The sequence below is a fragment of the Taudactylus pleione genome, unplaced genomic scaffold (assembly GCF_031769625.1).
Source record: "Taudactylus pleione unplaced genomic scaffold, aTauple2 ptg000361l, whole genome shotgun sequence".
Taxonomy (NCBI): Eukaryota; Metazoa; Chordata; class Amphibia; order Anura; family Myobatrachidae; genus Taudactylus; species Taudactylus pleione.
The window spans coordinates 163895-308073 of record NW_028284762.1 but is presented as its reverse complement, the minus strand read 5'-3'; the positions used below and the strand labels follow the sequence as shown (position 1 = coordinate 308073).

The window sequence follows — 144179 nt, the reverse complement described above, 5'->3', positions numbered from 1 at the left end:
TGCACAGAACGCAACAATCGGCCAATGGCGTGCGTAATTGCAGTTGCGATCGGTAATTAGTCAGGCTCATAATTACTGAGATTGGTGACTCCAAAATAAATAAATTTTGTCAGATTTCATGTTATTGATGTTATTTTATATTATAGGTATAAAAAAAAGTTTACAGACCTGACTACAGGGGGTAAATGTACTAAAGTGTGACTTTTTAGAAGTGAGTTTTAAAATAGATGTTGCCCATAGCAACCAGTCAGATTCTACTTAACATTTAACTAGCACCTTCTAGAAGATAATAGCTAGAATCTGAGTGGTCGCTAATGGCAACATCTCCACTTCTAAAAACTCTCACTTTAGTAAATTTACCCCCAGGTGTTTTGACTTCACACATATTTAAAAAAAAATTAAATAAAACCCAGGATAGTGAATGTATTTCTAAAATAATTTAAAGCATGGAGATAGCTGTCATTAGCAATAAGCAACATTTTCTAAATAATTGCCTTATTCCACATTTGGCTGTTTTGGACGTGTTGCCGGCAGAAATTGGCCTTTAGTGTTCCCCATAGTACACAACCTTACCACACAGATCGCCTGTGAGCGGGAGGGAAGGGTGAATGGTGTCATTTGGAACCTTCCCCCACAACACATTGCTGCGAACTACAGCTTCACACAGAAGGGCTGGGGCCTACGGTGACGCGCCCTCGCCGTTTAGCTGTCATTACCAGAGAAATATAACAATTTCAGCTATATGCGATGTCAGTAAATAGTCATTATTATACAGTAGCCTTCTGTCCGCCCTGCACTAACTGAACTGAATAGTGTAGTCATGAACGCCTCTCCCTACAGTCATTATAGGCCAGACAGGTTGTTATTGCATGTATAGTATATCAGGGCCTACCTGTCACTTTATTAAACACAGCCTGTAAAAGAACAGCTAGGAGCTGATTGATTGGTACTTTATCTCTCTCCACTTTGTCTCCAAGTTTTAATAAATCTCCCCCCTCAGCTAAAAAAAAAAACCCTACTGGGCTATTTTCTCCTGAATTTTGGGCCTGATTTTGAGACGCAGGCATATCCGAATGTGGCCGCATCTACCGGGTTTTAGCAAACTGTGCATGTGATTTAGCGAACATACGCATCTCCAATCACAGCCAGACCAGCCATCTGCCAGAAGGGCTTTCGGCCAGATGGGCCGGTACCGGGCCATGTGAAGGCCTAGCTGTGCAGTTCTGCCTGGCCGGCATACTTAGATGGGGGTTGTTATGAGACCATGCCTCCGTGTCTCACAGAACAACACAGGTGATGCCAGACCACACCCCTTTTTCGTGCATGCGCGCGCAGGGCCGGTTCTAGACATTGTGGAGCTCAGGGCAAAAGTTCCCAGTCGCGCCCCCCCCCCCCCCCCCCCAAAAAAAGAAAGAAATAATTTTTTTTAGATAACAACATTATGCCACACGCAGTAATGCCCTGTATAACACATTATGCCACACGCAGTAATGCCCTTTAGAACACATTATGCCACACGCAGTAATGCCCTTTATAACACATTATACCACACGCAGTAATGCCCTTTATAACACATTATGCCACACGCAGTAATGCCCTGTATAACACATTATGCACACGCAGTAATGGCCTTTATAACACATTATGCCACACGCAGTAATGGCCTTTATAACACATTATGCCACACGCAGTAATACCCTTTATAACACATTATGCCACATGCAGTAATGTCCTGTATAACACATTATGCCACACGCAGTAATGCCCTTTATAACACATTATGCCACACGCAGTAATGCCCTTTATAACACATTATGCCACACGCAGTAATGCCCTTTATAACACATTATGCCACACGCAGTAATGCCCTTTATAACACATTATGCCACACGCAGTAATGCCCTTTATAACACATTATACCACACGCAGTAATGCCCTTTATAACACATTATACCACACGCAGTAATGGCCTTTATAACACATTATGCCACATGCAGTAATGCCCTGTATAACACATTATACCACACGCAGTAATGCCCTTTATAACACATTATGCCACACGCAGTAATGCCCTTTATAACACATTATGCCACACACAGTAATGCCCTGTATAACACATTATGCTATATGCAGTAATAACCTGTATAATACATTGTGCCACACACAGTAATTACCTTTATAATACATTATCCCCAATTCAAATTACACCACAGAGTAGTCCCTTATGTTATGACACAAAGTGGTGCCCCTTTTATATAATGCCAAAATTAGTGTACCTTATACACAAGTCCCACAGTAGTAGAGCCCCTAATACAATGCCCACAGTAGTAGTGCCCCTTATACAATGCCCACAGCAGTGGTGCCCCTTACACAATGGCCCCAGTAGTGGTGCCCCCTATGCAGTGCCCCCATTAGTAGTACCCCCAGTGGTAATGCCCCCTATAGTAGTTCCCCCAGTAGTAATGCCCCCTATAGTAGTTCCCCCAGTAGTAAAGCTCCACAGTAGTAATGCCCCAATTAGTAATGCCCCCTATAGTAGTGCCCACAGTAGTAATGCCCCATTAGTAGTGCCCACAGTAGTAATGCCAGTAGTAATGTCCCTTATTGTAGTTCCCTCAGTAGTAATGCCCCCCATTAGTAATGCTCCCCAGTAGTAATCCCCCCATTAGTAATGCCCCCTATAGCTGTTCCCCCATTAGAAGAGCCCCCATTAGAAATGCTCCCCAGTAGTACTGCCCACTGTAGTAATGTCCCCAGTAGTAGTGCCCCCAGAAATAATGCCCCCTGTAGTTGTGCCCACTAGTAGTAATGCCCCCTATAGTCGTCCCCCAGTAGTAATGCCCCCCAATGCCCCTATAATCGTGCCCCCAGTGCTGGTGCTTCCGACTGTAAAAACAACACAATACTTAGCCTCCTGCTTCCGCTCCTGCTTCCGCTGCCGCTGCCGTCCGGTCCGACCGCGGCTCCTCGGATCTATGGGGAAACGTCATGACATCATGATGTCCCTGCCATAGTACTCTCTCTCTGCCGGAAGCCGGAGCTCAGGAGTGAGCTCCGGCTTTCGGCTGCCGCTGCAGGGAAGGAGCTGGGTGCCTGCTGATAACAAATATCAGCGGGCGCCCGGCAAATGCAGCCTCCCGGCGGCTGGGGGGGAAGGTTTGGGACCGGCGCATTTTTTTTTTTCCTTCTAGGTTTTTTTTCCAGGGGGGGGGGGGGCAACGGTCTGTTGCTGGGGGTCCCCTGTCCACTCAGGGGTGCTGGACAAGCAGGGGAGGAGAGATGGATAGAGGTTTAAGGGCTCTATTTATTAACATTATTTTTACTAATATAAAGTGAAAAAGGGTGTTTTCACACCCTTTTCACATTATTTTAGTATCACCTATATTAACTAAGGGTCAATTGGAGTAGAATTCCTAAAATTCTACTCCAAGTCCTAATTATCACATATTTTTAGTAATCAGATTGCATTTAGTAATCAGATTGCATTTCCCATAATTGCAATTGTAAAAATATATTGTGAAAAAATATCAGGGAAAGCCCTGTAATAATAACGCCACCTGGAAATGGCGCTATCCAGGGTCTCCCCCCGGTTACCGGACTCCTGCTCCACTCTGACGGGGAGAGCAGAGCCCGGAGCCGGCCCCCGTGATCAGCTGTGTGGTCTAAACAGACCACATGCTGATACACCGTAAAAAAAAGAACTTACCAGAGTCCAGGGCCAGTGATCGGGGTCCGGTGATGTCCTCCCTCCAGTCAGCTGGTCTTCCATCCTGCACTGGGGCCCGGTCGTCACCTGACCGGGTCCCAGTGCAGGATGGGATATCAGCTGACTGGAGCCACGGAGGACATCACCGGAGCACCGATTATCGGAGGTAAGTAAGGGAGGGAGGTCGCGATCGCCGGAGCGGGGCTTAGTGGCGGCCGATCGGCGCATGCTCGGGCACTTGTCTCTGTATTTTTGGCGAAAATACCGTGATAAGGCTCCGGAGGGGATTCGCAGGGACAGAGCTTTATCGCAAGTAAATCCCTGTGATATTGCAATGTGAATTCAGTCGGTAATATCACACTACAATCTGCATTCAAAATGCAGATTGTAGTAAATAGAGCCCTAAAAGAGCCATTCCTGGGGAAGGAGTGCAGTGAGGTGTGAGGATCTTTCTGTGGCGTGCCCTTGGATCTGTGGAATATGGTTGCCCTGGATTACAGTTACTGTACTCTGTAGCAGAAGAGGAGTACCCCACTGGAGTGTTATACCAAGCCCCTACAAGTGCCTGAGGTGTAATGACACTCAGCCTGGAGGCTAAAGAACCCCGTTGAGCGTGCCCCTGCAGGACCCCCTAGAGTAATCGCCACCTGTACCTGTACCTGTCAGCCACTGCACCCGGAGAAGACTGTTGTTGCCGGGACTTTATATGGTGGGTAGGCCCATAACCTTGGCCATGATTATGCTAAAAACCTCTATTGATTGCAAAAATGTATTGCATTTATATATTATTAGTAATTTGGAGTTTTGCACCTGAGATTTGTCTGTCTCTGTAATCACCACCTGTACCTGTACCTGTCAGCCACTGCACCCGGAGAATACTGTTTTTGCCGGGACTTGCTGGGAGAGCCGTAGGACCCCTTATGCTGTGGGCTGCCCGGAGAAGTGCCCGAAGACACAGAAGATTGGCATGGAGGAGCTGCCTGCGCGATCAAGGGGAAGGAGCCTGCACCACGACTTGACCACCAGCGTTGACCGGACGGACGCCCACCTGGGGAAAGGCTACGCAGGGAGGACCCGAGGACAGCGTGCAAGGGAAGAGACAACCCCAAAGGAAAAGGCTCAAGGACCCCTGGGCTGCAGTAACTTCTCTGCCAGGCAGAGCCCTGAGAAGTGGAATTTCCTCTGCAAGCATCCCTGTGTACTGACATCTGAGGACTGCTTCTTAAGGTGCCCACACATATACCGATGTGTTCACGATCAGCCGATGTGTACGATTTATGTACGATTTCCCTTGAAACTCTCCCCGGCAGCTCTGCACACGATCTCCACACGATATGCACACGATTTGGTGTCCAATCTTCAAACGATCTCTCCTGCAGTCAGACTTTTTACAGTGCATCGCGTCCTAGATTGTCAGATCTGCCCTACTGCACGGCAGATCTGAAGATGCGATGTGCGACCAGCGGGGACGCGCATCGCATCGTGATCATGAATGGGGACTCACGATTTCCTCACAATTTGGCCATATTTTACACGATCTGTCGTCACGATTTGTCGGAATCGGCCAGATCGTGTAAAATGTCGCTATATGTGTTGGCACCTTTAGAGCTCTGGTGCGGTGCTTAGCATCCCGGAGCTCCACTGGATATCGGTGGAGGCTGAATAGCCACAGCAAGGGTACTGTTTCCCGCCATTGAACTGTATTGCCTCAGTTAGCAAAGTGGCCTGCTGGCAAACAAGTAAAAGTTGTCTGCTATATAGCCAAAGTGTCATTTCTGCAAAGCGTACTTCTAGTGGGGGTGTAGTGGACCTCTAGTGGGTGTGTAGCAGGCGTGTAATGAGCGTGTAGTGGACCTCTAGTGGGTGTGTAGTGGGCATGTAACAGTCGTGTAACGGCCATGTAGTGGATGTGTAATGGGCATATTGTGGGTGTAAAAAAAGGGGGGTTTAATCCCCTATTGTTCCTCAGCACATTGAATTATACTTGCAACAATTTATGAAGACTATATGGTAATCGAAAATCAGAGATATTAGTTGCATGCATTTGCAAATACATGGGAAGCTGCTAGGCCTCGTCACGGCTTCTCTGTCACTAGCAGTCCCTAACACTTTAGTCTTCATATATTGTTGCAAGTATAATTCAGTGTGCTGAGGAACAATAGGGGGTTAAACCCCCCCTTTTTATACTTGGTATGACCCCACCCTTTCATGCACCTGAAAAGTACTGCCAGATTGATTGAGCAGCTGCCACTTTTTGCATATTGTGGGTGTGTAGTGGGAGTGTAATGGATGTGTAGTGGGAGTGTAATGGGTGTGTAATGGGCATGTAGTGGGAGTGTAGTGGGTGTGTAATGGGTGTGTAGTGGGAGTGTAGTAAGTGTGTAGCGGGTTTGTAGTGGGTGTGTAGTGGGCATGTAATGGGTGTGTAGTGGGAGTGTAGTGGACCAGTAGTGGGTGTGTCATGGGTGTGTAGCGGGCATGTAATTGGTGTGTAGTGGACTTCTAGTGGCTGTGTACCGGGTGTGTAATGAGTGTGTAGTGGACCTCTAGTGGATGAGTAGTGGACGTGTAGTGGACCCCTAGTAGTTGTGTAGTGGGTGTGTAATGTACATGTAATGGGTGTGTAGTGGGAGTGTAGTGGGAGTGTAATGGGCATGTAGTTGGAGTGTAATGGTCGTGTAGTGGGATTGTAATGGGCCTGTAGTGGGAGTGTAATGGGCATGTAGTGGGAGTATAAAGGACCTCTAGTGGGTGTGTAGTGGCAATATAATGGGCATGTAGTGGGAGTGTATTGGACCTCTAGTGGGTGTGTAGTGGGAGTGTAATGGGCGTGTAGTGGGAGTGTATTGGACCTCTAGTGGGCATGTAGTGGGAATGCAGTAGTGTTGTAGTGGGCATGTAGTGGGAGTGTAGTTGGCCTGTAGTGGGTTTGTAGTGGGAGTGCAGTAGGTGTGTATTGGACCTCTAGTGGGTGTGAAGAGGGAGTGTAGTTGGCCTGTAGTGGGAGTGTATTGGGCATGTTGTGGGAGTGCAGTAGTGTTGTAGTGGGAGTGTAGTGGGCGTGTAGTGGGAGTGTAGTAGTGGGCGTGTAGTGGGCTTGTTGCGGGCTGTAGTGGGCGCGTATTGGACCTCTAGTGGGTGTGAAGAGGGAGTGTAGTTGGCCTGTAGTGGGAGTGTAGGAGTGTAGTGGGCATGTAGTGGGAGTGTAGTGGGCGTGTAGTGGGAGTGTAGTAGTGGGCTTGTTGCGGGCTGTAGTGGGCGTGTAGTAGTGGGCGTGTAGTGGGCTTGTTGCGGGCTGTAGTGGGAGTGTAGTGGGAGTGTAGTGACATGTAGTGGGAGCGTATTGGACCTCTAGTGGGTGTGAAGTGGGAGTGTAGTGGGCTTGTAGTAGGCTTGTAGTGGGAGTGCAGTAGTGTTGTAGTGGGAGTGTAGTGGGTTTGTAGTGGGCGTGTAGTGGGAGTGCAGTAGTGTTGTAGTGGGTGTGTAGTGGGTTTGTAGTGGGCGTGTAGTGGGCGTGTAGTGACATGTTGTCAGAGTTCCCCCATACAGTATTCTGAGTCGATGAGACTCCTATGTCAGATGGATCTCCTGCACTCAGCATGGGGTCACTGTAAGGGGCATTAATAGTGATGGCAGCTGCCCTAGCGGACAGAGAGATGGGACAGGTCCATGTGACTCAGTATACAGACAGATGTTGCCATTTGAATTCTGACCGCGTTTGGCGTACGGAGTTTAGTACAGTTGGAAATAAGTCACAATCAGGTCCTTTATGCACTCTATAAACTATTCTGTTTTGTGTGCAGTGTCCATGACATTCTTATCAGGAGTAGGAGGAATAATGATTCTGGATTTTGCTTTTCCGCAAGGACAATGTAGTCATTATGTTTTATCTATATTTTGTAAGATATTGCTGCTGCTATAACAAATAGTGAATAATTGGAAGAAATCAGTAACACGCCAAGGTCACAGTAGGCAGAATGAAGCGTTGGGAAGCAGGGCAGGGTTAGTACAAAGGTACTCAAGAAGAAATACAATCACAGGGCCTGATTCACTATGGATCTCTATTCTGCTTATACACACGCAACGCAAGTGCTAATATCAGTGGGGATAGGCAAATGTTTGCATTCGCATTGCGATCGCAGCCTGACATAAGGACGCCTGCGTTTCACTGACCACCCCCCCATCACCACAGCCCAAATGGCCACTTCCTGTCAATCACTTTATGCTGAGACTGCGTGCTCACAGCGACCGCTTCACGCGCACTGTCATTCATACACATGCACAGAACTCAAACATCGGCCGGGTGTGCGCGAATTCGCGGTTGCTTTCCTTACGGAATTAGGCCCTGTGTCATTAGAAACCCTTGGGACGAGTCTCTGAAGAGAGGAAGCTCAGAGAGTCACTAATAGAGAAGCAAAGCATCGGCCCAGCAGCACAGAGGGGCTGACTCAGAGGTGGACGTTATTTGGATTATTTTCGCAGTTGGCCAATGGTTGTGGATCAGTACAGGTACGGCACTACACTAGTGCATATCCACGGATGCAAAGTCGCTCACAGTGACCCAAAAGCAGCAGCATGATTGGCATGATACTGGTGCTTAGGGTCAGCGACGGGCAACGTTCAAGAAAACAGGGGACTTCACTGGCTCTGACAGCCTGATACACCAAGTATCCTGAGTAACCTGATTGGTTACTCAGATGTCCAATGCTCACGCAGTTGACCCAATGCTGCGTCTTCGGCCGTAGTAGCGGATCAGTGAAGCCGGCAGTGGGCGTCTTTTCACTTAATTCACCTACTGGCAGGTACGTCCAGCAGGGAGGATGGGGGCAGGTCAAAGAGGCGGAGCGGGGGCGTGCCGACACGACCGCGTCATCGTGGCCCCGCCCCCCGGTTTATAATGCCAATATTACTGGCATTATAAGGCAGGGGGCGGGGCTACGATGACGCGATTCAGCGCGAATCGCGTCATCACACCCCCGCACCACCCACTTTTGCGGCTGGCGCGGGGGATAGAGGGGTGCCGGCATCCATTCCGGGAGACTTGTCTAGTCTTGCGGGGTGTCGGGAGCGGCACCCGATTTTCGGGAGGCTCCCGACAGTCCCGGGAGAGTAGGCAAGTATGGTTGCAATGTGCCAGTGTCCGGATGGTGCACCATCCCATGACATTTTCATTTGCTTTTTTTCTTGTTGTAATTCCAATTATGTGTCTATGGTAGCACCCCCTTAACAACATTACTTATTAAAAGGGGTTAATTATTGTCTCCATATTTTGGAGACATATATATCCTGTGCGACTGGAATACCAGTATCTAACAGTAAAAAGGTCAACACCAAATGGTTGACATGCAATAGGACGACAGGAACAAAAGCTCGACTAACAAATGGTCGAAAGTACAAAAGGCCGACAAGTACAAAAGGTCGACAGTGTTGAATGATTGACACACCAATAGTTGACACAAAAATGTCAACATAATTTCTTTTGTATTTTTAAAAATTTTTAGGGTAAGGATTAGGGGTAGGCACTTGGCGGAGTGTTAGGTTGCCGGAGGGGACGGCTAGGGTTAGGCACTATGGGAGTGTTAGGGTTGGGCTACGGTTAGGTTTAGGCACTTGGGGGAGGGTTAGAATAAGGTACCAGGGGGTGGGTTAAAGTTTGACACCGGGGGGAGGGGGGGGTTGGAGTTAGACACCAGGGGGAGGGTTTAGGGTTAGGTACCAGGGGATGGGTTATGGTTAGGCACTAGGGGGAGGGTTTGGCACTAGGAGGGTTAAGATTAGGCTTGAAATACAGAATACGACAGTTTTTGGGGTCGACCATATGTGCGTCGACCATTTGTGTCTGTCAACCATTTATTCCAGTCGACATTTTGACCCTGTCGACCTATTGACCGTTTGTTGTCGACCTGTACATTGTTGACCTAATAGTCAATTTCTTATAACACACCTAAATGTACCTGTATACAGCAAACTCCGGAAATCCGATAGGTTTGCCTATAGACGGCTGTGAGCTTCTTTTCACAGTAAATCCCCCGGAAAGAGAACCAAAGGATCCCTATGCGTCCCCCTAGCACCTTGCCCATGTGCAATAAGGCTCCCAGGTCATAAACCCAGAAGTCTTCTCATTGCTGGGACAGCTATTATGGGTAAGAATCCCTGGATACCGGCGATCACAAATGCCAGCGTGCAGGTGAGTAAGGGCATCAGCATTTTCTAGCTATAATGTACACATCCCACCCAATATTACACACACCAGGAGTGGTGCAAGTCATCTCTAAGCCTCCACATCTACAGTCAACATTAAAGGGGCTGCTACAAGGGGGAGATGATTCAAGTGGTCTAAAGAGTGAAGAAGTGGACAAGTGGGGAGGCTGCCCCTAGCAACCAATAAGCCTAGGGTAGCATTTATGAAGTACAGGCTATAAATTGATTGGAAGAAGCTGATTGGTTGCTATGGGCAACATCTCCGCGTTCCAGTCCTCGCAGGCAAAACCTTAAACGTTAAAGTTAAAGCCAAAATAGTCCAGGTATGGGGAACACCATGGACAATGCTTCATCGTGCTTTCAATAGGAATCTTACGGTAGAGACAGCACATTGCTCATATAAAGCTGGGTACAGGTGTACTCATTACTCACTGACATATTTCCCAGGTCACAATGCAAGTGCACAGGTGCATATATTACTTACTGATACATTTCTCAGGACAACCAGTAGGTACACAGGTGTATTCATTACTCACTCACACATTTCCCAGGACACCCAGCAGCTGCACAGGTGTAGTCATTACTCACTGACACATTTCCCAGGTCACCCAGCAGCTGCACAGGTGTAGTCATTACTCACTGACACATTTCCCAGGTCAACCAGCAAGTGCACACGTGTGTACATTACTCACTGACACACTTCCCAGGTCACACAGCAGGTGCACAGTTGTACTCATTACTCACTGACACATTTCCCAGGTCACTCAGCAGGTGCACAGGTGCATAGATTACTTACTGATACATTTCTCAGGTCAACCAGCAGGTGCACAGGTGTAGTCATTACTCACTGACATTTCCCAGATCACCCAGCAGGTGCACAGGCGTAGTCACTACTCACTGACACATTTCCAAAGTCACCCTGCATGTGCACAGGTGTAGTCATTAGTCACTGACACATTTCTCAGGTCAAACAGCAGGTGCACAGGTGTAGTAATTACTCACTGACATTTCCAAGATATCCCAGCAGGTGCACAGTTGTACTCATTACTCAATGACACATTTCCCAGGTCACCCAGATGTGCACAGGTGTAGTCATAGGTCACTGACACATTTCCCAGGACACCCATCAGGTGCACAGGTGTATACATTACTCACTAACACATTTCCCAGGTCACCCAGCAGGTGCACAGGTGTAGTCATAGGTCACTGACACATTTCCCAGGACACCCATCAGGTGCACAGGTGTATACATTACTCACTAACACATTTCCCAGGTCACCCAGCAGGTGCACATGTGCATACATTACTTACTGATAGATTTCTCAGGTCAACCAGTAGGTGCATAGGTGTCTTCATTGCTCACTGACACATTTCCCAGGTCATCCAGCAGGTGCACAGGTGTAGTCATTACTCACTGACACATTTCCAAGGTCACCCAGCAGGTGGACAGGTGCATACTTAACTCACTGACACATTTCCCAGGTCAGCCAGCAGGTGCACAGATGTGTTCATTACTCACTGACACATTTCCCAGTCACCCAGCAGGTGCACTGGTGTATACATTACTAACTGACATTTCCCAGGTTACCCAGCAGGTGCACAGGTGTAGACATTACTCACTGACACATTTTTAAGATCATCCAGCAGGTGCACACATTACTCACCCAGGAGGTGCAAAGGTGTATTAATTACTTACTGACGCGTTTCCAAGGTCACCCAGAAGGTGCACATTTGTATACAGTACATTACTCACTGACACATTTCCCAGGTCACCCAGCAGGTGCACAGCTGTAGTCATTAATCACTGACACATTTACTTGATCAGCCAGCAGGTGCATTGGTGTATACATTACTCACTGACACATTTCCCAGGTCACCAAGAAGGTGCACAGGCATATTTATTACTCCCGGACAAATCTCTCAGGTCACCCACCAGGTGCACTTGGGTATACATTACTCAATTACAAATTTCCCAGGTCACCCAGCAGGTGCACAGTTGTAGTCATTACTGACACATTTCCCAGGTCAACCAGCATTTGCACACCCATACATTACTCACTGACACATTTCCCAGGTCACCAAGAAGGTCCACAGGTGTAATCATTACTCACTGACATTTCCCAGGTCACCCAGCAGGTGCACAGGTGTATTTAGTACTCCCGGACAAATCTCTTAGGTCACCCAACAGGTGCACATGGGTATATATTACTCAATTACAAATTTCCCAGGTCAACCAGCAGGTGCACAGTTGTAGTCATTACTGACACATTTCCCAGGTCAACCAGCATTTGCACACCCATACATTACTCAATAACAAATTTACCAGGTCACCCAGCAGGTGCACAGGTGTATCCATTGCTCACTGACACATTTCCCAGGTCACCCAGCAGGTGCACAGGTGTAGTCATTACTCAGGTCACCCAGCAGGTGCACAGGTGTATATATTACTCACTGACACATTTCCCAGGTCACCCAGCAGGTGCACAGCTGGAGTCATTAGTCACTGACACATTTCCCAGGTCACTTAGCAGGTGCACAGGTGTATGCATTACTCACTGACACATTTCCAAGGTCACCCAGCAGGTGCACAGGTGTATACAGTACATTACTCACTGACACATTTCCAAGGTCACCCAGCAGGTGCACAGGTGTATACAGTACATTACTCACTGACACAATTCCAAGGTCACCCAGCAGGTGCACAGGTGTATACAGTACATAACTCACTGACACACTTCCCAGGTCATCCAGGTTGTGCACAGGTGTACTCAGTACTTACTGACACAATTCCCAGGTCACCCAGCAGGCGCACAGTTGTAGTTATTACTCACTGACACATTTCCCTGGTCACCCAGCAGGTGTACAGGAGTAGTCATTACTCACTGACACATTTCCCAGATCACACAGCATTTGCACAGTTGCATACATTACTCACTGACAAATTTCTCAGGTCACCCAGCAGGTGCACATGTGTATACATTACTCACTGACACATTTCCCAGGTCACCAAGAAGGTGCACAGGTGTAATCATTACTCACTGACATATTTCCCTGGTCATCCAGCAGGTGAACAGTTGCAATCATTAGTCACTGACACATTTCCCAGATCACCCAGCAGGTGTACAGCTGTATACAGTACATTGCTCATTGACTCATTTCCAAGGTCCCCCAGCAGGTGCACAGGTGTAGTCATTACTCACTGACACATTTCCCAGGTCACCCAAAAGGTGCACAGGTGTAGTTTTACTCACTGAAACATTTCCCAGGTCACCCAGCAGGTGCACAGGTGTAGTCATTACTCACTGAAACATTTCCCAGGTCACCCAGCAGGTGATCAGGTGTAGTCATTAGTCATTGACACATTTCCCAGGTCACCCAGCAGATGCACAAGTGTATACATTACTCACTGACAAATTTCTCAGGTCACCCAGCAGGTGCACAGGTGTATCCATTGCTCACTGACACATTTCCCAGGTCACGTAGCAGGTGCACCGGTGTAGTCATTACTCAGGTCACCCAGCAGGTGCACAGGTGTAGCCATTACTCACTGACATTTCCCAGGTTACACAGCAGGTGCACAGGTGTATATATTACTCACTGACACATTTCCCAGGTCACCCAGCAGGTGCACAGGTGTAGTCATTACAAACTCACAGATTTCCCTGGTCACCCAGCAGGTGCACAGGTATAGTTATTACTCACTGACACATTTCCCAAGTCACCATGCTTGTGCACAGCTGTAGTCATTAGTCACTGACACATTTCCCAGGTCACCTAGCAGATGCACAGGTGTATACATTACTCAATGACACATTTCCCAGGTCATCCAGCAGGTGCACAGTTGCAATCATTAGTCACTGACACATTTCCCAGGTCACCCAGCAGGTGCACAGGTGTAGTCATTAATCACTGACATATTTCCCTGGTCATCCAGCAGGTGAACAGTTGCAATCATTAGTCACTGACACATTTCCCAGATCACCCAGCAGGTGTACAGCTGTATACAGTACATTGCTCATTGACTCATTTCCAAGGTCCCCCAGCAGGTGCACAGGTGTAGTCATTACTCACTGACACATTTCCCAGGTCACCCAAAAGGTGCACAGGTGTAGTTTTACTCACTGAAACATTTCCCAGGTCACCCAGCAGGTGCACAGGTGTAGTCATTACTCACTGAAACATTTCCCAGGTCACCCAGCAGGTGATCAGGTGTAGTCATTAGTCATTGACACATTTCCCAGGTCACCCAGCAGATGCACAAGTGTATACATTACTCACTGACACATTTCCCAGATCATCCAGGAGGTGCACACTTAACTCACTGACACACTTCCAAGGTCATCCAGGTTGTGCAGAGGTGTACTCATTACTTACTGACACAATTCCCAGGTCACCCAGCAGGCGCACAGTTGTACTCATTACTCACTGACACATTTCCCAGGTCACCCAGCAGGTGCACAGGTGTAGTCATTACTCACTAACACATTTCCCAGGTCACCCAGCAGGTGCACTGGTGCATACATTACTCACTGACACATTTGCCAGGTCACCCAGCAGGTGAACAGGTGTATTCATTACTCACTTACATATTTCCCAAATCACACAGCAGGTCCACAGGAGCATACATTACTCACTGACACATTTCTCAGGTCACCCAGCAGGTGCACAGATGCAGTCATTAATCACTGACACATTTCCCAGGTCTCCCAGCAGGTGCACAGGTGTATACATTACTCACTGACACATTTGCCAGGTCACCCAGCAGGTGCAGAGGTGTATACATTACTCACTGACGCATTTCCCAGATAATCCAGCAGGAGCACACATTACTCACTGACACACTTCCCAGGTCACCCAGGAGGTGCACAGGTGTATTCATTATTTACTGACACATTTCCCAGGTCACACAGCAGATGCACAGGTGCATACATTACTTACTAACACATTTCCAAGGACACCCAGCAGGTTTACAGGTGTAGTTATAAATCACTGACACATTTCCCACGTCACCCAGCAGGTGCACAGGCGTAGTTAATACTCACTGATATTTCCCAGGTCATCCAGTATGTGCACAGGTGTATTTATTACTCACTGACACATTTCCCAGATCACCCAGCAGGTGCACAGGTGTATCCATTGCTCACTGACATTTCCCAGGTCACACAGCAGGTGCACAGGTGTAGTCATTACATACTCACAGATTTCCCTGGTCACCCAGCAGGTGCACAGGTATAGTTATTACTCAATTACAAATTTCCCAGGTCACCCAGCAGGTGCACAGTTGTAGTCATTACTGACATTTCCTAGGTTACCCAGTAGGTTCACAGGTGTATCCATTGCTCACTGACACATTTCCCAGGTCACCTGGCAGGTGCACCGGTGTAGTCATTACTCAGGTCACCCAGCAGGTGCACAGGTGTAGCCATTACTCACTGACATATTTCCCTGGTCACCCAGCAGGTGTACAGGTATAGTCATTACTCACTGACACATTTCCCAGGTCACCCAGCAGGTGCACAGCTGGAGTCATTAGTCACTGACACATTTCCCAGGTCACTTAGCAGGTGCACAGGTGTATGCATTACTCACTGACACATTTCCAAGGTCACCCAGCAGGTGCACAGGTGTATACAGTACATTACTCACTGACACATTTCCAAGGTCACCCAGCAGGTGCACAGGTGTATACAGTACATAACTCACTGACACACTTCCCAGGTCATCCAGGTTGTGCACAGGTGTACTCAGTACTTACTGACACAATTCCCAGGTCACCCAGCAGGCGCACAGTTGTAGTTATTACTCACTGACACATTTCCCAGGTCACCCAGCAGGTGTACAGGAGTAGTCATTACTCACTGACACATTTGCCAGGTCACCCAGCAGGTGCAGAGGTGTATACATTACTCACTGATGCATTTCCCAGATAATCCAGCAGGAGCACACATTACTCACTAACACATTTCTCAGATCACCCAGCAGGTGCACAGGTGCATACATTACTTACTAACACATTTCCCAGGACACCCAGCAGGTTTACAGGTGTAGTTATTAATCATTGACATATTTCCAGGTCACCCTGCAGGTGCACAGGTGTAGTCATTATTTACTGACCCACTTCTCAGGTCAGCCAGCAGGTGCACTGGTGTATCCATTGCTCACTGACACATTTCCCACGTCACCCAGCAGGTGCACAGGCGTAGTTAATACATACTCACTGATATTTCCCAGGTCATCCAGCAGGTGCACAGGCGTAGTTATTACATACTCACTGACATTTCCCAGGTCACTCAGCAGCTTCACATGTGCATACATAACTTACTGATACATTTCCCAGGTAACCCAGCAGGTGCACAGGTGCATGCATTATTCACTGACACACTGCCAAGGTCACCCTGGAGGAGCACAGATGTATTCATTACTCACTGACACATTTCCCTAGTCACCCAGCAGGTGCACAGGTGTAGTCAATACTCACTGACACATTTCCCAGGTCATCCAGCAGATGCACAGGTGTAGTCAATACTCACTGACACATTTATCAGGTCACCCAGCAGGTGCACAGGTGCATATATTACTTAGTTATACATTTCCCAGGTCAACCAGTAGGTACACAGGTGTATGCATTACTCACTGACACATTTCCCTGGTCACTCAGCAGGAGCACAGGTGTGTTCATTAGTCACTGACACATTTCCCAGGTATCCCAGCAGGAGAACAGGTGTACACATTTCTCACTGACATATTTCCCAGGTCATCCAGCAGCTGCACAGGTGCAGTCATTACTCACTGACACATTTCCCAGGTCACCCAGCAGGTGCACTGGTGTATAAATTACTGACACATTTCCCAGGTCACCCAGCAGGTGCACAGGTGTATACATTACTCACTGACACATTTGTAAGATCATCCAGCAGGTGCACACATTACTCACTGACACACTTCCCAGGTCACCCAGGAGGTGCAAAGGTGTGTTAATTACTTACTGACACATTTCCAAGGTCACCCAGCAGGTGCACAGGTGTATGCATTACTCACCGACAGATTTCCCAGGTCACCCAGCAGGTGCACAGGTGTATGCATTACTCACCGACAGATTTCCCAGGTCACCCAGCAGGTGCACTTGTGTATTCATTACTCACTGACACATTTCCCAGGTCACCCAGCAGGAGCACAGGTGTATATATTACTAACTGACATATTTCCCAGATCACCCAGCAGGTGCCCAGGTGTATACATTACTCACTGACATTTCCCAAATCTCCCAGCAGGTGCACAGGTGTAGTCATTACTCACTGACACATTTCTCAGGTCACCCAGCAGGTGCACAGGTGTAGTCATAGGTCACTGACACATTTCCCAAGTCACCCAGAACGTGCACAGGTGTAGTCATTACTCACTGACACATTTCTCAGGTCAACCAGCAGGTTCACAGGTGCATACATTACTTACAGATACATTTCCCAGGTCACCCAGCAGGTGAATAGGTGAATACATTACTCACTGACACATTTCCCAGGTCACCCAGCAGGTGAATAGGTGTATTCATTACTCACTGACACATTTCCCAGATCATCCAGCAGGTGTACATGTGTATTCATTACTCACTGACACATTTCCCAGATCACCCAGCAGGTGTACATGTGTATTCATTACTCACTGACACATTTCCCAGATCATCCAGCAGGTGTACATGTGCATACTTTACTCACCGACAGATTTCCCAGATCATCCAGCAGGTGTACATGTGCATACTTTACTCACCGACAGATTTCCCAGGTCACCCAGCAGGTTCACAGTTGTACTCATTACTCACCGACAGATTTCCCAGGTCACCCAGCAGGTGCACAGTTGTACTCATTACTCACTGACACATTTCCCTGGTCACCCAGCAGGTGCACAGGTATAGTCATTAATCACTAACACATTTCCCTGGTCACCCAGCAGGTGCACAGGTGTAGTCATAAGTCACTGACACATTTCCCTGATCACCCAGCAGGTGCACAGGTGTAGTCATTAATCACTAACACATTTCCCAGGTCACCCAGCAGGTGCACAGGTGTAGTCATTACTCACTGACACATTTCCCAGGTCATCCAGCAGGTGCACAGGTGTAGTCATTACTCACTGACACATTTCTCAGTTCACCCAGCAGGTGCACAGGTGTAGTCCTAGGTCACTGACACATTTCCCAAGTCACCCAGAACGTGCACAGGTGTAGTCATTACTCACTGACACATTTCTCAGGTCAACCAGCAAGTGCACAGGTGCATACATTACTCACTGACACACTTCCCAGGTCACCCAGCAGGTTCACAGGTGCATACATTACTTACAGATACATTTCCCAGGTCACCCAGCAGGTGAATAGGTGTATACATTACTCACTGACACATTTCCTAGGTCACCCAGCAGGTGCACAGGTGTATGTATTACTCACTGACTCATTTCCCAGATCATCCAGCAGGTGCACAGGTGTAGTCATTAGTCATTGACACATTTCCCAGGTTACCCAGCAGCTGCACATGTGTAGTCATTAGTCACTGACACATTTTCCAGGTCATCCAGCAGGTGCACAGGTGTATACATTACTCACCGACAAATTTCCCAGGTCACCCAGCAGGTGCACAGTTGTACTCATTACTCACTGACACATTTCCCAGGTCACCCAGCAGGTGCACAGGTGTAGTCATTACTCACTGACATTTCCCAGATCACCCAGCAGGTGCACAGGTGTATACAGTACTCACTGACACATTTCCCAGGTCACACAGCAGGTGCACAGGTGTATACATTACTTACTGATAGATTTCTCTGGTCAACCAGTAGGTGCACAGGTGTATGCATTACTCACTGACACATTTCCCAGGTCAACCAGCTGGAGCACAGGTGTAGTCTTTAGTCACGGACACATTTCCCAGGTCACCCAGCATGTGCACAGGTGCATACTTTACTCACTGACATTTCTCAGGTCAACCAGCAGGTGCACAGGTGTAGTCATTACTCACTGACACATTTCCCAGATCACCCAGCAGGTGCACACTTGTACTCATTACCCACTGACACATTTCCCAGGTTAACCAGCAGGTGCACAGGTGTAGTCATTACTCACTGACACATTTCCGAGGTCACCCAGCAGGTGCACAGGTGTATACATTACTCACTGACACATTTCCCAGGTCACCCAGCAGGTGCAGAGTTGTAATTCAATTCAATTCAGTAACCATTCAACAATTTTTTTTTTCTGGAACTCTGCATCGACTCTGATCAACGATCCTCATCGACAACCTGTCATTTAAAAAAAAAGTTAGTATAATCAATGTATTTATCTAAGCAACTTTTCCTTTTGCAGCTATTATCAGAATGATTAAGTTAAGTATATTGCGGAATTACAGTAACAAATTCTATTTAATAATCTGCCTTATCTATTGTATAACTCGGTTATCTTGGTCAGATACTATTAGTCAGTAATTTGTATAGCGCTACTTCCCAATTGGTGCACAGGAGGGTGTTGCCCAGGTTAGTAAACTTTTCTGGCGATGGTGCACACATTAGTTTTGTTTATCCTTGACAACAATTCCCTCTCAAGTGTCTTAGAGAGAAACTGCGCTTGAGTTGAATTACAATTGACCTCTTTAGATATCCGACGCCTGTCTTAATCCCGACGGCAGAATACAGGCAGACGCCAGCCTCAACGAGGTAAGCCGGGGGCATCTTAGCTGTTAGCCGAGGGGGGGGGGGCGGGGGGGAGTGTTAGGTTTAGGCAGCATAGCGGGGTTATCATTAGGGTTAGGCACCCCTATGGGGGCTTAGGGTTAGGCACTAAGGGGCCGGGTTCGGTTTTGTCACGAAAGGGGGAGACTTAGGTTTAGGCACTATCAGGTAGGGTTAGGGTGCGGGGTGAGGTGGGTTAGGCTACAAGAAGGGAGGGTTAGGGGGAGAAGGGGGGAGGGCAAGTATACTTACCCAGCCCCTGTCGGGATAGCGACCTTTGGGATGCCGCGGTCAGTATTTTGACAGGAGGCGTCCTGACTGCCGGTATTACATACCCATTCCGTCTGTAGTGTCTCACTAGTTACAGTGGTAACACAGGCTGGCAATGGTACAATATTCCGATAGCTGAATTGCCTTATCTCTTCTCTAGTGATTCAATCCTGTACCTAGCTCCTGCTGTTGCCCAGCTCAATGCAACACAACTTTTATTTATCCACAATTATAGCTTTTCCAGTATCTTTGAAGCTGAGTCTGATGCTACTCTGTGGCCACTTTTAATTAAAATTTTCCCATAGCTAGGTTGAGTCGAAGGGACGACTACTGCTCATACATTAGATATCAGGTGCTAAGTACTGTAGGTGTGGACAAGTCACTGACTTAGGGGGTGAAACTAGTGGGCGCAGAAATAGATGAAACTGTTTAGCCTGACTGCCTGTAGATGGCTGCCGATGAGCGTCTGCTGTGGGGGGGTGTTGAGATCGCTTATCACCGGGGCGTTCTCAATTCTCTTTTTTGTTTCTCCTTTACTACAGCGCTTGTCACTGCCTCCGGGCCACTCAGCCTATCCCAGCCTCTGACGCGGACTCAGAAACTCCGCCTTAGCCGCTCCCTCCCTGTACGATGTTCCCGCCTCCGTCTGCCTGTCTCTGCTGGATGAATCGGAGCATCACTTCCAGGCCAACGCGCAGTCTCCGGACGGGGTTTCCTGTCACCACCAGGGCCAGATTAACAATGGTCCGGATGGAGCTCCAGCTCCAGGCCTCCACATAAAAATAGGCCCATTGTCATGACAAAATGATGCTGACTGGCTATCTGCTCTCCACACGGTCAGCCATAAATCATAAGTAGTAAAATTGTTAAAATTGTATTTCTATTTACCTCACAAAATAAAGCATTTTTTTTCTTTTACATATTAGGGAGACATTTGGGCTGAGAGTATAGGGGGTGTACACGCCCACATGGCACTGGCCACACCCACACAGCACTGGTCACACCTCCTCTGCTTTTCATAAAAGGCCCTTGGTCATTTTCAGCTCCAGGCCCATGTGGCCCTCAATCCGGCCCTGGTCACCACCACTGGCTCAGGTCAGCGTGACGCAGCGAGGCTCCTCCCCTGACACTGCTGCCCCAGAAGCTGCTACTCCCTACTGCCGCTCCCTTCCAGCTCACACCTGCCTGCCACTGGTCATGTGACCCGCTCCTCAGCAGCTGCAGAGGCTGCTGGGAATTGTCCGCACAGTGTTAGGCATAAATACCTTGCAAAGCGGGGTATCTCACATATAGGGCATGATTCAGAGGCGGATGCAGTGTCAATGTCGCACGCAGTTGCCCAAAGTTTCAAGTTTGTTGCATTGTGTGCCAATGGTTACCGCCAGGAGACGCTGTAGCACTGATACAGGGCGTCATGGTCAGATGGGGAAATGATACCTGCCGTAGGACTGGTGCGAGCTACGATGGTGCGTTTGAAAGTGCACTGAGATAGATTAGTAACGCTGCAGGTCCGTGACTCGGTATGAACAGAACAGGCCGCGGCATTAGCATAAAGGCGCGGATGCGGACACGGCAAACGGCAGTCTGTGTCCATCAGTGAATCGGCCACATTGCGTTGTCCAGAGTACAGGATCTGTCATTGGGGATACACCATTTCGAAGCTGCTTGTGAGATATTGTTATATTAAGAGTCCCACTTTTTGACACTGTATTATAAATTCCAAAATACATAAAAGTGTTTGTTTTATTTTCTGCAGGCCCCAACAAGCCTTGTTATGCTTAGGGGGAGATTTAATAAAGCTTGGAGAGAGATAGAGATAAATAGCACCAACCAATCAGCTCCTGTCACTTTACAGGCTGTGGCCCGTATTCAATTTGAGCTGAGCCGCGATACTTTTTCATCTCCCGTACTTTTAGCCTATATCGCGTGTTTTGCAGGTAGAAAAGTATCGCGGGCGTGCCCGCCTATCGCCGTTTTCAATTTGAAAGTAGGCGAAAACGGGACCCGGTGAAACTTAAACAAGTGGAAAGTACTGATAGATCTGGGGAAATCAGCCTGACACCCCCCAAAAGATGCTCTGACATGGGGGTTCTCTATGGTTACCCCCCGATATGGCTTGCTGAAGATATTTGGTGTTTTTAAACGGGCTCAATGGCTGCTAAATAGCATTTTTCTAAGCAGAAAATAACTTATCCCAGCAAATTTGGGGTACTTGAAAATGGGGGTCAGCATATTTTAAAGTTGCTAAAGTTAATTTGAAAAAATCATGAAAAATCCACCTGCCGCAAGCACCTGCAATGAAAAAAACACATGTGGCATACTTGGGGACCCCCCCCAGAGTCAAGTTCGCTAGTTTTTAACTTTGTCCCCCAACATTTTTTTTTTTTGCCCCCAAATTCAAAGAGATTTTTTTGGGGTGTTAAGTATTTTTTTAAAAAGAATTGACACAGATTACTTTTGGAGGACTGTCTGAAGGCTGCACGGGGGTTCCCGCAACGTTGCACCCCAAAACTCCAATTCTGCACTTTTTTTCCGCCTGCTATTCATAGGTGAAACTTTTCCGCCTATTACATTGCATTGACTTTCCGCCTGGGCGGAAAAGTCTTCCAAATTGAATACAGAGTGAAATCAAAACAGGCGCAAATGACGTCATCGGCGAAAAGTTTTCACCAAAAACACGCTAAAACGGCTTTTCGCTCCAAATTGAATACGGGCCTGTGTGTTTGAAAAATGACAGTTAGGAGCTGATTGGTTGGTGCTATTTATCTCCAATTTTATCTCTCCAAGCTTTATTAAATCTCCCCCTTAAAGTGTTAGTGTATTCTGGTGCTTGCAGAACAAGCGTCGTGGCATCAACAGCCCACTGGGCCTAGTTCATCTTTTAAAAAAATCACTGACACTCACCTGTGACAAAGCGCTTTATGTAAATACACACTCCCCAATACATGTCCTCTGTATCCCCTTTATTGCCCCCCAAGATCCAGGAGAGGCATTATCTTTCTTCCAGGCTCGCAATCCAAAGGGTTAAAATAAAATGCCACATTAACATACCTCCCAACATGACCCTCTCCAGGAGGGACACAATGATCTGGTCCTGGACTTCCCTGGTAAGAGGTGGGGCTGCAGCGCAGTCCAAAATTCAAATAGGGGAGTCACACCAACTGTCATTTCACACCCTGCCCAACATCACTGGCTGGGACTCACTGGCAGTTGGTGTGACTCCCCTATTTGAATTTTGGACTGTGCCGCAGCCCCGCCTCTGGAGCCGCCACCAATCATAAATTACCAGGGAAGTCCAGGGCCAGAGCATTGTGTCCCTCCTGGAGAGGGTCATGTTGGGAGGTCTGCATTAACCATGTAAAGACTACTCCTTACAGTAGCCTCGCTGCAAATGGTGGCTTAGAGTCAGGGCTCAGATGCTAGAGAAGGGGCGTGGCCAAGCATGGGGTTGTGACCACACCCACTCAGAAAACCAGGCAGTGTGAATATTGTGAGAGGGGGTTGTTCCATCTCCACGGCAGGTAATTAATAACCCACACCCCTGCTTAGATTCAATCAATCTAAATAAAGACCCCTATGTACTAGGCCTAGAAGAGAGATAAAGTGGACGGAGATAAAGTACCAACCAATCAGCTCTTAACTGTCACTTTACAGGCTGCGTTTGAAAAATGATAGCTAGGAGCTGATTGGTTGGTACTTTACGTCCGTCCTCTTTATCTCTCTCCAATGCTTAGTACATAGGTCCTTATTCAGAGATGTGCGCTAGCCCGATGGTGGGAGGACTGCGCACGTGCAGCCCTCGAGTTCGCTGGCAGTGTCTCCCGGCCGCAGACTGATTGATAGGCTGCGGCATTTGGGAGGCGGAGCGGGCTGCGTTCCCGGGCTGCGTTCTCCAAAAAAGGGAGCGTGTTGACCCATTTTCCAGGAGGGACGAGGCCAGGGTCTGAGTGGGTGCACGCAGACATCCTGGCCTCGCAAGCTGCCAGGACCTGGTCAGGCGATTGTCACGATTGTTCCAATGGTGACCCCAGGCTGGGATCATGCAGTCAGGTGTCTGTCACCTCCTTGTGCATTTGAATTTTTATTGGACAAGCGGCTTTGCAATTCCGTCCATCTCTGAATCAGGCCCATAGACCCCAAAGAGAGAAGCTTTAGCCCCTTCACTGTGATTGGTGACTAAAGCCATGTGGCGCATAGCAGCAATGAAGTGACTGACGCAATGATGGTCTTTATCAGGAGCAGGTAAGTATCTCGCATCAGTGATCGAGCAGCAGAAAATGGGGCCGACACGCCTCTGTTTTCTGGAATGCTCCGTCGCAGCCTTGAAACGCCTGCAGCCAGGCAATCATAGCTGCGGCTGACAGGGCACTGCGGCTGGAGCCGCATCACCATGGCGAGACATGCGCACTGTGGCTTCCGGCGCATGCGCAGTCCCAAAAACATCGGTAAATTGCAAATGAATTGGGACTGCGTCTGGGGCAGTCAACGCACACCGATAGCATGCACACAACCGGAGAGCGTGCAGGGCAGATGGGGCGGAGGGATCCAAGCAGATCCCTCTTTACAACCTGGACCTACTTCCCATAGAACTGATGGGGTTTGGGAAGAACACATACCTCCAATACCTGGATCTTACTAATATAAGTGCAGGTGACTATTTCACTTCAGTGGTGATGTCTGGGCCCCTACATAGGGATTATACATGTGTTGTGAGCATGCCCTGTAGGGAAATACGTATTTTACACAAATAAGAAGGACTTGCGTCCATTTCTACATGAGCATTTCAATCCTAATCACCTTAAAATGAATGTGGTAGTATCCTATTTATTATTAACTTCTGCAGATGCAGCATTCATGGACCAGGCTTACTGTGACGTTAGTTGGTAAACTGACAGCATTTCAAGCTTCACCAAACTTTACAGTTCAATGGATCTAGCTTGCAGCGTCCCAGAACGGAGCTAATATTACATCTCTGCAAAAAAAAACAACCCACATCTCATTGCGATCTGTACTTTCCACGTACGCAGCGGCAGCTCGTCAGTAATTATTACAACTGGAGATGTGCGCGGACCCCCATGATTTGGTTTTGGTTGTAAGGGGCCCATTTATCAAGGATCGCTTTTGCAACGTGATCAGGGCATACCAGTAACGTCCATGATCGCATTGCAAAATGCGATCCTATCGGCCAGATGTATCACAGTGCAGGGGGGGTGCTGGACGTGCACAGTCCGCGGACTGCACATGCACAACTGCCATAGCCGGGGAGGGTTACGGCAGATCCCTCTGCCGGCTAATTAGGCGCGGTGTAGCCCATAGGCTACAGCGGCTAATGCCATCTTCAGTTGGCGTTAGCCAATATCTGGAATGCATCGTATTCTGGATATTGGTAAATTTGGCAGCATCGCATCCCCCATAGAGACCTACGGGGGATGCGGCTGCCAGCGGTAATGGAGGGATCACATCAGGTATCGGAGATCACTGCTGCGGTCCCTCCTTAGTACATCTGGGGGATACTTAGTATTTGAGATTATACCTCAAATACACTTTGATAAATGGGCCACTAAGTCATCATTGTGTTCTGGTTTTGGCTAGAGATGAGCGGGTTCGGATTTCAGAGATCCGAGCCCACCCGAATTTAGCAGATCCAAGTCGGATCCAAGCCGACTCGGATGTTCCCACCTTACTCAGATCTCTCAAATCGAGGCAAAACCATAGAGACGAAATCTCGCGGTTCACGAGCTTTCGTCTCTATGATCAATGTAGTATATAAGGGACCACGCGACGGACGCCATTTCACTCCGGCTGTGGAGACTGAACAGGGAGGGTGGGTAGTGTAGGGCTGGGAGAGGTGCTGGTGCTGTCTGCTGTGTCCTGGGCTGGTGACTGCTGATCCATTCTGGGCTGGTGTTTTTCATGTCTGCTGTGTCCATCTGGGCTGGTGCAGAACTGCAGATACATCTGGGCTGGTGCTGTGTCCATCTGGGCCCAAGTTCTGGACTAAAAAAATAAATAAATATATATATAGTTTAAAAAAAAAATCAAAGTGTCTTTTATATTTTTCTTTGTGTGTGTGTGTGTTAGCCTTAACCGCAGTACCGCACAAGATCCAGCCAGCAACGCAACTTGCAACCTAGTGCTGCCTGACTCCAGTCATGATCAATCTGTGCTCTGGGCCCAAGTTCTGGAGCTGATAAAAAATAAAAATCACTTTTTTTTTTTCTAATAATTGTCTGTGTGTCTGTGCGTGTTAGGCTTAGCCGCACAAGATCTAGCAAGTCGGCAACGCAACCTAGTGCTGACCGACTCCAGTCGTCATCAATCTGTGCTCTGGGCCCGAAACCATAACCCCCCCCCAGAGCCGGACCTAGTCATAGGCATTCTAAGTAGGGGTGAGCGGGTTCGGATTTCTGAAATCCGAACCCCCACGAGCCCCCCCGATCCGAGTCCGATCCGAGTCAGGCTCGACTTTTCCCGCCTGACTCGGATCTGAAATCGAGGCAAAACGTCATCATCCCGCCTTCCGAGTCTCGCGGGTTTTGGATCCTATATAAGGTACCCGCGTCGGCGCCATTTTCTCACTCGGCTGTGGACAGTGAAGAGGGAGGGTGGGAGTTAGGGCTGTGTAGTGTAGTGTAGTGTAGTGCTGCTGTTGTCCACTACTTCAAAGTCCATAGGGGCTGGCTGTGTTGTGCTGTGCTGCTGTTGTTAATAGGGGCTGTGTCCACTACTTCAAAGTCCATAGGGGCTGGCTGGACTGTGTTGTGCAGTCAGTTCTCCATAGGGGCTGTGTCCACTCCAAAGTCCTGTGCAGTGTCCCAGTCCTAAAGGGGTGCTGTAGTGTTGTCCAGGGGGTGCTCTGTCCATCAGGGGTTCTCCCCCCAAGTGCTAAAAAAATAATATATTTTCTGTGTTTGTGAATTGTGTGCGCAGTAGCCGCACGTGCATCAACAAAGTAGTGCCAAGCGTGCGCCTGTGTCATAAGTAAAGGGCCGGCTGGCTTGACCGTTAAAGGGTGCTGTAACCCCCAAAGTACACTCCAGTCCAAACCAAAAAAAAAATTATTTTCTGTGTTTGTGAATTGTGTGCGCAGTAGCCGCACGTGCATCAACAAAGTAGTGCCAAGCGTGCGCCTGTGTCATAAGTAAAGGGCCGGCTGGCTTGACCGCTAAAGGGTACTGTAACCCCCGAAAGTACACTCCAGTCCAAACCAAAAAAAAAATTATTTTCTGTGTTTGTGAATTGTGTGCGCAGTAGCCGCACGTGCATCAACAAAGTAGTGCCAAGCGTGTGCCTGTGTCATAAGTAAAGGGCCGGCTGGCTTGACCGTTAAGGGTGCTGTAACCCCCGAAAGTACACTCCAGTCCAAACCAAAAAAAAAATTATTTTCTGTGTTTGTGAATTGTGTGCGAAGTAGCTGCACGTGCATCAACAAAGTAGTGCCAAGCGTGCGCCTGTGTCATAAGTAAAGGGCCGGCTGGCTTGACCGTTAAGGGTGCTGTAACCCCCGAAAGTACACTCCAGTCCAAACAAAAAAAAAAATTATTTTCTGTGTTTGTGAATTGTGTGCGCAGTAGCCGCACGTGCATCAACAAAGTAGTGCCAAGCGTGCGCCTGTGTCATAAGTAAAGGGCCGGCTGGCTTGACCGTTAAAGGGTGCTGTAACCCCCAAAGTACACTCCAGTCCAAACCAAAAAAAAAATTATTTTCTGGGTTTGTGAATTCTGTGCGCAATAGCCGCACGTGCATCAACAAAGTAGTGCCAAGCGTGCGCCTGTGTCATAAGTAAAGGGCCGGCTGGCTTGACCGTTAAAGGGTGCTGTAACCCCCAAAGTACACTCCAGTCCAAACCAAAAAAAAAATTATTTTCTGTGTTTAGCCGCACGTATATATCAAATCGATATAACATAAATGGAGGACCAAACTTTCTCCGATAAAAATAAAATAGAGAAAGATCAAGAACCACTTCCTCCTAGTGCTGAAGCTGCTGCCACTAGTCATGACATAGACGATAACATGCCATCAACGTCGTCTGCCAAGGCCGATGCCCAATGTCATAGTAGAGGGCACATGCAATCCCAAATGGCAAAGATCAGGAAAATGACCTTGAAAAAGACATTTAAATCAGCTGAAGAGAAACGTAAACTTGCCAATATGCCATTTACGACACGGAGTGGCAAGGAACGGCTAAGGTCGATCCCTAGTATGTTCATGACTAGTGGTTCAGCTTCACATGACGATGGAAGCCCTCCTCCCACTAAAAAAATCAAAAGAGTTAAGCTGGCAAAAGCACAGCGAAGAACTGTGCTTTCTAAGAAGATATCACAAATCCCCAAGGAGAGTCCAAGTGTAGTGGTGGTTGCGATGCCTGACCTTCCCAGCACTGGACGGGAAGAGGTGGCTCTTTCCACCATTTGCACGCCCTCTGCAAGTGCTGAAAGGAGCACCCACAGTCCACTTGCTGATATGCAAATTGAATATGTCACTGTTGAAGTACAACAGGATGAGGATACTGGTGTAGCTGGCGCTGAGGAGGAAGTTGGCGAGGAGGATTCTGATGGTGATGTGGTTTGTTTAAATCAGGCTCCGGGGGAGACAGTTGTTGTCCGTGGGATGAAAAAGCCCATCACGGTCATGCCTGGGCAGAAGACCAAACATTCCACCTCTTTGGTCTGGCAATATTTCTATCCAAATCCGGACAACAACTGTCTTGCCATATGTACCATATGTAAAGGTGAAATAAGTAGGGGTAGGGACGTCAACCACCTAGGAACATCCTCCCTTATACGGCACCTGCAGCGCGTTCATAAAAAGTTACTGTCAAGTTCAGAAACTTTGGCTAAGACCGTAAGCAGTCCAGGGACACCTAAATCCCGTTGTCCTGTTGTATCCAAGCGCCTGCACACCACACCGTCAACTCCCTCCTCGTCAATTTCCTCCTTAGTCAGGATCGGAAGTAGTCCTGTAGGCCATGTCACTGGCATGACTGACTCTCCTATCCGGGATTCCTCCGGAGGATCCTGCATTGCTACGCCTACTGCTGCCGCTGCTGCTGTTGCTGCTGCTGGGAGTCGTTCATCATCCCAGAGAGGAAGTAGGAACACCACTACTTTTACTAAACAATTGACCCTCCAACAGTCCTTAGCGAGGAGGATGAAGTACGACAGCAGTCATCCTGAAGCAAAACGTATAACTGAGGCCTTGACTGCTATGTTGGTGTTAGACGTGCGTCCGGTATCCGCCATTAGTGCAGTGGGATTTAGACAATTGATGGAGGTAGTGTGTCCCCGGTTCCAAATCCCGTCTAGATTCCACTTCACTAGGCAGGCGATACCGAGACTGTACAGAAACGTCAGAAAAAGTGTCCTCAGTGTCCTGAAAAATGCCGTTGTACACAATGTCCACTTAACCACGGACATGTGGACAAGTGGAACAGGGCAGACTAAGGACTATATGACTGTGACAGCCCACTGGGTAGATGTATCACCTTACGCAGCAACAGCAGCAGCGTCACCAGTAGCAGCATCTCAGAAACGCCAGCTCGTTACAAGGCAGGCTACGCTGTGTATCACCGGTTTCAGTAAGAGGCACACCGCCGACAACCTCTTAGAGAAACTGAGGGAAATCATCGCCCAGTGGCTTACCCCACTTAGACTCTCCTGGGGATTTGTGATATCTGACAACGCCACCAATATTGTGCGGGCATTACATCTGGGCAAATTCCAGCACGTCCCATGTTTTGCTCACACAATAAACTTGGTGATGCAGAATTTTCTGAAAAGCGACAGGGGCTTGCAGGAGACGCTTTGGGTGGCCCGAAAAATTCCTGGCCACTTTCGCCATTCAGCGACTGCGTGCCGAAGACTGGAGCGCCAGCAAACACTCTTGAACCTGCCCCGCCATCACCTGAAGCAAGAGGTTGTGACGCGGTGGAACTCAACCCTCTATATGCTTCAGAGGATGGAGGAGCAGCAAAAGGCCATACAAGCCTATACATCCACCTATGACATAGGCAAAGGAGGGGGTATGCACCTGACTCAAGCGCAGTGGAGAATGATTTCCGTGTTGTGCAAGGTTCTCCAGCCCTTCGAACTTGCCACACGTGAAGTCAGTTCAGACACTGCCAGCTTGAGTCAGGTCATTCCCCTCATCAGGCTTTTGCAGAAGCAGCTGGAGAAAGTGAAGGAGGAGCTAAGACGGAGCGATTCCGCTCGGCATGTGGGACTTGTGGATGAAGCCCTTCATTCGCTTTGCCAGGATTCCAGGGTGGTCAATCTGTTGAAATCAGACCACTACATTTTGGCCACCGTGCTCGATTCTAGGTTTAAAGCCTATGTGGTGTCTCTCTTTCCGGCCGACACAAGCCTGCAGAGGTGCAAAGACCTGCTGGTGAACACACTGTCAGCTGAAGCGGAACGTGACACGTCAACGGCTCCTTCTTCATTTTCTCCCGCAACTGGGGCTGCCAGGAAAAAACTTAGGTATCCTAAGCAACCCGCTGGCGGTGATGCAGGGCAGGCAGGACCAAGTTTGGACATCTGGTCCGGACTGAAGGACCTGGCAACAATTTCTGACATGTCTACTGTCACTGCATATGATACTGTCACCATTGACAGAATGGTGGAGGATTACATCGGTGACAGCATCCAAGTAGGCATGTCAGACAGTCCATACCTGTACTGGCAGGAAAAAGAGGCAATTTGGAGGCCCCTGTACAAACTGGCTCTATTTTACCTGAGTTGCCCCCCCTCCAGTGTGTACTCCGAAAGAGTGTTTAGTGCAGCCGGGAACCTTGTCAGCGAAAGGCGTAGGAGGTTGCTTCCACAGAATGTGGAGAAGATGATGTTCATCAAAATGAATTATCAGCTCTTCCAGGGAGACCAGCCTCCAGAACGTACAGAGGGACCTGTGGTGGTGGATTCAAGTGGGGACGTTAATACTTTGTGAGGATGAGGATGTACACACTGAAGAGGGTGAGGAATCGGTGGATGAGGATGACATCTTGCCTCCGTAGAGCCAGTTTGTGCAGGGACACATTAATTGCCAGCTTGTTTTGTGGGGGCCCAAACGAACCAATCATTTCAGCCACAGTTGTGTGGCAGACCCTGGCGCTGAAATGATTGATTTGTTAAAGTGTGCATGTCCTGTTTATACAACATAAGGGTGGGTGGGAGGGCCCAAGGACAATTCCATCTTGCACCTCTTTTTTTTCTTTGCATTATGTACAGTTTGGGGCCTAGTTTTTCTAACTGCCATCCTGTCTGCCACTGCAGTGTCACTCCTAGATGGGTCACGTGTTTGTGCCGCCCACTCGTGTCGCTTAGCATAGTCATCCAGCTACCTCGGTTCAACCTTTTGGACATAAAAACACTATTGTGAGGTGTTCAGAATAGACTGGAAATGAGTGGAAATTAAGGTTATTGAGGTTAATAATAGCATAGGAGCAGAAAAACCCACAAATTCTGTGATTTTAGCTGTTTTTATGCTTTTTTAAAAAAAAATACAGATCCAAAACACAAAACCCAGAACCCAAAACACGGAAGGGTGGTTTTGGCAAAACCAATCCAGATCCAAAACACGAAGAAAGATCCAGATCCAAAACCAAAACACAAAACACCAAAAGTGGCCGGTGCACACCCCTAATTCTAAGCAAATGCCTAGGGCATCGGGAATGCCTAGGGGCATTCCATGGCTCAGCTCCAATCGGGTAGCACACTAGTCAGACTGGCAGATGACAGCCACTGACAGGTCAGAATGAGCTTCTGAACAGAAGCTCATTCTGGCTTAAGGGGAAGATGGCCGCGGCCGCAGGAGGGCATACTGCGCATGCCCAGCCACTCCACTCCTCCCATGGTCCTTTGCGGAGCCGTGAGTGACACGGCTCCGCCTCCATATGTGCCGCCCGCCACCAAGCGCCCATCCATCGGACCAGGTCACTGACTGCACAGCAGTGCAGCACAGCCCGAGTCCGAAGTCAGCGACTCCCACTCCAGCCATGCTTCTCACGGTAAATGACCTTACTGTACACTCACTAGACAGAGAGCGGTTCAGTATATATATGTGCATATATATAATATACATATATATATAAATATATGTATATATATGTGTGTATACATATATGTATATATACAGTGCAAGTGTGTGTATATACTGTATATATATATATATATATATACACATATGTGTGTGTGTATATATGTATATATATATATATATCTATATATATGTATTTATATATATATACGTGTATGTGTGTGTATATATATATATATATATATATATATATATATTATATATACATAATACATATACATATACATAGCAGTTCTTCTCCATAATAGAATCAGGCGGCACTCCGTCGGACTTATTTCATAAGGTAGTTTTATTCAGCGGACGTTTCAAAGCATAAAAACGGCTTCAGGGTGTGAAAAATGATGCAAGTGCTTACCTTTTATATGATACAAGTAACAGTTCTAGTTCAGTGTCCATTCTTACTCCTCCGGGCGCCGGGTGCTGCAGGTCAGTGACGTCACACAGCAACACGAGGCAGACAGGGGCATTGTGGGGCGGTAACTAGGGACGCAGTCGGGTCCCGTCTGAGTAGAAGTTTTACCTTAGCAACCGGGACCCGTTGCTAAGGTAGAACACCCTGATGACAAAACCGTTGAAACATTGGCTGAATAAAAGATGCACTACTTTATTAATTATGTCCGAAGGAGTGCCGCCTGCTTCTATTGTGGGGAAGAACTGCTATGTGAATATCTGCATTTAGGAAGGCACCCGGCAGAAGAACCGTATTCCTTGAATGCCCTACCACTTGCTGTTTTATATATATATATATATATATATATATATCTCTTCGTAACTCCTCCGCTGAGATGCCGAACATGTCCCGTACACATGTGTCTGTGAACAACGTTGTTCACAGACATGTCGCGTCAGCTGTGCAGCACAGCCGCTGGCAGATATATCTGTTCATCGTGCCATGTGTACGGGCGTTCAGCCGATCGCCCTTACACTTGCTGCAGTGGGGAGGGGGTCGCTCTGTGACGGCAGCCCATCGGGGCCCCAGATGATGGTTGTTCAGTGTGTATGAACAACCATAATCTGCAGATATATCTGTCAGGTGTGTACCCACTTTAAAATTCGTGGTAGGATTATCTTCTAGGGGGCACCAGCCAAAATCTTGCCTAGGGCACCAAATTGGCTAGGGCCGGCACTGCCCCCCCCTCCCGAAAAAATTGGGTCTTTTGTCTATTTATTTTCTGTGTGTGCGCGTGTTAGGCTTAGCCACACAAAATACAGCAACGCAACCTAGTGCTGCCCGACTCCAGGCGTCACCAATCTGTGCTCTGGGCCCAAGTTCTGGACCCCCCAAAAAAATATAGTGTCTTTTGTATATTTTTTTTCTGTGTGCGCACGACTGCACATGTGTGAGTTTTGTAACCGCACCTTGGCTACACTATTGGTGCTTGTGACACTGCTTCAAGACCGCAGAAAATATGGAGGGCTGTCACATGACAGGAGAGCAAGGCCAAGAACCACATGTTGTAGCTGCCACCAGCAGTCATCACGATGATGCAAGGCCAACTTCCTTGTCCTCTATGAAGGTCCATGCCTTCAATCCTCAAGGGTACCCCAACCATCATCTTTGCACAGTCCTCAACTCTATTAATAATTATATCAATCAGTTTTGAGCCAGCAAGCTGGATGCAACCTTTTGACTCTTTGAAAAAAAATCAATATTGTGAGTTGTGAGGTAACCAAAATTGACTGGAAACGAGTGTAAATAAATGTTATTGAGGTTATTATTACTGTAGGAACAAAAAAAGACAAATTTTATGTGATTTTAGCTGTTTTTTTTTTTTTTTTTAGGAAAAAAATCCAGATCCAGAACCAAAACACAAAAACAAAACACCATGGAAAAAAAAATCCAAAACCAGATTCAGATCCAAAGCCAGGGAAGATCCAAAACCAAAACACGAGGGTCGGCGCACATCTCTAGTTTTGGCAAAACAACCCCCAAGTGTTTTTGCTCAGATTCTGTTTTGGATTCCTTAAAAACTGATAAAAATAGGTAATGAATCAATTAAACAGCTATTTTGGACCTGTTTACATGCAATCCAAAGTCCGAGCAATCCGAGTTTGGTTTTTAAATCTGAGTTCTGAGCTGACTGCAGAACTGAACCGTGACCCTGTTCCACTCGGAACCCCAAAGTGATTACAGCCTTTGTGGAAGTTTTAACTGTGATGCAAATACAGATGTAAATGTATACAGTGCTATTTTTCAGCAGGAACTCAGGGCCTGATTCAGACCCATTCGCTAGGCTGCGTTCGCACGTAGCCTGCCGATGTTTACAATCTGCCCATGCGTATAAGTCGCAGTGCGCATGCGATTGCAAAGTGATCGTCCCTTGTACACAGATGCCTCGCTAGATTGAGTGACAGGACGAGCCCTTTGTGGGTGGTAACAAGGGTTGGTCGATGGAAACGGGGGTGTGGTGGTGCGAACGCAGGCGTGTCTGTGCTATGAAACCATTACATATTTTGTTTTGTTATTTATGTAATTTATGTGTGTGCGTATATTTATGTCTAGACACATATATATGTACTGTACATGTGGGTCTCAGATGCCAATATATTTACTATTTACATATGTGTCCCTGATACCTCTGTATAATACACACAGCTAGTTACTCAGTATTATCTCTGTTCTTGGAGTTGTCTATTATAAATATTTTCAACTTCAGTTTAGCTGCTCTTATATGTTTCTGAGCCTTTAGGTTAATATGCTTGCCACGTTGTGTCCTGTTTTGATCAGATTCATTTGTTTATTTCATGTGCCATGCATTATCGATGTCTGTGTATTAGAGGTCTATGTACTAAGCAGTGATAAGTAGAGTGAAAAGTGATAAGAAAGTGATAAGGTACCAGCCAATCAGCTCCCAACTGTAATTTTTCAAACACAGCCTGTGAGATGACAGTTGGGAGCTGACTGGCTGGCACCTTATTACTTTCTTATCACTTTTCACTCTGTCACTTATCACTGCTTAGTACATAGACCCCATAGTCTTTTTTTGGTTTGTTTATTGTATCCATGGTGATATCAACACTATGGGTGCTGTGTTGCTATGGGCGCCGTGGGCTCTGTGCGTGCGTGATGCGCTGCGTCTGACGTCATGGATGTGCGACGTGTGCGTCACTGGTGCGCACTTTGCCCGGCAGTGCCGCACTATCCGTTGGGTGGGATTCCTTGTATGCTTACTATTTAAGGTAGGATTTTGATGTTATTTGTTATGTATGCCTTGAAAAAAGATGTAATACATTTCTGAAACATCTTCTTTTAAGCAAGTTTTCCAGAGTTGTTTATCCGTGGAGTGCTGCCTGTATTGACATTATATATATATATATATATATATGTTATATATATATATATATATATTTATTACAGTTCCTGAACCTATTTTTCCAGATAAATAGGACTGAATCTGTACCAGTGAGATATTATCAGCCAGAGTTAGCAGCACTTGTTTCCATTTGGTCGGCCTGACTATTTGCCCACACTAGTCCTGATCTCTGTAGATGAAGCAAAGTTGCCGACTTCTGGCTGGGTGGTGCGGGTGCGTGGCAGCGCTATCGCGTCAACGCGGCCCTGGCCCCACTATACAAAGCCGAGACATGGAAAAGTAGGGAGTGGGGCTACGATGATGCAATACAGCATGAATCGCATCATCGGCCCCCTCAGGGGGGGGAGTGCGGCACAGTCCGGGAAGGTGTGGGTGGGTGACGGCCAGCCCAGGAGACTTGCCCTCTCTTGCGGGCGGCTGGGAGCCCCACCTGATTTTCAGGAGCCTCTCGGCCATTCTGAGAGAGTAGGCAGGTATGAAATGAGCCTCATTACATCCAAATGGGCAGAGTATGGGGGAACACATACGTGATGTTATTACTAAGAGAGGACGTCCACAGTTCTGGAAAACCTCAGTTACACAACACCGGTGAAAGTGAACAACATTCAAGAACATTTGCAGAAATCTTCAGCTTCTCCAACATATAATATCCGGGAAGCAGTTTGCAACCTTACAATTTACAATGAGGATAGGTGGGAAAATGTTCTATTTATTGATAAATCTCCGAGTTGAGATTCATGAATTAGATCAATAGATATATCAATAATAGCAGGTCCATTATACTGTGGTATATCAGCTATGTCTTGTCCAACATACTGTGCTGTGCAGTCCAGTTATAAACTTCCCTGTGTGGCCTCTCCTCTCCTTCCCTCTCCTCCTCTCTTTCCCTCTCCCTCCTTCCCTCTTCTCCTCTCCTTCCCTCTCCCTCCTCTCCTTCCCCCTTCTCTTCTCTCCTTCCCTCTCCTCTCCCTCCTCTCCTTCCCTCTTCTCTCCTTCCCTCTTCTCTCCTTCCCTCTTCTCTTCTCTCCTCTCCTTCCCTCTTCTCTCCTCTCCTTCCCTCTTCTCTTCTCTCCTTCCCTCTTCTCTTCTCTCCTCTCCTTCCCTCTTCTCTCCTCTCCTTCCCTCTTCTCTTCTCTCCTCTCATTCCCTCTCCTCTCCTCTCCTTCCCTCTTCTCTCCTCTCCTTCCCTCTTCTCTCCTCTCCTCCTCTCCTTCCCTCTTCTCTCAGGATACGTTTAAGATGCCATTTAACCCTAGCCGGGATTAAGGATTCTAGATGCCGGCGGTCGGGATTGCGACCGCCGGCATCTAGAATCCTTAATCCCGGCTAGGGTTAAATGACAGGCGTCTATAATCCAGACGCCTGTCATTTTCCCGACGCCGGCACACCGGCGCCCGGCATCCCGATTGAAGGGATGCCGGGCGCCACAAGCGGACACCAGCGGGGGGGGGAGGATTAGGTTTAGGCCACCCGGGAGGGACTTAGAGTAGTCCCTCCCGGGAGGGACTTAGAGTAGTCCTTTAGTGTTACTCTTACTGTAGAGTCCAGGTAGTAGAAGCAAAGTAAGTACAGTACATCGTTATCTCTCCCTATCCTGTGTCTGCAGGGCTTTGACCCAACACCTAGTTTGTCTCATCATTGGCATTTTGTCTCTCTGACAAAAGTTTTGAAGTTTAACCGCTCCCTATCCCCCCCTGAAGTGTGCCCCTGCCAGTCCCCCCATGTGTGCCTCCATCCCCCCTTGTGTGCATCTGCCTGCCCCCCATGTGTGTCTCCATCCCCCCTTATATCTAACAGAACATGGCCCCTTGTGGTTCCGGCTCTGCGTTTGTGAACACGGCCTCTGTCACTGGCACTCCCATAACACACACGAGACTGATTTTTTTTGTATTCACTTCAGGCCACCAGTCAGTTTGCAGCCCCATTTCTGATACCGTCTCTCCCACTTACAACAGCTTCTTTGCGCTCTGTACGGCATTTCAGGACTTTTTGCTCAGTGTGTAGGACAGGCTTTAATGAAGAGGTAGGTTATAACGGTATGTAGTGACGTGATTGGTGGCCGCAAGGCCACCGGTCACAATCTCGACGGCAGAATGCCGGCTAGGGATATATTATAGGCGTTGAGATACTGATGCATATCATAATCCCAATGGGGTGCCTGTCCTCTTAGCTGCGGGAGGGGAGGGTTAGTTTTAGTTCACCCCAGGAGGACTTAGGGTTAGGCATCCCCCGGGGAGGGTTAGGCTAGGGGAAGGGGGGTTAGGCTTAGGCTAGGGGAAGGGGGGGTTAGGCTTAGGCTAGGGGAAGGGGGGTTAGGATTAGGCGCCACCGGGGGGATGTTAAGATTAGGCACCCCCCAGGAGATATAGGTTTAGGGTTCATTGAGGGGGAGTTAGGTTTAGGCACCCCTGGGGGGAGGTTAGGTTTAGGCACCCCTGGGGGGAGGTTAGGGTTAGGCACTAGGGGGGAGGTTAGGGTTAGGCACCCCTAAGGGGTTAGGTTACTTACGTGCCGTTGTCGGGATTTCCTCCCTTCGGCCAGACACTGCCGGCATTTCAATCCCATTCCTTTATAACTAGAGATGAGCGGTCTGATTTTGGCTCGGATCTTCCCGCCAAGTTTAGATCTTCGTACATGAAAGATGACACTTTGTCTCATTCTGAGATCCAAACCAAAACCAAACTGCTCATCTCCCCTTCATCGTACCCAAAAGCCAGCAGTAGGTCAATCATGCTACAGCTTTTGGGGAACTGCAACCAATGTGACAGAACCAGGTCTGCAAATGCGCAGTTCGGCTGGTCCGCATATCATTAAACCACAGAGATTTGCATAAATATCAAATTTACATTATTCTCTAAATGAGTCCCCAAGAAAGGACATTGTGACAGAATAACAGGACTGTCAGATAAAGTGTTTATTGTACTTCAGAGATGGAGTTTTCTGAATATCATAAAATGTTACTAATTAAAAAAGAAACCAAATATTCTTCACCAACCAGTACTGCACTGAAGGTGAGAAAAGAGAGTACTGTTCCCGCATAACACACACACACATGCATGCACACGCACGCACATATACGCTCCGTGTCTGGACAGCAGCTCGAATCATAACCACGTAAGCAGTAGTATATAATACGATTTCACTAGAGATTCTGCCACACCTTCCATTGTATGGGATGGAACGGAGATGTTGCACATGCCCAGTGGCAGCAGCTTCTCCTACCAAGTCTGCTGTGTGTGTGGATCTGAGCCCTCAATCAGACACCAGACCAGAGTGACCAGAGAGCAGCTGTCAGCAAGAATAGACAGGTGTCTTACCATGAGGTGGGAGAATGTGTGCTTATAGAACTCAGGCCCTGATTTAGAGGGACGCTCTGAAAGAGCGCTCGCTCTGAATCTGGACTTTTTTTTTTTTGTGCGGTCTCCTGGCCGCTTGCATAGCTGTGGGTGACCACCCACAGCTATAGCGAGTGGCCAGGATGATGGTCGTGATGGTCAAGACCATCGCGACCATCGGGCTTGCGACGAGACCCTTGTGGTAGGGTCTCGTGGCCGCAAGTCCCAGAGAGCTTCTGACTCTAATAGAGTCAGAAGCTCTCTCACTGACATCACTGGTGATGTCAGTGGGGCCGCCCACAAATGGCAGGCGTTCGCTTGGGAACGCCTCCGTTTGTGAAGACACCCCCCTGGCCATGCCTACAAAATGGGGTGAGCTGTCGATCAACATCAACAGCCGCCCCTTTTGTAGTGAGCCACGTAGCTTGCGCACGCGCAGTGCGGCTGCTGCTCGTGCGCAGAGCACACCGTCGACCTGCTCGTGAGCGCTCAAGCGCTTGCGAGCGTGTCTGAATCAGGCCCTCAGTTCTGTCTTCTACTGGTTATGTTATATATGTATATTTACTTTCTGATGTTTAACCTTTTCCTGACATCATGTTATGTATATGATAAATATGTTTGATATAAAAAGTTCATTTTTTTAGACTCTCTCCTCTACGGACTATGCAGTAGATCAGTGTTTCCTAAACCTGGTATTTAGGGAACCCTAAAGCACGTTTCACAGATCTCTTTAGTATTTAAATAATTAGCACCACCTGTGCAAATTATTTAATGACTATACCTGTGCACCAAGTAGGAGATCTGGAAAAAATGGACAGGTAGGGGTCCCCAAACACTGAGTTTTGGAAATGCAGCTATTGTCTATGTATGGTGTTAATTATTAATACTGTATTACATATACTATCCAGTGCAAAATGAGACCAATTTGTACATATATGTCCAGGGCTGGTGCTAGGTTCTTCTGCCACTCGCACCAGACTCCCGGGCTTGCGCCAATGCTCCACAGGGCAGGGGACTTGAATTCTGGAATGGTGCCGACATCTGGAAAAAATATGTCTGAAATATGACATACTATGAACTGTGTGTGAGGCCGACTATAGCAAGTTATGTGCTAATTATGCCACCCGCATGGTCTGATCCTACTCGCTCTAAAATCTAGCATTTGGAAGAAACCCTACATTTACCCCTGACTATGTCTGTAATTTGACAAACCTAACATCTTTTTACTTGGAAATATGAGTACAGTGATTCATCTGATTGCATTGTTAGGCTACATTTTAATTCTCCATGAGATAAAATAATGAGCAGGTTATATAAAAAAAATGACCCAATGCCATAGATGGACCCGTGACAGCAAAAACGTAACCCGCATGATGCCAGCCGGATTACTGGTACCAAAATTAAAGCTTCTCTTCCTGGAATTTTGCTTATTGAAGAATTGAGAAGCATGACATGTGTATTACTATAATGTTGTTTTACAATGTTCTGCTAGTGCTGACATCTGTACAACTTTTTCTTTGGATAACTCTAGTTATTGTCTGTGTGTATTGACCCCTACATCCACTCGTTCTATGCTTATACCTGAAATCTGCTGGGGTGGGGTGAACGACTACTGTGGGAACAGTTGTAGTCAGCCTAGATGTACGCCATGACCTTTCAGATGGTTTTATCAAAGTTTATAACATTAATGTTATTTTAATTGTGTTAAAATCTACTCATATATTGCTTTTTTTATTTTTTTTATTTATTAATCCTCCTAGTCATGTTTTTTCACTCAATTAAAATGATTAAAGTATATTTTTGGATGCTTACTGTTTTATGAAATATGATATTTCTATGTTTGTTTTCTAATGTTTTTTTGGGGGTTCATATTAAGTTAATTATTAGGGAGGCAATCTAAAATCCTGCTGATTTGTCCGCATCTCTTATCATTCCTTTAAATTGATTACAGGATGGGAGTTCATATGCCTTTTTGACATTATATTATTAGTATTGTAATTATTATTATTATATGTATTATTATAGTTATTATTGTTATTATGGTCTTGGATATTATAGTTATTATTTATATTATTGTTATTATTATTATTATATGTATTATTATAGTTATTATTGTTATTAATGTTATTATGGTCATTGATATAGTTATTATTTATATTATTATTATATGTATTATTATAGTTATTATTGTTATTAATGTTAATATGGTCATTGATATTATAGTTATTATTTATATTATTATTTTTATTATTAATAATAATAATAATAATCAATAATATTTTTTGATTGGTCCTGACCTTTTATGAATGAATTTGATGGGCAACTGGACTTACTGTAAGGGCCGCATGTCATACTCCCCTACAGTGCCGCCCCTGTCCCCTGGACAACTGGTGTCATCATAGGGTCCGGGCCGCCGGCAGGACAAAGTGACGAGCTGCTTGGATGCTCTTGGCGGCTCTACACACTGCAGCGCTACTGGCCGCTGAGTGCCGTTCTAGGCACCCTGCTAACCAGATGCAGGGTCCCATGTGGCAGCAACTGTGCCACCCCTAGGATCCTGCCTCCCTGGGTGACAGCGCCGCCGCTACCTCCTCCTTATGGTCCTGCTCCCCTACTCTCCTGTAACCTATGGGAAACTCCATAGGCAGATTTAAGAGTCAGGTTGCCTCTAGGCACAACATTAATGACTGCCCCAGCTTCACAACTGTCCTCAGCCTCCGTGTTCCCGGCTTTACTGCATGACTATGGATTCATCCAGCAGCAGCGGCTCTGCATTGACCTCATAATAAGCTCACTGTCGGCTAAGGTACCGCCTTCATCATGACGACTGGCACCAGCTGATCTCCAAGCTGATGCCTCAAAACAACAAAAAAGGGCAGATAGCCCCAACCTCTCCCGCACCGCCTGCAAGCATATCACAGACTATGACTCACCCTATATCTGCTGGTGCTACATAGAAAAAGTATCAGTGGGTCTGAAGCAGGGGGCGGGGGCGACCTGCTGACAAAGGCTTCGGTACTGGGGTGTGGCAAATACTGGGCGTGGGCACGACCCCTAAATAATTTCAATAAACATTTGACCCCCTCAGCAGCTTACCAGAGCCCCCGCCGGGCCCCTCCGACAAGCCTGGGTAATCAGTACCCACCCCCATATTTCCTCTGCACCCAGGCATGTGCCTATTGAGAAATGTACCAATCAGGACACCAGGGGAGAGCTGTCACCCTCCACAACCTGCCCGCTTCCTGGTGTAATGGGCAGGGCAATCTTGTCATAATGGCACACTAACCCCTCCTTGCAATACTGTGACTCACACCTGGTGTTACCCTATAGAAGCCTACAGGCTTCTTACCGCACCCCACTCTCGACGCTTCGCCGCCGCCTCACCTCCCCGCCGTCGCCCAGCACTGGCCCCCACTCACCTGCTTTCCATGGTTGCAGGCCCACGCTCCTCCTGGGTCCTCCGCCTCCTCCTAATCTTCCGGGTGCATGGAGGAGGAGTCCGGGGCTTCCTGCTCGGGTGACCAGCAGGAAGCTCCTGGGGCTCATAGGGGGCGGGGTCCCACGGAGTCCCCGTCACCTGGCGTTAGCTGCTTCGCAAAGGGCAGCTCTTATCGCAAGAGCTGTCCTTTGCGATACTGAACACATATGCGATTAGTAAGGTTGCTGTGACTGGCAGAATGATCACCGCAACCTTAGTACATCCCGGCCTATTATCCCTACTTTGGTGGTAAAAGGTATAGAGGCCTATTTATCAATAAAAATTTGCTAGATGTCTCCGAAAACTCCCTTTGGGAGGTAACTGCAAAAAGTATCCCCCAACTGTATGTAAAAAGCACCGTAGCAGATACGGCATTAGCCACTGTAGACTATGGGCTACTTTCTGATAAAGGTACTGGGAGAGGGATCCCTGGTATATGGCCCGGCCATTCTTACATCCTTACTGATAAAGGTAATGGGAGAGGGATCCCTGGTATACGGCCTGGCCATTCTTACATCCTTACTGATAAAGGTACTGGGAGAGGGATCCCTGGTATATGGCCTGGCCATTCTTACTGATAAAGGTACTGGGAGAGGGGTCCCTGGTATACGGCCCGGCCATTCTTACTGAGAAAGGTACTGGGAGAGGGATCCCTGGTATACGGCCCGGCCATTCTTACAGATACCCCTTTTACACCAGAGCAAAAACCTGGGTCTACCCGGGTCGCAGCTCAGTGTAAAAGAGTCCCTGAAAAATAACCTGGGTCAAGTGACCCTGCAATCCAACCCAGGTAGCTACCAGGGTTGGACCCAAGATGGACCCAGGTAATGGTGCAGTGTAAACGGTGCAACCCGGGTTTTCTGACCTTGGTCATGCCTAAAATGAGCTGATTGGTGGTTGTGGAGCATTCACCTCCCACTTTTTATGACCTCACAGGTTTAGCAGGGCAGACCTGAGTTCAGTGTGAACAGGGCTGACCTGGGAGTAACCCAGATCAAAGGTGCAGTGTAAATGGGTCTGACCTGGGGCTGACCAGGGTTGGAACCATGTCCAAAAACCCAGGTCGGACCTGGGTTTTTGGTGGAAAAGAGCTATTAGAAAGGTACTGGGAGAGGGATCCCTGGTATACGGCCCGACCATTCTTACATCCTTACTGATAAAGGTACTGGGAGAGGGATCCCTGGTATATGGCCCGACCATTCTTACATCCTTACTGATAAAGGTACTGGGAGAGGGATCCCTGGTATACGGCCCGACCATTCTTACATCCTTACTGATAAAGGTACTGGGAGAGGGATCCCTGGTATATGGCCCGGCCATTCTTACATCCTTACTGAGAAAGGTACTGGGAGAGGGATCCCTGGTATACGGCCCGACCATTCTTACATCCTTACTGATAAAGGTACTGGCAGAGGGATCCCTGGTATACGGCCCGGCCATTCTTACATCCTTACTGAGAAAGGTACTGGGAGAGGGATCCCTGGTATACGGCCCGACCATTCTTACATCCTTACTGATAAAGGTACTGGCAGAGGGATCCCTGGTATACGGCCCGGCCATTCTTACATCCTTACTGAGAAAGGTACTGGGAGAGGGATCCTTGGTATACGGCCCGGCCATTCTTACATCCTTACTGATAAAGGTACTGGGAGAGGGATTTCTGGTATACGGCCGGCCATTCTTACATCCTTACTGAGAAAGGTACTGGCAGAGGGATCCCTGGTATACGGCCCGGCCATTCTTACATCCTTACTGCGAAAGGTACTGGCAGAGGGATCCCTGGTATACGGCCCGGCCATTCTTACATCCATACTGATAAAGGTACTGGGAGAGGGATCCCTGGTATACGGCCCGGCCATTCTTACATCCTTACTGAGAAAGGTACTGGGAGAGGGATCCCTGGTATACAGCCAGGCCATTCTTACATCCTTACTGAGAAAGGAGAGATGTGTCAAAGCTTGGAGAGAGATAAAGTGGATGGAGATACAGTACCAACCAATCAACTCTTAACTGGCACTCTTCAAATAGTAATTTAACAGTAAGGAGCTGATTGGTTGGTACTTTATCTCTCTCCAAGGCTTTGTACATCTCCCCCTGTACCTTTGTGTTTTTAACAAAGCTAATTGTCTGGATGATTTCCATCCCCCTGGGCAAATGTGCTTCACTGGTCTATAATTACTTTGTTTACTCCCGATCTAATTATGACCTTGACAGAGGCTGTTAATTATTTATCAAATGGGGAACCACCGCAGAATAATCAGCGTTATGGTCTGGCTTTCCCTCTGCTGCAGACCATCTCCCCCTTGTACACAGTCAGGGGCTGATACAGAGGCACACGCTATGATGATGCTGAACGCAAGCCATGTTTTCAGTGCACGCCTGTGACTGAGCTGCAATGGTTACCAGCGAAAGTCGCAGAATGAATTTGGGCTCAGGGAGGGGCAGTTTCAGTGAGCATTTCTGGGTGGTAACATGGTGGTTTGCCAGATGCGGACGTGTAGTAGCTGGGTCGCAGTCAACGACTACGTCTTTTGCTGCAGTTGCACTTATTGCGGCAGCCATGTTCAGATGGACGTTCTGCACCTCTGTAGGGCTGGTGCAATGTTTGATGGTGTGACAGATGATGCGTCTTAATGCGCAGTGTGGCAGATTAGCGCTGCAGCCAGCGGTTGTCTGTACAATTCCCATCGGCTCCGGAATTAGTATAAGGATGCAGACACACTGCATGAACCCCTAAACTCTAGCCTCGCCCCCTCTCCAGTCTGCTGCCTCCCTTATTTCCCTCTCTTGATGCCCTATCCCTGCTGCTCCCCCCCCAGCCACACCGCTCCTGCCCTATCCCTCGTGCTCCCTTTGCTCTGCTACCTCACCCCCTCCCTGATCCCCTCTTCGCACCCTAGCTTTCAGGATTTCTCCCAGGCCGCTCCCATCCCATGGAATGCCCTCCTACGCTCTGTCAGACTTTCGTCCAGTCTCCTAACCTTCTAACATGCCCTTAAAACTAATTTTGTCATTCTAGCTTACAGTACCTCCCCTCCGCCTACTGTCACTCTGCAGTCTCTGCCCATTTCTCCCTAATGTGTCTACTCATATCCACTTTAGATTGTCGTGCAAGCAGGGGGCCTGAGTCAGACCCGCTCGCTGAATGCGGCCGCTCGCTCCCAGCGTATGGAAATTCAGCTAAGTTACGTCAAGGCAGGCGCTCGCACGGCAAGGCATAAGCACGCCCACTATGTCTTGGCGAGCGATCACTTTGTGTTTACAGACACCCACCAGCCTGTTTTTAGCCGCCCACTAGCGCACGTCATCTCCAGGAAGTATATACAACCATCGGAACATCGGGATCCATCGAATCTGACCGCAGCGCTTTTGTTGACTGTACCCTACCGCAAGCACAGCAAGCACTTCAGTGTATAATTCAACCAGATGACGTGTACTATGACGCTGCCGGTTAATTATGCACGCCTCAGAAAATGCGTTGAAACACTCACGCACGCCTGCGTCCGCAACTCCACTCCCTCGTTACTACTGCCCTGCCCCTGTTATCACCCACAAACGGCCTCTCCTGTCACTCATTCCACTAGGCTGACTTTGCAGGGCGAGCGAGTGCATCCCGATCGCTCGCACTAGTTTGCATACGTGCACTGCGAAATGTACGCATGCGCACATTTGCAAACATTGCCAGTAACGAGCGATCGCTTGCTAGCGAGCAGGTCTGAATCAGGTCCAGGGTCCTCTCCTTTCTGTCTTTCCTGTATAATTATTCTAAGTGCACACTGTAATTATGTTTGTGTATGACATTGTATATAGCTGTTGAAGCATGAGCACCAGGGCCGTAACTAGGGTAGTGCGACCAGGGCAGGGGGCGCTGTTTGGGCCTGTCACTTTTCCTGTTTATTATCATTCTCACTTGTAGCTTCCTCTTCTTATATCCCCAGCAACTCCTGGTCTCCCCTATCTCTTCCCTGGCCCTTCCCCATGAGGCCATGGCCCTCTCTCAGGTGCACTATATTATGTCCCTATTTATCCCCAGCATCTCCTGGCCTCCCCTATCTCTTCCCTGGCCCTTCCCCATGAGGCCATGGCCCTCTCTCAGGTGCACTATATTATGTCCCTATTTATCCCCAGCATCTCCTGGCCTCCCCTATCTCTTCCCTGGCCCTTCCCCATGAGGCCATGGCCCTCTCTCAGGTGCACTATATTATGTCCCTATTTATCCCCAGCATCTCCTGGCCTCCCCTATCTCTTCCCTGGCCCTTCCCCATGAGGCCATGGCCCTCTCTCAGGTGCACTATATTATGTCCCTATTTATCCCCAGCATCTCCTGGCCTCCCCTATCTCCTCCCTGGCCCTTCCCCATGAGGCCATGGCCCTCTCTCAGGTGCACTATATTATGTCCCTATTTATCCCCAGCATCTCCTGGCCTCCCCTATCTCTTCCCTGGCCCTTCCCCATGAGGCCATGGCCCTCTCTCAGGTGCACTATATTATGTCCCTATTTATCCCCAGCATCTCCTGGCCTCCCCTATCTCTTCCCTGGCCCTTCCCCATGAGGCCATGGCCCTCTCTCAGGTGCACTATATTATGTCCCTATTTATCCCCAGCATCTCCTGGCCTCCCCTATCTCTTCCCTGGCCCTTCCCCATGAGGCCATGGCCCTCTCTCAGGTGCACTATATCATGACCCTATTTATCCCCAGCATCTCCTGGTCTCCCCTATCTCTTCCCTGGCCCTTCCCCATGAGGCCATGGCCCTCTCTCAGGTGCACTATATCATGTCCCTATTTATCCCCAGCATCTCCTGGCCTCCCCTATCTCTTCCCTGGCCCTTCCCCATGAGGCCATGGCCCTCTCTCAGGTGCACTATATCATGTCCCTATTTATCCCCAGCATCTCCTGGCCTCCCCTATCTCTTCCCTGGCCCTTCCCCATGAGGCCATGGCCCTCTCTCAGGTGCACTATATTATGTCCCTATTTATCCCCAGCATCTCCTGGCCTCCTCTATCTCTTCCCTGGCCCTTCCCCATGAGGCCATGGCCCTCTCTCAGGTGCACTATATTATGTCCCTATTTATCCCCAGCATCTCCTGGCCTCCCCTATCTCTTCCCTGGCCCTTCCCCATGAGGCCATGGCCCTCTCTCAGGTGCACTATATTATGTCCCTATTTATCCCCAGCATCTCCTGGCCTCCCCTATCTCTTCCCTGGCCCTTCCCCATGAGGCCATGGCCCTCTCTCAGGTGCACTATATTGTGTCACTATTTATCCCCAGCATCTCCTGGCCTCTCCTATCTCTTCCCTGGCCCTTCCCCATGAGGCCATGGCCCTCTCTCAGGTGCACTATATTATGTCCCTATTTATCCCCAGCATCTCCTGGCCTCCCCTATCTCTTCCCTGGCCCTTCCCCATGAGGCCATGGCCCTCTCTCAGGTGCACTATATTATGTCCCTATTTATCCCCAGCATCTCCTGGCCTCCCCTATCTCTTCCCTGGCCCTTCCCCATGAGGCCATGGCCCTCTCTCAGGTGCACTATATTATGTCCCTATTTAGCCCCAGCATCTCCTGGCCTCCCCTATCTCTTCCCTGGCCCTTCCCCATGAGGCCATGGCCCTCTCTCAGGTGCACTATATTATGTCCCTATTTAGCCCCAGCATCTCCTGGCCTCCCCTATCTCTTCCCTGGCCCTTCCCCATGAGGCCATGGCCCTCTCTCAGGTGCACTATATAATGTCCCTATTTATCCCCAGCATCTCCTGGCCTCCCCTATCTCTTCCCTGGCCCTTCCCCATGAGGCCATGGCCCTCTCTCAGGTGCACTATATTATGTCCCTATTTATCCCCAGCATCTCCTGGCCTCCCCTATCTCTTCCCTGGCCCTTCCCCATGAGGCCATGGCCCTCTCTCAGGTGCACTATATTATGTCCCTATTTATCCCCAGCATCTCCTGGCCTCCCCTATCTCTTCCCTGGCCCTTCCCCATGAGGCCATGGCCCTCTCTCAGGTGCACTATATTATGTCCCTATTTATCCCCAGCATCTCCTGGCCTCCCCTATCTCTTCCCTGGCCCTTCCCCATGAGGCCATGGCCCTCTCTCAGGTGCACTATATCATGTCCCTATTTATCCCCAGCATCTCCAGGCCTCCCCTATCTCTTCCCTGACCCTTCCCCATGAGGCCATGGCCCTCTCTCAGGTGCACTATATCATGTCCCTATTTATCCTCAGCATCTCCTGGCCTCCCCTATCTCTTCCCTGGCCCTTCCCTATGAGGCCATGGCCCTCTCTCAGGTGCACTATATCATGTCCCTATTTATCCCCAGCATCTCCTGGCCTCCCCTATCTCTTCCCTGGCCCTTCCCCATGAGGCCATGGCCCTCTCTCAGGTGCACTATATTATGTCCCTATTTATCCCCAGCATCTCCTGGCCTCACCTATCTCTTCCCTGGCCCTTCCCCATGAGGCCATGGCCCTCTCTCAGGTGCACTATCTTATGTCCCTATTTATCCCCAGCATCTCCTGGCCTCCCCTATCTCTTCCCTGGCCCTTCCCCATGAGGCCATGGCCCTTATTCAGGTGCACTATCTAAAGTCCCTATTTGAAAAATGATGGAGGGGGGGCACCAATGCTCTTTCTGGCACAGGACACCAAAAAGTCTAGTTACGGCTCTGAGAGCACACCCAGCTTCAACGGCAATATCCTTATCTACAGAAAACAGACTGTGACTGTGTAGCCACCAGTTCTTGCAAGAGCCTGGGGAGGGGATGTGTTCACCATATCGAGTCAAGTTGAAGTGAACAAAAAATGAAAAACCAGCAGTGTTGGACTTGGGCATGAAGGAATGCAAAAATAGAGGCCCATGAGGGAGCATGGTTAGTGAGCTGGTCGTTTAGACATCTATCATCGTGCAAACATGCTGGACAGCCTGTCAATAACGTCAGGTTGAGCATGTTTGCAGATGACTGATGAGCCTGCACTGAACGACTGCTCGTTCAGTGCAGGCTCATCACAGACTGACAAACGACTGCACGATTACAATGTCGCAATCATGCAGACGTTTTCATGTCTGCTAGTGGATAGGCCCCTTTAGTGCATGAGCAGAGGCCCATCTGTTATGCAGTAGTGTGATTTTTTTACCACCATAAATATGGGGGAAGTTGCACTGTAAGCATAATCTTGTTTTGGTGCACTTGCTCGTCTTTTTCGCGGCACGCCTCTATATTTTCTTTAGGGAACCTGCCTGTGCAGCTCCCTACGACAATGGGGCCAACATGGGGTTTGAAGGGGGCGCGTAGAGGTGGCCAAAGTACGGAAAGGGCGCGTTATTGGTGTGTTGATACAAATTGCAGCTAAAATTGTCAGCCGAAAAGACGCAATTGCGCCTGTCTAAGGTGCAATTCTTTCGGGTACAAAAACCCAGGTGCAAGTTGCGAGCTGATGATGACGGCTGCAGGCAGGGACTGATTGGTCGAATGCATCTAAAAAATCCCACCCAGAAATGCAAATGAAGTTAAAGTCTTGGAAAAGCAAATTACATTGTGCTGAATGTTCGTTTTTCAAAAATAAAGGCTGTTTCCTACTTTGCTTGGAAAGGGGACGGCTGCCTATGTGTTTATTTGTGACGGGGACCAGAGCCCATTCACGTGGGAAGCTTGCACTACTGAAAGTATACATGGCAAGTGATCACAAGTCTGACCACACATTGGACTAAGGACCTCATTCAGACCCGCTCGCTAGATGCGATCACTCGCATCCAACGTATGCAAATTTGTCAAAGTGACGGCATGGGAAGCGATCGCTCGCCAAGGCATAAGCACACCCACTTTGGCTGTGCGAGTGATCGCTCTGTGTATGCTGACACCCATTAGCGTATGTTGAGACGCCCACTAGCGCACGCCATCTCCAGGAAGTGTATTAAAACATTGGTACATCGAGCACCATCGGTAGCGAACGCAGCGCTTGTGGTTGCCTTACCCTGCCGCAAGCACTGCGAGGACTTCAGTGTAAAAAACAGGCATATGACGTGTTCTATGACGCTGCCAGTTAATTATGCACGCCTTAAAAACGGCGTTGAAACACTCAGGCACGCCTGCGTTCACACCTCCACTCCCCCGTTATTAGTGTCCTGCCCCTGTTACCACCCACAAACGGCCTCTTCTGTCACTCATTTCACTGGGCTGTCTTTGCTGGGCGAGCGAGCAGGCTGCGATCGCACAGAGTAGTTCACGCACGCCAGAACGAAGCGCGTGCATGCGCGTTTGCAAACCATCAGGCCGCTTGCGAACGCACAGAGCTTGCGAGCAGGTCTGAATGAGGTCCTAAATGTAGTAGCCTGGTTTCGCCTTAAAAATTATGAATTGCAGCTTTAAATCTAGCAGCCACAATGCCAAAATCTCATGGCTTCCTGCATCTCACAGGATGTAGTAAGGATCCCAGCAGTGACCATTTGTCGAAGCTAGTTTAGTGGCTGAGACAGAATCAGTGTAAAATTCGCTTGGAGCGACGCCATCTTGCGAATGGAAACCAGACTCCATCTTAAAAATAAGAATCTGCACGACGCCATTTTAAGTTACAACTCCCGAGCTAAGTACAGATGGCAATGTTTTTGGTAATCCCTTTAGAAGCCATGACAGGCCCATTCTGGGGACAACCTTGCATAGAAATATACCAAAACAACTAGAGAAAAAGTAAATAGAAAAGACAATACACCAGGAACTGTGGGCCTGATTCAGAGCCGCTCGTAAGCGGCCGCTCGTTCGCTCTGAGCGATGTTAGCACATCTGCGCATGCGTATGGGTCGTAATGCCCATGCGCCAACCAGTCAGTGCGGTCGGAAATCAAGCGCTCGCAAAATAGCGAGTGCCTGCTAATTTGAGTGACAGAAAGGGGCGTATGTGGGTGGTAACAGGGGAAGGTGCTTGAAAACGGGGAGTGGAGATCAGAACGCAGGCGTGCCAAACGGTCAAAACGGGCGTTTTAAGGGTGTGCATAATTAACAAAGCAGCGTCATCGACCACGTCACTTGGTTGTTTCTTAGCCTGAACTGTTCGCATGATTGCGGTAGGATAAACCTACCACAAGAATAGCGAGCAGTTCATACGCCGTTCGATGTACTCGATTAATCTAATAAATAGCGGAGATGATGTAGGATGCGAGCGGCCAGGGGGCGTCTTTATAAAATAGCGAGCGCATGTTTCGTTCGCTCGCTCAGACATAGAGGCGTCAACAGACCGCAAAGAGCGAGCGCTCAATTTAAATAGCCGGCCCCTTTTTCTGAACGAGCGAGCGCAAATAGCGTCTGGCTCTGAATCAGGCCCTGTGGCTTCTTTTGCATGTAAAGGGAGAGACCCCACATGTGGACAGGTGTAGCTGTGGCAATTGTAATTGAATTTGACTGAATGAACAATGGTAAGAAATCTGCTCTTTTAAACTCACTGTCAGACAGTTTGGCACCAGCACGGTTGGGGGTCTCCACCCTGTTTGAGAGTGAATCTCATTAATAATAACACATTGCATTGCAGTTAAAAATGTTAGTAAGGAATTATATATATATATATATATATATACACATATATATATTAAATCCATCATAAATAGAATCACATGCATAAACACCGCACATTACACACAGTTGCAATGTTAACATGACGCACATTAGCGAATGCACAATATCCTGCATGCGAACGCTGTTTATTAGCTGCATGCGTGCACATCTGCCCCAAATCAGATAAACCTAACTAGCGTCTTTTCCCAAACCCCTAATACTTACACAATGCACACCCACATAAAAGGTTCCATGGCCTTAAAGTATAAGATTCAAGTTTTATCCATTTATTACAAATGCTGTGAAATAAAGACTATTTTGGTATCTAAGGTTTAATACGTGATAAGTAAGCCGTGTTTGGTATTGTACTGATCTGCACTTTCTCAACAGCTTTCCGGTATCATCAGTGTGAAGATCGCAACATGCATTCTCAACTTATGGACCGTAGAGATATAAAGCACCAAAATGTATTTTGTGAAACTAACAGCTTAGGTTTGCATGCAGGGGGAATAGAGGAGACAATAGGCTGTCGGAGGCTGACCTGTGTCCATTTGAATCAACCTATTAAATATCCTGTAACAGAAGCACCGTGATGAAGAACCAATGGGATCAGCAACAAACCTCTCTATTGTGTTGTCTGTTTCTGTAAGGGTATAAATATTTGTGTTGTGACCCCCTTCTGGAGTCTTCTTGCTGATTGCTGATTGACGGAGGTTTCTTGCTGATGCCGGTATCTGGCCCAGAGCGCATGCATATGTATAACTGTACCTTGGGTCTGTATAATTTCTTTGCGCTAAATTGTACTTGGATCACAGCGTGTAAGTATCTGTATTTTACTTAAATAATACTTTGTGCTTTGGAAACACATGTTCACGGTCTGAAGGCATTTATTTACTGTATGACTGCGTATGCAAATAGCGTCAATTTTAGGTTTATAGGCAGGTTTTAGAAGGTATAGGTAGGAGTGTATAGAGGTTCAAATTCAGTATCCTTACATTGCCGGTATTGTGACTGTCAGGATGGTCACTGCCGGTATATGGATCACATTTGGGACATTATGTGCTTACATGCAGCTGCAGAAATGAGTGACTGCGATTGGAGCTAATTAGCTCCGCGCTACCACAGTGACCACAACCTACTCCGTAGTGGCTGGCACTGCAGAAAGAGTGTTTGAATAAGGGGGGACCAATTAGATAATGGACATGGCTTTGGAATGGTGCTACCGCTAACACTTTTCCTTGTTCAAGCAATTTTAAAGTGGTGAAAAATTGTAACGCAGGGAACCGCAGCTCCCATTTTTTGGAGTGAAGAATAGGTTCCTCTATAATTTAATATGCTCCAAAAAGCGGCAGCCTGTACTTGCACATGCGATAAGGAAGCGTATGCACAGAGGATAAGCCAGGTTATATTATACTATTTACCCTTCCCCGCGGGACAGCCTCTTAATGGCGCTCGTGTCACAGCAAGACACTTTCCATAACATACCCCAGAAAATGATTTCTTATTGTTGTGATACGTGGCTATAAGGAATGTTACTATTTGGTACTTCCACTGCCACTAATAATAAATAAGCCCCTATATCTTCTGCACACTTGTTGCGCACATAGTGCCTGATTGAGCGGTACACGCTAGTGCACTGCCGAACGCAGATTCACAATGTTTGGGAATCTGCGCATGTACAGAACGGGTATGTGATCCTGCTCGCAGACTGTCAGTGATTGATAGTCTGCTGGCGTTTGTGGGCGGGGAGGGGACAGCGATGGCCGCCGTTGGGGAGAGGGAAGAAGCTTCTGATTCTGAGTTGGACAGCGCAGCTCAGATACGTAATGCGGCAGGAGGCGCGATGCCATATCTGCACAGACGGAACTGAAAAGCGGCTTAGCTATTCCGTCTAAAGCTGAATCAGGGCCATACGCCGCCATGCTGTACGTGTGGGAATTGGAATGAGATGGGACGACAGCTGTATAACAAGGAATGCTGCATTGGGTTTTATTGTATGTATAAAATGTGACCAAGGGGCGCATTCATCAAAAGAGGTTTGCAGGATACAGTATGCCCTGAAAACAGATATCTGCACATATCAAGCATCACAGGAATCTATCTAGGAGGGTCCTGCATCAGATATCTGAGATATCTCCTGTGGTGCCCCGGGTCTGGACCTGGAAGCAAAGTGATAGCAGGGATAGGGGCTTGGTTGATGCTAGATCCTATTTGGAGAAAGGACCTCTGTGACGTTGCAGTCACATGACCGATGCAGGAGGGGTGGACCGCTCCTGCGTTACCATCCACGAGGGCATAAAGGGGGAATAAATATTTGTGGTGTGTTGTGCTGTGCTGCTGTTGTCCATAGGGGCTGTGTCCACTCCTCCAAAGTCCATAGGGGCTGGCTGTGTTGTGCTGTGCTGCTGTTGTCCATAGGGGCTGTGTCCACTCCTCCAAAGTCCATAGGGGCTGGCTGGACTGTGTTGTGCAGTCAGTTGTCCATAGGGGCTGTGTCTACTCCAAAGTCCTGTGTAGTGTCCCAGTTCTAAAAGGGTGCTGTAGTGTTGTCCAGGGGGTGCTCTGTCCATCAGGGGTGCTCCCCCCAAGTGTGTTTGTGAATTGTGTGCGCAGTAGCCACACGTGCATCAACAAAGTAGTGCCAAGCGTGCGCCTGTGTCATAAGTAAAGGGCCGGCTGGCTTGACCGTTAAAGGGTGCTGTAACCCCCAAAGTGCACTCCAAACAAAATAAAAAATTATTTTCCGTGTTTGTGAATTGTGTGCACTGTGGCTGCACGTGCATCAACAAAGGAGCAGCGCCAAGCGTGCGCCTGTGTCATAAGTAAAGGGCCGGCTGGCTTGTCCGTTAAAGGGTGGTGTAACTCCCAAAGTGCACTCCAAACAAAATAAAAAAATCTTCTTTTTTTTTCTGTCTTTGTGAATTGTGTGGGCTGTAGCCGCACCTGCATCCTCAAAGCAGCAGCAACAAGCATGCGTCTGTCTGTTAAAGGATTACATCGGTGACAGCATCCAAGTAGGCATGTCAGACAGTCCGTACCTGTACTGGTGGGAAAAAGAGACAATTTGGAGGCCCCTGTACAAACTGGCTCTATTTTACCTGAGTTGCCCCCCTCCAGTGTGCACTCCGAAAGAGTGTTTAGTGCAGCCGGGAACCTTGTCAGCGAAAGGCGTAGGAGGTTGCTTCCACAAAATGTGGAGAAGATGATGTTCATAAAAATGAATTATCAACTCTTCCAGGGAGAGCAGCCTCCAGAACGTACAGAGGGACCTGTGGTGGTGGATTCTAGCGGGGACGAATTAATACTCTGTGAGGATGAGGATGTACACAACACTGAAGAGGGTGAGGAATCGGTGAATGAGGAGGATGAGGACGACCTCTTGCCTCTGTAGAGCCAGTTTGTGCAGGGACAGATTAATTGCCAGCTTGTTTTGTGGGGGCCCAAACGAACCAATCATTTCAGCCACAGTCGTGCGGCAGACCCTGGCGCTGAAATGATTGGTTTGTTAAAGTGTGCATGTCCTGTTTATAAAACATAAGGGTGGGTGGGAGGACCCAAGGACAATTCCATCTTGCACCTCTTTTTTTTCTTTGCATTATGTATAGTTTGGGGCCTAGTTTTTCAAACTGCCATCCTGTCTGCCACTGCAGTATCACGCCTAGATGGGCCACGTGTTTGTGCCGCCCACTCGTGTCGCTTAGCATAGTCATCCAGCTAACTCGGTGCAACCTTTTGGACATAAAAACACTATTGTGAGGTGTGAGGTGTTCAGAATAGACTGGAAATGAGTGGAAATTAAGGTTATTGAGGTTAATAATAGCATAGGAGCAGAAAAACCCACAAATTCTGTGATTTTAGCTGTTTTTATGCTTTTTAAAAGAAAAAAATACAGATCCAAAACACAAAACCCAGAACCCAAAACACGGAAGGGTGGTTTTGGCAAAACCAATCCAGATCCAAAACACGAAGATCCAGATCCAAAACCAAAACACAAAACACGAAAAGTGGCCGGTGCACACCCCTAGTTTAAACCATACTTACCTACTTTGCTGGGCAGCTTTCCGGGAGCAGCAGGAGGGGACCTGCTGCTCTCCTCTTCGGGGGCGGGGCCAGACGATAGACGGCATTAGGCCCCGCCCCTTTACAGAAAATCCCCGTGATTCGCGGGTCTGTGAGGAGGGGGCGGGGCTAAATGACGCGATTTGCCTAATTTAGCCCCGCCCCTTCCCGACGGACCCGATAATCTCAGGTAAAATCTCCCCATCCTGCCCACTTCACTAGGAAGTGGGCGGGATGCGGGAGATATGCCTATTCTTCCGGGATCGCGGGGGGGTTACCCGAAAAATCGGGAGCCTCCCGCGATTCCCGTGAGAGTAGGCATGTATGGTTTAAACGATGAATAGAAGTTACATTTTCCCATATGTCAGTTATTTTGTTTTGATGTGTTTGTGTAAATGACACTTTTGTCCTGTACTTTACCGCGCACAGAGGGCCTGATTCACCAGTGCTCACTAGTTGCTTGGGAATCTGCGCAGGACCCATTCTGCGCATGTGCAGAACGGGTCCTGCTATATCGCACAGGCACCTGTATACATTTACCTGATTGACAGGCAGAGGAGTTTGCGGGGCGGAGAGGGCCTGCGTTCCTGGAAACGGGGGCATGTTGCCTCTGTTTTCTGCAATCCCGGAAACGGGGGCATGTAGTCCCCGTTTTCCGGGAGTGGCAAGGCTAGGATCTGCATCCATGGACGCAGACTTCCTGGCCTTGCATGATGACAGAACACGGCCAGCTTCAGCTACCGCGTCCTGACCAAAGGTGCAACCATCGTGATCGGTGGTTGCAATGGTGATCCCAGACTGCAACCTTGGTCGCAGCCTGAGATCACAGATGCAGCAAGGAGATTTCAGGCACCTTCTGCTGCATTTGCATTTTAGGAAGGACAGAATTACAAAGCTGCTTGTTTGCGGCTTTGCAATTCCGTCCTATGCCGAATCAGGCCCTGAGTGCCCTGCGCTTTACTTCGCACAGTGGAGTCTATTCGTAGATCAGGGAAATGCCGTGTTTTGCAAATATTTATATGTATTTAATAAAATGAACAATAATGTTTGTGGTTTTCATTAAATTACCCCAACCCCCGTCCCACCATATTACGTTGGGCTTATGTTTTGGGCTTTATCAGATTGAGTTGGGCTTGTTTTGGGCTTGTTTTTCACTCAAGAGTTGCTTGTTTTTCATTTCAGAGTTGGCAACAGTGTTCAGTACTAAAGAGTATGAGCTACGCAGTCACAGTGCCGGTGTATGTACATACGATGCTGCGTTACGATGCTGCGTTCGCTCCGAGTCCTCCTACTGCTGATGGTGTTACCAGGACGGCTGCTGCAAGGTGAGTGCACTGCTGTACAGTGCTGTATATATCTGTATACCGCACATACATCCAGCTGTGTCCCCTATATACTGTACAGCGCTGTATATACCGCACATACATCCAGCTGTGTTCCCTATATACTGTACAGCGCTGTATATACCGCACATAAGTCCACCTGTCTCCTATATACAGTACAGCACTGTATATACCACACACAAATCCAGCTGTCTTCTATATACAGTACAGCACTGTATATACCGCGCATACATAAAGCTATACCCTATATACAGTACAGCGCTGTATATACCACACACACCTGCTGCTGTCTCCTATATACAGTACAGCGCTGTATATACCACACATACATCCAGCTGTCCTCTATATACAGTACAGTGCTGTATATACCGCACATCCAGCTTTCCCCTATATACAGTACAGCGCTGTATATACCAAACATACATCCAGCTATACCCTATATACAGTACAGCACTGTATATACCACACATACATCCAGCTGTCCCCTATATACAGTACAGCGCTGAATATACCGCACATACATCCAGCTATACCCTATACACAGTACAGCGCTGTATATACCGCACATACAGCCACCTATACCCTATATACAGTATAGCGCTGAATATACCGCACATCCAGCTTTCCCCTATATACAGTACACCACTGTATATACCACACATACATCCAGCTTTCCCCTATATACAGTACACCACTGTATATACCACACATACATCCAGCTGTCCACTATATACAGTACAGCGCTGTATATACCACACATACATCCAGCTGTCTCCTATATACAGTACAGCGCTGTATACACCACACATACATCCAGCTGTCTCCTATATACAGTACAGCGCTGAATATACCGCACATACTTCCAGCTATACCCTATATACAGTACAGCGCTGTATATACCACACATACATCCAGCTGTCTCCTATATACAGTACAGCGCTGTATATACCACACATACATCCAGCTGTCCCCTATATACAGTACAGCGCTGTATATACCACACATACATCCAGCTGTCTCCTATATACAGTACAGCGCTGTATACACCACACATACATCCAGCTGTCTCCTATATACAGTACAGCGCTGAATATACCGCACATACTTCCAGCTATACCCTATATACAGTACAGCGCTGTATATACCACACATACATCCAGCTGTCTCCTATATACAGTACAGCGCTGTATATACCACACATACATCCAGCTGTCTCCTATATACAGTACAGCGCTGTATACACCACACATACATCCAGCTGTCTCCTATATACAGTACAGCGCTGAATATACCGCACATACTTCCAGCTATACCCTATATACAGTACAGCGCTGTATATACCACACATACATCCAGCTGTCTCCTATATGCAATAGGACTGTGCCTGCCCTCTGCACATGATCTCTGAATAACAATTTCTAGGCTGTATCCAGTATATCCTTGTCTATGTATAATATTGTCTACAACCAGTACATACTGATGTTATTATAATGTTATCTGCACTCATTATATATGAATGTATAATCCTGTATAGAGAGCACTGTACTGTATCCTGCTCGGCTTCCTCCTGGCTGGGTAGAGTTCATTAGTGTCGGTCGGCAGGTGCTGTTGTCTATACTGTGGGCTGATAACAGCAGATGTACAGGTGTGCGATAAGTGCAACGTGGCCCTGTGTGTTCCTTAAGGGTGTATCAGAGGAAAAATAACTACAACGAGGCTGAAGTTGGCTTCTTATTCCCTTCTTAAGCTGCGTACACACGCAGCGATTTAAATGCACGATTTGAGCGATAACGATATCGTTCATATCGTTATCGTTGAAATCATTGATCGCGGGTCGCTATAGTCGCTGGCAAGCTGGAGGGCGCAGGACGATCAGACAACGAGATCGTTATCGTCTGATCGCTGCGCGTGTATGCAGCAATATTCGTGCTCCAGCTTCTTAGTCACTTCTTATTCAGAAAATGTTATATTAAAACATTTAAAAAAAGTTAGATCACTAAGGTAACACTATGTAAACAAAGAATTGTGTCCCTTACACAGATCTCAATTGTATTTTTCCTTGCACAATAAGGATTTGGGCATAAATAGGGCAGTAAAGCGGGCACAGGCACCAGATTTTGTCATTTTGAATAAGAAGCTGTAGTTGTGCAGGGGTTAACTAGCCTCGGTCATAAAATATTACACTTGAAACCCACAGAGGGTAGTCAGGTACATATGACCCACTTGCGTTGACCAACAAGGTTTTGGGCATGAATAGGGCAGTAAAGCGGGCACAGGCACCACATTTTGAATAAGAAGCTGTAGTTGTGCAGGGGTTAACTAGCCTCGGTTAACAAATTTTACACTTGGAACCCACAGAGGGTGGTCAGGTACATATGACCCACTTGCCATTTGCGTTGACCAACAAGGATTTGGGCATAAATAGGACAGTAATGTGGGCACCGGGACCTGATTCATTAACAGTATTGTGTAGTACCCAGCTTTACACTGTCCCAGTACTGTATACCCTTTGTCCCTTCATCAGCCTGGATCCACTTTAAACGGTTAAAGAGAGGGACATTGTGCTAATGAAATAGCTGGTGGTATTGTGCAGTGTAAGTATGAGAGATTCACTGTTTCTACAAAACACATCAGATGTTTGTTGATATTTTTTTGTCTATATTGCTGATATATATTTATAGTGTAAGCACTGTGCATATACAAAGGTGACATCAAGGACAATGTCTGGGGCGTGATATGGGGACAGCACAGTGGTTAGCAATGATGTCACAGTGCCCGGGGTCATGAGTTTCTAGAGCTGCCCCAGCGGATAAGTATTCCTGCATACCGGTGGTCAAACATGTCAGTATGAGGGGAGTAGTAGGTGGGAGATGTATCAATCATCACAAATAAATGGCGATACATCTCATCTAAAAATGTACCCCAGCGCCTGTCTGGCCTGTGGGAGTTCCAGGGAGGGGAAGCCTAAGCGAATGGGGCGCGGTGTTACTTATACTGCCCCACCCACATTAGGGATGCGGGGGGGAGGGGTGTGTGTGTGTCCTCGTAAGTTGGATCATTTAGGGTGTTCTACTGTCGTATTCCAAATAGGGGTGATAACTCCCTGTGGCGTATCTGCTGTTAGTGCAGTCACACACTGGGAATGGGATGTGTAAGGCAGTGATGTGTGGTCAGGTGAGGCAGAGCCTTTCCTGTATTACTTAGGTATGCTCTAAAGCAGTGGTTCTCAAACTCTGGGCCTGATTCAGAGCCGAACGCTCTGACCAGAGCGCTCGCTCTGAATCAGGGCCCTCCTCCCTAAAAATGGAGCGGCCTCATGGACGCTCGCATAGCTGTGGGTTACCACCCACAGCTTATGCGAGCGTCCATGATGATGGTCGCGATGGTCAAGACCATCGCGACAATCGGGCTTGCGACGAGACCCTGCGGTAGGGTCTCGCTGCCGCAAGCCCTGGAGTGATTTTGGCTCTATCAGAGCCAAAATCACTCCCACTGACATCATTACTGATGTCAGTGGGGCCGGACTCAGACGGTAGGCGTTCCCATGGGAACGCCTCCGCCTGGCAGCCACGCCCAATGCACACCCACCAAAGGGGGCGTGCTGTCACTCACCATCGACAGCACGCCCCCTTCGGTGCGAGACCCCGAGCAACGTATTCCTCGTCGCTCGTCTGGTCTCGCTCATGCGTACGACGGAGCTCCCTCCTTCTGTCTCTCTGTCGGCCAGCACCCCTTCTGTCTCTCTGTCGGCCAGCACCCCTTCTGTTCTCTGTCGGCCAGCACCCTTCTGTCTCTCTGTCGGCCAGCACCCCTTCTGTGTCTCTGTCGGCCAGCACCCTTCTGTCTCTCTGTCGGCCAGCACCCCTTCTGTCTCTCTGTCGGCCAGCACCCCTTCTGTCTCTCTGTCGGCCAACACCCCTTCTGTCTCTGTCGGCCAGCACCCCTTCTGTGTCTCTGTTGGCCAGCACCCTTCTGTCTCTCTGTCGGCCAGCACCCCTTCTGTCTCTCTGTCGGCCAGCACCCCTTCTGTGTCTCTGTCGGCCAGCACCCCTTCTGTCTCTGTCGGCCAGCACCCCTTCTGTCTCTGTCGGCCAGCACCCTTCTGTGTCTCTGTCGGCCAGCTCCCCTTCTGTGTCTCTGTCGGCCAGCACCCTTCTGTGTCTCTGTCGGCCAGCACCCCTTCTGTCTCTCTGTCGGCCAGCACCCCTTCTGTCTCTCTGTCGGCCAGCACCCCTTCTGTCTCTCTGTCGGCCAGCACCCCTTCTGTCTCTCTGTCGGCCAGCACTCCTTCTGTCTCTCTGTCGGCCAGCACCCCTTCTGTGTCTCTGTCGGCCAGCACCCTTCTGTGTCTCTGTCGGCCAGCACCCTTCTGTCTCTCTGTCGGCCAGCACCCCTTCTGTGTCTCTGTCGGCCAGCACCCCTTCTGTCTCTGTCGGCCAGCACCCCTTCTGTCTCTGTCGGCCAGCTCCCCTTCTGTCTCTCTGTCGGCCAGCACCCCTTCTGTCTCTCTGTCGGCCAGCTCCCCTTCTGTGTCTCTGTCGGCCAGCACCCCTTCTGTGTCTCTGTCGGCCAGCACCCCTTCTGTGTCTCTGTCGGCCAGCACCCCTTCTGTCTCTCTGTCGGCCAGCACCCTTCTGTCTCTCTGTCGGCCAGCACCCCTTCTGTCTCTCTGTCGGCCAGCTCCCCTTCTGTCTCTCTGTCGGCCAGCACCCTTCTGTCTCTCTGTCGGCCAGCACCCCTTCTGTCTCTCTGTCGGCCAGCTCCCCTTCTGTCTCTCTGTCGGCCAGCTCCCCTTCTGTCTCTCTGTCGGCCAGCTCGCCTTCTGTCTCTCTGTCGGCCAGCACCCCTTCTGTCTCTCTGTCGGCCAGCGCCACCAGCATCCTTGTGGTAAGTAGTGGGGATAGGGAGAGGGCTAGGGGTTAGGGATAGGCACTAGGGGAAGGTTAGGGTTAGGCACTGGGGGGGGGATAGGTTTAGGCTGCGGGGGGAGGGTTAGGTTTAGGGGTAGGGATAGGGTTTGGATACTTACCGAAGGGTGTCGGTATCCTAACCCTGTAGGGATGCCGGCATTGGGATTCTGATCACCTGGATCCAGAGCGCCTACATGCCATACCCAACCGTTTTGTTGTGTGTTCTTGCTATGAGTTATGTACTCTATCCAATGTATTTTTTCTGTTTGCACTGCTGGCCGGTCATCAGGTGATCGGGTCCCAGTGCAGTATGGGAGATCACCTGACCGGAGGCATGGAGGACATCACCGGAGGCCCGGATCATGCAGGTAAGTGTAATTAAGGGAGAGGGGGGGGTCACGTGGGGGAGGGGTTCGCGGGTGTCCGTGATCGCTGGGGCAGGGCTTAGCGCAGGGGGGCGGGGATAGCAGCGGCGGCCGGTCGGCGCATGCGCTGGCACTTTGTCACGGTAGTTTTTGCGAAAATACCATGATAAGGCTCCGAAGGGGATTCGCGGGGACAGAGCTTTATCGCAAACTCTGTCCCTGCAAGGGATTTGTAGTAAATCCCTGTGATGTTACCTGCATTCGCAATGCAAATTCAGTCGTTAATATCACTCTACAATCTGCATTCAATATGCGGATTGTAGTAAATAGAGCCCTATATCACTTTATTTAACCTTCCACCTCCTTGAAGTCACCTTCCAGTATCTTCCGGAGGTAATGTGGAGGGCTGTGTAACCAGGGTGCAAGATCGGGGGTGGCACTATCCTAATAGAATCCTGCCCTTTTGTCCTTTTGCAGAGTACTCCCGCTACATGGAAAGTTGCAGGGTACTCCTGACAGTCATTTTCCTACTCCCAGTGCTACCCTGGTGCGTGTGTGTGTGTGTGTGTGAGTGCGTGCGTGCGTGCGTGCGTGTGTGTGTGTGCTCTGCTTATAGCACTGGATATGCTACTTATTGTTTTCTGTCTTGCGCATCTGCATGTCTAACACTTGTTTAATTTAGCAAATACTGGCCCTCATTCAGAGCCACTCGCTAGCGGCAGTACGCTCGTTCCGAGCGATGTTCGCACATCTGCGCATGCGTACGGATCGTTATACGCATGCGCGAACCAGTCAGTGCGGCCGAAATTCATGTGCTCGCAATATAGCGAATGCCTGCTATTTTGAGTGACAGAATGAGGCATATGTGGGTGGTAACAGGGGAAGGTGTTTGAAAATGGGGAGTGGAGATCCGAACGCAGGCGTGCTTAAAGGTCAAAACGGGCGTTTTATGGGTGTGCATAATTAATACAGCAGCGTCATTGACCACGTCACTGGGTTATTTTATAGCCAGAACTGCTCGCAAGATTGTGGTTGAAAAAACCAACCACAAGAATAGCGAGCAGTTCATACGCTGTTCGATGTACTCGATTAATCTAATAAATAGCGGACATGACGTATGGTGCGAGCGGCCAGGGGGCGTTTTTATCAAATAAACGAGCGTATGTTTTGCTCGCTCGTTCAGACATGGAGGCGGCAACAGACCGCAAAGAGCGAACGGTTCATTTGAATAGCTACCCCCTTTTTATGAACGAGCAAGCGCTAATTGCGAGTGGCTCTGAATGAGGGCCACTATTCAGTGTAACAACAGAGCCTATAGCAAATACTATTCAGTGTAACAACAGAGCCTATAGCAAATACTATAAAGTGCAACAACATAGCCTTTAGCAAATACTATAAAGTGTAAATTGTGGCACTGGGCACGTAGTGGGCACAAAGCCATTAAAAGCTGATGCAACTGATTAAATATGAAATATGACTATTATTATAAGAAACAAATGTGTGTGTATACAGTTCGGTCTGCAGTGAGTGCAGTAATACAGGCTATGCAACTGGTTGGCCTGCAATTAGATTGTGATGTCTCGCCACCAGTCTCAAGGGCCTGCTCTAGGTTAATCTCTGATCGGCTGGTGTAAATACATTATACTGCTGCTGATCTTTGTTTTATGTGAATGAAGAAATAGTTTAGCGCTTCATTGCGCCTAGGCTGCATCACTGAGAATTGTGCGACTCTCCAACTGCCACTCGCAATAAGACCTCCAAACTGATTTGGATATCTTCCTAGCCATCCCCTAGCATTCTGTCACTGATATATATGTTACCATGAAATTGTTATGTACTAAAGACGCATGCTTTTTATTTTATTCTCAGTGATCGTCAACCGCAGAGTGTCCGCCTGGCTGGGTTCTGACGTGACCCTGAAGTGCACAGCTCAGACGACGGACCAAGTGACACAGATCACCTGGCAGAGGAAAATCCGAGGAAACACGGAAGATTTTCTCACCTACAACAAGGGGTCTCCGCCCAGGCACCTGACGCCATTCGCACAGAGAGTGAAATTGTTGAGTGAGGAGGACACCAAAAATGGATCAATTAGCATTCAGAGCGTGACACTAGCCGATGAGGGGACTTACGTCTGTATCTTCACCATATTCCCCGGCGGGGCAACGGAAGCCGAGATAATGTTACAAGTTTGGGGTGAGAAATGTTATGAATCGGTACAAAACACCTGTGGTTTGTGTGTGTGTGTGTGTGTATGTAATATATATATATATATATATATATATATATATATATATATATATTTATATTATATATATATATATATAGATAATGTAGAGACGAGGCCAGCACTCAATGAATGTCATAGATTGGAATCCAAGAAAAATGGCTTTATAGCAACGCTGTAGTAAATTACAGATACATCTTGTTCAGCATACCATACATTACAGCAGGTACGAGCATCAACTCATCGGAGCTCCTTCCCCTCACTTGCGTAAGCAATCACGTCATTCCCGCCAGCAAAGCCGCGTGCAGCCGCGTTGACCACCGTCGCCTGTCAGTGACGCAGATCGGAGATCCCGATCCAGGTCACCCGCGACCACGTGACACCGCTGCCGCACAGTCAGCCGGATGGTACAGGAGACGCCCACTATCACTATATATATATATATCTCAGGTGGGAACTGATAATTGAAGGGGGCAAATACACAAAGGGAGCAAGCGAGTGCCTGCTACCTAGTATGTGTATACATAATATATATAAATATAGTTCTTGTGTTTGTGTGTATGTATATATATATATATAAAACTATAAAATACTTTGTGTGTGTGTGTGTATATATATATATATATATATATGTTTTTTTTAAGCCTTTTTAAGTGTGTAGTAGTAGAAAAAACTATATATATATGTATATATGTGTGTGTGTGCTTTTAAAGCTTTCCTAATTCTGGTGTTACAGCAGCAGTGTGTGGTAGAGCGATACTTGCACAGTACTGGAAGTGTATGTAAGAAAGAACAATTTATATTCCTGCTAGTAGCATAAACTACCTGGGGATAGGGAGGGAGGGAGGGGGGCAGGGGGTGGGGGGGGACTTGTTTACCTCATGGCATGCATATATCTGTGAGCAGTGGTGGATATATAGGAAGGGGGCACCCCCTCCTCCCCTGTAACACACACCCTCTCCTTTTCAGTGTCTGACCTCACTCTCTTCACTCAGCCGGATCCACATCCCAAACACCTTCTCCTTCAGGCAGCCAAAATCTCTTTCTCCTCCCCAGGGTTAGTCCGGGGAGTGTGTGTTATTTCAATAAGGTGAAGAATTAGCAAAGAAACTACAGACCAAAGTGAATCCCCAATTCACATAATTCTGGTGCAGGACAAAGTGCTAGTGATTGAGGCATTATGCTTTACCATCCAGAAATGAAATAATCCATATTATGTTTGATCCCATCCATCCCAGCTTTATTGCTCAAATATTCCACTGTAAAAGGTAACAAAGCTTGAGGCAAACCTGGTGCCTTTGGCACTGAAATGTGCATTAATTCCAAAATAAGAAGACGTAGGATGTTCATGAATTAATTTGTTTTAGTTGCTGCGTTATGTGTGCGGCTTTTCTGGAGCACCTGTACATAGCAGCTCGCCCATTAATATCTCTCTCATCAGTCCGTCTGGGTGTATGTGTGCAGCTTTTCTGGAGCACCTGTACATAGCAGCTCACCCATTAATATCTCTCTCATCAGCCCGTCTGTGTGTATGTGTGCGGCTTTTCTGGAGCACCTGTACATAGCATCTCGCCCATTAATATCTCTCTCATCAGCCCATCTGTGTGTATGTGTGCGGCTTTTCTGGAGCACCTGTACATAGCATCTCGCCCATTAATATCTCTCTCATCAGTCCGTCTGTGTGTGCGGCTTTTCTGGAGCACCTGTACATAGCAGCTCACCCATTAATATCTCTCTCATCAGTCCGTCTGTGTGTGCGGCTTTTCTGGAGCACCTGTACATAGCAGCTCACCCATTAATATCTCTCTCATCAGCCCGTCTGTGTGTATGTGTGCGGCTTTTCTGGAGCACCTGTACATAGCATCTCGCCCATTAATATCTCTCTCATCAGCCCATCTGTGTGTATGTGTGCGGCTTTTCTGGAGCACCTGTACATAGCATCTCGCCCATTAATATCTCTCTCATCAGTCCGTCTGTGTGTGCGGCTTTTCTGGAGCACCTGTACATAGCAGCTCACCCATTAATATCTCTCTCATCAGTCCGTCTGTGTGTGCGGCTTTTCTGGAGCACCTGTACATAGCAGCTCACCCATTAATATCTCTCTCATCAGTCCATCTGTGTGTATGTGTGCGGCTTTTCTGGAGCACCTGTACATAGCAGCTCGCCCATTAATATCTCTCTCATCAGCCCGTCTGTGTGTATGTGTGTGGCTTTTCTGGAGCACCTGTACATAGCAGCTCGCCCATTAATATCTCTTTCATCAGCTCGTCTGTGTGTATGTGTGCGGCTTTTCTGGAGCACCTGTACATAGCAGCTCGCCCATTAACATCACTCTCATCAGTCCGTCTGTGTGTATGTGTGCGGCTTTTCTGGAGCACCTGTACATAGCAGCTCACCCATTAATATCTCTCTCATCAGCCCGTCTGTGTGTATGTGTGCGCCTTTTCTGGCGCACCTGTACATAGCATCTCGCCCATTAATATCTCTCTCATCAGTCCGTCTGTGTGTAAGGCTTTTCTGGAGCACCTGTACATAGCAGCTCGCCCATTAATATCTCTCTCATCAGTCCATCTGTGTGTATGTGTGCAGCTTTTCTGGAGCACCTGTACATAGCAGCTCGCCCATTAATATCTCTCTCATCTGCCCGTCTGTGTGTATGTGTGCGGCTTTTCTGGAGCACCTGTACATAACAGCTCGCCCATTAATATCTCTCTCATCAGCCCGTCTGTGTGTATGTGTGCGCAATATCTTCTGATTGACTTTGGGCATGATTCTGAGTGGCAGGGATTTTGCAGACATCTGCAACCTGCGCTTGCTCTAAAGAATTAAATATGCCTCTGCACATGGCATACATACACTGACAGGGTTCACTAATGTGTACGGATTGATGCATCCATCGACGCAGCACGCAGTCTGTGAAATGGGCTTTTTTTGGGGGGGTCGTAACTGTGCAGTGACCATGTGGGTGCACGGAGCTCTGTGTCCTGGGATTGTAGTGGGCATGTAGGCTGGCTGTCGTAACTGATGGCAGCGTGCGGTCGGAGACAGGACGCCAGTATCAGACAGATCTTTTGCACCCATCCTGAGGGCGTAAGTTCAGATACTTATGATGATTGTTAAGGGTGTAAGAACAGTGGGTGGGACGGGCTTCCACATGCAGACGCACGGATTGTAACTATATGAAGGTGGATTCTGGCATTAGCATAACGAAGTAAGTAGGCTGCTGCCGCCAACCAGAAAAGTGGGCGCACATGTGTCAGAATGAGGCCCTTTAAACGTTATCTTATCCATTTACGGATAGAACCTAATTGCAGTGCCTTGGGCTTTATGAATACTGCGTAAACACTGAGGGCCTGATTCAGACCCGGACACTATTTGCGGCCACTCCCTCTCAAAAGGGGCCGTCTATGGAAAACATGCGCTTGCTCTTTGCGGTGTAAGGACGCCTCTATGTCTTAGCGGGCGAGGGCTTATTGCACTCGCATGGGTTTAAAGACGCCCCCTTGCCACTCGCAACAAATGTCATCTCCGGGAAATGTAGGATTAATCGGGAGCCATCGGAGCTGCTCGCAGCACTTAAGGTAGACCTAGCCTCCCGCAAGGAGTGCGAGCAGTTCAGGGAAAAATCATCCAAGTCACATGTTCAATGACGCTACTTTGCTAGTTACTGCCCTGAACGCTTCCATTGTAAGACTACACAAGCTGTGCAATATCATGTAACAGTTAATGGGCCTTGTATTGGTTTCCAGGCCACCCTGTAGCATCTGATAGTGACTATAGAATATCAGCCATGTCATCTTCCCCACTTCACAGGGTTTCAAATACCCAGTGCTGAAAGCCATTGTTACTGGGAATTGGAAATATGATGACTGCCTGTTTTAAGAACCAAACTTCGCTATCCTCTCTGTATACTGGCCCTGATTCAGAGCCGGACGCTCTGACAGAGCGGTCTTTTTTTTTTTTTTAGAACGGCCTCCTGGCCGCTCGCATAGCTGTGGGTTACCACCCACAGCTATAGCGAGCGGCCAGGAAGATGGTCGCAATGGTCAAGACTATCGCGACCATCGGGCTTGCGACGAGACCCTTGTGGTAGGGTCTCGTTGCCACAAGCCGCAGAGAGATTTCGGCTCTAACAGAGCCGAAATCTCTCCCACTGACATCACTCGTGATGTTAGTGGGGCCGCCCCCAAACGGAGGCGTTCACATGGGAACGCCTCCGTCTGGGCAGCCACCCCCCCCCCCGGCCCGCCCAGCAAAGGGGGTGCTGTCAGTCAACATCGACAGCACGCCCCCTTTGGCACGAGACCCGGAGTGACGGATTGCCCGTCGCTATCCGGGTCTCGCGCATGCGCACGACGGAGCCAGCTCTGTCGTGCGCATGTGCTCTGGGCCACCATCGACCGGGTCTGAATCAGGCCCTCTGTTCCTGAGTAGACCAGAACCAGCCTGAAACAATCTGTTTGTAATAAAGTTCCCTCCGGTACACAGGCTGCTCGACTTCAACACCTCCTCCCCTCCAGGTACATAGGCTACCCGCCTTCCCCCCACTACGTACCTGTGTGGTGGTGAGTGCTTTTGTCTCTTGCCCGCATCTAAGGCAGCAAAGCTTTGAATCCAAGATGGCCGATGTGAAAGGCCTCTATTCGGATGCAGCAGTTTCACAGTGGCCATCTTGGATTCAAAAACGGACTGCCTGCTCGGTTGCTATGATTGCGCTCAGATGGAACAATAATCAGTATTGTGACGGTAGCGTGATCGGCATATGCTAGGCTTTGTCACCATAGCCACATAGATTGTGAGCTAATCGTAGCTTTTGTTTCTGTCTGATACGCTAATCACCCTGAACCAGCAGACTCACTGCTTTTATAATGTGTAATATAAATTAATTAAAATTATTTTGTTTGCAGTCGTACCCGCGGTCCATGTGACGCTGAAGCCAGTCAATGCATCTCAGTGTCCAGGCATGGTGGCCGAATGTCTGGTGGCCTCAGCGAAACCACTGGCCATGATCACATGGATTACAGATAGGATCGAGTACAGTTCAGAAGAGAATACAACTCGGCAATCGGACGGGACAATGGATGGAAGGAGCAAGCTGTATTTGACGCCGACTCCAGCCCTACATGGCCAAGAAGTGGCTTGTCATGTATATCAGCCGGACGTGGCATTCGCGGAGCAGAGAAATGTCACCGTGAACGTCACCTTGACCAATATTCAGTGTAAGTAGCAGTTGATGCGTTGTTTCATCTGTGGTAGAACTAGGGCCCTGTGTTCATGTAGGGTTAGGTGTGATTTGCCGACACTCATCATCGTGTAGACACGGATGAAATGTTGAAATAACAGAATGTTGACATATGGTCCCTGGTGGCCCCGCAGTCGCTTACCTGCTCCCAGCAGCAGTGGTGTCTTCTGTGGTGGCTTCCGCGTCCCGGTGGTCATGTGGCTGCCAGTTCCGGCAGCAGGATTCCAGTAAGTATGCCTGCCCTAACCCTTTTACCTACCACTAACCAGGAGCGGATATAGACTTTCTTTTAGGGGGGGAAGTGGTGGGATTTAATAATTAATCCAGGGCACTTGGTGGTATTGATAAAGATCCTGCTGTGGGGCCAAAACGTCGATCTGTACTATGATGTAAGAAATTAAAAGAACTTTTTTCCTGTTGAAAAATAAGCCTGGTGAGTGCTCTCTTTTATGGACTATATATATATATATATTTATATATATTACGTTATCCCTCTTTGCGCTGCATGCTGGCCAGCAGAGCGCTAGAAGGTCGGCTTCTTATCTACGAACTTTGCAATCAAGTTGATATTAGTGCCAAGCATACAGAAGGATATTTAGCCTATTCCCTGAGGGTAATACTATACTATTTGGTACTTGTGTACTTTACGGACTCATTGCAGAGAGAACCCAATGAATATTTTAAATGGTACTACTGTACTTTACATACACAAGTACCGAAAGTTATCCTCACCTAAAGAAGAAAGTTGTGCGCTCGCCACGTTTCGGGCTTGGTGGCTCGCTACCCTCGCCACAAGGTTATATTCCCCCTCTATGCCCACTTGGATGGTAGGGAATGACGCTGGACACTGGCTGATGACGTCAGGGTCCTCACTCATTGTTATTATCAATCATGGTAATGTCTAAATTCTCTTCACGGAGAGGACCCTGACGTCATCAGCCAGTGTCCAGCGTCATTCCCTACCATCCAAGTGGGCATAGAGGGTGAACTTAACCTTGTAGCGAGCCACCGAGCCCAAAGCGTGGCAAACGCAGCAAGCCCGCGAGGGGACAACTTCCTTCTTTAGGTGGGGACAACTTTCGGTACTTGTGTATGTAAAGTACACAAGTACCATTTAAAACATTCATTGGGTTCTCTCTGCAATGAGTCCGTAAAGTACACAAGTACCTACTATTTAATAATAATAACAAACATGATAAAGAATTACACTAAAAAGCGTAACGTGATATATCTATACTGTAGACATACAATAAAAACACAATGGAACAATCAGAATAATTTTTAATCACCATTTTCTAAACTTTAGTGTCATTTTTCTTGTTTTATTTTATGTCTACTAGTTTGCTGATATTTTTAATGAAGAATTTCTCATTTTATTAACAATAGTTTTATTTTAATGATTAGTGCACCACCTTAAAACAATTACTGCTCTATTTTCTTTCCTTATATAAAACATACATATAACTGCATGATTCCTTTCTAGTATTCTAGCATAGCAACAGGCAACTGTCCTTGCAGCAGGACCACCAAGGTGCTGCTAAATATCCTGCCTAAATAGTACAAAGGCTGATATATACCACTGGACAATATGAAAGCACCTGTCAGACAACAGTGTGCTGTCACGCCGTGTGGTCCACCTATATTATGTTATGTAGCATCCGGAATGATATCAGATCATATAACTAGAATGTGTTATCTGAATAGTGGTTAATACTGACATCTAGGGGCCCTATGCATTATGTAAGACCCATAACAGCAGGAGTGAAATATTGAGTAACGTTGCGGTTACTCTGTTGTTTCTAAGGGGCAACTGCTCCCAAACAATCTCTCACTCCCCATTGATGGCTATATGCTAAGTGAGGAGCAGTAGAATTTAGTGCAACAGTGTCTCCACCCCTGACTTTCCTGATATTCCTAGGTGATACCTATATATTTTCTATTCACTCTATTAACTGACGACTACCTCAATCAGAGTAACTCTCTCATTAAGGGTCCTATACATTATGTAAGACCCATAACAGCAGAAGTGAAATATTGAGTAACGTTGCGGTTACTCTGTTGTTTCTAAGGGGCAACTGCTCCCAAACAATTTCTCACTCCCCATTGATGGCTACATGCTAAGTGAGGAGCAGTAGAATTTAGTGCAACAGTGTCTCCACCCCTGACTTTCCTGATATTCCTAGGTGTTACCTATACTGTTAAGACATTACTGATCATTCGGCCGACACAGTGATATATGTTGTTTATCTTATATGCTGTCATCATACAAACTAGTCCTAGCTTATATTTAATTTTTATAGCTGTATATGAGAATTATGTATGTATGTTATATTTCGCCATTATTAGGAGCACACCTTGCTCTTATGTTCTGAGATTATATCTATTATCTCACAGAAGTATACTACAAAGAGGCACTTGTTTTCTTTCCCGATTAATTTATTTTTAATGTATTGGTAATCGGCAATATATGTTTCATGTTGTATCATGTTATTTATTATTGTTGTTTGTCCATACTGTGAGTTACATAGGCATTACTATGCCAATTAAAGCTATGTTTTTAGTAATTACATCTGATATAAGAGTGCTCACAAAATAGAGTTTCTATTCTCTGTATTTTGATATCACTGTTCTACTCTAGTGAGCACCATCGCAACCTGAGATATATACCTTCATTATATTTTTTTGCTCCTAATAGATTACAATGCAATAGCGGTTCTTTCTTTTTATTGGTACAGTCAATACATTGTCGGTGCGTCGATTCCTCCTTTTTCCCTTTTCCCCTTACGAGTATACGATTTAACATAGTTGTCAAAATACTGACGCCTCCCCACGCTGGGACCCCGGACCAATCGTCCAGCGCCGGAGGTAAGTATCGATGTAGCCGGGGATGGGCGGCTTAGGTTTAGGGACCTCCCCGGGAGGACTAAGGGTTAGGCACCCCCCCCGAGGATGGTTAGGCTAGGAGAAGGGGGATTAGGTTTAGGCACTAGGGGGGGGACTTAGGGTTAGGCACCCCCTCGGGGAGGGTTAGGCTAGGAGAAGGGGAGGGTTAGGTTTAAGCACTAGGGGGGGAGGTTAGGGACCCCCGGGAGGGTTAGGCTGCGGGGAGGGGGGGGGGTTAGGTTTAGGCACTAATTGGGGGAGGATAGGGTTAGGCACTATGGGGGAGGTTAGGGTTAGGCACCCCTAAAGGAGGGTTAGATTACTTACCTGCGCTGTTGGGATTTCCTCCACATCGGGGTAGCACTGTCGGGATTTGAACCGCCGGCATTTCAATCCCATTTCACCTGTTATACCCTCAGCAGGTGACCCACAGCTATACGAGCGTCCAGGAGGACGCTCCATATTAATGGAGGTGGGCCCTGATTCAGAGCGAGCGCTCTGGTCAGAGCGTCCGGCTCTGAATCAGGGCCATAGTCTTTGAGAAAAAATGCTTGTGATAAAAGGTCCCTTTAAATGTCAGCTATGAATATATATATATATATAGTTTATGTATCCAAGTACTTTCACAGTTGATGTTATAGTTAGTCCTGTAGCTGTTATAAGTCTGATTTAACCTGTTGTTTTGCCCGGATACCTACAATATAAATCCCTGTGGGAATTACATAGCTGAGAATTAGCAAAGGCAATTTGCTGTAAATAGATCCTTATTAGCTTACAAAACGGGGCGAGCTGTCGATCACCATCGACAGCCGCCCCTTTTGAAGTGAGCTCCGGAGTGATAGAGTTTCTCTCTCGCTCCGGGGCTTGCGCACGCGCAGTGCAGCCGCTGCGCGTGCACAGGGCCTTAACATCGACCCGGTTGCGAGCGCTCAGCGCTTGCGACCGGGTCTGAATGAGATCCAATATGCGGAATAGCTACTTTGCATAGAGGTCATAATAACTTGGTATCTCAGTGTATGTAGCTGTGGCTGTGTATTCTCATTAATAATTCACATCTGCGTTAATACTACAGCACGTACTGTGCACGGAGAGTGGGGCTGGGCTCGGGTGACTGCTCACTGTTTGTGACTTGTCAACAGTCTTTGTTATTAGGGAGGATTGGGGGAGGAGTACTTGGAGGAATCAGTGGTGCGTAAATGATGAGGTAGATGAAATGTTGGATACATACAATGTTACTCTTTAACTAATACATAGTAACATGGTAACAGCGCAGAGCAATAAATATGTCACATCACAATAAGACACAAAACATAAAAGTGACAAGTGCCTATTTTATTGTGATCTGTCACATCGATGGCTCTGCGTTGTCACCTTGTTAATGTGTATCAGATAAATATTAATATTGGGTAAATGTAGAATGCAAATCCGATGGTTTGCGCACTTCTCCAGTGCATGGGCAGGGTCTGTACCGCGCATGCACCGGTCGTCTACTGTGAGATTTCTCGCAGTTCCCCAAAGCCGCAGCCTGAGGGAACGGGTGGTGCTGGCCTGCATTCCTGGAAACGGCGGCATCTCGCGCCCATTCTCTGAGTGAGTGCCGAGGCTAGGGCCTGCATCTGTCAAAGGGCGCAGATTTCCTGGCTTCGGCTACGCAGGTAAGACGGCCATCCTGCGTAGCCTTCGGCTTTCTCAGATGGCCGATGTGGCAACAGATGGTCACAATGGTGATCCGATACTGCGTCTTAGCATGCGGCACTCGGATCTGCGATGCTTTGAGGAGGCGTCTTTTCACCTCAGACGCCTCCGGCTGCATTACCGTATTTTCACATTGCTGCTGCGTCCAAAGATGTTCTCTCCTGTATATTACTCTTAATTACATTATTTCATTGTGTATAAATAGGGTACAGGCACTAGCATTTACTAGTAACAATACTACGCTATTGTGGGCTATAACAAGTACACGGAGAGGCCACTATCTTTTGAACTGCGACACTCCCATCACACACCCAAAAGATGGACCATCTCCCAGTCACCGTGATAAATTACCAGCCACTCGGCTCCTAACTGTCATGTTACAGGCTGTGCTTGAAAAATGACAGTTAGGAGCTGATTAGTTGGTAGTTTATCACGCTCCAATTTGTCACTTTACAGAGCTTAGTACATCTGCCCCACAGCCTGTAAAGTGTTTAGGAGCTGATTAGTTGGTACTTTATCATTCTCCACTTTATTGCTCTCTAGGGGTTCTATTTATTAACATTATTTTTACTAAAATAAAGTGAAAAGGCTGTTTTGTGTTTTCACACCAAATTCACATTATTTTAGTATCACCTATAAGTATTACAGGGCAATTGGAGAAGAATTCGTAAAATTCTACTCCAACGCCTAAGTATCACTTATTTTTAGTAAGCAGATCGCATTTCCCATAATTGTAATGGGAAATGTGATCCGACCAAAGTTACTAAAAATAAAATGTGAAAAAATACCTGGGGAGGCCCTGTGATAATAACACGTTTTCCAGGGTCTCCCCCGGTTACCGGACTCCTGCTCCGCGCTAACGGGCAGAGCAGAGCCGGGAGCCAGCCCCAGTGATTAGCTGTGGGGGGGGGGCCGAAAAAGCTTGTCACGGTATTTTTTACGAAAATACCGTGATAAGGCTGCGGAGGGGATTCGCAGGGACAGAGCTTTCTCGCAAGCTCTGTCTCTGCAAAGGATTTGTAGTAAATCCCTGTGATATTGCCTGAATTCGCAATGCAAATTCACTCGGTAATATCACACTACAATCTGCATTACAAATGCGGGTTGTAGTAAATAGAGCCCTAAGGCTTAGTACATCTGCCCCTAACTTAAGAAAATCTAATTTCTTCCAAATTCACCACCCTTCTCCCCCCTCTTCCCAAAGCCTCCACCTGAGGACCTGCCTACAATGCCTGCTGCTTCTTCCGTTTTAGGTTTAAAATCCACCAATCAGGTCTGTATGGTAGAGTGGCCAGACGGAAGCCATTCCTTAGTAAAAAGCACATGACAGCCTGCCTGTAGTTTGCCAAAATGCACCTGAAGGACTCTCAGACCATGAGAAACAAAATTCTCTGGTCTGATGAGACAAAGATTGAACTCTTTGGTGTGAATTCCAGGCATTATGTTTGGAGGAAACCAGGCATCGCTCATCACCAGGCCAATACCATCCCTACAGTGAAGCATGGTGGTGGCAGCATCATGCTGTGGGGATATTTTCAGCGGCAGGAACTGGGAGACTAGTCAGGATAGAGGGAAAGATGAAAGCAGCAATGTACAGAGACATCCTGGATGAAAACCTGCCCCAGACCGCTCTTGACCTCAGACTGGGGCGACGGTTCATCCTTCAGCAGGACAATGACCCTAAGCACACAGCCAAGACATCAAAGGAGTGGCTTCAGTACAACTCTGTGAATGTCCTTGAGTGGCCCAGCCAGAGCCCAGACTTGAATCCAATTGAACATCTCTGGAGAGATCTGAAAATGGCTGTGCACCGACGCTTCCCATCCAACTTCATGGAGCTTGAGAGGTGCTGCAAAGAGGAATGGGCGAAACTGCCCAAAGATAGGTGTGCCAAGCTTGTGGCATCATATTCAAAGAGACTTGAGGCTGTAATTGCTGCCAAAGGTGCATCAACAAAGTATTGAACAAAGGCTGTGAATACTTATGCACATGTGATTTCTTAGTTTTTTTATTAATTAAATTTGCAAAAATCTAAAAAAAACTTTTTACACGTTGTCATTATGGGGTATTGTGTGTAGAATTTTGAGGACAAAAATGAATTTATTCCATTTTGGAATAAGGCTGTAACATAACAAATGTGGAAAAGATTGAAGCTCTGTGAATACTTTACAGATGCACTGTATATCACTGGAGAATTCCATGAGGTAAAAGGGTTTTATATGGGGATGAATATCCGAGGGGACTTATAATATCCAAAATAATATACTGTAAGGGCTGTGTTATTCCTTATACAAGTATTTATAATAAAGAGTAAAGTATCGGAATCTTCCGATATCAGCAGCGACGTCAGAACTCACAGCTTGCACAGATAATATTGAATGCTATATACATACAGAAGCATTACTAGTGTGTTATCACTTAATATCACCGCTCTTTATACACGCGGCACCAGGGACGCTCCCCTGACTAATGATACGGTACTCGGCAATTTCCTGTTACTCATATATCTCTCGCTTCTTAGATGCGCCTCAGACTGTGCATACTGAAGTACGTAGGAGGGATGATGGATTGCTGCAGCTTGCGTGTCAGTGTAAGGCCTCTCCGTCTGCGACATACATGTGGAGGAGGTAAGGGCGCATACAGCGGGCAGAGGCTCTGTAACCCTTTGTGATTTAGTAAACTGTGGCTGAATAGCGCCATGCATTTCTTTTTAGTTATACCCCTTTCAGACATAGCCTAAATCGGATGCGGTCATAATACCGACAGTCGGGATGCTGGCGTTGGGATTCATACTGCCGTACTGGCCGAGCACGGCATCCCGTACCCAGCACGTCTAAATGCCTGGGATTTTGCCGGTGCACTGAACCAGGTCTAGACTGTGGGCCTGATTCAGACCCGTTCGCTATCTGCGTACAATCGGTAGATGCGTATGCAAATTTGTCAGTGACGTCACAGGAAGCGATCGCTCGCCAAGGCATAAGCACGCCCACCATGTCTCAGCGAGCGGCCACTTTTGTATGCGTATGCCCAATCGCACAGGCAGAGCCGCCCATCACCAACACGTCATCTCCCGGAAGTGTATTAAAATATTGGTACATCGAGCACCATTGGATGTGAACGCAGTGTTTGAGGTAGCTTTTCTCTCAGCTACATCCAGTACTGGCTCTACTATTTGCTAGATACTTTGGTAGGAATTGTCACTTCGATGGTTCCCGATGTTTTGTTATATTATTGATAGAGATGTGTATATTATCGACACACATACAGATATATATATATATATGTGTGTGTGTGTGTTTTTGTATACATATTTAATATTATTATCAATTCTCTTTTGCTTTATTCTATTATTGCCTACTATATACTTTTATGTCATTACATCAATGGTTTTCAATGTTTTGTCATACCACAGGTAGAGATATACATATTATTGACACACATATATATTTATGTGTGTATTTGTAGATGTATGTTTATGCTATGATTATTAATACTTTTTCTTGATTTATTAAGTTATTATTTATCTTTATTGGTAATTGTTTCTCATTCATCATATATTTTTTATGCTTAGATAAGCCATCCTTCTACAAAAATATAAGTGTACAATAAAGTTTTTTATTATAACAGATACACTTTATAGACTTACGTTTATATTTATATTTTGTGTCAGTTTAATATTTATTAAATTAGTCCAAAGGTTTTATACCTGTTGGACTTGTAATAAGTGATTAAGTAGAACTAGTTTTCTACCTATTTGTGAATTGAGATTATTATTAGTATTATTATCTGTGGAATTAGGAATCGGTATGAAATACCGCCGGCTGCATGGCCGGCGGTTCGATTCCCGGCAGCGGCAGCCCGACAGCTGAACAGATCCCGGCAGCGGCAGCCCGACAGCGCTGGAAATCCCGATCGTCCTAAGGTAAGTAATCACTAACCTAATCCTCCTTAGGGGTGCCTAACCCCAATCCCCCCAGTAAGTGCCTAACCCTAACCCCCCCTTCCCCGCTGCCTAAACCTAAGTCCCCTGGAGGGGTGCCCAACCCTAAGTCCCCCCCGTGGGTGCCTAGCCCTAACCCTCTCAGTTGGGTGCCTAACCCTACGTCCCCCCCCGGGTGCGCTAAACCTAACCCTCCCGCCCCGCGCGGCTGTCCGCTCGCAGCACCCGGCATCGCCTGTCATTTAACCCACGCCGGGATAAAGCAGTCGGGAAGCCGGCTTCGGGATCATGTCAGCCGGTTTCCCGATTGCATCCCCTGGAATTATGCCCATGTTTTTATATGTTTACATTCTAATGATTCTAATGTCTTGATTGATTTTAAACTTACAGCAGACAAACAAATTATTCATGTGTTTCTACTTGAAACAAATAAAAATCTTTTAGTGTTTAAGAAGGGTTAAACCCCCACATTGCCACACCCCTCTGAAGAAATCCCTATTGAGAAGAAACGCGTTAGAGCTAAGATACAAACTTTTGCTGCACTCCACAGTCACTTCTATGCATTTATCCTGCTGTTAAAACCAACAGTCGTGACCTCTTGTTATACAAGGGTTTTACATCATAAGGAAGCCGCCTCTAGCAGCGTTAATTTGTGTGCATTAGGACGGACATTAAGCCTTTAGCGGTGCTATACACAGGTACATGCACGTTTTAAACCCCCCTTACAGACGGATGAGGGAGCGACTGATCTAGGCAGAGTCCAGTGCGGAAGCCGCATTCAGCAGTGTCAATTCGTGTGCATCAGGACGGACATTAAGCCTTCAGCGGTGCTACCTACAGGTACTTGCACGCTTTCACTCCCCCTTACAGACGGATAAGGGAGCGATGGACTCAGGCAAAGTCCGGTGACGACACCGCTTATCATCTCCTGGGGGTATAGTGCATTACGCTCCCCGCACAGGGGGTTTACAACAAAAACAGAGTTCCCTGCCGCATGCCTAATTAACTTTATTATAATAATTTAAGAAACTTCTCTATCAGACTAACGAAAGGCACAGTCCGTCCGTTGCCGATGCCGCATGGTTTTACACGGTGTCCATTCACTGCATACTCTAAAACCGTGTTGAAACACCCAGGCATGCCTGCGTTCGCATCTCCAACCCCCCGTTATTAGTGTCCTACCCCTGTTACCGCCCACAAACGGCCTCTCCTGTCACTCATTACCCTGGGCTGCCTTTGCTGGGCGAGCGAAAGGGATGCGATTGCAGTGTGTAGTTCGCGGCCCTATGTGTGAAAGGGGCTTATTAGAGGGAAGGAGGAGAAAAAATAGGACCAGTAGTTAAAATTATCAGGCTATTAAAAGGAGTCCACATTTATATTGCAACAAGATGGATCTTGTTGGGTACAGTGCACAGCCGATGAACAAGGTGATGAGGTCTAGATGGCTACAGGAAGTTAAGCAGTTTGGGAGTCATGGTCACGCTCAACCACAACTGTGCGTATGGGTCCGATGTTACTCAATGTTTTCGCTGACTTGCGAATGTATGTAATGGGAAGTGGCCGGCTTTATACAGTGGTGGGCGTCTTGGTATACTGCTGCGATTGCATTCATTTGCATATTGCATATTACAAAGCCCTCACACACTCCTCTCCCATTTACATCTCTGACCTCATCTCCCTCCACTCTCCTGTCCGCCCTCTTCGTTCAACAAATGCACACCTCCTCTCATGCCAACTGATTACTTCCTCCCACTCCCGCCCCTCCAAGACTTTGCCCGTGCTGCTCCCCACCTCCTGGAACTCTCTCCCTCTCCCCATCAGACTCTCCACCTCTCTACAATCCTTCAAACGGGATCTGAAGACTCACTGCTTCATCATGGCCATCCAGCTCTCTTCCTAACTTGCTACTACACGCTCCCTCCTCCCTGTCTTCCCCATCTGTATCACCCCTGTCTGCCCCTCCCCTTGAGAATGTAAGCTCTTGCGAGCAGGGCCCTCTACCCTCTTGTGCTTCTCCCTACTTTATGTTCATCTACTTCTTGCTCACCACTAGGACACCTAACACTTGGTGCCTATGCTTTGCTGCTTATGTGGGTGCTATGGCCACCTATGTATCAATGTATATTATCCTTCTCCTTGTCTTTCATTGTATTGTATTTTATTGTAAGTCACTTTTTTGGTTATGTACCTTGTAAGGCGCTGCGGAACACTTGTGGCGCCATATAGATAAACCATAATAATAATAATAATGAGGGGCAGCACAAAGACATATCCGGGGCTAGGTCAGGGGTCATAGTGGACATTGGGCCTGATTCAGACCCACTCGCGAGCGGCTGTCCGCTCGCAAGTGGGTCGATGTTATGGACTGAGCATGCGCACGACGGAGGGAGCTCCGTCGTGCGCATGCGCCAGACGCGACGAGCGAAGGAAAGTCCTTCGCTCGTTGTGTCCGATCAAAGGGGGCGTGCTGTCGATGTTGATTGACAGCATGCCCCCTTTGGTGGGCGTGCCGGGCGCGTGCCTCCCTGACGGGGGCGTTCCCACGGGAACGCCTCCCGTCAGAAGCCGGCCCACTGACATCACTAGTGATGTCAGTGGGAGTGATTTTGGCTCTGATAGAGCCAAAATCACTCCGGAGCTTGCGGTTGAAAACCTCAACCGCAGGCTCCGGCTCGCAAATTCGATGGTCGCGATGGTCTCGACCATCGCGGCCATCACAATGCACGCTCGTATAGCCTGTGGGTGGTGACCCACAGCTATACGAGCGTCCAGGAGGACGCTCCATGAAAATGGAGCCCGGCCCTCATTCAGAGCGTGCGGCTCTGAATGAGGGCCATTGTCAGAATTCAGGCAGGGTCACCAGCAGACAGACGTGGTCAGTTACTAACACCTGATCAGAATGCAGGTACAGCAGCGTTACTAATGGCACAAATACCCTGTTGTTCAGACTCTGAAAAGTGCACACAGGAGACTTTTCAATTCTGCACCGGCTGATGTTTAATGGGAGCATTACAGGGTTCCTTCCCGATTTCTAATGATGTGCGATGCTGATATCAGCAGTTGGTGCCCAATAGGTGTAATAATAATAATAGACATAGGAATATTAGGATGAGCACTGCAGACAAAAAAGAAGGGTGGATTTTTGCCTAAAATTTGCCTCCTGGAGCAAATTTGTTTAGTTGTGTAGAGACGTAATGTTCAAGAAACTGATTGACCCTTTCGGTGTGTCTGGTAGACAGGGATTGCAGCACTAAAGAATAGTTCCAGTTAATGGAGAATGCTCACCAAATCCTGGGCACAAGTTGCAGACTCTGGTTGGATTTGGTGGGGAGGGCAAGCAACATAGATTTGAAGATTTATTTGATGAAAAGCACTCCGCAGGATGAATAGCGATGGCCATTGAGTGGTTTACCATCGCTGGGCATCACTACTGTGGGACACGTGAAAGTGACGGGTCATTCAGAGACAATGGGCGGGGCTAAGGAGGACTATGCACTCCATAAAGAAAACAATCATTGCTGCATGACCTTTGGAACGCTGCCATCGATGGCAGAGAAACATCAGACCACCGCCGTCGATGGCAAAACAATCGACCATCAGTGGAAAACCATTGGTGGTTGCAAACTGGATGAAGTGTGACGTATAAAAAATAGTCCACGGTGACCTTGCTGTCCCCAAAAAATCCTTACAGGATGAATCTTAGTAAAGTCCATAGAATTATGGGCCAAGGGAGAAATGGACCACTAGGAGGATGTTGAGAAGCTTTATTTTGGGCACGTATTTGACAGGAAGATGTAGTTGGTCACAATTTTTTTAAAATCAGGCCATCAGGGGCAAATCGGGAATTTAAATGGGCTCTGGAAAATATTCTGGATAGGTGTGGCCAAATTGTCAGTAAGCGCAGTCAAACCAGGAGGAGGCGGGCCACCAATGTGGGAGTAACCAGCACAGGGGGGTGCAGCTATCAGTATCTGGCCTTCTTCCAACCACTTCCCCTGCACACACACAGGCAACACTGCTCGCACCACTGTTCGGAGCTTGTGGCTCCCCCTTCAGGCACAGCAGCACAAATAGATTCATACCTCATGACTCCCCATAGTTAGGGCAAGGTGCTCGGGACCTGATTCAGACCCGCTCGCGAGCGCTATGCGCTTGCAATCGGGTCGATGGTGGCCCAGTGCGCATGCGTGAGACCCGGATAGCGACGGCCAAGCCGTCGCTCCGGGTCTCATAACAAAGGGGGCGTGCTGTCGATGTTGAGTGACAGCACGCCCCCTTTGGTGGGCGGGCCGGGGGCATGGCTGCCCAGACGGAGGCGTTCCCATGGGAACGCCTACTGTCTGGAGCCGGCCCCACTGACATCACAAGTGATGTCAGTGGGAGTGCTTCCGGCTGTGTTAGAGCTGAACCCGATGGTCGCGATGGTCTTGATCATCGCGACCATCATCATGGCCGCTCGCATAAGCTGTGGGTGGTAACCCACAGCTATGCGAGCGGCAAAGAGGCCGCAACAAAACAAAAAAAACCGCCCTGATTCAGAGCGGGCGCTCGTTCAGAGCGTCTGGCTCTGAATCAGGCCCTCAGTGCGGACAGTCACTCCAAAGCTTTGTAAAAAGTCAATTTTTGCAGTCCCCTGAGATCAGAAATATAGAGACCGCCGCAGATATCTCTGATGTCTTCTGCAGTACCCTGTTGTTAAGTGACCCCGAAACGAAATCATCAACATCATTTACTTATTTGTTTTTGTCCGTGCTCCTGACACCCCTGCTCACCTGGATAGTGTCAGCTCTGCCATTACATAAACAGAAATGTTGGATACCGCAGAGTACAGTACTGTGTGTTCCATTCTCGGATCCTCGTAACAGAGAACTAAACTCCTCCAAGCTCCCCCAGGTTATGCAGGCCCAGCATTTCTACTCAGTCTTATGAGGTTCCATTAACGCTGAGAACCAAATGTAAAATGCAGCTCAGCCATGAGAGTAATAGGATTACTTTGTTTGAGCCCTGTGACCAGTGGTGGATTAACAAACGGCGAAGAAGCAAAGGAAGAAACGTATAAATTAAACCGGTCATCTAAACAGTAAAATTACTACATATTGTATAACTTTGGGGGGTATTTATCAAAGCTGGGAGGAGGAAAAAATTGTGAGAGATCAAGTACTAACCTATCAGCTTCCACTTTACATTTTGCAGGCTGTGTTTAAAAAATAATAGTTAGGAGCTGATTGGTTGGTAATTTATTTTTTGCAATTTTATCTCTCTCCCAGCTTTGATAAATACCCCCTTTAATGTTTTAAAGAGAAAGTAAAACAACTAAGCGGCTGAAATTCATCACCAACTCTTCCAGGTGTACGGTGATATCGTCATGTCACGGAAACAGGTTTGGGTTTGGAACACGGCCTTTGATAACGACGGGACAAACTTTCAAGATGAGCAGCGATCCGGGCCGGCCAAGCACGCCCACCACAGATAACAATTTGTGCCGCATTGAAGGTCTGATTCAGGGGGACGGACGCATGCGAGTTAGTGATAGTGCTGACGAACTGAACATCTCTGTGGGTAACTATGCACAACATCGCTCCTGAGCAACTGTGGTACAGGAAAAAGTGGTCACGCTGGGTATCGAAGCAACACACAAAACCAATAGGATGGGATGGTCCCTCGTGCACTTGACAAGGCACCATGAGGAGGGAGCGCAGTTCCTGCAGCGTATTGTTACAGGCGATGATACATGGGTGCATCATGTGACACCGAAGACTAAGCAAGCCCTGACCTGGCACCGAGTGATCTCCATCTCTTTGGACCATTGAAGAAGCACCTGGGTGGAAGGCGATTCGCAACCGACGGTGAAGTTCAGCAAGCTGTGTGGTCCTGGCCTCAAGTGCTTGACACTAATCTCTTCTCTTCGGTCTTCGGGATAGGTGCCTTGGTGTACCGTTGGAACAAATGCTTACACAACTGATTATGTGTAAAAATAATCTCTACCAAGGGCATACTATTGATTATATCATACTTGCCTACCCTCCCGATTTGGTCGGGAGCCTCCCGAAAATCGGGTGCCGCTCCCGACTTCCCAGGAAGGCAGGCAGGGGGGGTGGGGGCGGCACGCGATTAACGCGGAATCGCGCCATTTTGGCCCCGCCCCCTGCTTCACAATGCCTGTAATATTGGCAGTGTGTACTTGGGGGCGGGGCCAAAATGACACGATCGCGTGGCTCCGTCCCGCCCCCAAACACTCGTCGTCTAGCCGGCCCCGCCCCTGTGTGCTGACACGCCCCCCCCAGTCATGCAGAACTGGCTGCACCCTCCCGGAAATACATGTAAGCTGGAAGGCTGACAGCGGGGCAGCCGAGATTCCATCTATCATACCTGCAAAGCACATCTGGCACCCAGGCCAGTAAACAAGACGTAAGGTATAATAAAAAAAAATGTTGACCTATATGTAGAGCTCTATCCCATTTAAAATATTGTATAAAATGTGTAGAAGTGGCCCTTTTGTTTGTATGTGGGACTGAGCTACATCATAATATACTAATAATAATATATTGGTGCACCGTGCACGCCCAATCCTGGATGGGTCCCTGCAAACACTGGCTTTTCGGCAAATGTGGGTGTAGATGGGAATGCATGTACTGCACAGGATAATACATGTCACACCTCACCATCTTCATTCAGTGTCACTAAGCTGTCATTTAATGTGTTTTCATTACGTTGCTATGATGAATATCACTCATTTTATACACTATCTACTCCATTGTTCCCATTTTTTTTTTTTAACTCTTTCCCAAAATATACAAAACACTTCACCAAGCACCTGGGTGGTACAGAGAGGGATACTCTGGGCACAAGTTCTGGAAAGTTTAGATTTCCGGAGCTTGCTGCATGCGGTGCACGTTGAAGCTCCCTAGAATGATCCTATGGGGATTGCTGTGGTCCCCTGTAGATATAGCTGGTATCTGCTTCATCCCTTTTTCATACATACAGTACGGGGAACAATATGTATTGCGGTAAATCTCTGAAGACAAGCAGAGGCCCTGATTCAGAGCCGGTCGCTCTGACAGAGCGCTCGCTGTGAATCAGGGCCAGTCTTTCTTTTTTTCTTTTAGAACGGCCTCCTGGCCGCTCGCATAGCTGTGGGTGACCACCCACAGCTATAGCGAGCGGCCAGGAAGATGGTCGCGATGGTAAAGACCATCGCGACCATCGGACTTGCGATGAGACCCTTTTGGTAGGGTCTTGTTGCCGCAAGCCTCGGAGAGCTTTCGGCTCAAACAGAGACGAAAGCTCTCCCACTGACATCACTTGTGATGTCAGTGGGGCCGCCCCCAGATGGTAGGCGTTCTCATGGGAAAGCCTCCGTCAGTGCAGCCACCCCCCCGCCCACCCGTGCTGTCACTCAACATCGACAGCACGCCCCCTTTGGTGCGAGACCCGGAGCGACGGTTTGCCCGTCGCTATCCGAGTCTCGCGCATGCGCACGACGGAGCCGGCTCCGTCGTGCGCATGCGCTCTGGGCCACCATCGACCCGGTTTGCGAGCGCTTGCGACTGGGTCTGAATCAGGCCCAGTTTTCGGTGTTTTTTCAGAAATTTAAGGATTGATACACCCTGCCATTAGAGAGTACAAATATAAATTAGGAAGGGCATGGTGTTTATGTAGATGAGTTTTTCTATATACACCCATAATGACCTTGTAGAGACCCTCAGCCTTGGTCTTCTGAAGGTGTCATAAAAGGTTAGATGACAGCCTTATCTGGTAAGATTCCTGTAGTGGAGTGCCAGGCTCCTCTGAGGTATAGACAGGCCCAAAACACTCCAGTTGCTATACAAGGACATTTAACTCTTTGAGGCTATATTTACTATCCTGCAGTTTGTCAAAGCTAATCTCACATTTTCACTGTCCACCACATAAATGTCAATAAAACGTATGTATCCCGTACAGTCCTCATGGATCACCAAATTGAGAAGACAGAAGGAAAAAAAACCTTGTGTAATACGGTGCAGACTAATGGATGACAAAAATACACGTGCACAGAACATAGCACACGTTACCTACCTGCCTTTCCCCTTATCCAAATCTGGTAGGCGTGCTGGGACTATCTCTGCCATATATGTGTGTGTTTTATGCTGCTTTGTGACTATACTATGTGTAATTTTACTGTACGTTCTTTTCTTTGTACCCTCCAATGTCATTGACCGTTTTATAACAGCGCTATTGCCGTTTCAAAATTATCAGTCAAAGCCGCCGGTGATTGGCGGTTTTGTCAAACACAGACGTGTCGCGACCGTTTCGGAGGCATGTCACACCCCGCGTTTGCGATCCTGTTCTCAAGAAATATGTCTCCGGCGTCTCAGTCCCCGCACCCATTCTGCAGGACAGTGGACGCGATCAATACTGCGATAATGGAATAATCTGTGACTGATGCTGCGTCTTTGTATGCAGATTCTTGGCTTTGCAAAGCTGCCAGTGGGCGTTTCTATACATCCCCTGACCTCTGTTACATTTGCATATTTTCTCATAGCAGCTGCATTCACATTTGCAGCCGCGGCGTTAACGCACTCTGATTCCGGCCCTGTATTTAAGTGGATTCGCAGGGACAGAGCTTAATCGCAAGCTCTGTCCCTGTATGTGATTTTTTTTTTTTTTATATATACATTCTTGTGATATATTCAAATATCGCTCTGTGATATTGGACAAATTTATCGCAGCCAATCCGCTTCCGCATGCGGATTGTGATAAATATGACCCATAATCACAAGTTTGGAAATGTTGCGGTATTTAGGGTACATTGCGTCGTTTGTAAGCTCTTTAAATGCTCATCTATAATAAATATTGAAAAGATCAGAGAAGAACAAATATTGTAAATGACTTCCTACCTACAGAACTGATATTGTGCTGACAATTGGGAATATTTGCAGAGGGGTAAAGCACTAGAGGAATGACTCCTTATCACCTTGTACTGGGAGTTTGGTGACTGTAGAAGAACGCAGCTTGTGTGCACCTCCAACGCTTTGTAAATGGAGCATGTAGGGCGTGTTGGGCTTTATGAAAGTAATGAGAAATGTGAGAAATGCTATCGGAGTCACCTGCGTGTACACACATGTAGAACACATTGTTATGTCTTTGGCTGTGACACGCTAGCATAGCTTCTGCTCTTAGCATGTGCTGGGGGGATAGCTGCAAATCTTGGTAACACCTGCCTGATCTCTTCTGGGGAAGAGATTAATGACGCAGGGGCTGCGGTCAGTGTAACCCATTTGTGTCCGAATTACACCAGTCCCTGAGTTATACACTATGCATTTGCTTATCTGAATGGCTGTACCACCTAACAGGACTGGGAAGATTCAGATGATAACTGACCTTATCTCTGTTTGCAGATATAATTTAAAATACTAAGTTATTTGTAGAAGAATCTTGATTAATTTGTAATTATAGAGCTGATATCAGAGGTCTATTAAACCTTTATACAAAATGGCCGACCCGCCGGCCTATCTAAGGATTGGTAAGTGTGTACACACTTACCATTCGTCCGCCCAATGTGTCGGGCCTGTCGTCACACCTGGGCGGGCATTTCAGTTTTCCCGCCCAGTTGAGCTGTTACCATCGGGTCCCTGCAGCATGTGTACGTCGGATTGGTAGGTCGCCCCTACACATCAGCAGATGAAACGATATATCTGCAAGATATATCTTTATCCGCTGTACTGCACTGCAGACCGGATATGTCTGTGGATACTTCTAAATGACACCGTATAATTTATGCATCCATACGATTATTATAGTAGAGACTGTTAATGGGGGGGGGGATTTGAAGATTTATTTGGTTCGGTGCTCCCCCTTCTGTTTAGGGACTACATCCGGTAACAATGGCGATCTACGAGGTATTTTGGGGTATTTTTCCTAGCTGTATAAAGTTGTTTTGATTGCAAAATAATAACTTTATCCAAATTACAATTAGAGCCCACTTTGAGGTATGGGGCTGACCTGGGGCCATTTTACAAGTTATGAGAACAATTAAATGGACTTTATTACACCAGTTTGATGGCTGGGATCTGGTGACTTTCGGCAGTGAGAATCCTCGGGTCTAACCAGGGCAGAATTTTCAGTAATTGGTCAACTGCCCTTGCGTGACAAGGAGTAGCACCACACGGTATAATTTGGACTACTTAAGGTCCGTGCACATACCTTTCTACCATACAGGTCTTCTCCTCTTTATCTATGTGTGTTTGGTTTTTTTTTGTTTTTTTTCTACAAAAATCTCTTAAACTCAGAGACATAGGGGTCTATTTACTAAGCAGTGTTAGGAGACAGAGTGAAAAGTGATAAGGTGCCAGCCAATCAGCTCCCAACTGTCATTTTTCAAACACAGAGCCGTATTCAATTTGAGCCGAGCCACGATACTTTTTTGCGTCCCGGACTTTTCGACTACGTCGCCTGAAAAGTATCGCGCGCGTGCCCGCTTTACCCCGTATTCAATTTGAAAGTACGCGAAAACGGGACCCGGGGAAACTTGAACAGGTGGAAAGTACTGACATATTTGGGGAAATCAGTCTAACACTCCCCAAAAGATGCTCTGACATGGAGGTTAGCTATGGTACCCCCCGATTTGGCTTGCTGAAAGTATTTGGTCTTTTTAAACTGTCTTAATAGCTGCTAAATAGCGTTTTTCTATACATGGTGCAGAATAGTATTCAGGAGTATTTTTCCCTGAAAATAACTTATCCCAGCACATTTGGGGTACTTGAAAATGGGGGTCAGCATATTTAAAAGTTGCTAAAGTGAAGTTGAAAAAATTGTGAAAAATCCACCTGCCACAAGCACCTGCAATCAATAAAACACTTCTGGCATACTTGGGGACCCCCCCAGAGTCAAGTTCGCTGGTTTTAACTTTGTACCCCAACATTTTTTTTTCGTCCCCTTATTCAAATTCATTTTTTCAGTGTCCTTAAGTGGTTTTTTTACATTTTTTTAACAGTTTACCTTTGGGGGACTGTCTGAAGGCTGCACGGAGGTTCCCGCAACGTTGCATCCCAAAACCCTAATTCTGCACTTTTTTCCGCATGCTATTCATAGGCGAAACTTTTTCGCCTATTACATTGCATTGACTTTCCGCCTAGGCGGAAAGTCTTTCAAATTAAATACGGGGTAAAAGCAAAACAGGCGAAAATTACGTCATTGGCGAAAAAGTATCGCGGATCCAGACTTTTCGCCTCAAATTGAATACGGGCCACAGCCTGTGAGATGGCAGGTAGGAGCTGATTGGCTGGCACCTTATCACTTTTCACTCTGTCTCCTAACACTGCTTAGTAAATAGACCCCTCAGGAAGTTACGGAGCTAACTAATTAAATTGTGTGTTCGATTTTTAATGTTAATTAAATTCTGTATAAGCAATTAAAATGAGTTTTGATCCTTCTCCCCCAGCCAGCTTTGGGAGTCCTTTTGTTTATATTTCATTTGGTTGTTACTTGTTACAGGTTATGGCAACACATTCTCCCATTCCCAGTTCCCGTGGGATGCTCCTTATTTATCTATCCTAATATTAATTTTGAAACTACAGGGAGAAACCGTCTGTAAACAAGCGTAATGATCACAGCTAATAACGAGTGGAGCGAGGGGTTTATAGGTCTCACTATAATTCTGTCCCTGTAGTTTGTTACTGGAATAAGTGCGTTATTTAATTATACCTAACACAGTAAGGGCCTATTTCTGAGCCACACTTTGTTGCCACGTGTAACGAGTCCTGAAGGCAATCGACGCCAATGACTGTAGAGCGGAGGATTTGGTAAGGAGATAGGTTGGGGGTACCCCTTGTAGACTGGAGATGAAATAGGAAAGTCCAGCTACAGCCTTGAGGGCTGGAATCCTTGGCTAGTGGCGGCCGTTTTGCCTTTGGGCTGAGAAGCAAGATGCGGCTTTGGCGTTGTAGCAGCCTTGAGTGCTGGTAAGCCTTGGCGAGAGGCAGCCTCTGGGCGGAATAGAATGCGCTTTGGCCGTGTAGCAGCCTTGAGGGCTGGTAAGCCTTGGCGAGAGGCAGCCTCTGGACTGAATTGGATGCGGCTTTAGCCGTGTAGCAGCCTTGAGGGCTGGTAGGCCTTGGCTGGTAGACGCTGACGTTGATGCGCTAAATTGCGCACTAAGGACGCTGAGGTACGGCCTATGTTGCCGGGTTGACACAGGCGTTGGTGCACAGGATTGCGCACTTAGGATGTTGAGGTGCGGCCTATGTCACCGGGTTGACACAGGCGTTGGTGCACAGGATTGCGCACTTAGGATGCTGAGGGACGGCCTATGTTGCCGGGTTGACACAAGCACTGGATTGCGCACTTAGGATGTTGATGGGCGGCCTATGTCGCCGGGTTGACACAGGCGTTGGTGCACTTTATTGTGCACTTAGGATGTTGAGGTGTGGCCTATGTCGCCGGGTTGACACAGGCATTGGTGCAGAGCATTGCGCACTTAGGACGCTGAGGTACGGCCTATGTTGCCGGGTTGACACAGGCGTTGGTGCACAGCATTGCGCACTTAGGACGCTGAGGTGCGGCCTATGTCGCCGGGTTGACACAGGCGTTGGTGCACTGGATTGCGCACTCAGGACAGCAGGAATGCACACCATGCCGCCTAGATTACACAAGCGGCAAACAGCAGATGTTATGCTGACCATGCCATCTGGATAGTACAACCAGCAGACAAGAATAAAGCAAAGAGGAGCACTGGAACTCGATTGAAACAAAAAGGAGACTGGCCACAACCGGTAACGAGGCACGAGACACCCACTTTGAGGGCGGGATGCAGCAAAGGGAGAAATGCGGTCAAACACCTTGGCATTACCCTATAGAAGCCTATGGGCTTCTATTGGGAGAGTGCTGTAAGAGGGATCCAATTCCTCCCAGAAGCTCCTGCGGCATGTGTCATTCTGGGCATGCGCAGAATAACACCAGTGGCTTCTGGGTCATAGACCTGGAAGTCTCTCATTCGCAAAAGACAGCTCTTACTGAAGGGTGAGGGATGCATCACATCCCGGTTGCAATGCCTCATGCATCCCACCCTGAGAGTCTTCCCTAAGCTTGATGCGCCTGGTCAGATTGCAGTCCCATATAAATCTATGGAGAATGCTGTAACACAGGACCGCAGAAAATTACTGCGATATCTGCTGCTGCCCATGGACCTGATTCAGGGTTGGGCGCTATGCCGATTTTTTTCACAGTTGAGCGTTTATCGGCCATCTGCCATGCATCTAAGTTGTGCTACGCATGTATCCAGGTACATTACTATAGTCGCTCGCAGCAGCTATGTACTCGCAGTGTTATTGACAGTCAGGGGGCGTTTGTGGGTAGTTACGGGGGGTGGCGGCAAAGAAAGCAGGCGCGTCGCAACCGTTACGGGGACGTTTCACATCCTGTTTCTGCAATCCCGTACTCAAGAAATATGGCTCCGGCATCCTAGTTCCCGCGGCCATTCTGCAGGACCATAGGCTCACTCAGGACTGCGATAATCAAACTATCCTCGACCGATGCTCTGCACGCAGATGCTGGGATTTGCAAAGCCGAAGGTTGGCGTCTCACTACATCTCCCGGTGTCTGCGGCCTTTGCATAGCAGCTGAGTACTCAGACGCAGCAGCGGCGGCGGCATTAGTGTACAGCTCTGAATAAGGCGCTATGAAAATACATTCGGGGGAACCTAAACTGGTGTGGAAAATTTAAAAAAAAATAAAAAATTCTGAGGTTTTACCACAAAACAACGTTGACACATCTCACCCTTAAGCTGGTTGTATTATAAATACACGGGAAGGTGACCTGGTAGATTGGATGATGTAACTTTATCTGGCTTTGCAGAAACTATAGTATAAAAATTTCTGTGTATCTGGGAAATCTGGTCCCATACAATTCATATATGTGATATACAGTTCTTACCTAACCTATTAGGGAAAGGTCCAGTGGTGGACTGGAGCATGAAGGGCCCACCAGGGGAATGTAATGGTAGGGGCCCATGCTTTGGGGTGTGGTCAGTTAATACAGGGGATGAGGTCAGCCCCCACTGAGGCTTGGACTGACATTGGCCATGAAACTGACCCTACAATAGCGTAACAATGTATAATTTGAGTGCACAGTCTGGAACTTGACATTAGAGCAAGTGTTGGGGCCCTGAGGCAGTGGGGCCCACCGGGGATTACCCCTGTGGGCCAGTCCAACCCTGGAAAGGTCAGTCACCTTGAATTTCGGGGAGGATAAGTAGGTATTACCTGAGAGTGAGGAGACTGCTAAGCTACGTGCCCAACATTTATCTTACAACAGAGGTTCCCAAACTCGGTCCTCTGGGCACCCTAACAGTCCAGGTTTTAAGGATATCTATGCTTGACCACAGGTGACTTAAATAGTACCTCAGTCAATTTGATTTAACCACCTGTGCTCAACCATGGATATCTCTAACATCTGAGCTGTTGGGGTTCCTTGAGGGCCACGTGTGGGAGCCTCTGCCCTACAATGTCATCTCTATGCTCTCCCCCACACGTGTATCCTAAAATAAGTTCCAGTGCCTCATAAATGACACCCAAATAATGTGCTACCTATTTTCAAAAGTAGATGAACAAGGAAGAGCCTAACCTTCAAAAGCACGAATGGCTTTATCATGTGTCGGTGCAATATGTGCTTCTGATTAAGCTGGTAATATTGTATTTTTAATTTTAATGCTTTGCTTCATTTAATAACAGGGGGAATATATCCATTTCGATGGACAGCTTCAGAGTAACTTCGGGGACTTTGAATTTATCCAAGACGGATGACGGAGATATAAATGGATTGTACTTCTGCGAGGCTGCGAATATTGTGGGCGCAAACATAGGATCCATCTATCTGTACAGAGGTAAGATCTCATTGTTGTCAACCTGCCGCCCCCCCCCCCCCACCCACCCACACACACACAGCAGAGCATTGTCTGGCAATTAAGAGTATTAATGAGGATTATCTTGCACAATTCTGCACCATCTAGTGAGAGGAGCTGGGTAGATTGTGATATTCCTTTGCACAGTAGGAGCACTTCTGTGTTTTGTATTGCCTCCATATTTTGTGCAATTAAACTAGGTACACACTATATGATATATGTACCGATCTTGTGTTCCGCGACGGATCGCAATGACCATCGTATAGTGTGTACGGGCAAATCCACCCAATTCATCGTTTGATGAATTGTGTGGTTGCATCGTCCCATCTGATGTGCTGCACAACAGATGGGACAATGCACATACGAAGAGGTGCAGTTACATGAAGCATGCAACGTTATATTGCATCGTCGTATGGCGGAACGTGTACTGTGGCCCTGATTCAGAGCCGGACGCTCTGACAGAGCGCTCGCTCTGAATCAGGGCCGGCCTTCTTGTTTTTTAGAGCGGCCTCCTGCGGTCTTGACCACCCCAGCTTATGCGAGCGGCCAAGACCATCGCGACCATCGGGCTTGCGACGAGACCCTTGTGGTAGGGTCTCGTCTGCCGCAAGCCCGGAGTGCTTTTGGCCCTATCAGATGTCAGTGGGGCCGGACCCAGACGGTAGGCGTTCCCATGGGAACGCCTCCGTCTGGGCAGCCACGCCCCCGGCACGCCCACCAAAGGGGGCGTGCTGTCACTCACCATCGACAGCACGCCCCCTTTGGTGCGAGACCCATAGCGACGGCTTGGCCGTCGTTATTCGGGTCTCGCGCATGCGCACGACGGAGCTCCCTCAGTCATGCGCACTTGGGCACCATCGACCCGCTTGCAAGCGCTCAGCGCTCGCGAGCGGGTCTGAATTAGGCCCACTGTACGATAGGGATTCATGCAATACAGACAGTCATGTGATGCAATCCGTCAACGCGTGCATGCCAGAATTGGTAGCGCCGGTATGCATGACAATCACCGCAAAGGACCGCTCTGTCGGTAAGAGCGGCCCTTTGCGATGGAGGGACTTCCGGGTCTATGACCCAGAAGCCCCTATGGCAGCCTTGTGCGCATGCACAGAAGGATGCACGCACCATGGGGAGTGCTGGGAGGGATCCGATTGGATTCATCTCACAGCACTCTGCGGAGAGAAACCCTTAAGCTTCTATGGGTGACGCCATCAGGAAGATGACGTTACCCAGCGCAGCCAAGCCCCGGAGTGCATCACATTCGCATATGAGAAATGCGGTCAAACACGCATTTTCGGGGTTTGACCGCATTTCTCCCCTTGATGCATCCCGCACCTGATGTCCCCTCAGTCTCGCAATGTAACTAAGCCAAGCAAACTTGGGAGTTTCAGGAGATAAATATATAGTCATAGTTGGTCAGGACTTTGCAGTGATATTTCAGCTTGACCCAACATTCCCGCAAAAGTAGTCAGGTGGATTTTACTGGGGCTCTTCCCAAATGGTTTTCTACTTTACAAAAAGAGCACAGAAAGTTAGTAAGGAGAGAGTTACACAGTGCGTGTATATCTCCTGGGGAAGGACGATATTCCTGGGAGTCTGAAATTGACGATAGTTTACTTCTCTGAATGATTAGCAGAAATACATTTTACAGAAAAGGAAAACCTAGATTGTAGAGATTGGCGATTTACTAAACCATCATCACATCACGATGGATTGTAGGAATGCACAGACACGCTCATTGTAGAAGGGAGAAGTTAGCAGTAAGCTACAGTATTCAGTTCATTCTGCCAACCAGTTTGCATGATGACTGCTAATTTCATTGCCTTTTCTACTCTGCTGATGCTCAGCCTCTGATTAAATAAAGCTTTGTGGTGAAAGATTGTATTCAAGTTTCTGTCTAATTCTAGTTCCATTAAGATTATAAGCCATTAGCATGTTCTTGACAAATGTACCTGAAAGCTAAGAGCAATAGCCAAACGTTACAGACCGCAATTGTATATAGAGAAATTGTGGTGTACAGTTTTTGCCCAGCTGGCATCCAACATTAGACCAGCGCCATCCTGAGCCAACATGGCGTACTTGTATCATACACCCCACAATATACAATCATTATTGTAACACTGACATACTAGCCAGAGCATCTCTCTAGTGAATCCAGCATACCAGTCTGTACCCTCATTATTATATCAGTGATTTCCCCACCTACCAGTTCCTGCCTCCACAAATCATTGTGTGCCCGTCCCCCAGCAGTACCAGCAATATCGTACCAATGCCCAAACATACCAGCCAGTGTCCTCACATATTAGACCTGTAGTATAGTAGTGTCTGAACATGCCAGCCTTAGCCCAAAGATACCAGCTTGTTCTCACAAACTACGACTGACCCTGCACTATACCAGTGCCTGTATATACCCACCGTAGACCCCCACATAGCTCCTTGTGCCATGACAGCACAGCTACATCTCTCTCTACATACCAGCCATTGACCCTGTAGCACATGTGCTCTCACATCAGCGTGCACCACCAGAGAAAGCCAGCACTAATGATTTCACACACCACAGTGTGCCAGCCAGGGCCACAAATACTAGTCCATACTTCCACAGTGTACCAATACGCAGTATATCAGCCACCCGTGTACTAGCACAGAGCTCCCAAAGTACACATGCAACCCAGTAGTTTGCCAGCCAGTGCCCCAACAATACATAGGAAAGTCCCCCGAAGACCACTAACACCAGTGCTGTCATTATACTAACCGTTGCCCGATCTACCCGACAGTGTATCCTACCACTTGGGTCTCTGTATGTCTGTCATGAATTACCCTGCATCATGTAACCAGCAGCCACCATAGTCAGCATGAGCAGGTCTTTTGGTGACATCCGTGACAGCGAGCCCAGTTTCTTTCTTCTTATAAACATCAACATCTTACGTGGCAGTAGTGGCTGTGAGCGTGTGCCAGCTAGGTGAGAGGGGCACACTTTATCTCCACACCAGTCCCCTTCTCAAGTTGCTATGTTGCCCTTTTTAGCTACCATACAGATCAGCATTTTTCAAGCCCTGCCATTAGCCCATCTTAAATGCATTGTACCCTGCAGTGACCCCACATTGTAATAGAAAGGACTCCTACACCCGCACAGAACCCAACACCCCTTACAATATAATAACTTAGTAAGCCTGTGCAGATCACATTCCTATGAGCATAGCACTGTGCAGAACTAATGTACAGTACAGGTTCTGTTCTTTTATACAGTAGCTACTATACAGTACTAGTGGCTAATGTACAGTACAGGTCCTGTTCTTTTATACAGTAGCTACTATACAGTACTAGTGGCTAATGTACAGTACAGGTCCTGTTCTTTTATACAATACTAGTGGCTAATATACAGTACAGGTCCTGTTCTTTTATACAGTAGCTACTATACAGTACTAATGGCTAATGTACAGTACAGGTCCTGTTCTTTTATACAGTAGCTACTATACAGTACTAATGGCTAATGTACAGTACAGGTTCTGTTCTTTTATACAGTAGCTACTATACAGTACTAATGGCTAATATACAGTACAGGTCCTGTTCTTTTATACAGTAGCTACTATACAGTACTAATGGCTAATGTACAGTACAGGTTCTGTTCTTTTATACAGTAGCTACTATACAGTACTAGTGGCTAATGTACAGTACAGGTCCTGTTCTTTTATACAGTAGCTACTATACAGTACTAGTGGCTAATGTACAGTACAGGTCCTGTTCTTTTATACAATACTAGTGGCTGATATACAGTACAGGTCCTGTTCTTTTATACAGTAGCTACTATACAGTACTAATGGCTAATGTACAGTACAGGTCCTGTTCTTTTATACAGTAGCTACTATACAGTACTAGTGGCTAATGTACAGTACAGGTCCTGTTTTTTTATACAATACTAGTGGCTAATATACAGTACAGGTCCTGTTCTTTTATACAGTAGCTACTATACAGTACTAATGGCTAATGTACAGTACAGGTCCTGTTCCTTTTGTAGTTACTATACAGTACTAATGGCTAATGTACAGTACAGGTCCTGTTCTTTTATACAGTAGCTACTATACAGTACTAGTGGCTAATGTACAGTACAGGTCCTATTCCTTTTGTAGCTAATGTACAGTACAGGTCCTGTTCTTTTATACAGTAGCTACTATACAGTATTAATGGCTAATGTACAGTACAGGTCCTGTTCTTTTATACAGTAGCTACTATACAGTACTAATGGCTAATGTACAGTACAGGTCCTGTTCTTTTATACAGTAGCTACTATACAGTACTAGTGGCTAATGTACAGTACAGGTCCTGTTCTTTTATACAGTAGCTACTATACAGTACTACTGGCTAATGTACAGTACAGGTCCTGTTCTTTTATACAGTAGCTACTATACAGTACTAGTGGCTAATGTACAGTACAGGTCCTGTTTTTTTATACAATACTAGTGGCTAATATACAGTACAGGTCCTGTTCTTTTATACAGTAGCTACTATACAGTACTGGTGGCTAATGTACAGTACAGGTCCTATTCCTTTTGTAGCTAATGTACAGTACAGGTCCTGTTCTTTTATACAGTAGCTACTATACAGTATTCATGGCTAATGTACAGTACAGATTCTGTTCTTTTATATAGTAGCTACTATACAGTACTACTGGCTAATGTACAGCACAGATCCTGTTCTTTTATACAGTAGCTACTATACAGTACTACTGGCTAATGTACCTTGCTGAGCCTGTTGCCTAATGGCCAATATACTGTAGTCTTTTATAATAGCATACAAAAATTAAATGTGTCTGCATTCACAGGATTAATTTCAAGTCATAGGTGGGCATCACCAAAAGCACCAAAAACTCAGAGACGTCCTATATAAAACAAAATGGGCACTCGTCCAACTTGTTCCCTACCAATGAATAGTCATTTATTGATCAAACACTGTAGAATGCCTATCAGTTGACTTATCAGTCCCAATTTTGGAAATCATAAAGTGCCAGGAGTCACCAAACCCTCTTAAATTTCTATAAGCTGTAAGTGAATTGCTGAGAACATCTTGGACCCAAATGAACCTCGAGGGTGGAGTGAACGGTGAACATTAACAGTGGCTAAGGGCCAAGGTGACCTGGAAAATAATCTACAGTGTATGGAACTAGTAACACTGAAAGTTTATTGATCATTTTAATTTTTTTTTACTATTTCTGTTTCATAGTGACCCCACACATAAAAATCAAAAACAACGTGTGGCATTACAAAAATAAAATGCAGAAGTCTATGGTGCTATCTCAAGATCAAAGATCATTTTATTTTAGATATCCAAAAATCAAAACACTTATTATCATTTACTTGATGACCCTAAACCAATTGAACATCCTGTTATTTCAGTCGAAGGGCATATTTATTAATTACACTGCACAACAATGAAAATGTTTCCGATGTGAAAATAGTTCTAATTGATTTCAGCATGCAAAGAATGAATATGACATATAAAACTCTCTGTTAGCTCTGAGTTCCGAGTTATAGCCCATTTATGACGATGTAGGGTATTCCTAGTGAAGTGGGCAGAATTATAGAGAATCTTACCAGCAATCTGCGTTCCGCGCAGAGGGGGCGGGGCCTAATGACCCAATTAAATGAATCAGTTATTTGTCCCCTCCCCTATTCAAATATATGTGATTCACGGGATTACCCACACAACATAACTGTGGTGCACTGAGTGACAAGCATAGTGAGCGATTCCACCAAGACATCTCAGCAATGGAACAAAGATATCAGGGTAGGTGACAGTGACAAGAGATGCCCCAGAGGAGGAGTACAAGCGACAAGCAAAGAGAAAGCACCCCCATGTATAGGCCACTATATTACATAGTACTTTCCTATGCTGTATGTTTGTTTCCTATGCTGTATGTTTGTGTCCTATGCTGTATGTTTGTGTCCTATGCTGTATGTTTGTTTCGTTTTGTGTTCTTATTTGTGATTGATAGAAAATAAACAACAGTTGTTTTAATTCAATCAAGAAAATATCAGATTATTTTAAAATAGCTTTTCACTATGACTATATTACTAATGTGCAGTATAGTGCAAGTAGTATAACTCAAAAAATAGAGCTAGTAAAAACATTCTGAAATCATTTTAGTTTTTCTTGACCTCAAATTAGTAAAGTATGACTATTAGTAATGTATGACTATTTTTAGAAAGGAAACAAATTAAAAGTATTAATTTGTTGTACAGTGTTATTGGGTCCACAACCCAATAATTATAACTTCTTATCACCGCAACTTGCGACAATAAGAAATTAATGATCGCCGGGATGTATTAAAAGCCACCCGCAGGGACACAGGGGCTCTGAAAGGAGCTAGTCCTTGTGGTGTTTTACAGGTGATCACTACAGACCCTTCTCCCAGTAACTCCTGTAATCTGTATCCCATAGATTACAGCAGCTAATACCATCTGGAGATGAGTTGGCTACCAAGGGAGCTTGGTAAATTTGGCAAAAAAGTAGTTCCCATAGAAACTTGGGGTATGCTTTAGCGATCGACAACAGCCGATACTTCCCATATCGACTGCGCTCCCCTGTATAGGTATTCTTGAAATTGAGTGTTTTCAGGGGATATCCCGCTAATATTAATTGATACATAGGCTCCATAGGGTCTCTCGTGTCTAACCTTTCTAAGAGGGGTATTCAATATGGGAGCGAAAAGTCCGTGGTGGACTTTTCGCTCCACATCGGAGAATTTTCAGGGATAAAGTATCGGGCACGCGCCTGCTTTATCCCCGTATTCAATATAAATCCTCCGAAAACGGGACCTGGCGGAGTGGGATTTGCGATAAAAAATGAAGTTTTCATGGAAAAAATTGTAGGACCCCCCTAAAGTTGTAAAAACATGGGGGATCACTATGGGTCCCCCCGTTTTAGCCTGCAAATGAAAGTCGGGATTTAAACAGCTGCGGAAGGTGTTTTTTTCCCGACATTGAAGAAGTGATGCAGAAGAGCACTTAGGTTATTTTTTTCGTTTTTTTAAGTGGTCCCATCAAATTTGGGGTACATGAAAATGGGTACTAGCATATTTTGATGTCCCTAAAGTAATTTTTTTAAAATTCTGCAATTGTGCACCTGCCGCTAATAATCTATTCTAGAAAACACCTGCCGCTAATAATCTATTCTACAATACACCTGCCGCTAATAATCTATTCTAGAAAACACCTGCCGCATACATGCAGAATAGCCCTGAACCTATTTCCCTATTGTTAAACAATTTTTTCCCTTTTTTTTTTCACCCCAATTTTGAAATTAATTTTTTGGGGTGTCCCTATTTTTTTTAAAACTTTTTTTGACACAGTTATTTTTAAAATGTCATTCCCAGGGGTGCAGGCTAATTTTTTTAAGCCTGCACCCCTAAACCCCAATTCTGCACTTTTTTTCGACACCTATTCAATGGTGAAAAGTTATCCCTGTTTTTTATCAAAGACTTTTCGAACCTGCGAAAAGTCTTTGAAATTGAATACAGTGTAAAACTAAAACCTGCGATAATGACGTCATAGGTGCGATATTAACGCAAAAATTAAGTTTTCGCTCCCATATTGAATACCCCTATTAGTATGTTAACTTTTGTCTTCAGGCCCACATTGTCTCTCAGTGGTCTTGCCTAAAACATACCACATATATGCTAAAAAATGTGAATAAGATAAAAAATGGCTGGATAATTATTGCTTGTTGAATTGTGAAGACAATCATTATATAAACATCTGATATATTATTTTATTCATCATATATTTATGTATTATGCATCTTTGATGCCTTTCTGAGAATTGTTGCTATTTATTAAATTACCTTTATGTGATATCAACTGTCCATTGATATTTGTGGTATTAGCTCCATAATCATTGATTAGCGCTGGTATTCCTTTTTATTTATTTATTGATTACCAGTTATTTATATAGCGCACACATATTCCGCAGCGCTTTTGACTTATAACATAAAAGAACCATTATTAAAAAATCAAAAGTTTCCATTAAATTCTACATTAACACAAAGTAATCCAAAGGTTATGACAATTACAGGAATTGAACAGTAATATAATATTACTACACTGTGTACACTGTACTATGAGTATATATGAGTGGGTTCTTGTCCGATAAGAGACGTTTTTCTGGGGAGGTTTTCTTGACAATTCTTACTCAACGAGACTTTACATGCAAATGGTACAAGTTCCTTTCAGCATATTGTAGCAATATTCATATAAAACAGGTTTATCTTTTTATCAACTTTTATTTCCACATTCAAATTTTGTACATTATGCAACATCAGATAATATACCGGAGCCTCTCTTCATAAGTACTTTCATATTCTTGGTAAAGTATACGGCATTGGTATGTTTCAAATATACTATTTTGTGTGTGTTTTTATTTTATTTATTGCATTAGCATAATTGGATGAAGGAATTTTAACTCTAATGCTCCCATATCCTGTTAATGACTGAAGATTTGTGCAACATCAATGAAGTCTTCCAGTGGATAGATCGTGAAGGAACTCTTAGTACGTTCAGCTTGATCACACCGTTACCAACTGCTCTGAGCACTTTACCATAACGTATCTAAACAGCTGGAGAAGTTCTGAGGACAAACTGTCTGCAGCTGGTTTGGAGTTTTCAGTATCTCATATCATGAAGCTCCCACCCGGGGAATGCCCTGGTAGGGACCCATGCTTAAGGGGAGGCATGGCTAACCTATAGAAAGTGCATGGTCTGTAATTTCTAAAAATATATACTAAATACAGATAGTGCATACAGTATAATGTACCAGACTGATAACAGCAATGCACTGTAGTGAATGCACCATAATCCTGGGAATGCAGTTTAATGTAACATATGTATAATAATAATTAAGCACATGATAGTGAACCCAGGGCCGTTTCTAGACCACATGGACCCCCGGGGCGAGAATTTCCTTTGGCGCCCCCATTACACACACACTGCCCCATAACCTCACACACACACTGCCCCCATAACCTCACACATACACTGCCCCCATAACCTCACACACACACACTGCCCCCATAACCTCACACACACACACTGCCCCCATAACCTCACACACACACACTGCCCCCATAACCTCACACATACACTGCCCCCATAACCTCACACACACACACTGCCCCCATAACCTCACACACACACTGCCCCCATAACCTCACACACACACACTGCCCCATAACCTCACACACACACACTGCCCCCATAACCTCACACATACACATACTGCCCCCATAACCTCACACACACACTGCCCCCATAGCCTCACACACACACACTGCCCCATAGCCTCACACACACACATACTGCCCCCATAACCTCACACACACACTGCCCCCATAGCCTCACACACACACACTGCCCCATAGCCTCACACACACTGCCCCCATAACCTCACACACACACACTGCCCCATAGCCTCACACACACACTGCCCCATAGCCTCACACACACACACTGCCCCATAGCCTCACACACACACACTGCCCCATAGCCCCACACACACACACTGCCCCCATAACCTCACACACACACACACTGCCCCCATAGCCTCACACATACACTGCCCCCATAGCCTCACACATATACTGCCTCCATAACCTCACACGCACACACTGCCCCCATAGCCTCACATACACACACTTCCCCCATAGCCTCACACACACACACTGCCCCATAGCCCCCCACACACACTGCCCCATAGCCCCACACACACGCACTGCCCCCATAAAGTCACACACACACACTGCCCCCATAACCTCACACACACACTGCCCCCATAACCTCACACACACACACTGCCCCCATAACCTCACACATACACATACTGCCCCCATAACCTCACACACACACTGCCCCCATAGCCTCACACACACACACTGCCCCATAGCCTCACACACACACATACTGCCCCCATAACCTCACACACACACTGCCCCCATAGCCTCACACACACACACTGCCCCATAGCCTCACACACACTGCCCCCATAACCTCACACACACACACTGCCCCATAGCCTCACACACACACTGCCCCATAGCCTCACACACACACACTGCCCCATAGCCTCACACACACACACTGCCCCATAGCCCCACACACACACACTGCCCCCATAACCTCACACACACACACACTGCCCCCATAGCCTCACACATACACTGCCCCCATAGCCTCACACATATACTGCCTCCATAACCTCACACGCACACACTGCCCCCATAGCCTCACATACACACACTTCCCCCATAGCCTCACACACACACACTGCCCCATAGCCCCCCACACACACTGCCCCATAGCCCCACACACATGCACTGCCCCCATAAAGTCACACACACACACTGCCCCCATAACCTCACACACACACTGCCCCCATAACCTCACACACACACTGCCCCTATAACCTCACACACACACTGCCCCCATAGCCTCACACATACACTGCCCCCATAGCCTCACACACACACTGCCTCCATAACCTCACACACACACACTGCCCCCATAGCCTCACATACACACACTTCCCCATAGCCTCACACACACACACTGCCCCATAGCCTCACACATACACTGCCCCCATAGCCTCACACACACACTGCCTCCATAACCTCACACACACACACTGCCCCATAGCCTCACACACACACACTGCCCCATAGCCTCACACACACACACTGCCCCATAGCCCCACACACACACACACTGCCCCCATAGCCCCACACACACACACTGCCCCCATAGCCTCACACATACACTGCCCCCATAGCCTCACACATACACTGCCTCCATAACCTCACACACACACACACACACACACACTGCCCCCATAGCCTCACATACACACACTTCCCCCATAGCCTCACACACACACACTGCCCCATAGCCCCACACACACACACTGCCCCATAGCCCCACACACACACACTGCCCCCATAGCCTCACACACACACACTGCCCCAATAGCCTCACACACACACACTGCCCCCATAGCCTCACACACACTGCCCCCATAGCCTCACACATACACTGCCCCCATAGCCTTGTACATACAATGTCCCCATAGCCTCACACACACACACACACTGCCCCCATAGCCTCACACACAGACACTGCCCCCATAGCCTCACACACACACACTGCCCCCATAGCCTCACACACACACACTGCCCCCATAGCCTCACACATACACTGCCCCCATAGCCTTGTACATACAATGTCCCCATAGCCTCACACACACACAGACACTGCCCCCATAGCCTCACACACACACACTGCCCCCATAGCCTCACACACACTGCCCCCATAGCCTCACACACACAGACACTGCCCCCATAGCCTCACACACACACACTGCCCCCATAGCCCCCCCCACACACAGCTGCCCCCATAGCCTCACACATACACACTGCCCCCAAAGCCCCCCACACACACAGCTGCCCCCATAGCCTCACACACACTGCCCCCATAGCCTCACACGCACACACTGCCCCCATAGCCACACACACATAGCTGCCCCCATAGCCTCAAACACACACACTGCCCCCATAGCCTCTCACACACACACACACACACTGCACCTATAGCCCCACACACATATAGCTGCCCCCATAGCCTCACACACACACACACTGCCCCCATAGTCTCACACACACACTGTCCCCATAGTCCTACACATACACACACTGCCCCCATAGTCTTACACACACACTGCCCCATAGCATCACACATACACTGCCCCCATAGCCTCACACATACACTGCTCAACACACACACACTGCCCCCATAGCCTCAACACACACACTGCTCCCATAGCCACACACACACAGACACTACCCCCATAGCCTCTCTCTCACACACACACACACTGCCCCCGTAGCCTTACACACACACTGCCTCCATAGCTCCACACACACATAGCTGCCCCCATAGCCTCACACACAATGCCCCCATAGTCTCACATACACACTGCCCCCATAGCCTCACACACACACTGCCCCCATAGCCTCACACACACACTGCCCCCATAGCCTCATACACACACACACTGCTCCCATAGCCTCTCACACACACTGCCCCATAGCCACATACACACACACACTGCCCCATAGCCTCTCACACACACACTGCCCCATAGCCTCTCTCACACACACACACTGCCCCATAGCCTCACACACAAACACTGCCCCAAAGCCTCTCACACACACACACTGCCCCCATAGCCTCACACACACACTGGCCCCATAGCCTCACACACACACACACTGCTCCCATAGCCTCTCACACACACTGCCCCATAGCCACACACACACACTGCCCCATATCCTCTCACACACACACACACACTGCCCCATAGCCTCTCACACACACACACACTGCCCCATAGCCTCTCTCACACACACACACACTGCCCCATAGCCTCTCACACACACACACACACTGCCCCATAGCCTCTCACACACACACACTGCCCCATAGCCTCTCTCACACACACACACTGCCCCACAGCCTCTCACACACACACTGCCCCATAAGCCCTCTCAGGCCGTGCCTTGAGCCGCCCCTGGGTGAACCTATATATATATACCACAATAATGCACTATACATCTCATAGGGTCCCCCGGTACTGACCGGTCAGAGTCTAAAACTCAATGATAACTGCTTTAGGGCTATAAATGGGGAAATACAGGACAATGTAATAACAAATTAATCTAAGCTCTTACCACTGAGATGACGTAATTGTAGGTTAGTGAATTAATGCTGAGTTACATTGCCATTCCAATTACTGTCAGGAACTGTGTTTAGTATGGGGGGCAGGGGTGTTGTGACCACGACCAGCCAGCAGGGGGGCAGGGGTGTCGTGACCATGACCAGCCAGCAGGGGGGCAGGGGTGTCGTGACCACCTACAATGATTGGCAGGAGGGCAAATCTTTGTTTCGTTTCTATAGAAGCGATCCAAGCACCCATGTTCATCAGTGGTCCTGCTCTACCGGGTACATGATCCTCTATACTGTAGAATAACAATGTATAATTAAAGTCCACAGTCTGGAACCTGACCCCTGTCACTGTGTATATTATTCACATTCATCATACAAATACATTTTATCGATGTATTATTAGATATTAACTCATATTCTTATATGAGGGTTATCCAGTTTTTATATCTTATATTTTATTTTTGTTCAAATAATTTCTTCTTTGTGGAAAATATTGTGACATTTTATAGGATACAAACAAAAGAAAAACTTCAACTGAGAAATCCCCCATCCCACACACCCTGACACACACACACACCGTGTCACACACACCCTGACACCCACTCACCCTGACACACACACACCCTGACACCCACTCACCCTGACACCCACTCACCCTGACACACACACACCCTGACGCTCACCCTGACGCACACACGCCCTGACACACACACGCCCTGACACACACACACCCTGACGCTCACTCACCCTGACGCACTCACCCTGACACACACACACTCTGTAACACACTCACCCTGACACCCACTCACCATGATACCCACTCACCCTGACACACACACACCCTGACACCCACTCACCCTGACACACACACCCTGACACCCACTCACCCTGACACACACATACCCTGACGCTCAGTCACCCTGACACCCACTCACCCAGACACCCACTCACCCTGACACACACACACACCCTGACGCTCACTCATCCTGACACATACACACCCTGACACACACACACCCTGACGCCCACTCACCCTGACACACACCCTGACACACACACACCCTGACGCTCACTCACCCTGACACACACACACCCTGATGCCCACTCACCCTGACGCCCACTCACCCTGACACACACACACCCTGACACACACGCACCCTGACACCCACTCACCCCGACACACACACACACCCTGACACCCACTCACCCTGACACCCACACACCCTGACACCCACACACCCTGACACCCACACACCCTGACACCCACACACCCTGACACCCACTCACCCTGACACCCACACACCCTGACACCCACACACCTTGACACACACACACCCTGACACACACACGGTACATTGCCACAGTATCAATATATGCTAAACTGTATAGTGCAATTCTTTATCTTCGCTTGATCAAGTCATTATGAGTTCAAAGTAAAGGAGAACAATTTCTAGATTGGAGCAGGTACCTGATCACAGCATATAATGAATGGTTACATCTTCCCTGTGTGTCTTCCGGCAATTTACTGTTATACACATATTCAATATTTGAATGACTCAAGATTGATGTTGCATTAGGGAAGAAGTCGGGAAGTCCTGACCGCCGGCTTCCCGACTGTCTAATCCCGGCAAGGGGTTAAATGACAGGCATCGAAGCCTGTCATTTTACCTGCGCCGGGAGCCCGACACCCGGTTTACCGATCGAAGGTAAGCCGGGCGCGGACAGCCGCGCGAGGGGGGACTTCGGGTTAGGCATCCCCCTGGGAGTTTAGGGTTAGGGCTAGGCACCCTCAGGGGGAGGATAGGGTCAGGCACCCCCCCCCGGGGGATTTAGGTTTAGGCGTCGAGGAAGGGGGGGTTAGGTTTAGGCACTTAGAGGGGGGATTAGGGTTAGGCACTTGGGGGGAGGTTAGGGTTAGGGGGTAGAATAGGGTAGGGAATACTTGCCTTGGGAGGATCGGGATTTTCACGGCTGCCGGGATGCCGCTGTCGGGATTTGAACAGCCGGCCATGCGGCTGGTGGTCAATCATACTGAATCCGTTGCATTAAACAGAAATTCCCGTGCAGCATCTCGCCAATAATGGAGAAGACTCTCCACAGCTGTGTCCCAGAATGACCCCAACACATTCCCACCAATAGGACGGGCTGAGCTCTTTCTCCTGTCATCTGGGAAGTGTGAGATACACACACTCTAGAATACACAATGATATCTATAGAAATTGATCACAACAGGTAATCTCTAGCTCAGGGGTAGTCAGCACACAGCCCTCCAGCTGCTGTGGAACTAAACGTCCCAGCTTGCCTTGCCACAGGTTTGGCATGGCCTTATAGCAAAACTGTGACAGGGAATGCTGGGATGTGTAGTTCCACAGAAGCTGGCGGGCTGTATGTTGAATACCCTTGCTCTCTAGCATATCACAGCATATAGGACCTCATTCAGAGTCGGTCGTTGCGGCCGCACGGTCGTAGGGGAAAGGGGCCGGATATGCAAATGAAGCGATCACAAGTTGCGGTCCTAAGATGAGATTGTTAGCTGAACGACCGAGGGTAAGAAGCGGTTGTAAGACTAAATCACGCCCCCTTCTCGATCATAACACACGTCATCTCCTGGGATATAAGGATTAATCGCGACCATCGGAAACCATCGGAGCTGGTTGTAGAGCTTAAGGTTGACCATACCCTCTCTTAAGCACTACGATCAAGTCAGTGTACAAACCTCCCATGTCACATGTGCCATGACACTACTTTGTTAATTATGCACTCCCATTAAACGCCGTTCGCATAATCAGGCACTCCTCCGTTCGGATCTCCACTCCCCCGTTTTCAAGCACCTTCCCCTATTACCACCCACAGACGCCTCATTCTGTCACTCAAACTACTGACCTGGCTGTGTTCAAGGAGAGAGAAATTTCTGATCGTAACAGCTAGTTTGCGCACGCGCATTGCGAATTTTACGCATGTGCAGTTCAGCGAACATCGGCTGCGTATGACCGTGCGGCCGCAACGACCGACTCTGAATGAGGTCCATAGTCCCACTTGTCTTCTATTCCCTGCACACTTTTGTAACCAAGCCCGATGGAGTCACGGCATCTACAGTTAAATATATGTCTTCATTCAAATGTTCTTTTGTGAATATACAAACTTAGGGCCTGATTCAGAGCCGTTCGCTATTTGCGGTCGTTCGTTCAAAAACAAGGGGTGGCTATTCAAATGATCCGTTCGCAAATTGCAGTCTGTTCACACCTCTAAGTCTGAACGAGCGAGCAAAACATACGCTCGTTTATTTGTTAAAAACGCCCCCTGGCCGCTCGCACCATACGTCATGTCCGCTATTTATTAGATTAATCGAGTACATCGACCAGCGTATGAACTGCTCGCTATTCTTGTGGTTGGTTTTTGCTACCACAATTTTGCGAACAGTTCTGGCTTAAAAAAAACCCAGTGACGTGGTCAATGACGCTGCTGTTTTAAATATGCACACCCATAAAACGCCCGTTTTGACCTTTAAGCACGCCTGCGTTCTGATTTCCACTCCCCGTTTTCAAGCACCTTCCCCTGTTACCACCCACATACGCCTCATCCTGTCACTCAAATTATCAGGCATTCGCTATTTTGCGAGCACATGAATTTCGGCCGCACTGACTGGTTCGCGCATGTGTATAACGATCCGTACGCATGCGCAGATGTGCGAACATCGCTCGGAACGAGCGTACTGCCGCTAGCGAGTGGCTCTGAATGAGGGCCTTAATTCGCCCTACGAGGGAGGATATTACATGGCTCAGGCCTGTGGTGTTTTGTATGCTTAATCCCTTAATCCCTTCAATCTAGGATGGATCTGTGACTTGTCAGGCTTCTCATCACAAAGAGTTTACAGACCTGCAAAACATGCTCTGGGGATTTAAATATAGAAGGCACGTACTACATCCATGTCTATTTCAGGGGATGTAGTTAGAATCCTGATGCACGGGAAGCCTTATTTATATCTGGCCTGAGAGTTACAGATATATTCACATACACTGATCTTCAATTTGCGCCAAATTTGGCACACCACCGATTTTGGGATTAAGCCGCACGAGCCATACCACCATAAAATTGTGTACCGAATATGAGTCTTATTCACATCACTAACGCAATAAGAGTACAATGGATGGGTCTCCTGGACGTTGGAGCAGAAGTGATATACGATGGACGCTAACCTGAGTAATAAGGCACAAGGCAGATGCGAGTGAGCCGTACCATGCTGCATTTTGCCTAATCTGCGACTTTATGCCAACTCCATTGAAACAATAACACTAATCCTAAGCACCCAGTGCAGGGTAAGTGACTTTAGATGCAGTTAAGATGTGAGAAAGACTCTAAATTCAGAGATGAGGGTACAAGACCGGGAATCGCTACCCTTGGCGGAGCATCTAAGACGCGTCATACGGCACAAAAAGCATGGGTGTATGAGAGCACGTTGTTAGATGACAGTGTGCAGCGTCATAGGCGTTCCTACAATGGCATGATAAGTCCCCGGTCCACCTGCTATGCTTTAGCCTGCTCTATGGTAGAACCCAATCGCTTCTTCATGAATAAAAACATTACCCGGCTCTTCTACCTGTCGTACTAATGTTGGTGAAGCTTATGTGTCATAGTTTGTGCACAACAGCAGATAACAGCTTGTGAGTGATTTTAATGTGGGAACAAATACATTAGCTGGGATGATAATTTCCACACGGATAAATTATTATGTTCTTCTACTGGGGAAAATATAAAATGCTGGATAATATCTGAAATTATACATATACACTTGTATACAGTTTATTGTCCAACATCTCATGATATGCATATGGGGCTTATTCAATATTGGACAGGAATGGAATCGCAAAATATGTCTGAAAACCTTGTAGTTGCGGCAAAGCGGTAACTAGACTTTTTGGTGCCTTGTGCCAGAAAGAGCATTGGCGCCCCCCTCATTTTTCAAAGGGACATAATGCACCCAAAAAAGGGCCATGGCTTCATGGGGAAGGGCCAGGGAAGAGCTAGGAGAGGCCAGGAGATGCTGGGGATGAAATATGGAAGCTAAAAGCAAGAATGATAATAAACAGAAATTTGACAGGCCCAAACAGCGCCCCCTGACGTGTGGTGCCCTGTGCGATGGCACCGGACGCACTACCCTAGATACGACCCTGAGTCGCAGTTCCCTTCCCCCCACGTACCTGGATTAGATGCGGCTTTCAAATCACAGTACACAATGGAAACACATTACATTTAATGGCTGGTTAGGGCAGATAATAAGTGCCTTGGAGCACCAGAATTGCGAAGTGAAACACGCAAATATTTTATTATGACAATACTTTCTGTTTATGGGGGTGATTCAGCAGAGGACGGAGCCTGCTATCGCAGCTCTAATAGTACATGGTGTTTAGTATGTAACACCCTTAAGGCGCACATCCACTTGCTGACTAGTGAAGGACTGAACGATAACGATATATCATTCAGTGCAGGCACCCTCCCTCATCCCTGAACATGTTCAATCTATCGTTATCGGGTGACAGATTGATGCCGGAAATGAGCAGCGGGAGCGCGCATCGCTGGTCGTTTCCGACATTTTAGTGCCCGATTCATGCCCGATTAATGAGCGATTGAACAATATCGTTATCATTCAATCGGTCATTAATATCGCCTAGTGGATGTGCTCCTTTAGAAATGTCAGGGAACGGAGTATGGAACACAGGGGTCTATTTACTAAGCAGTGTTAGGAGACAAAGTGAACGGTGATAAGGTACCAGCCAATCAGCTCCCAACTGTCATTTTTCAAACACAGCCTGTGACACGGCAGTTAGGAGCTGATTGGCTGGTACCTTATCACCGTTCACTTTATCTCCTAACACAGCTTAGTAAATAGACCCCTTTATATTGTAAAGTGGTGGAGCAACTCATTTATGTAAATATTTGAGCAGTGTGCACTAAATGGGATATTGCTGGTATTATTCTGGGCGCATGTAGAAGGCTTTAGAAATGACGTGCGAGTGGGGCTCATGCCTGAAGCGGGAGAAGGGGTCCCTGCAGTCAGTGGGGAAAAAGGCGATAAAAGGAGGACCGCATGCTATGGCAGTTGGAGAGCGGCTGGTAACCCCATTGAGAGCCCACTGACCTGTATCCTTAGAGCCAGATTACTTGAGGGCTAGCTAGCGGTGGCTGAGGGGGCAGGTTTTTGGAGCCAGTGAGGGCATAGGGGCAGCGGGAGGCTCCTGATCGGAGGGGTGCCCAAATAAACTAGCGGCAGCGGAGAGAGCTCTGACGCAGCTGCTTAGTACTGACAGGAGGCGGGCCTGAGGCAAGGCCAGGGGGGCATCACAGAGCCGCGGCTCTGATTGAAGGCGAGGATGGTCAGTGAAGCCGAATAACATAGCCCTGTCAGTAGCCGGTCACTAGTCTGCCACTTTTGAATTGAACAGCTGACTTGTGTGAGTAGATCTTCAGCTTAGAGCAGGAGGTGATCGCGGACATATAAGGGCTCATTATAGTTGCCATATTTACAATCTGCCAACATTATTTACTGTCAATCAGAAGAGGCTCTGAATGAGGGCCGGGCTCCATTTTCATGGAGCGTCCTCCTGGACGCTCGTATAGCTGTGGGTCACCACCCACAGGCTATACGAGCGTGCATTGTGATGGTCGCGATGGTCGAGACCATCGCGACCATCAAATTTGCGAGCCGGAGCCTGCGGTTGAGGTTTTCAACCGCAAGCTCCGGAGTGATTTTGGCTCTATCAGAGCCAAAATCACTCCCACTGACATCACTAGTGATGTCAGTGGGCCGGCTTCTGACTGACGGGAGGCGTTCCCATGGGAACGCCCCCGTCAGGGAGGCACGCCCCCGGCACGCCCACCAAAGGGGGCGTGCTGTCAATCAACATTGACAGCACGCCCCCTTTGATCGGACACAACGAGCGAAGGACTTTCCTTCGCTCGTCGCGTCTGGCGCATGCGCACGACGGAGCTCCCTCCGTCGTGCGCATGCTCAGTCCATAACATCGACCCACTTGCGAGCGGACAGCCGCTCGCGAGTGGGTCTGAATCAGGCCCATTTTCCTTAATTACTGTTTTTTTAGTATTCATGATGACACTTAATACAGGAGATATCACTGATATCTCCTGGGTAAGTCCACCTGCATTAATTTCCCCACTCCCCATACATTAGTACATTAGTATGGGGATGTAGAAATTAGGCTATTCATCAAATTCCGAAAATTATGTATTTTCGGAAATTGATGGTGTTACTATATGCCACTCTTGGGTGGCGTATAGCGGGTTACACTTACCTGCTGTCAGCTGGGCAGGTCCTCCTCCGCTCTCTCCGGCGCTCCCTGGTCCCTCCTCCAGCTCGGGTGGCTGCTCGGACATGGTGTTCTCCCGGCAGAACACAGTAAAGTTTAGAAAAAAAAAAGTGTTTTTTATTCTAAACTTTACTGTGTTCTGCTGGGAGAACACAGTGTCAGAGCAGCAGACAGAGCCGGAGGTGGCTACAGCGGCCAGGTAAGTGGAGGACAGGGGGGAGGTGAGCGGAGGAGGTTGGGGGGCACAATTACCGCAGCTCTAGCCAGTGCTGCACATGTGCTGCTTTTACGGATGTAACAGCGCATGCGCAACACGGATTACAGCTGCGGTAAATTAGAGCAGAGAGGGAAAAGTATCTATTTCCCGAAAAGCTGTCATCGCAGAAATGACAGATTTTCGGAATAGATAGTTATGGGGAGGAGGAATGACGAAGTCCTCCGGTTATTAGGTAGAAGTCCATGCCCGTTCTAAACCTAATTACTTCCAGATTTTTCACTTTAGTACAACCCCCCCCAGGGTGTTCATAAAGTTACACCGTATGGGCAAACAATTTATTTCACAGTAAGTGCTGGAAGTGGCCGCCGTTCTCTGCGTCACACAAATGGAGCCGGCTAACCATGTTCTTGAACACCCTTTGCAATGTTTCCCATGAATTTTCATCATCACAGTGAATGTTCGCTTGCAATTCTGGAATACTGGGCCTGATTCAGACCCGGACGCTAAGAAGCATCCGCTCGTAGCTGCCGATGGTTCGCATTGTGCGTATGCATCGAAGTGCACGTGCGCCAACCACTGCGAAAGATCGGGAAGCATTTGCTCGCCCAGCATAGACAGCCCAGCTGAATGAGTGACAGGTCAAGCCGTTTATGGGTGGTAACAGGGGCAGGCCACTAGAAACGGGGGAGTGGAGGTGCGAACGCAGGCGTGCCTGAGCGTCTTAACGCCGTTTCAGAGCCGTGCATAATTAACAGGCAGCGTCATAGTACACGTCACCTGACTGAAGTGCTCGCAGTGCTTGTGGTAGGGTAGAGTCAAACTCAAGCACTGCGAATGCTCCCGATGGTACCCGATGTATGGAGAATTTGTTTGCGACAACTGTTCTGTAATTTTCTGAGAAGGTCTCCTGCATCCGGGCATAACTGCCGCAGTAGATACACTGCGTGACAATGAATATACGCTGCTGCAACTTGTACCCCATGGGTCCTCAGTTCCGGTTTTCAATGTTCTTCACCACCTGGAATAGAAGAAAACAATTACATGCGTTTTCCTATACGGTTGCATATATTTTTGAACACCCTGTATATTCTGCAATATCAACAATTTAGTATTATGGGTCCTAGGGCCTGATTCAGACCCGGTCAGAAGCGCTGAGCGCTCACAACTGGGTCGAAGGTGGCCCACAGCACATACGCACGACGGAGCTGGCTCCTTCGTTGTGCGCATGTGCGAGACCCGGCTAGCGACGGGCAATCCGTCTCTCCGGGTCTCGCCCCAAAGGGGGCGAGCTGTTGATGTTGAGTGACAGCTCGCCCCTTTTGGTGGGCGGGCCGGGGGGGTGGCTGCCCAAATGGAGGCGTGCCCATGAGAATGCCTACCGTTTGGGGGCGGCCCCACTGACATCACAAGTGATGTCAGTGGAGAGCTTCCGGCTCTGTTAGAGCCGAAAGCTCTCTGGGGCTTGCGATGAATGAGACCCTACCACAAGGGTCTCGTCGCAAGCCCGATGGTCGCGATGGTCTTGACCATCATCATGGCCGCTCGCTATAGCTGTGGGTGGTCACCCACAGCTATGCAAGCGGCTAGGAGGCCGCTCCAAAAATAAAAAAAAAAACGCCCTGATTCAGAGAGAGCGCCACTGAATCAGGCCCCTAATCTCTGGGGAGTTAATAGCATTAAGAAAATATTTACTAGCACAGCACTACGTCATAATCCGCAGCGCACTAGGACTAAGCACATTGACCCTGACACATCGGCAGCTAAACAGTCTTTGATGCATTAAGCTGGAGACAATATGGTCTGTCAAACACTAGATGCTGGCAAATAGGTTCAACCTATTGTGACTCAATAACAGCTAATGACATTACTGCATGAATTGCTGACTTAGGCCAGGTAAACACTGCAACGATATCTGCACGATTTGTTGTTTCCAGACAAATTGTGTATATCGTGCAGTGTGTATTTCCGTGGGTCATACACAATATCTTTTGGTTGGATGTGCTGCATGGCCAATCAGATGATATCGTGTATGAGGTGGTGCAGTTTAATAAGGGACGGAATAAGTTATCGTTCTGCCGTTCATTAAATTGCACAGTGTGTGTACGGGCAATCACGGATGGTCCAGGACGAAGGGGATTCATCCCGACCATCCTCCCGATTGCCCGCTAGTGTGTACCCGGCCTTAGCGGAATGTTAGGCCAGGTACACACTACAATGAATGAATATGAATATTGATTGCACTGGCTGAGTCCTTTAGCAGGACTCTCCTCCAATAGACACAAGCTGATATTCTTATTTAAGTCTCATAGGGGTAGATTTAGATTTCGAGTTTGCAAATCGGTGGCTTTGACCAATGGATTTCAAAGGGCAAAAATAATGCTAAGTCAGCTTGGTAGAGCATTAATTACTATTCTCCTTTGACATACATTGTTCAAAGCTGCTGATCATCTACCCAATAAACGCAGCCAATATAAAATGATGTGGGCTTTACACAGTGGATCTACATTACTCACTTCTTTATTGCCTATGACAATGGCCAAATTGTGATGGCTAGACAACTAGGTCAAAGCATCTCCAAAACAGCAGGTCTTCCGTTATACACTGGTTAGTACCTATAAGTGGTCCAAGTAGACAGCGACAGAGGCTCATTGATGCACGTCTGGTCCAATTCCACAGAAGAGCTACTGCAGCTCAAATTACTGAAAATGTAATGTTGGCTATGATAGAAAGGTGTTAGAATACACAGTGCATTGCAGCTTGCTGTGTAGCCTCAGACCAGTCAGAGTGCCCATGCTGACCCCTGTCCACCGCCAAAAGCACCTACAATGGGCACATGAGAGTCAGACCTGGTACATGGAGCAATGGAAGAAGGTGGCCTGGTCTGCTGAATCCCATTTTCTTTTACATCATGTGGACATCTGGGTGTGTGTGTGTCATTTACCTGGGGAAGAGATGGCACCAGGATGCACTATTGGAAGAAGGCAGTGTGGTCAATATTCTGCTGAGAAACTTCAGGTACTGGCATTCATGTGGTTGTTACTTTGACACCTACAGTACCAAAACATATTTGCAGATCAAGTAGCGTTCCCGCTAGGCTGTTTTAGATGCGCCCGGCATCTATTCTCCCTGTCTGCAGCGCTTGGGGGCTGCCCGGCGTGTCCGGAAGTGCCGGGCACGCCCCCAAGTATGACAAAAAGGGGACGCGTCTTATAAACACGCCCCCTTTTCATGGCCACACCCCCTTTTCGGGAGCGCACACGCCGAAGGCGCGCGCACATTGCCCTCTCTAGCTCCGGCGCCGTGCCTGCCGCCGGAGCTAGAGTGAACACTAGATCAAGTACACCCTTCGTGGCCTGTTTTGAACAGGAAAAAGCTCTCTTCCACACTGCAAACATTGGGCCTCATTCAGACCCACTCGCAAGCGGCTATCCGCTGGCAAGTGGGTCGATGGTGCGCATGCGCCAGACGCGACGAGCGAAGGACTTTCCTTCGCTCGTTGTGTCTGATCAAAGGGGGCGTGCTGTCGATGTTGATTGACAGCACAAACCCTTTGGTGGGCGTGCCAGGGGCGTGCCTCCCAGACGGGGGCGTTCCCAAGGGAAAGCCTACCGTCAGAAGCCGGCCCACTGACATCACTAGTGATGTCAGTGGGAGTGATTTTGGCTCTGATAGAGCCAAGACCACTCCGGGCCTTGCGGTTGAGAAACTCAACCGCAGGCTCCGGCTCGCAGTGGCGATGGTCGCGATGGTCAAGACCATCGCGGCCATCAACCTGCACGCTCGTATAGGCTGTGGGTGGTGACCCACAGCTATACGAGCGTCCAGGAGGACGCTCCATAATTATGGAGGTGTGCCCTGATTCAGAGCGAGCGCTCTGGTCAGAGCGTCCGGCTCTGAATCAGGGCCATTGTTCAAGAATAGTTTGAGAAACAAAGAGTTGAAGGTGTTTTCCTGGCCTCCAAATACCTCAGAACTTAATTTGTGGGATGTGCTGGAAAAACAAGTCCGAGCCATGGAGGCCCCACCTCGCAAATTACAGGACTTAAAGGATCTACTGCTAACGTCTTGCACGAGAGGGACCTAAACAATATTAGGCAGGTGATTTTCATTTTATGAGTACAGATATGTCGTTACACATCTTTGCTGCAGTCATGCCAAAAAGCCCCTCGCGGCGCGCCAGGTCCTGGTCCAAGTGTCACATATCAAATTAATCAGCACAGTCTGATGATGGGTCCTAGTCGCATCAAAAGACGCCCGAGGTTAGCAGAGTAGCACAGGACCCGGCGGTTCACTCACGCCAGGCAAGTTGCGTTGAGTATTGAGGCTAGATGTTTGAGGACACATCTGTGTATCCCATCTAACTTTGCGTTTAAGGAGCATAGGATACTGGTGACCTCCTCTACAGGGTGGTGCAACCCACAAGTATAGCATTTATCTTAGGATAGCAAGTTGGTATTTTTATTTTTTTTTTACCATAAAATTACGTGCTACTATTTAATCAATAGTTCCATATATTAAAGCAATAAGGTTGGATGATCCGGGATCCATATCCACCATAAACTAGTCTACATGGGCAGACTAAGGCTTATGATCAGGAGTACATATTATCCTTCATTTTATCATGATGTCTGTCCCCTCACATCCCGTGTAAAGTGTGTGCCTGTTGTTATGCCATGTGAAGTGGCACTGTGCGAGAAATGTGATTTGGATGTACTATGCCAACCAGGATTCACTTCCAGTCAAACCTAGGAAGTGTTTAATGATTTTCCAAAAGTATTCACTCCTCTCTCGAAAATTGTTGCCCTGCTTTATACCGATTTAATTATTATTTTTTTTAATACTGAAAACATTGCAAGTATCTTGCTCAATAAAAGAGGACAATAACGACTTGAATGTAGACTGGTGTTATAATCTTTTAGTTTCTTATGCACAGTAGCCTGATTGCTGCTGTTGGTTTGATACAGTTACATTCAAGAAATGAATGAACTCCATACTATAATTTAAGTTGATCTCAACTTGAGAAGGCAAGCAGTCCAAAGCTGTAATCATTGACTCAACTAAAGCAGCTGTTCCAAACCACATTCCGAAAATATCACCAAGGCACCTTCTACATGACACATACTAACGCCACATATGGGCTCTATATACTTTTGGTTGTTTATGCCAGACATTAAAGATATTAGAATATGCCATACCAATATTGAAACCCATAATGGTGCCAACAGCCTGTATACAGATATCATCAGCGTATTTGGAATAAATAATATACTACTACACTGTGGGGCATATTCAATAGGCTACGAGAAAAGCAAAAAACCCGCACCTGCAAGGTTTTTCCTGCAGGTGCGGGTTTTGTGCTATTCTATTAGGTGCATGTTTTGTTTTAAAACACGAGTCGGGAGGCATTTTTTTGCGCACCTCCTGAGCAAACGTGATTTTTCCTAAAATCGATGATTTCAGGAGAAATCACCGGGACTTGCTCTGACACCCCTGCAGCACCCCCCTGAGGACTAATTAAGCAATTGGACGTAGCCAATTAGCTTAATTAGTCCTTAATTACTTACCTTCGGCAGCGCTGTCTTCTGCATCCAGCGTCGGGAGCTGGCTCTTCTGCAGCAGAGTGAGTATGTCAGTGTGTGTGGTGTTTGTAAGTGTGTATCAGTGTGTGTGTGTGTGTGTGTGTGTACATGAGTGTGTGTGTACTGGTGTCAGTGTGGCCCCCCGTAATGGCCGCTGGGAGAACTACATCTCCCAGCAGCCTTTGCTCCTCCCACCAGCCCCTGGGACTCCCAGCAGCTCCCTCTCCAGTACGAAGAGAGAGGGGAGGCCGCCGGGAGCCGCGGAGACTACTGGAGACCCCCGGCAAGGTAAGTGGTGTGTTTTTTTCAGCAAAAAATACGCCGCAGAGTTTTCAAGACTGAAAACCCCGCGACCAGTATTTTGGAAATTGAGGGCCTGATTCAGACCCGCTCGCGAGCGCACAAATAAAAAAATGCCGTTCTGATTCAGAGCGAGCACTCTGAAAGAGCGTCCGGCTCTGAATCAGACCCTGATTACCGCGGGTATCAGGAGTGCGCTTACCCGCGGTATTTCTAAATTGGGCGCGAGGGGCGCAAGATTTTTGACTCCCTAAACCTCGCACCCAATTGGATATGCCCCTATGTAGACAAAAGTGATTGGACACCCCCGCGCACGTGAAATGGAGCAGCAGACGCATGTCCATGAAGGTATTAAATGAGAAGTATAGAGATGTTCTTTGATAACTCTGTGCTCCCTACATTGTGCCAGTTCTACGGAAACAACAAATGTTTTTATCAGGAAGACAATGCCACCTGTCATGTTTCCAGGGAGACGCTGGACTGGTATACAGAAGATTCACTAATCCAGATGGACTGGCCAGCTCAGAGTCCAGATCTTAACCCCATTGAAAACCTCTGGGATGAATTGGAGTGACGGGTGCTTTCTAGGCCGACTCAACCTTCCTCAGTGTCACAGTTGGTCACTGTACTTAGGGCGGAATGGAAAGCATACCGCCTGCTGCTGTCCAGGAACTTGTGGACACTTTGCCAAGAAGGTGGAGAGCAGTAATCAGTGCACATGGTGACCTACACAGTACTGACGCCAATAACATCTCACTGATCTATTTGCTGTCAGTGTCCAATCACTTTTGTCCACATAGTGTAGTTCCAACAGCTGTAATCAGAATTAAATGGCTGAATATTCATGTGAATGGCAGACGTACACTGCATGCAACACATACTTTTCTGATAGGATCCTTATAGGGTTTTAATTCACTTTAGTCTGTTTTAATGCCATCTGACTGTCTGATCAAACATAGGCACAAGTTTCAATACTTGATATTTTAGCTTTTGTGACCTTGTAAACTTATATTTCTCCATCGTCCAGAAATCACCTAATAATCTTTCTCTTTTTTTTCCTCCCTTTTAGAGTCTCGTCGTTGCCGTGAGCTACTTCTTGTTCTTATAGTTTTCTTATTGATCGCTGCGTGTGTCGGGTTCTGGATATTGTATTGCAGATACAGGTAGGGCGCACAGCAGTAATGACATTGCAGAATGTGTGCAGTAAACTTCATTTGGATCCAATTGAGAAATGAGTGTGATTAAACCTAGTATATGTTTCTTTGCCATGCTCGGCTTTTTAAGGGGTCCTCAATGAAAACGCTAACTCAGCAATACTCTGGCTGCGAGCATGCGCCGGACAGTAAGGAAAATAAATGCAGATGTGAAAAATACATAGGACCTGATCCCGGGATTTATGCTAATGCAATCTCTGCAGCGTTCCAAAGCTTACCCGAGCACCGCTGCTGTCTCATCAGTCCAATGGCGCTCTCCTGCATAAACGCACATCGAGCAGACACGTAGCATGTAAGCCAAGTCTGCCCGGCCGCACACTGCAGCTCTCCTGACACGCGGAGAGCTCTCATGCTGCGAAGGAGATCGCAAAGGCTAATTTATGCACGCCCACGAAATGGCGTTTAAGTGACACGTCTGCGTTTGCCTAACCCACTACAACTCAATGATGACAACCTGTCACTCACATTGCGAGTGAATTCTCTGTGCTGTCAGAATTGCGAAACAATCGATGAGCGTTCATGGTGCGGCATCCACACATGCACAATATCTGCGTAAATATCGTCACTGCGTCTGTCTCTGACTCAGGCCCCCCTGTCCACAGAGTGTACAATGTTATGGGAAAATAAACAGAGACAAGGAGGGACGGCCATCGATGATCAATCATTTTGCCATCAATGGCGTAGGTCCAACGGATCTCCGCCATCAGTGCCAGAGAAGCAACGGTGCTATTTGTTTTTCCCCCCCCCCGGTGGTGGGGTCACGGTACTTCACCCCAGCCGCCCTCTGCATCACTCAGCCCCTCCACCCAGGTGCTCATGTGTCTCGGAGGTTGTGACCCTATATGCTGTAGTACAGAATTCAGTAGAGCATTTAAAGACTTTAAGGCCGATGATGTATCAGCAGCATGTCAGAGGATGCCATGGGTGGGTAGGCAGCATGTCAGAGGATGCCATGAGTGGGTAGGCAGCATGTCAGAGGATGCCATGAGTGGGTAGGCAGCATGTCAGAGGATGCCATGAGTGGGTAGGCAGCATGTCAGAGGATGCCATGAGTGGGTAGGCAGCATGTCAGAGGATGCCATGGGTGGGTAGGCAGCATATTAGAGGGTGCCATGGGTGGGTAGGCAGCATGTGAGAGGATGCCATGGGTGGGTAGGCAGCATGTCAGAGGATGCCATGGGCGGGTAGGTAGCATGTTAGAGGATGCCATGGGCGGGTAGGCAGCATGTCAGAGGATGCCATGGGTGGGTAGGCAGCATGTTAGAGAATTACATGGGTGGGTAGGTAGCATGTTAGAGAATGACATGGGTGGGTAGGCAGCATGTTAGAGGATGCCATGGGTGGGTAGGCAGCATGTCAGAGGATGCCATGGGTGAGTAGGCAGCATGTCAGAGGATGCCATGGGTGGGTAGGCAGCATGTCAGAGGATGCCATAGGTGGGTAGGTAGCATGTTAGAGGATGACATGGGCGGGTAGACAGCATGTTAGAGGATGACATGGGCGGGTAGGCAGCATGTTAGAGGATGACATGGGTGTGTAGGCAGCTTGTCAGAGGATGACATGGGCGGGTAGGCAGCATGTCAGAGGATGACATGGGCGGGTAGGCAGCATGTCAGAGGATGACATGGGTGTGTAGGCAGCATGTTAGAGGATGACATGGGTGTGTAGGCAGCATGTTAGAGGATGACATGGGCGAGTAGGCAGCATGTTAGAGGATGACATGGGCGGGTAGGCAGCATGTCAGAGGATGACATGGGTGGGTAGGCAGCATGTTAGAGGATGACATGGGTGTGTAGGCAGCATGTTAGAGGATGACATGGGTGGGTAGGTAGCATGTTAGAGGATGACATGGGTGTGTAGGCAGCATGTTAGAGGATGACATGGGTGGGTAGGCAGCATGTTAGAGGATGACATGGGTGGGTAGGTAGCATGTTAGAGGATGCCATGGGTGGGTAGGTAGCATGTTAGAGGATGACATGGGTGGGTAGGCAGCATGTTAGAGGATGACAAAGGCGGGTAGGCAGCATGTTAGAGGATGCCATGGGCGGGTAGGCAGCCTGTTAGAGGATGCCATGGGCGGGTAGGCAGCATGTGAGAGGTTTTATAGGCGAGAGAGAAAAAGGAGACAAGGCATAGGGGTATCCGGTTGTTTGATCGACCTAACTGAGATCGACAATACATTCATCGACTCCAACTAGTTTGACAGGAACAATTGCTCAACAAACCATAGATTGGCTAGACCCCTAGATCGACCACCTGAAGATCGACACGGACATGAGATCGACACAACATAAGATCGAAACAAAGCAGATCGACGATATGCAGATCGACAAAATAGGTAGACAGTGAATAGATCGACATATCAAAAATCGACGAGTTCAAGATCGAAGCCAAATAGGTCCACAGTTAATAGATCGACAGATAAAAGATCGACACTTTACTTTTAGACAATACAAGAAAGTATACATATCCTACACGCTGCCCGCTAATAGCGCATACCACGACGCTACTTTCAATCGTGGAACTACAGGTCCCAGCCAGCCCTTTCATCCATGCAAGCGCTCCTGGCAATGCTAGCCCCAACGTACACCTTGCAGGCCTTGTCCCTAATTGCTGGGCATCCCCATGCGCTGCAGTGCACCCCTCCATCACCCCCCCCTGTGCTCCCCGCTATCCTCGACACCTGGCCATGGGTTCATCCGTCTAGCGGGCAGCATTTTAAGCTAGACGGATGCGCCCATGTCCAGGATAGCGGGGAAGGGTTGATGAAGGGGTGCACTGCAGCGCATGGGGGTGCCCAGCAATTAGGGACAAGGCCTGCAAGGTGTATGTTGGGGCTAGCATTGCCAGGAGCGCTTGCATGGATGAAAGAGCTGGCCGGGACCTGTAGTTATAGTGTGATGCCATGGGGCGGTTCTGCTGGGTTGGCCTGGGGGGTCCCGTGCCCTGTATATGTTCCATAGGAGTGTTAGGGAACTGCCTGGTGGAGGTCACCTGGATATGGTGGGCAGGCCCATAATTATGGCCATCATTATGCTAAGAACCTCTTTGATGCAATTTAGCAGTAATATTATTATTAGGTTCAGCATGGTTACAGTGTGCACTTGCATTTGTTTCTCTTTCACTGTGGGATATGCTGGCGCTACGTAATTCATAACGGATAATAATTATTCCACACAGTCATTTGTTTTTGTTTTTTATTTGCACAGACATAATGCTAATTCCATGTCAGCTTAGCAGCGCCATTGTTCTGTTCCAGAAACTAGGAAAAAAAAGAACATTTACAGCCAGATACTGTAACTAGAATCACAGCTGTTCAGTTCCCTCTGTGAATAAAGGTCAATCTTACAGCGAGCGGTTAAGGAGATATTTATAATATATTTTTCAATAATATTTTTTTATTTTTATGCCACAATTATAAAAACATGTGTAACAATCTATGGAAGTAGCATTATATTCGATCCAAAACTAAATTAGCCCTAAGAGCTAAGATTTAAGTTGGATAGGAATGTACTTTGGCAGCAGGAGACAGGTGTAGCGTTCCAGGGGGAAGGAAGAGCGGGTACGGGATGCCAGCGGTCAGGATCCACCCGGTCAGAATCCCGATGCAGGCATCCTGGCAGAGTTAGGATACCGACACTTGTTGGTTAGTATCGTAACCCTCCCCCTCTCCAAGCTCTAATCCTAACCCTCCCTCCCCGGTGCCTAAACCTAATCGCCCCCACCCTAGTGCCTAAGCCTAACGTCCCCCTCCCTGCTCCCTAAATCTGCCCCCCTAGTACCTAAAGCTAACCGCCCCCCACCCTAGTGCCTAAGCCTAACGTCCTCTTCCCTGCACCCTAACCTGACCCTGCCCCCCTAGTTCCTAAATCTAAGCTCCCCCTTCCCGCACCCTAACCCTGCCCCCCTAGTGCCTAAACCTAACCTCCCCGCACCCTAACCTGACCCTGCCCCCCTAGTGCCTAAACCTAACCTCCCCCTCCCCGCACCCTAACCTGCCCCTGCCCCCCTAGTGCCTAAACCTAACCTCCGCCTCCCCGCACCCTAACCTGCCCCTGCCCCGTAGTGTCTAAACCTAACCTCCCCCTCCCCGCACCCTAACCTGACCCTGCCCCGTAGTGTCTAAACCTAACCTCCCCCTCCCCGCACCCTAACCTGACCCTGCCCCGTAGTGTCTAAACCTAACCTCCCCCTCCCCCTCCCCGCACCCTAACCTGCCCCGTAGTGTCTAAACCTAACCTCCCACTCCCTGCACCCTAACCCTGCCCCTCTAGTGCCTAAACCTAACCTCCCCCTCCCCGCACCCTAACCTGACCCTGCCCCCCTAGTGCCTAAACCTAACCTTCCCCTCCCCGCACCCTAAACTGACCCTGCCCCCCTAGTACCTAAACCTAACCCACCCCCTAGTTCATAACCTAACCGCAATACTTACCATCAGGATGCCAGCGCTGGGATTCTGACAGGTTTTGGGATTCTGGCGCCTGCATCTCCACTATCGGTATATTCACCGGATCCCGGTACAGCTGGGTAGAATACTGTGTACATGTCTCACAGAGGTTGGGGAGATGACCTTGGGACTGATTCAGAGATGGACACAGTGGGGCGATGCGTCACACAGCCGCACTGCGCACGGGCACACGATGGATTAGTGATGGTGGTCGCAGAGAGGATATTTAGTTAGTGACATGTAGTCAGCGTTTGGAGGAGGTAACGTTAGAAAAACGCCGTTGCGTCGTGATCGTTTTCTGGGCGTGCGATAGTTACCTTCTAAGAATTCAGTCTCCGGTGTAGAAGCCTCGGCGTCTTAGGAGAGCCCACGCAGTTTGATGTGCGAGCAATGATTACGCTCTTGTATGTAAGTACCGGATGGTGGACGTCTCAGTGCACAAGACATCAGCTACAGTAAGTCACTTGCATATTTCCGCTGCGCACGGATTCGCAGTTGCGACAGGATTTGCGCCCGTCTCTGAATCAGGCCCCTTGTCTATTATTTATGAGCTAGTGGACGTTATTGGAGTTAGTTAGGAGATAACACTTTATACAAATCTCACAGACAATAAAGTAACCGCGGTTTTTCTTACTCTTTACAGACAATTATTCGACATATGCACAAAGCAAAAGCATGAAGAAGATCCTGACCGGCGAGAAGAGCGACAGACCAGGTCTGCTTACTCTGACAGCGCCTCCGATAGCTGTATCTAAGGGAAGAGCTCTGTGCTTATCCATCGTACTTAATATGCCACCATTGGTGCACAATAGCGCCAATAAGAAATCTCTCTCTCCCTCTCTATATATACTTACCATACTGTCCCTTTAACACTCATGAATTACACAGGTTCTGTGGATGATTAAAACCAGATGAAATCCAGGCTTAAAGTCAGCCAGCCACAGAACCTGTGTCATTCATAAGTGTCCAGGTTTAAAGGTATAGTATGGTAAACCTATATATATATATACTGTAGGGGTGTGCACCGGACACTTTTCGTGTTTTGTGTTTTGGTTTTGGATCTGGATCTTTCTTCGTGTTTTGGATCTGGATTGGTTTTGCCAAAACCACCCTTCCGTGTTTTGGGTTCTGGGTTTTGTGTTTTGGATCTGGATTTTTTCTTAAAAAATAAAAAAAAAACGCTAAAATCACATAAATGGGCCTTTTTTTGTTCCTACGCTATTAATAACCCCAATAACATTAATTTCCACTCATTTCCACTCTATTCTGAACACCTCACACCTCACAATATTGTTTTTAGGCCAAAAGGTTGTACCGAGGAAGCTGGATGACTATGCTAAGCGACACAAGGGGGCGGCACAAACACGTGGCCCATCTAGGAGTGGCACTGCAGTGGCAGACAGGAAGCCAATCAGCGTTATGGTGCCCATTTGCATGTAGCACGAACCCGGGAGATCCGTGCTACATGCATCTGTGTGATTGGCACAGAGCAATGACAGGTCCGTGAGACCCGTCTGTGCTGCTGTGGTAAAAAAAAAAAAAAAAACCTGTGTAAAAAAAGAAAAAAATGGCGTGCACCCCCCCAAAAAAGAGCAACCAGCCCCGGGCATTAGTAACCCAGTGCTGGGTGTGCTTAAATACAGGGGACAAATGACGTAGGGGTCCCCTGTACTTAAGCACAACCAGCACCGGGCTAGTCAGAACCAGCGCTGGTTGCCAAAATACGGGGGACAAACGACGTAGGGGTCCCCTGTATTCTGCGCAACCAGCTCTGGGCTCTGATCCGGTCCTGGTTCTGGAAATATAGGGGACAAAAAATGAGTAGGGTTCCCCTGTATGTTCCAGAACCAGCACTGGACTTTTTCTAGCGGGGGGCTGATGCCACAGCCAGGGGAGCCCTTTCACCGGGCCCCCCAGCCGCAGCATCAACCCTGACCGCTAGTCAGCCCAGGCCGGGGATCCCTGGAGAGCTGGGGACCCCCCCAATAAAGGGGTCACCCTCTCCAGGGCACCCCAGGCCCAGGCTGATAGCCCGGGGCTATCCCCGCCACCCCTGGTGGCGGTGGGTGGCGGGTTGATGGTGTGGTGTAAATAAAGAATATCAAACATTGTCTTTACAAGTAGAACTGCAAGTCCCAGCTAGCCTGCCCCGCATGCTGGTACTTGGAGAACCACAAGTACCAGCATGCAGGGCATTAAGGGCCCACTAGTACCTGTAGTTCACCTGTAAAAAAAATGTTTAAAAAAACACAGGACACACACACCGTGACAGTATAAGTTTATTAAACATACATACACACACACACATGTACACATACTCACCTATGTAACCTGTAGCATCGGTCCACTTGTCCGGTAAAGTATCCCTAGGGGACCTGTGAAAAAAAACATACTCACCATCTCCTATGCGAGGTTCTGTCCTCTTCGTTCCAAAGTAGGCATCCCCGGACTTGGCAAAAAAAAAAAAACGAAAACGCGATCCACGAACTTAGTACCGTTCTATAGAACGGTACTTCCCGAATGAGAGCTTAGCGGCGGGGTATCACCATGGAAACCCTGCTGCTAAGCGTTCATTGGCTGAGAGAGGTCATCTCCCGTCTCTCAGCCAATGAACGGCTCCCTCCATTGTAGTCAATGGTGGGAACCGCAGGGTAAACTTTAATAACCTTGCGGCTCCCAGCATTGACTACAATGGAGGGAGCCGTTCATTGGCTGAGAGAGACGGGAGATGGCCTCTCTCAGCCAATGAACGCTTAGCAGCGGGGTTTCCATGGTGATACCCCGCCGCTAAGCTCTCATTCGGGAAGTACCGTTCTATAGAACGGTACTAAGTTCGTGGATCGCGTTTTCGTTTTTTTTTTTTTGCCAAGTCCGGGGATGCCTACTTTGGAACGAAGAGGACAGAACCTCGCATAGGAGATGGTGAGTATGTTTTTTTTCACAGGTCCCCTATGGATACTTTACCGGACAAGTGGACCGATGCTACAGGGTTACATAGGTGAGTATGTGTACATGTGTGTGTGTGTGTGTGTGTGTGTATGTATGTTTAATAAACTTATACTGTCACGGTGTGTGTGTCCTGTGTTTTTTTTAAACATTTTTTTACAGGTGAACTACAGGTACTAGTGGGCCCTTAATGCCCTGCATGCTGGTACTTGTGGTTCTCCAAGTACCAGCATGCGGGGCAGGCTTGCTGGGACTTGCAGTTCTACTTGTAAAGACAATGTTTGATATTCTTTATTTACACCACACCACACAATCAACCCGCCACCCACCGCCACCAGGGGTGGCGGGGATAGCCCCGGGCTATCAGCCTGGGCCTGGGGTGCCCTGGAGAGGGTGACCCCTTTATTGGGGGGGTCCCCAGCTCTCCAGGGATCCCCGGCCTGGGCTGACTAGCGGTCAGGGCTGATGCTGCGGCTGGGGGGCCCGGTGAAAGGGCTCCCCTGGCTGTGGCATCAGCCCCCCGCTAGAAAAAGTCCAGTGCTGGTTCTGGAACATACAGGGGAACCCTACTCATTTTTTTCCCCTGTATTTCCAGAACCAGGACCGGATCAGAGCCCAGAGCTGGTTGCGCAGAATACGGGGGACCCCTACGTCGTTTGTCCCCCGTATTTTGGCAACCAGCTCTGGTTCTGACTAGCCCGGTGCTGGTTGTGTTTAAGTACAGGGGACCCCTATGTCGTTTGTCCCCTGTATTTAAGCACACCCAGCACTGGGTCACTAATGCCCGGGGCTGGTTGCTCTTTTTTTGGGGGGGGGGCACGCCATTTTTTTCTCTTTTTACACAGGTTTTTTTTTTTTTATTTACCACAGCAGCACAGACGGGTCTCACGGACCCGTTAGTGCTCTGTGTCAATGACACAGATGCAAGTAGCACGGATCTCCTGGTCCGTGCGTGCATCTGTGTCATTGAAATACACAGCAGCACAGACGGGTCTCACTGACCCATCTGTGCTCTGTGTCACTGTCAATCACACAGATGCATGTAGCACGGATCTCACGAGTCCGTGCTACATGCAAATGAGCACCATAATGCTGATTGGCTGAGAGCCGTGACAGACGGCTCTGTCAGCCAATCAGCACTTTGCCCATTAAAGGCAAAGGCATTTTTTTTTAAATGGCCGCTCGAGGCAAAACCTCGAGATCCGACAGCAGATCTCGAGGTTTTGCCTCGGGAGAGGGATCCGGGGCAGACAGGGAGATCCGAGCTTGGGCTCGGATCGCCCCGGATCCCCGAAGTTCGGGTGGGTTCGGTTCTCAGGGAACCGAACCCGCTCATCCCTAATATACTGTATATATATATATATATATATATATATATATCAATACACTGAAGCGCCAAAAGTCATGGGATAGCAGCATGTAAAGGTAATGGTAGGGGGCACCACCGTACTTGGAAGTGCACAGACCACAGACCTTCATCAGTTGGAATCTGACATCTTGTGAGTCAGTTTGAACACCGGTGCTAGGCTGCTCATGGCAAAGCGACATGAATTATCGGAGTTGGAACTAGGCATGATAGTGGGTGCTCGACAGAAGGGACATTCTATTTATGAGGTTGTGCAGACATTCAACATTCCTCAATCTATGGTGTCACCTGTGTACTGGGAATGCCTCATGGAACCATGGAAGGCATTACCGCCCACTGTGGACAGTGCAGTGGCCAACCACAGGTGCTTAATGATCGTCACCAGCAGCATCTGGCCAGGATTGTCCGTGGCAGCAGACAAGCGACTGGCTCAAATCACATCCACATTCAATGCAGGAAGCACCAGATGCATAACCAGCAGGTCATTGCAGCGTTCTTTAGCTTCCATGGGATATGGGAGCAGAAGACCCACCAGGGTGCCCCTGTTTACACTATGACACAGGACGCAGTGCCTCACCTGGGCTCGTGGCATTGCTAATTGGACCCTGGAGGACTGGCAACATGTGGCGTGGTCCTATTATTCATGGTTTCAGTTATTTCAGGCTGATGGTTTGGTTTGCATGTGGCGCAGACCCTATGAGGCCATGGACCCCAGTTGTCAAAAAGGCCACGTGCAGGCTAGTGGTGGTGGTTCCATAATGTTGTGGGGTGTGTTCACATGGCATGGGTTGGGCCCTCTAGTCCTCCTGAACATGTCATTGACCACTAACCACTACATCGCATTTCTTGATGACCATTTGCACTCCTTCATGGACTTCAAGTACCCCCACAACAATAATGGATTATTCCAGCAGGATAATGCACCGTGTCATCAATCCCAAGTTCTCCAGAATTGGTTCGAGGAGCATTCTGGAGAGTTCCAACGACTGGTGTGACCATCACGTTCACTCGACATGAACCCAATCAAGCATTTATTGGACGTGGTGGAGAGGTCCATTCGCACCAAAGATCCTGCACCTACAAATATCGGAGCCGTGGGAAGCTATCCAGATGGCATGGGTCATCATCTCGCCAGAGGTCTTCCATCCACTTGTGGAATCAATGCCACGTCGAGTTGCTGCACTTCGCTGGGCTCGACGGGTCCTACAATATACTAAGGCATATATCCCGTCAATTTTGGCACTTCAGTGTGTGTATATATATAATATATATATATATATATATATATATATATTAAATTTTACATGGGACTGGCCACTTATAAGTTGATGCCCCCAATCTCTTCTGTCCCCATCTTCATCATTTTGTATCCCTTATTATTTTTACACATGGGTAGTGCACCCAATTCATAATATGCCACACTGAAGGTCCCCCTATATCATGCAAATAGGAGTTTCCCCAGTATATATTATGTCAAGCAGTAGTGCCCCAGTTCATATGCCAGACAGCAATGTTGTCAAGTTACATTATGCGACACAGTAGTGGCCCCAGGGCCTGATTCAGAGCCGCTCGTTCGCTCCGAGCGATGTTCGCACATCTGCGCATGCGTATGTGTTGTAATGCGCATGCGCCAACCAGACAGTGCGGTCGGAAATCATGTGCTCGCAAAATAGCGAATGCCTGCTAATTTGAGTGACAGGATGAGGCCTTTGTGGGTGGTAACGGGAAGGTGCTTGAAAACGGGGAGTGGAGATCCGAACGCAGGCGTGCCTAACGGTCAAAACGGGCGTTTTAAGGGTGTGCATAATTAACAAAGCAGCGTCATCGACCACGTCACTTGGTTGTCTTTTAGCCTGAACTGCTCGCATGATTGCGGTAGGAAAATGCTACCACAAGAATAGCGAGCAGTTCATACGCCTTTCGATGTACTCGATTAATCTAATAAATAGCAGAGATGACGTATGATGCGAGCGGCCAAGGGGCGTCTTTACAAAATAGCGAGCGCATGTTTCGTTCGCTCGCCCGCTCAGACATAGAGGCGTCAACAGACCGCAAAGAGCGAGCGCTCAATTGAAATATCCGGCCCCTTTTTTAGAATGACCATCCGCAAATAGCGTCCGGCTCTGAATCAGGCCCCCAATTCACACAATGCCACATTTTATATTGCCGCACAGCATAATATAACAATATAAGTGCTCCCACACCCACCCGGCTCTTCCTGCTGCGACTGAATGGACCCTAGAGCTCTGCAGATCAGTTTTGGCCCTGTTAGTTGTTTCTGTCACCGTGGTGATGCTCCCTTGTAAATGCCTCCACTGTGCAGATAGCTGGTAGGTGTTTTGGTCCCATAGGATGCTCGCGTCCCAGTATATTACATGTGTCCCCCTTCTACACCTTTGTTACCAGGCCTGGGTGCAGATAATGTGAAACAGAAGAGAACGATTGTCTGTAAGAAATTGTTTGCAGGAGCCAAGAACCAGAAAGTTTACAAATGATGCGAGTCAAAAAATATAAAAAGTTTCATTCTTACGTTTGAGGTAATACTATAGAGTAGTACAGAGGGCCTCATTCAGAGGCGGTCGGAGGATGCAAGCGGTCGCTCAGAAACTGGGCGGCCGCTTGCATCCTGACCGCCCGCCTCTGTTGCGGTCGTTAGGCTATGGGTTAACACCCACAGCTCTAACGACCGCTACGGTGATGGTCACGATGGACAGAGACCATCGCGACCATCGGGGCTTACGACGAGACCCTAGGGTAGGGTCTCCCTTGTTGTAAGCCCCGGAGAGCTTCTGGCTCTGTCTGAGCCGGAGCTTCTGGCTCTGTCTGAGCCGGAAGCTCTCCACTGACATCACTAGTGATGTCAGAGGGGCCTCCCCCAAACTGCCAACCCCCCGGCCCGCCTTCCAAACGGGGCGAGCTGTCAATCAACATCGACAGCTCGCCCCCTTTGGATCAAGACCCGCTACGACCGGCGTTGTCGGTCATAGCGGGTCTCACGCATGCGCACCACGGCGCCGGAGCCGTCGTGCGCATGCTCTGTGGGGGGCCATCGACCCGGTCCGAGCGCATCGGCGCTAACGACCAGGTCTTAATGACCCCCAGAATGACTTAGGACCTGATTCAGACCTGCTCGCTAGCTAGCGATCGCTCGTTGCTGGCGATGTTTGCAAATGTGCGAATGCGGAAAGTTCACAGTGCGTGTGCGCAAACTAGTACGAGCGATCGGGAGGCGCTCGCTCGCCCTGTAAAGACAACCCTGAGGAATGAGTGATAGAAGAGGCCGTTTTGGGTGGTAACAGGGGCAGGACACTAATAACGGGGGATTGGAGTTGCGGACGCAGGCGTGCCTGAGTGTTTAAACGCTGTTTCAGAGGCGTGCATGATTAACCTGCAGTGTCATAGTACACATCAGCTGGTTGAATTATACACTGAAGTGCTCACAGTGCTTGCGGTAGGGTACAGTCAACCGCAAGCGCTGCGGTCAGTTCCGATGGAACCCGATGTTCCGATGGTTGTATATACTTCCTGGAGATGACGTACGCTAGTGGGAGGCTAAAGACAGGCTGGTGGGCGTCTGTAAGCACAAAGTGATCGCTCGCCAAGACATAGTGGGCATGCTTATGCCTTCCTGTGCGAGCGCCTGCCCTGACGTCACTTAGCTGAATTTCCATACGCTGGGAGCGAGCGGCCGCATCTAGCGAGCGGGTCTGAATCAGGCTCTTAATGCACAATAAACCAATAATATAACACATGAGTCAGCAGTCCGGTGTATTAAACCTCAATAAGAATCAATAACCAGTGAAATGAACAATACCCATCCAAATACTCAACCCTGCCCGATGAATTCAGACAGTATTTGGTGGATCGCCAGCAAGCTCTCCAAGTTCATGCCAGGGAGTGAGGTGTAAGCTACTGTGAATCTGTCTGTGCAAGGGAGGAGATAATTGGCCTTGTTCAGAGTTCTTTGCTATGCGGATGTTTTTCACAGTTGATAATTATCGTCCGCCTGTGCATGCGTATTACCGTAGACACTCGCAGCGACTATTTATTTGCAGTGTGAGTGACAGTCAGGGGCATTTGTGGGAGGTAACGGGGAGTGGTGGCAAGGAACGCAGGCGTGTCGCGACCGTTTCAGGGGGGTGTCTCACCCTGCGATCCCACACGCAAGGAATATGGCTCCAGGGTCTCAATTCCCCAAGTCCATTCCGCGGGACCATAGACTCGCTCAGCACTGAGAAGTGGCTGGGATTTGCAAAGCCGCAGGTGGGCGTTTTAGCACATCTCTACCAACGGCTGCGAAACTTACATATGTTTGCCTCGCAGCTGCGTGCACAGACGAAGCAGCGGCATCAGTATATATTTATGAATCAGGCCTCCTACAGTATATAGCTTTCCCACATCTCCCAAAAACAAAATCACAAAAATCGCACCCACTGTCCCGTGTCAAAATTAGTTTCCGCCTGGTCCACCCAAAATAGTAGAATATTTCTTAAATAATGAGAATACAGGCTGGCCTGGATGGACGCATTTCTTTGGCTGCTGAGCTGATTGCCAGGAGAAGCTTTCGACATTAGAGAGTTCTCCAGCCATTCTCAGACAGTTCTGACAAAGAACAGGACAGGACATACTGTACTGTAGGGATTCTGCTAATCACATTAGATGTCCTGACGCCAAGTTCCGTTGTGCTTTATTTGTGACTTTTATTTGTGCTGTTATAGTCGTAGCCCAGTCTCTAGTACAATGTGAGTGGTGGTTAGCTGCGCCTCCAATGCAAATAAGCAAAAGACGCTATGCTATATCTCACGGACGGGGAGATGTACTGTACTAAGCCTTAAAAAGTAATAAAGTGGAGTGTGATAAAGGGTCTATTTATTAAGCCTTGGATGTAGATAAAGTGAACGGAGATAAAGTTCCAACCAATCAGCTCCTAACTATAATTTTTCAAACACGGCCTGTGACATGACAGTTAGGAGCTGATTGGCTGGTACTTTATCTAGGTTCACTTTATCTCCATCCAAGACCCCAAAGTACCAACCAGCTCCTAAATGTCACTTTTACAGGCAGTGTTTGAAAAATGGCAGCTTGGAGCTGATTGGTTGGTACTTTGTAACTTCTCAAGGCTTAGTACATCTGCCCTAGAGAGTCTTAGCCGCGTTGGGAGTCTTGTGCCATTTGGTGTATAGAAGTGTATGAGGATGCATCTGTGGGTCTCATTCAGAGCTGCTCGTAAGCGGCCATTCGCTCGTTCCGTACGGGTTGTAATACGCATGCGCGAACCAGTCAGTGCGGCCGAAAATCATGTGCTCGCTAAATAGCGAATGCCTGCTATTTTGAGTGACATGAGGAGGCGTATGTGGGTGGTAACAGGGGAAGGTGCTTGAAAACGGGGAGTGGAAATCAGAACGCAGGCGTGCTTAAAGGTCAAAACGGGCGTTTTAAGGGAGTGCATAATTAATACAGCAGCGTCATTGACCACGTCACTTGGTTATTTTATAGTCAGAACTGCTCGCATGATTGCGGTAGGAAAAACCAACCACAAGAATAGCAAGCAGTTCATACGCCGTTTGATGTACTCTATTAATCTAATAAATAGCGGACATGACGTAGGATGCGAGCGGCCAGGGGGCGTATTTTTCAAAAAAACGACCGCATGTTTTGTTCGCTCGTTCAGACATAGAGGCGGCAACAGACCGTAAAGAGCGAACGGTTCATTTAAATAGCCAGCCCCTTTATTAGAACGACCGTCCGCAAATAGCGTCCGGCTCTGAATCAGACCCTGTGCACGTTGCTAATCCCTAATCAAAATTGTTCTTCTATTGCACTAAAGCATTATAGGGAATCATGAATGATGCATGTAGATAGCATTATATATATTATTTTTATATCAACATAGAGTATTGCCCCCTTTTTGTTACAAGGCTCATGTGTATTGGAAGCCTGTTTCACAGTACTGTTCATTTTGCCGTCACCCGAGGCTGCGGTAGTGTGATCCTCTATGATCCTGCTGTGAATACAGTAATATTAAGCTTTTTTTAAACGTTTTTTAAAGTAGTATTTGCAGACTTCAGGTATCCCCTGGATATATCTAGTGGGAGACCACAGCACATATGGAAGATCCCCGGCAGCTAACGCCATTGTAGCCTATGGGGAATGGACGCACGCACATGCATGGTCTGATGACTGTGCAGTAGCACCGCTGGCTCCGAAAGCAGTTACACATCGCAGGGACGGGCTCCCGCTGCAGCTCATGTACCTGCATGTATTTAACCCTGCTATACAAAATCTCTTATTGCAGCGATATGAAGTTATAATAATTGGATTTAACATGATAACTACGCCCCTTAATCTACTACTATAACGTAATGCATTTTCCCAGAAAAGCACCATCAGTAACATATTATGTAACCTGGGGATGAAATGGATTCTTTACAAAAACCATATCTCCGGTAAGTAAGTAGTCAGTTCAGGTCTGTCCTAGGACCTCAGATCTAACTGTAATTAGGCTTTCATATTTTAGATGTGGAGCTTTCGGTGCTAGTAAACAGCTGGAAACCAAGGGTCTGATTCAGAACTGCACGTTATATGGAATACGGGCGGATCTTGCTTTCTGTATCAAACTGCGAAATGCGTCGCTGCTTGCATAGGCAACTTACAACGATTCAGAGTCTCTCTTTCAGCGGAATGGGTGTTACTGGGTGGCATTGGTAAGGTAACAGGGTACTTGCAGGTCGGATAAGCGTCCCACTGGGGTTTCCTGGGCATGTAGACAGAGTTGTCAGCTGTTCTGGGCTGAGCGTATGGGGACATTTATCTGGTTTCAGTCAGGTCTCAGGCACCAGGGCTGGGGCTGGTGCAAACGCTGATGATAGTGATAACGGCGGCTATGACAAGCGGAGGGCTGGGGGAGGTGCAGTAACATTGATACGGCAGACGCAGAATACCGGCAGATGTCCGCATGTATTTCTGATCGCTGGAAGTACCCGCTTTTCTTGTGGCTAGGAATCAGGCTGTAAATGCCCAGTTAGAAATTATTTACAGGATCAGAGTTCTTTTCCAGTTAGTTTAGTCACTGTCCACAATAAATCCAATGGTTTTCCTGGCTATCAGATTCTGTTCCACATGTTTAATAATGTGTCGGACCAGTGCAGGGGTCTGCTGATCTATTGAGACTCTCGTAGGCTAATTATCTACAATGTATTGATTGAAAAAAACAAATGACAACTACAGTACAAACTACAGTACAAAAGAGGAACTGTAATGTTCAAGCTTGTAGGTCGATCAGTTCAGAACTAGGATAAAAGGACACAGGTCCTCATTCAGAGTCGGTCGTAAGTGGCCGCTCGGTCTTAACCAGCGATGTTCGCAAAACAGCGCATGCGTAAGTTTCGCAATGCGCGTGTGCAAACTAGCTGTTGCGATCGGAAATTTCTCTCTCCTTCAACTTGGCCAGGTCGTTAGTTTGAGTGACAGGATGAGGCGTTTGTGGGTGGTAACAGGGGAAGGTGCTTGTGAACGGGGGAGTGGAGATCCGAACGCAGGCGTGCCTAACTATGCAAACGGCGTTTTATGGGAGTGCATAATTTACTAAGTAGTGTCATGGCACACGTGACATGGGAGGTTTTTACACTGACTTGATCATAGTGCTTAAGAGAGGGTATGGTCAACTTTAAGCTCTACGACCAGCTCCGATGGTTCCCGATGGTCTCGATTAATCCTTATATGCCCGGAGATGACGTGTATTGCGATCGAGAAGGGGGCGTGTTTTTAGTCTTACGGCCGCATCCTCCCCTCGCTCGTCCAGCTAACGATCCCTTCTTAACGACGCAACTTGCGAGCGCTTCATTTGTATATCCGGCTCCTTTTCCCTTACGACCGAGCGGCCGCAACGACCGACTCTGAATGAGGTCCACAATCCTGGAGCATTTAGATATATATAAGATTGCAGACATATTTCTAATGGTCTGGAGTAATTATCTTTAGACAAAAATAGAGAGAAAATAATCAATTAGCAACGTGAAGGTACAGTAAGCATTTCCCGCAACTACTAAAACGACAAAGACGAGGACGAAGAATCCTGTATATAATAGTATGTAGGTGGCCGCAATATAGGCATTAATGGGAGGACTGTACTTACTGTAAGTAACCATGATAAATATGCAGTGACCAGGTCTGGAGGGGCCATTAGCATTGTCACCATGCCACACACAGCAGTGATAACAAGTGACAGATGGGGACCTTAGTCACAGCAATACTCGGTGTGTGCGTCATACGCTGCCATAGTCTTTGTTACTGTGCTTATGTCTATTTGTAAAACTCTTTGAGTTGCTTTTGCTCCATTACATATTGTGCAGCCTCCACACGGCTGGCCAGTAGTACTTAGGCGCTAAATACATATAACGTGGACATTAGCAGGATTCTTACGGCCAGCGATGCACAGCGAGCTTGCACGTGTACGCTTAATATTAATGGTTAATGATTTGGAAAATAAAAAGTGTTTTCTTCGATGTATTGAAGAAAATACATCTGGCCACTCACCTGCCAGCTGATTTTGCACCTCACCTGTCTACACCTTACTCCCTACTAATCACACTCGGGGAGGGGCAGTTAGAGAGTCGCGACCTGCTGTCTCCCGGCAAAGATGCCCATGCCACCTGGCAGCGGTTCTTAGTGGAGGATGGTGGGTCCATTAGACTCTGTGCCTTTACACAGCCGGCACAAACCCTGGACTGGCAGCATCCTCTCAGCATGAAGTGCCACAAGTACATTGTGCATGCACTGAAAATGTCTTTCTGCAATATCCCAATAAATTAAAACGCACATAAATAAAGAGCAGATTGTAACGTGTACGTCTCAAAGAGAAAGATAATTCTACTCTTCTTGACCAGATTTAAAGGGGTTTTCTACAAAGTATAAACTGTACTAAATCCCCTCCCCAGGGCCTTAGTTTGGGGTGTGCGATTGGTGTGGCTGAAAAAGACCCTGTATACTGTATGCACTGTATCAGTTCCCACAAAGCTAAGGCAGGGAAATGCCAGTCCACATTGAGCTGGATCACTCTGAGACAGGAATATGCCAGTTCCCATGAAGCTGGAGAACTCTGAGACAAGAAGATGCCAGTTCCCATGAAGCTGGAGAACTCTGAGACAGGAAGATACCAGTTCCCATGAAGCTGGATAACTCAGAGACAGGAAGATGACAGTTCCCATGAAGCTGGAGAACTCTGAGACAGGAAGATGCCAGTTCCCATGAAGCTGGATAACTCAGAGACAGGAAGATACTAGTTCCCATGAAGCTGGATAACTCAGAGACAGGAAGATACCAGTTCCCATGAAGCTGGATAACTCAAAGTCAGGAAGATGACAGTTCCCATGAAGCTGGAGAACTCTGAGACAGGAAGATGCCAGTTCCCATGAAGCTGGATAACTCAGAGACAGGAAGATGACAGTTCCCATGAAGCTGGAGAACTCTGAGACAGGAAGATGCCAGTTCCCATGAAGCTGGATAACTCAGAGACAGGAAGATACCAGTTCCCATGAAGCTGGATAACTCAGAGACAGGAAGATGACAGTTCCCATGAAGCTGGATAACTCAGACAGGAAGATACCAGTTCCCATGAAGCTGGATAACTCTGAGACAGGAAGATGACAGTACCCATGAAGCTTGATCACTCTGAAACAGGAAGATGCCAGTTCCCACAAAGCTGGATCACTCTGACACAGGAAGATACCAGTCAGGGCCGGCTCGAGGCATGTTTGACCAGTACGGTTGAATAGGGGTGCCAGCCTATAGAGGGCACACCCCTCCCAGCCATTCCCTATTTCAGCGGGACAGTCCCGTTTTTCGGGCACTGTCCCACCTGTGGGACGAAGTGTCCTGCGGGTGGTTGGGATGTTGACCACCCCAGCTGTATGGCGGTGGACGGGAACAAGAAGCGCGCAGCATCCATTTTGTGTAGGGAGAGAGCTGGGGGCAGCCCAGCTACTGACGTAGTGCTGGGCTCGCCCCCAGCCTAACGTTAAATGGGAGGCGTGCCGTACGGGCACGTCCCCAATAGCGTCATATAGGGCATGGCTTATGTTAATTAGGACAATCCCCCTTTTTGGGTGCACGTGGCTGAAAAGGAGGTGTGGCCTATTTAACAGCCCTAGCTCCAGCGTGACCTAATTAGCAGCCCTAGCCGTCGACGCTTAGGGAACAGCTAGGGCTGGTGCCAGCCCTGATGCCAGTTCTTACGAAGCTGAAGAACTCTGAGACAGGGAAATATTTATGTAATCGAAAATATTTCTCACTAACAAAAAATGACTCTGACAAAAATAGTTCTGGCCATAATAGGACTTGTAGATTCTATACCACATTACTGTGTTCACTCCAACATTTCTAAAAATAAAAAAAAGCTAAATTAAGTCTGAGTTAGAGGTTAGTGAGAAGTAATGTGTTGTCATGTGTTATGGGATAAGGAAAAATGCTTATTATAAAGAGCATTTAGTAACTACATTGTAGTTGCCACTTTCTTCCCAACCACACAGGGTCATCTATATACTGTATTTATCAATTTATTTAGGTGTTTCACCTACCCGCAAACTTAAGAGATGTCCTCGTCATTCTGTCATTAATGCAGATATCTTAATCCACCATTAATGTGGGTGGCGCAGAGTAGCACACAAATCCGCTGTTATTGCACTTGCACTGTTTGCACGAACCAAAAATGTGTAGCCGTTCTGCTTGCATCCATGTGACCACGCCGCCAGCTGGTGAATTTCCCATTGGGCACTTGTCGGGAGAAACCACTTGCTGGGGGTGCTTTTTTTTTTTTTTTTTTTCAAGTGAAGAAGTTGTCATAGCAACCAATCAGCTTCTTACTGTCATTTATCTAGCACAGTCTATATAATAACAGTTAGGAGCTGATTGGTTGCTATGAGCAACTTCTTCACAAGCCCTCTATTAGAAGGCTAGATACATCTCCCCCCATAATGAAGAAATCGTCATTGTGATCTATAGATCACTACTTCGAAGTCCTCATTGTAAATGCAGAGCAGGCAGCACAACATAGGGGGATAAAGGAGGATGTACATGTGATTGGCTTGCAGTCTCATAGGTAATAAAATAGAATATAAATAAAAAGAATAAACCAGTGACTATAGCTGTAGCAATCCACGGCAGTAGCTTTTCAATCTATTGGCTATGAGATCTGGTATATAGCTTTTCTAGTGTGTGACACAGGGGTTCTCAGGTGTACGTGTAGGGCTTCAGGCTGGGAGAGGTTTAGACTGGAAATTGTACAGTACACTGAGATGTATAATAATGTGTATTGTATTCTGCTGCTGCGGTTATTTTGGTACCACATTCCTATAATATAGGCCAGGGCCGCAACTAGGGGGGGGCTAGAGGTGCACGTGCACCGGGTGCCAGATTGCAGGGGGTGAAAAAAGCTGACTCAAGGTGGTTTGGGGGCTGCAGACTCAGAAAACGGCCATCCAAAAATGGCCGCCGCCAAAGAGGAGACAAATGCTAGAGGTCCTTAATGGCCAGAGGGTTTATGCCAGCCGTCATCATGGACGAGCAAGGACAAACTTCAGGTACAGGAAGGTAGGGGCGCAAAATTGCTGTCTTGCACCGGGTGACAGATATCCTAGTTTCGGCCATGTATAGGCTGCACGAGTTGGCGGAACTCACAAACGTGCTCTTGTGTTTGGCATTCAGAAATGGAAAACTCATCTAAAATTCATTAAAGAAGAAATGTACAAGAGTGAATACGCTGTGCAGGAGAAGGATACATCTTTGTTTCCAACACGGAATATTTGTTATACAGTCGCTTTGTTTCTTCTCATTTTTCTTTAATTAAAAATAATGTTTATGTGAAAACTTCCTGCAAATACCTAAATATAATTATAAAGAAACACGTTAAACAAAAATCAAACTTGTCCTAAAGAATCAAAAATAACAACAGATGTTCTTGATTTCCCACATTCTAGTAACAGATCTATACATACATGGCATGCGCAGAAGGACGCACGCGCTGAGGGGGTGCTGGGAGGGATCCGGTTGGACCCCCTCTCATAGCACTGTCTGGATAGAAGCCCATAAGCTTCTATAGGGTAACGCCAGCTGAAGATGGCGTTACCCACCACATCCAAGCCCCAGAGGGCATCGCATTCTGAGGCCTGGTGCATATGAGAAATGCGGTCAAATGCACATTTTCGAGGATGTACAGTATGGGCACTGAGGGTGTACAGTATGGGCACTGAGGGTGTACAGTATGGGCACTGAGGGCGTACAGTATGGGCACTGAGGGTCTGCAGTATGGGCACTGAGGGTGTACAGTATGGGCACTGAGGGTCTGCAGTATGGTCACTGAGGGCGTACACTATGGGCACTGAGGGTCTGCAGTATGGTCACTGAGGGCGTACACTATGTGCACTGAGGGTCTGCAGTATGGTCACTGAGGGCGTACAGTATGGTCACTGAGGGCGTACAGTATGGGCACTGAGGGCGTACAGTATGGGCACTGAGGGTGTACAGTATGGGCACTGAGGGTCTGCAGTATGGTCACTGAGGGTCTGCAGCATGGTCACTGAGGCTGTGCAGCATGGGCACTGAGGGTGTGCAGCATGGGCACTGAGGGAGTGCAGCATGGGCACTGAGGGTGTGCAGCTTGGTCACTGAGGGAGTGCAGTATGGTCACTGAGGGTGTGCAGTATGGTCACTGAGGGTGTGCAGTATGGTCACTGAGGGTGTGCAGTATGGGCACTGAGGCTGTGCAGTATGGGCACTGAGGCTGTGCAGTATGGGCACTGAGGCTGTGCAGTATGGGCACTGAGGGAGTGCAGTATGGGCACTGAGGGTGTGCAGTATGGGCACTGAGGCTGTGCAGTATGGGCACTGAGGGTGTGCAGTATGGGCACTGAGGCTGTGCAGTATGGGCACTGAGGGAGTGCAGTATGGGCACTGAGGGTGTGCAGTATGGGCACTGAGGGAGTGCAGTATGGGCACTGAGGGTGTGCAGTATGGGCACTGAGGGAGTGCAGTATGGGCACTGAGGGTGTGCAGTATGGGCACTGAGGGTGTGCAGTATGGGCACTGAGGGTGTGCAGTATGGGCACTGAGGGTGTGCAGTATGGGCAATGAGGGTCTGCAGTATGGTCGCTGAGGGTGTGCAGTAAGGGCGCTGAGGGTGTGCAGTATGGTCGCTGAGGGTCTGCAGTATGGTCGCTGAGGGTGTGCAGTATGGGCGCTGAGGGTGTGCAGTATGGGCGCTGAGGGTGTGCAGTATGGGCGCTGAGGGTGTGCAGTATGGGCGCTGAGGGAGTGCAGTATGGGCGCTGAGGGAGTGCAGTATGAGCGCTGAGGGTGTGCAGTATGGGCACTGAGGGTGTGCAGTATGGGCACTGAGGGTGTGCAGTATGGTCACTGAGGGTGTGCAGTATGGTCACTGAGTGTGTGCAGTATGGGCACTGAGGGTGTGCAGTATGGTCACTGAGGGTGTGCAGTATGGTCACTGAGGGTGTGCAGTATGGTCACTGAGGGTGTGCAGTATGGTCGCTGATGGTGTGCAGTATGGTCGCTGAGGGTGTGCAGTAAGGGCGCTGAGGGTCTGCAGTATGGTCGCTGAGGGTGTGCAGTATGGTCGCTGAGGGTGTGCAGTATGGGCGCTGAGGGTGTGCAGTATGGGCGCTGAGGGTGTGCAGTATGGTCGCTGAGGGTGTGCAGTATGGGCGCTGAGGGTGTGCAGTATGGGCGCTGAGGGTGTGCAGTATGGGCGCTGAGGGAGTGCAGTATGGGCGCTGAGGGAGTGCAGTATGAGCGCTGAGGGTGTGCAGTATGGGCGCTGAGGGTGTGCAGTATGGTCACTGAGGGTGTGCAGTATGGTCACTGAGGGTGTGCAGTATGGTCACTGAGTGTGTGCAGTATGGGCACTGAGGGTGTGCAGTATGGGCACTGAGGGTGTGCAGTATGGTCACTGAGGGTGTGCAGTATGGTCACTGAGGGTGTGCAGTATGGGCACTGAGGGAGTGCAGTATGGTCGCTGAGGGTGTGCAGTATGGTCGCTGAGGGTGTGCAGTAAGGGCGCTGAGGGTCTGCAGTATGGTCGCTGAGGGTGTGCAGTATGGTCGCTGAGGGTGTGCAGTATGGGCGCTGAGGGTGTGCAGTATGGGCGCTGAGGGTGTGCAGTATGGTCGCTGAGGGTGTGCAGTATGGTCGCTGAGGGTGTGCAGTATGGGCGCTGAGGGTGTGCAGTATGGGCGCTGAGGGAGTGCAGTATGGGCGCTGAGGGTGTGCAGTATGGGCGCTGAGGGAGTGCAGTATGGGCGCTGAGGGTGTGCAGTATGGTCCCTGAGGGAGTGCAGTATGGTCACTGAGGGTGTGCAGTATGGTCACTGAGGGTGTGCAGTATGGTCACTGAGGGAGTGCAGTATGGGCACTGAGGGTGTGCAGTATGGTCACTGAGGGTGTGCAGTATGGTCACTGAGGGTGTGCAGTATGGGCTTTTATTCACTGTTTACTTTTTTCTGCTGCTACAGCTCCAATTATAGCTGCAATAAGGAACTAGTGAGCTGAGTCTAATAGCACAGATCTCTGTTCACAGAGGTACCGTACTGTAATTTCATACAGCACATGTGCAAATTTAAACATTTTTGTATTTGCTGTCCTATTCTGTGTTGGACGCAACTTGGCCTGATCTGTCTCTCTGTGAATTAGGGCATTTTGAGGCCTGAACTGGACAGTGACAATGCGATCGCTCAGACCCACTGACTTGTAGGAATGACTGAGTCTTCTAAGACAATGTAGCCCTGTGTAGTGTGGAGAGTTGGAGGGGGTGGCAGCAGTGAGACCTTCTTCCTCTAAGT

General features: G+C 48.0%; 1 protein-coding gene across 2 annotated transcripts; it reads left to right on the top strand.

Moving 5' to 3' along the window:
• The first annotated feature begins 56910 nt into the window (after nucleotides 1-56910).
• LOC148508525 (nectin-1-like) lies at nucleotides 56911-126194 on the top strand. Of its 2 annotated transcripts, XM_088444384.1 has the most exons (7): nucleotides 56911-57029; nucleotides 64192-64518; nucleotides 69457-69768; nucleotides 76891-76996; nucleotides 93016-93167; nucleotides 120430-120523; nucleotides 125665-126194. In XM_088444384.1, the coding sequence occupies exons 1-7, from the start codon at nucleotides 56945-56947 to the stop codon at nucleotides 125774-125776; spliced, it is 1188 nt and encodes a 395-aa protein (XP_088300510.1). In that variant the 5' UTR covers nucleotides 56911-56944; the 3' UTR covers nucleotides 125777-126194. The 2 variants fall into 2 exon arrangements, with proteins under 2 accessions (XP_088300510.1, XP_088300511.1); XM_088444385.1 differs by lacking the exon at nucleotides 76891-76996 and having other exon boundaries at nucleotides 69457-69766.
• Nucleotides 126195-144179: the final 17985 nt, after the last annotated feature.

Excerpts from the sequence above, each read along its gene's own strand:
- LOC148508525 (XM_088444384.1), top strand. The coding sequence starts at position 56,945 with ATGTACATACGATGCTGCGTTACGATGCTGCGTTCGCTCCGAGTCCTC. Across the intron at positions 57,030-64,191 it reads ACCAGGACGGCTGCTGCAAG|TGATCGTCAACCGCAGAGTG; the intron begins GTGAGTGCACTG and ends TTTTATTCTCAG. Across the intron at positions 64,519-69,456 it reads GATAATGTTACAAGTTTGGG|TCGTACCCGCGGTCCATGTG; the intron begins GTGAGAAATGTT and ends TTTTGTTTGCAG.